Raw genomic sequence first — 144,179 nt, forward strand, 5'->3', positions numbered from 1 at the left:
AGCAGCGAATGAATGCGTTAGTTCGTATGCCCCAGTAACATAAGTTTGTGCCGTGGTTCGTCCACCAGATGGTCCACTTTATGATCGAGTGCTGAAAACGTTAGTAGATTACAGTAAGTCTTCGCCCAGGACTTGTGACTGTTGGATACCGTGACGTTAGCCTCGTATGTAGCCGACGCTAACAGGTTTAGCAAAGGACTGAGTTGCCGTCCACAAGATCGGCTGAATTAAAAAACCCTGAGAAGACTGTTCCCGGACTGGAGAACGAGCGATTCGATCCAGATAGCACTCTGAGCCACCCAGGAAGCTCAGAGGACCTCTGGCGACGTGGGAAACGAGACGAAGACGAGGAAGTGGTGACTGCTAACGGCAACGCCGGTTTCAAAATGGAGTCGGAGCTGTGAGTCGGAGTGTGCCATTTCCGGACAGGAGCCTCGCGAGGAGAAGAGAAGTTGGTTGGATTAAAACTCAAGTGCACAAGGTACCTTATTTTATTTTATTTTGCTGGTTCAGTGAAGCGACTGTGGAGTTTTTGGTCCCTACGAACCCAAGCATCGATTCAGGCCTGCAACGTAGGAGTTCAAAGGGGGTTTGCCGGCTTTAGCATAAGATAAAAGCAAATTTACTGAACTGTGATTGAGCGTTTTGCCTACACTGTGAGTGTGTGATTTTTATTTGTGCAATAAGAGTCTATATTTTGCTTAATTTGGTACCAAATCACCATATTATTATTGCTTTATTTTATATCCATTTAACTTTAATTTAAAAAGGGGTTAATGTTCACATTATAACTTGTGTTGGGATTTTATTGATTATTTGATTTCATATTCACTGTGGAGTTCACGATTATTTTAAATAGTGCCATCGATCCAAAATAATATTACTTTCTGTAAAAGTGAACAGAGAATAAGAACCCAGAGCCCACTCATTTAATCTACGAGTACAGAAGGGCTACATAGGACCTTGATGGACAATTTCAAAGACTAAAGGAGCACTGATTCCAGCTAAAGACGTCAGATTGGCAATCAGCTGTCAATCAAAAGACAAAGCAACATATCACAGTCGAAAAACACACTGGTATAAAATCAGATTTCAGTCTTTGTGAAGTCTTTGAGACTATTAAATCTTGCTAAAGGTTGAAATTATGAGCCAGACCATATTTTTTTAACTTTTTGTTGTGAGGTTATATTTTTTACCTTTAAAATGAACTAAAATATTCTCGGTTTTGCAACCAGCCCCTAGTGGTTCGTCGAAGTACTGCAGCGTTTTGCACATTTGAGTAACCACTGAACTCTGATTCGGTAGTGGCTTATGGATGGTGTCCCTTTTAATTACCGAAAGCACCAACCGTTTCATAAATCGGAATACAGTTGTGAAAGCAAAAGCCTGGAGAAAGATTCACGAGATTTGCACCACTTTGACTCTTCAAACCAAGTCAGTTTCTCATGTGCACCTATTCATTGCTAAGCAACCTAAAAATCTGAGTGATCAGGGGACCTAAAAGCATTTCAGTATTTTCAGTTGTTACTGTTCACCTAAATGTTCCAGACATTAATAATAAAAGAATAAAAGAAAGTTTTATCAGAGTGACACCAATAAAGCTCTGCCTACTTTTCAAGGTTTTAACAAACTGAATACAAACTTCTAATTTTGCATTTCTTTAATATGAACATTTTCCAACACAGTTTGAAAATAAAAGCTACACAGCTACTTTAATTTGCATTTCAGCTGAAGACTAATGGTGTGCATGCTGCGTTCCAACATGCAATCCTTTTTATTTTCCCTTCTTTTATTAGAAAGCTATACATTATCTTGTCTCATTATCATCTGCAGTCTCATGAATGTCCCATTTTTATGGCCCCTTTTAGCCTGCTGCTTTCAAATGACATCATTTTCCTGTCATCTTCATGCTCTCTTCTGTCAGCAGACGAGATCTTTCTCTCCTTTCTCTCCTGCTGAAATCCTCATTCGCACCTCTTTTTATCATAACCCAAATGTGCACAGACGCACGTTTCCTCCATCTGCCTGCTCCTCAGATGTTATGCGCAGGGGTGCTGGACTCACTACAAAATATTCATAATGTAATTAGCCAGCCGGGAAATGACATTTAAGAGTCTCAACTTAGACCTGAGGGAAACTTTAAGCACTTCATCAAGTAATAGCTAGACTGTCAAAGAATATTCCTGGCTGTTTTTGAACTCTCATGGGCAAAAGCATAAAAGGTTGCAGTTGGACTGCCAACCATGTGAATTAAAGATATACCTCTATAGGTTCTAATGCAGCAGAGTTTAAGTGCAGATGACTTGTTTACTTAAGCCTTAGTCACATGCACATGAAACCCAAAACTGGAGCTCCTTTTTTTTTTTTGGTTGTCTGGGCCCAGGAGTGGCTGCATCTTAAGAGAAGTGGAGTGAAGCCTCCTTTGAGACCAGTGTGGTCACCTGAAGAGACGTCATGAGAACGGACCGCACCTAGTCGTGTGTGGGGTAAGTGTAGAGTGAAGTATTTGTAAAGATAATGTAAGTTGCACACATTTATAAAATACAAGTGATTCTGCCGTAAGTTGCCCTAACACTTCACTAGTTGTTAGTATAAGGTGTGAGTCATGGCCTTTTACTGGCCACATGCAAGTGCTGCATTCACATGGTATGCAGGTGATACTTGAGTGCCTGTAAGACGCCTAAAGAATCTACATACTAACTACACTCTGATTGTCGATGCATCTCACTGGGCATGTGATGCACGTTCAAGAATGCACTAAAAACGTGTACTTTACATCTAACCCTACAAGCGGAGAGATATGGAAAAAATAGTGTCAACTTCTTCTTTTTTTTTTTTTTTTTTTTTTTTTCAACTTGTCCTGTCCAACAGCTAGGCAGGCAGATGAGAGCTGAGGGCCTCTTGTGTTGGACATATTTTACTTTAACAAGAGGGGTTATTAATCTTCAGACAAACCAAAGGTATGTCTGAATAAACCCCTTTTGTAATTGAGGCCAAACTTTATTAGTTTAAACCATGTTTGTAAATCTTTGGTGTTGGACCGGACGGAAAAGGAAAGAAGGGAAGAAGAGAGATGGATGTTAGAGAGGGGAGGGTGATAATGAGAGGGGGGGGTAAGACCATGAAGCAGCATAGAGCAGACAGGTTTACTGGTTGTTTATCATTACGGTACGGTTCAAATGTAGTACAAAAAGGGCGGGGCCTGTCCACACACACTCAAATGTTATCAACACACCTGCTAGCTGCAAAAATGTCCACATGTCAACATGTACACAAAATAGATAGTGTTCACAAACGCATACTTATGCCTTAAAACCAACTAGTGTGAAATTTTTCATTCATTCAATCATGCAAACTATTAGTGTAAAGGTGAGCTAACACCTGTGCTCAGGTGAGTGTTTATGTTCTTCTAAAATGGATGGTGGAATGTGAAAAGAAGGAGGAGGAGCGCCCAGCCACCCCCACACCCAGACCCCCGCCGCAGCAGCAGCGCCAGCCGGAATCCCCCCAATGCCACACGGGAACAGGCAGGGAGCAACCGCCCCCCGGGCGACCAAGACCGCCACCCAGGCCAGGGCCAGCAGGACCGCCGCGAGGCCCCCAGAGCCAGAGAGCAGGGAGGCGCGGGAAAGAGAGCGCCGCCCCAGCCCAACCAGGAAAGCAGCCCCCCGCCGCGCCGGGAGAGCCCAACGCAGGGCCCCACCGGAGAAGGACGCCCACAGCCCCAGACGAGCACCCCACCACCACCCAGGAATTCCGGGCATCCCCCTGCCCCAGCCCCAGGTACGAGCCAGGACCCCCCAAGGGAGACACGCACCGCACTCCAGGCAGCCACCCATCCGGCCCACGGTTGGTCCAGGGAGGAGCAAGGCAGGGGCCTGCCGCCCCCGCCCAGGAGGGGGCCCACAATGGGTGTTGTAAATATGGCCCGACCAGGCTCGGCCACTGTTGGAAGTTTGGCAGGGCCCAGCGCTCAGGGGCAAGGACCAGGATCCACCCCCCAGGGACACGAACACCCCCGGCTCAGGTGTAATGTGAACCCCCCCACCGTGCGGAGAGAGCACCGCCGGACCCAGGAAGCCGGCACCCAGGGGACACGGCCGCCGTCGCCAAGGGGCCCGCACCCCCCACCAGGGAAGGGGTAGGGGACAGATGGACCCAGGTCCCACCTTCCTTGCAAAATGTGTGTGCGTGTAGGTGTGTTTGACAGGGTGTGTGTGTGCATGTGTGTGTGTTTATGTTGGAATGTATATATTGAAGGGGGAGGGGTGTGTGTACTAAGGGGGGTGCAGTTAAAATTGGCGAGTAGGGTACTAAGGGGACATCTTCTGATTATTCACAGTGATGTCCCCTCACCCTCCCCACCAAGGGGCCCTAAATGTCTAAGGTAAATAGTGTCAACTTCTGTGCTTCAGAGCACACCCACGTGAAGAAATGTGTTCCTCTTCTGTCCACAAGGGCGACACTGATCACCCTTCTGGTGGAGGGATAGCCAGCCCTAAGTCCCTGGCAGGCGTCGGGAACCTTTTTGGCCGAGAGAGTCATAAACACCACATATTTTTAAATGTAATTTCGTGAGAGCCATACAATATGTTTAAAACTAAAAATACAAGTAAAGGTGTGCATTTTATGTAATTTCAACACTTTTCAAGTACAATAAGTCTGTGGGTTATTTTTATTAACATTGTTATTGTAGCGGACTGAGTTAGACTGGGTGGCTGTTGGGTCGCGTTCTAAGTTCCGAAGTTCATTGAACGCATCAAGCAGAGATGCTGATTGGCCCTTAGTTCTGTTGCTCAGCCTGACGTTGGGGTGTTTGGACTAATGGGGTTCAGCTATGGGCCGAATAAGGAAATAGGAGGACTGGTGCGAGAGTGAGGGAATAAAAAGTTGGGAGAAGCGCTCTCGGCAGGAGAGATTCAGGAGTTGCTGAATAAGTTGTACGGCGTTGGTTACAGTCTACAGTAACCAGAATAAAGAACCTTAACCCTTGTGCTACCCTTGTGACCCCACCCTTACATTGACGTGTTCTCCCTACCATGACAAAGGTGGACAAAGGTGGAAAGATTTCATGTAATCCATGGACACCAGTGAAGATCACAAATCATTGAAGAAAAAAGGTTCAGAGCACTGTCTAGTGGGTCTAGATGACCCAACTCCCAATGTTAAAGTGCCAGGAAAGCACAAGGGTTACAAGAGATTAAGTCTCCGTGCCTCAGTGTGGGAAAGTGACGCTACATTATGCTGTTGTTAATAAATGATGATTAATGTGACTTCTTGTGCTGCATGGTGGTTTTGCTGATGGTCTAGTCTGGTTGATACGTTGTATTTAAGCTTAATGCAGGCGTTGACACTTCCATCCGTTAAACGTGATTGCAGGTTGGTCTTAATGTTGTTTAGATGTGAGAAAGACTGCTCACATGCATACGTGGAGCAAACATTGTCAGTTCACACACTCACACGCTGCAGTGTTTGGTATTTGACGGGCAGCGTGTTCAAATCAGTGCGCCGTTTCACCTCGCTGCCTGAGCTCACTGCCCCTCCCCTTTTCCTTCATACACGCGGCTCCTTCCCAAAGACGGGAATGCGCATCTGCCGAGACGGTAATTCACAGGTTACAAACTCTGTGATAGAACAGATAATAGTAAACTGATAGTGGCGCAGACTTTTTTTTCTCCAAGCACCGCTGCTACTGCGCGCCCCCCTGGCATTGCATCATGCCCGAGAAGGACTGGTCTAATGAAACTTTTTTTTTTTAGAATTAAAGATTTGTCAGCGAGCCAGATGTGGCCATCAAAAGAGCCAGATATGGCTCACGAGCCATGGGTTCCCGAACCCTGCCCTACAGCTTCCACTCAAAAAAAAAAAACCTTTGGACACCACAACAGCTTCAAATGTCACTACAATTAGAGCAATAGGGTAGAACCAGAGGGGTAGGGAAGGAATTTTGATTTGGCAGTTGAGTCCTTTATTTTGGTTGGGTACAAACTGCCCCACATAAGGGAAAAGATCGCAACAAGAAAAGGAATTTTCATGGTTCAGATTTCTTTCAAATGTCCTCCATCACATATGCAAACTCTTTGAACATCATCATCTTGATGTCACCAAACTCTGCTGGACGGTTGATGAAGGACTTTTTACAGTAATCTGAGATTTGTGCCAAATTTTGAAGTCAAATAAAGACGAATAACAACACAGAAATGTTTGGTAGAGGTTTCTTGGATTTAAATTATTAAATTATATAACTTCAAGTGTTTTGCCAAATTATGTTCGTCCACCTAAAGCAAATTTTAACCCACTAAGTCAGAAAAAAACTTCACCCTATTGAGCTGGAAATCGCCCAGTCTGGCAATGTTGCCTCTGGTCGCTAATCTGGATTTGCAGTTGACTGGAATATTCCATTGCCGGAGAAAGATAGGGGAGGACAAAACACACTACAGGATACATTTTATGCCATTTAAGTGATTTGGGGTGTTTTTTGTCATGACAGAGTTAAATAATGATGGGGGGCCCCAGGCAACCGCCTACATTTGTCCGATTGGTAAGTCCGCCTCTGCATTTCACATCAATGCTAACTGACTTACTAAAAGCCTCTAGAGCAGTGTTTTTCAACCAGTGTGCCGTGGCACACTAGTGTGCCGTGGGTGATGGTCAAGTGTGCCGTGGGAAATTGCCCTCATTAACTGATCTAAAAACATTTTCCATCTCCAGGATTTCAGCTCTCTGTTCATCCAAACAGGCCCTGATAAAACACTGAGGAGTTAGGAATATGAAAGATCGTAAAATACCTTTTCTTTGCGTTTATTTTATTTTATTAAAGACATTTTGATGAGAATGACGGTACCGCGATTCAGCTGCACCTTCGGCTGTATTTTGGAAAAGTCCCGTCCCTTTAGCTGTCTCCACCAATCATTCTTGGGGGGCTTAATCACATGTCATCAGTCTGACCAATCAGAAGTGCTTAAAGTCTTCACTTCCTTGTCCCGATTTAGCTCGTAAAGTCGGTCAGTTGTGACAAAAATACCAGCTGAAGCTCGTCTTTAGCGGTGTAGATTTCCACAGAATCCGGTATCAGACCGTGGAACAAGTGAACAAAACAATAAAGCTCCGAAAAGCGTTCTCCGGCTGTTTTATGCACTACATCTCCCATGATGCATTGGGTTGTGAGTGTGACAGCGCACAAGGAGATCTGTTGTTAAACGTCTTGAAACCAACGAACACACATCAAACTGTTTTTAAATCTTCTAATTTAACTTTTGTTGCATCTTTTAGAAAAAAAACAGCTGCAGTTTACAGTTTTTTCTGCAACAATTATCTCAAAAATGCATGTGAGATTGTGGAGGGGCTGTAGATCAATACAGACTATGAGTTCCTCCTTTTTTGATTGTTTTTTATTTTTGGATGCTGGTGTGCGGCGAGATTTTTTTAAGGTTAAAGTGTGCCGTGGCTCCAAAAAGTTTGAAAAACACTGCTCTAGAGGTTACTGAAAGAACTGCAAGCTCTAGTTAGTTTAATTCTCCAAAGAGCTGCTTGGTTTCCATCACAACCCAATTAATAATAGAACTTTCTAAAAAAAATTGTAGAATGCATATTATGAAGTATGCATTTAATGATAACTTTTGGGCCATTTAAACTTTAGAAAACGTCTTGAAAAGGTAATTTTTGTCAAAGGCTGCATCCTGCTGAAGTTCAGCATGTCCCATATTCCTTTTTGTGCTCTCTGAATGAGCGATTATCTGAATTCAAGTCACCCTTCCTTCACAGCTGCCTGTAGCAGCACTTCAGTCTGAATGCAGGAAGTTTCTGAAACCTCGCTGCACACTTTAATCCAACTTCAGCTCAAATCATCTCTGACCTCTGCAAAAGTCTTCACGTCAAATCTCAGAGTGACCCTGCTCAAATTTGTTCTGTGGGATGGTTCGTGGCAGGAACGAATGCTTCCTCTCTTTTTAATAGTCCTTTTCTTACACGGCTCATTTTAGGTCCATCTGTTCATTTCCTGCCTTTTTACTGCCTCACTCAACTCCTCAACTGCACCTCTGGTATTTTAGGAGACACAGTGGATGCACAATTTGCTTTTGCACTTCTTTGTTCCATTAAAAACAATGAAATTAAACCTTTTTTTCCTCCCTGTTCCCTTCACTTTCTCTGTTTACCCAGAGCTGGTGGCTGCCTTTATTTTGCTCATAAATCTCCTCGTCAGCATTTGAGTGGTAGATTGAGCACACAAAATGGGCTGCTGCTCCAAGCCTGGAAGGAGTTTGTTCCACGACATTAGGCCTCTGTTCGCAGGTTGCTTCAATCCTGAGATAAAACGGTCCAGTTTCCGCACAGAGGGAGGAAACGGGACATAATAGCAGGAAGGCAGGGCCCATGTCAGCACTGTTCAAGACATCAGCTGTCATTTCTGGGTTGTAAATGAAACCAACTTACAGGCTTCTGCAAGCGTGAGCGCTTCTTGACACAAACATTTCCAACGCCTGAGGCTGATGATTCAAGACCCATTAGATATGAGTGACTCTTTGGCATCAGTTGAGTCGGATTCTCTTCTGAAAATGTGTCCAAAATCAGCTTTTCTTTGGTTCATTGTGTGGGAAAATATATCAGAAATGTATGAGAAACACCATGTGATGTATACAGACCCTTTTTATTTTCCCTTACAGCATTACTTTATTATAAAAAATAAATTAAAAAATACAAGAAACTAACAAAATAAATGATTAATCAATTACTGAAAATGGTTAAATTTATTGACTTTTAATGAAACTACTTCACTTGTTCCAAAAAATTGGTAAGTTGATTTATGATTTTTCCTAATGTAAAGTAATTTTGCACATATTTTTAGCTTTTGATACTTGATTAAATTTTGCTATGAAAATTTCTGAAACAGTGTTATGTCTATTTTACTGATATAGTATTATTTTTTAATCATATCAATTACTTTTATAAGTAACATAATTTGCATATATTTTGGATACTTCATTGCCATGTTGATTTCTAAAAGTTATTTAAAAAAATAATTTCAGTAATTTTCTTTAACATGTGCTTTTTTGATACTTCAAGATGTGTATTATTTCTATTTGATTGCTTGAAATAAACCATTTCAAAAATAAAAATAAAAAAACCCTGCAGAAAAGTGCTACCCTTTTGTTGATGACAGAAAAAAGAACACCATCATCACTGAAGCAACTTCAAACTAGATAATAGAGATGAAGAAAATAGGACTGACAATCTACTTGTAAAAATTAAACATTTCTTTGTTATTTTGGTTTAAAAAAGCATAAATGTTTGAAACAGACTTGTACAAATAAAATGAATTTAGTAACAACATCATATGTAACTGAATGGCTGTACGTCATTTTAATCAAGTAAATAAGTAAAGTAAAAAGTGGAGCACCAGATATCAGGCAGTCTGATTGTTGCACAACCAAGGCCTTAGTCATAACTGCCCTTACGGGTGGACTCTAACTGTCTGCAGGCAAAACATGGAAACCCCTTTATGGAGCACACAGGTGGCCCAGAGGAAATATCAAGCATGCAGGCCGTTCAGTAAAAATGTTCATGCAAATTTTTTGAGGGTGTCAGGAAGTAGCAAACACTTGAGGAACAAAACCAGGATGAAGAAGTAAGGGTAAAGTAAAAGTGAAGCAGAAGTAGTTGAGAGGTTTCAGTTTTCCTTTTTTTTAACCCTTGTGCTATCCTAGGCACTTTAACATTGGGAGTTGGGTCATCTAGACCCACTAGACAGTGCGCTGAACCTTTTTTCTTCAATGATTTGTGATCTTCACTGGTGTCCATGGATTACATGAAATCTTTCCACCTTTGTCCACCTTTGTCATGGTAGGGAGAACACGTCAATGTCAGGGTGGGGTCATCTAAGATAGCACAAGGGTTAACCCCACCAAATTACCCCATAATCCAGGAGCAAATCACACCTGTTGTCTCTTTGAGCTCTGGGCCTGAATGTTTCCCTGTTGAATATGTGTCCATGGGGGTTCACGACACAACAGCCCATCTCTGAATCCTGCTGGTCTTTAAATCGCATGGAAGTTGAGGAGAATGATCTGTTCGCTCAGTTATGTTTTAAAAATTCCCCTTTATTTATTTTTCTTTTTAAACAAAGAAGGAGAAGGTCACACCTCCCAGAACCCAGGATCCAGGTACTGGAACTTAATAAAACTGCAGTTCTAAAATGTCCTTTTACATCATTGAAAAAAGAAGGTGTCAGTGATATACAGAGGCAGTAAGCTGCAATAGTGATGTTTTTTTTTGACAAAGTTGTCTAAAAAGTTAAAAAATGTATCTTTGAAAATTGCATATGACAATGTTAAAAAAAAAGTAAATACTTTTTACATGACTGTAATATTCTGACACTTTTTACTTTTCCTTAATATTTAAGTCCTTTTCAATCACAAAACATGAGCTAAACTGCTCATACTCCAAGTTCCTAATCTTTAAATAGAAAGAAATAATTTTCAGTTTGTGTTCATATACATTTTTAATTTTTCCAACTAGGTCCTGAAAGTCTCTGAAAGTGCTTGAGTTAAACTATAAGAAAAAAAAAAACATCACCACTGTTTTTATTTTCTGGTATGATTGATCACATTCTTCTTTTTTTTTAATTTACTTTAGATGATTGAACCACTAAAAAAAATCTTTTAAAGTAATAGTTTGTAAGAATGTGTAGTTGATGCATCCTGGCATATATAGCGTTATATACCAGCATGTATATAGGGTTGTCTATGCATGCTGGCATAGAAAACCCTATAGCTATGTGTACAAGCAAGAAATATAAAAGCAGCTGAAATGCCTTATGTGAGCTCTAATTAATGATCACATGGCCGTTTTTCATTACAAAACCAGACATCTCTGAAAAATTGAGTCACAGAGGCTGGCATGACATAAAAAATGTGCTCAGATAGCTCAACCCTCTGCTCATCAGTCTGTCTTTTTTCATCTCCTCATGGATGACAGAAATGTCAGCACTTGGTTATTTGAAACTATTAGGCTCCTCTGCAGAGTCCTTTTAGGCAGTTTTCATGTTTTGAAGGTTAATTTATCATGGAGATATAGATACTTACATGTTTTTTTCCTGCCTGTGCTTTTTTTATTTTGAAAAATCATACCTACAAAATACATTTTTAAGAAAATAACCCCTTAACAAAAATGACTGAACATGAAAAATAGTGAAAGGAGTCACTGAAGCCATTCAACTACAACCTGATTTTCTTACTAGAGCCCCCACAGCCACCTGCTTTCAGGATCTCCAATTAATCCTGCTGAGAGAAGTTTTCACCCTCACGCAACCTACTTTGCCTTTAACCGAAGTCAAATTCCCTGTACATGCGCTGTACTTGGCAAATAAAGTGATTCTGATTCTGATTCTGATTCTTTTCACTGTCTTCACCTCTATAATATACAAAGTTTGCTAAAAAGAAGTCATTCATGTGTGGATGAAGTGTGTTGAACAGCTGTAAGCATGTTATTTCCACATAAGACACGCCTTGAAGTTCAATATTTTCACATCAGTTCCAATTTTCAGTTATGATATGTGAGTCAAAATGTAATTACATTTTGGAAATTGCTAGCTTGCTTGTTGCTTGGAGGTGTCAATAAGATCCAATCAAACATCAACTCACAGTTTTGATGAAGCAGAAAAGCTGTTTTATTCTTTTCCACTTTTGGAGTATATTAACACTTCCATGAAACTCATTGGAAGAAAATAGACAGGATAGAATTTGGCGCTCTGATATATTTCCATTTGTTTTTAGATAATTCTTAAAGTATCTCTTCATTACTAAGACTTGAAATGTGCATGCCAACCCTTAAGTTTCACTTTTCACTTTATCATCCTTGCCATGTTAAAGAATAAAAATTCAACTCCTTCCGTGTTTTTTTGTGGTTAACACGGCCTCTGAAACCTGTCTTTGGTGGTCTTTTAAGGAACTGCAACTTTCCAGGTTTTTTTTCCTTTTTTTTTTTTTTTTTTAAATGTAAGTCATTTAGATATTTTAATTCCAATGTTTAAAACTCTCATTTAAAAACATTAAAATTAGCCTTTTCTACTGTACCATTGTTTAAGGTAAAATATTTTTCATGAGCAAGGTCCCAGCTTTTCTCCACTTATTGTTATCAAATCTTGTAGGTAGTTTTTTTTAACGCATTTTTCAATTATTTAGATTTTATTAATTCAGATTAAAAGGTTACACTTGCCACAGCTCGACTTCATCCATGTACGTATTTGTTTTCCTTAAAAATGCATTATTAACTATTTTAATTGATTCATTCTGAGGATTCAATTTTTTGTGAATCAGGAGGAGATTTAAAAATGCTGTTTGAAAAAGATCATATCAGTGAACTAAAAATTACAATCAGCAGGCCACAAGTTCCCTGCTCCGCTGCATTCTGATGCATCCACTTGCAGACAAATAGATCCACAGACGTCTTAGTTTTCCTCGTCTGAGCTGGAATCTGGATCTAAACTTTACAACTGGATAGCTCCAATATTGCTTGCCATTTTTGTTGCACAGGTAATGTTAGCTTGGCGTTGTAGGGGACTGTAAATTTGCAGGAGATAGATGATGGGAAGGGGGGTAGGCCTGTCCTGTCAACAACTCAGAGGCGAATTTCTGTTGAACTATGGATGCTCTGCAGAAACTATGTCCTAGAAAACTACAGGTTTTTTGATTTTGTCTAAAAACAGCATAATCATAATCAAAAGTCCACTTACAACAATTTGGAAATAGATCAAAAGATGATTCGAGTGGGATTTTAAAGGCTCATCGAAAAGACATTTCGCTCCTCATTTATGTATTTTCTTCAGTTCTTACTGCTGGAGGAGAATTCAGGAATTATCAGCACATAATGAAAAAAATATAGACTTTCCATTAGCAGTAAAAACTGAAGAAAATACTTGATTGAGCAGCAAAATGTCTTCTAGATGAACTTTCAAAATCCAAATGCCCTAAAGAACAGAATCCTTAAACAATTAATGTTTTGAAACTTGTTTTTTCAAGGTTCTACACGTCGTCTTTTGTCAGATTGAAATCACGAGTCACGAACAGATTCAACAGTTCTTCATACATTTTTTGATGAAAGAAATTGTCCTTGGAGCACTTCACAACCAGCTCTTTTTAACATGTATGGAATCAAAACAGAGCGGCTTTAGCTTGTCAGGATGTAACCTCTTTCCTGTTTGGTTCTTCGATTGTTTTCTGTCACAGACGAATGGGGCACAAGTTTGGGTTATGGTTCCTTTGTAGCAAACCTGTTTAGTAATTCACTTTAGGATTGATTTTTGTTCAAAATGTATTTTTAATGCAGCTTGTTAGAGTTTCAAGGAAGAGAGGTTAACATCTCTACAGACAACCTTCTCCTTCAACATAGAATTTCACATGAAAGATCCTTTTTTTTAAATGAAATATTCATCCATCAGAATCTCAGCACATCACAGTAGGAATCGTTACAATTTTTCCAACTTTTTCATAAATGACCTTGTGTGGTCTTATAAAGTCGTCTTCACTGCTGTAGCATTCTAATGTCTCTGCGTCAGTCCAGAGGCTGTTTAAAAAGCGCTCACTGCAAAAATTTCTATACATTTAAAAAAATGTGTTTGACTATTTAAAATAATACGTCTAACCAGATCCTCCAATTGTCTTAAGGATTGCAGTCAGTTCCTTCTAATTCTTTTTTTGTGTGAAACTCATCTTTTAAAACTGCTCTTAACTTTTGCTCTCAGGGGTTCAGTTGGTTTTTTTTAGAGTTGCAGGGGTGTATATTAATCCAAGGTCCGTCCTGTACAAAAAGAAGGGCATTCTGGTTTCTGTTTATCATATGTCTTTGCTTTTTTAATAAAAACATTGAGGTGAAACACAGCAGTTGGCCACCATCATAACAGAGCTGGTTAGGTTCATTTGACAAATTGAGGGTGACCTGGCTGCAGCCAAGAGGGCTAACTCCTGCATCATCGGCTGGAACCAGAAATGATAGAACTTGCCCTAACTCAGATGTCTTAAGAATTGTAGAATTTTTTTTAATCAAAGCTGGGGGGGGGGTTGCAACTGTTATGGTCACCATTTTTCTTTTTTAAGCAATTTGGGCGGACTTCCCGATCTTCTTCACAAACGTTGATGTCTGCAGGCAGGTCCTCTTGGACAAATTGTGCATTTTCTAGTACAAGCACCAAATTTGGCATTGGAACACTGTACATCACTTAGTGGATTTCAATAGTTGCCACCTTGGTGAATATATATATATTCATTTTTCCTGTAAATAATGAAAAAAAAATCTGGAGTCAGGTTTATCTCAATTAATATTGGATCTGAGGCTTTACTTAAACCATTGAACCAAGTCAGAAATCAGAAGTGTAATTTGTCGCAGAGGGAAATGTTATAATAATGCTGTCCTTTTATCCCCCTGCTCCCCAACAGCATAGAGTCCCTGTGAGTGTAATGATGTCCCCTCGACTGTGCACTCCAGAGGATTAATGTGGACCATGTTTTCTGGCCTGCAGATGATGAGTTTTCTAACAGCCTCCATCGTCTTTACACTAAACTTTACCGTCAGCCACAAGTTATTTTGATTTGCAGAACAGTTTGCCGCCCCGACACGCATGCGGCAAGGGAGATTCAATAACTGGGGCTTTACACATTACACTTAAATAGGGTCATTTGGCAGCCTGTGTCGGCCGCCCCCACCTCCATCCCCCCACTGCTTGTTTCCGACAGGGATCTATAGGACTCATTCTGTTCCATTGACTTTCAATCACGTTGCTCTGAGTTTGCCTGTTTGCCACCAGCTATAGGCCGTTGACTCATTACAGGGCTGGGTGAGGGGGAGCAGGCCTCTGCAGCTAGCGCATCACAGGCCAAATGCTTTCAGCCAGAATGGATCTTGCTCAAGGGGGTGTAATGACAGGGTGTTCTAGTGTGTATTTTTTTTACCTGCTTCTTCAGTGGTAATCTTTTTCCTTCAGATAATAGTGACTCACTTTGAAACACATAAAGCCTTATAAGTATCCAGTGCGGTTCTACTTACTTGATCATTTTGCAGAAACTGTAGAGGATATTGAATGGCGTCTTGCTTGACTGACCCCTCTTTAAGGTATAGTTCACCACAGTCACATTGATAATTTTGGGTGATGACATGATAAACTGGTAGTAGAGGTTTGAAAACATAACTAATAGGATCCGTACTAACCAATTAGTGTAATGCTGCGTTACAGATGCGATCTGGGTCCTGCAGTGCAATTTGAGCATTGGTCCGCGTCAGTCAGGCAGCAACACAATTTGGTCGGCGCGGCAGATCCCTAGTTCAAATATTTGAACTTTGGTGAGATTGACGCGACGCGAATCAGGGACTCAGCTTTGGAAACGTGACATGTTCAGTGACTCGATCAGCTGGTGTACAATGGCCGATCAATGCAACCGCTGTCTTCCTGAACTTCCATCCATCCATTTTCCCAACCGGCTGTATCCCTTTCAGGGCCACGGAGTAGCCGAAGCTCGTACCGCCTAGTGTTGGGTGAAGACGGGTTTTTCAGCCAAAAAACATTTGGCGGTACCTCCTCCCACACAGCAATGTTTGTAGAAAAAGTCTGAAAGAGGACTTAAGTAATAAGCTTTATATGTTAAGCATTTTGTTTTTTAACCACTCTACTTCCATCTGGATTCAAAACATTTAAAATTCATCCAAAAAAGAATGACCATAAGCCAGGTAACTGTCAAAATATTATTAGTCCTTTGGGAAACTTGGAATAGAGATACCAGCTCCTGACAATGAGGCATTATGGGCCTTCACAGTTGCAGTTCAGCAGACACACCCCACAGTATGTTGCTTGTTAGATGAAAATCCTTAGAGAAAACTCACTTGAGACATGTGATTAGCAGTCTGCGCACCCGTCCTAGCATGAAACCAGCTCATATCTTAGTGCTATGGGTTGAACGGAGAACACACATGGGAGTTGGGGTTAGCAGCACACATCCCATCAGTTCCATCAGATCAGCAAAAAAGGTTTCAGGTCTGTCTGAGCAGCTACAAAAAGTAAAGTGAGTTTCACTTTACTTGGAAAATATTTTTAGTCTGTGTGTACATAAGCTCTGCCCACTGCCAGGCGCACAAACTAAGAGGAGTTGTTACTGTCTTTATGGCTCAAGTGGGAGGTCAGCTGGAATCCTTTCCTCTTCCACTTCCCACTTCTTCTATCTCTTGTGCATTGAACAAAATATTTGCCCTGGTTTTTATTTATTCACAGCTGAGGCTGAACCGGTGAGCACTAAGTGATGCACCATTCAACGTTTGACTTGAGAAAGCATCTGGCAAAAACGCAAAGCCAAAGTCACGTTAGACACTTTGCTGTGGGTAACCCCTCTCCCCCCTTGACATAGATTGATGCAAATACGCATCAAACCGCATCTTTTCCAAACTTAACTCAATATAGCATCTACTTAAAAGCAAAAACATAAGTACATTTTTTTTTTAAATTAACATTGGCTGTAGTTGTAAAAATATAGGAGAATAGCCAAATGATGAAAAAGAAAAAGTAACTTTTTAGTTTCCCAGGTCAGCAAACTATTGATGACTCAGAGAAAAAAAAAAACGGATCATAATGGCTTCCATATACCCACAACTCTGCACTAAACTCTTGAGCTATGTTCACACCGGGCATTTGACATGTGTTCTTGAGCGTGCTTCTCAATTATTTTTTGCAAGGCCACTCGGAAAAAGAAAATCTTTCGCCGGGAGGGGTTTTTTCTTCTTTTTCATTATCTACTATTTACGAGCGCATGTCCACCACCTGCAGTTGGAAGAGGCTTGGTGCAAAATATTGAAGTGGTATAACTCTCACGAAACTTACTTTAGGCTTTCGTGAATTAAAAAAGATTCTTCTCACACATCACTACAAGTCCAAGTCTTTAGTTGGTCAAAGTTTGACCTGGCTTCCCATTGCCACAAACATTCAATGGTCACGAGTTTTGTAGGTAGAGCCCAAAAACGGTGGTAAAAACTTGTGCAGCTATGCGTGAACGTGAGAGTTTTGAACACGGAAACTAGAAACACGTTTACATTGACTTTTCATTGATGGAGGCTGCTTGACTATGCTTACAAGGGCGGAAAGTATGTAGCTTTAGAAGCTTAAAACTATGCTGAACATACAGCAGTTATTACAATCTAAAAACGTGTATAGATTATAAAAAAGATTCAGTAGAGAGCAAAAACATTGAGTACAGAGGGAGAAATCAGCAGCAAGGATTTCTGCACATGTTCTGCTCGTAAAGCGGATGAAGATTGAACTATTAGAAGCATCATCATCGCTCTGCTCAAGGGTACAATAGATGTCGAGTCGAGTGCTGACGAAACCATCTCCGCTTGTGTCTTTGCTGTTTTATCATTGTTAGGGTGACAGCTGGAGCACTCCCAGCATCCCCATAACCCCCCTTTCCGAGTGGCGGTGTGCAGGATTCGAGGAATTCTACCGTTTCACATCATCATGTGACAAAGAAAGAAAGCAGGGGATAAAAAAATCATGTGGCTCTCACCAGTGCTGGAACCTCAGTTGGAGAATAACACATGTGACTTGAAACTTGAACATGATTAATTTAAGAGAAATAAAATAACTAAAAATAACTACATCCAGAAACAGAGTGTGAAACTTAAAGTACTTTGCTGTTAGCTTACTTTGTGACTGTAAGGTGTCCAGAATTTGTGACAACCAAACATGTCCACATCATTGATCCTTCACCACAGCACTCTGGTGGTTTGTTGCTTTTTTGTTTTGCTAAACGTCTCCACTTTATAGATTGGTTTCTAATCAACAAATGATATTTCTATAATTACATCTTTCTATTTACTGACTTATTCTCTGAACCTTTCCCAACTTTTACCTTTTACTTTTTTTAATTTTCCAAAATGTTGCAAATCTTTAGCTTTTTTATGCCCTTGATGATGTTTTTAGGCTTTTCGCAAAATGTTTTCTGGATCTGACCAGAGTGTGAGTTTTGCCACAGTTTGCTGGATTACTGCTTCTGGATTTGTCTGGATTATTGGACCATGTCTCCAACGCCTGCTGAGTAAAGCGAAAACACGATCACAAAATTGTTTCTGCAGCTAATGTTCAAACTGACTCTCCATTTTTGGGCTGCATTACGGCCTCCTGTTTTTCAGAGGTCTGAGGCATTTTGTTAACTCAAAAGCTTTCTGTTATAGTCTGTAAAGAAGCTTCTGGGCACACTGTCAAACACCAGTGTCCATTTTTCTATAACATTAAAGTTTGTTTGTTTTTGCTAATCTGGTTTAATAAATCTATTTGATATTTTGAATCTCAAAATACAGGAAACATTTAACATAATAAAGGGGCTCCCTCATTTATCGCAGGAATTAATAACTAAAGACTTAATCAGAAGGAGTCATCTTTAATTTTTACAATAAATATAGATTGTTTTAGGGCTATAAAACTCCTCACTACACACTTAATGCACTTTTCTCAGACGTACATTAATATTTTACACTTCTCTGTCTTATGTGACCCCTTGTTCTATCTTAGATGACCCCAACCTTACATTGACGTGTTCTCCCTACCATGACAAAGGTGGATAAAGGTGGAAAGATTTCATGTAATCCATGGACACCAGTGAAGATCACAAATCACTGAAGAAAAAAGGTTCAGCGCACTGTCTAGTGGGTCTAGATGACCCAACTCCCAACGTTAAAGTGCCTAGGATAGCACAAGGGTTAAACTCTCAGAGTTCAAACCTTCCTGGAAAAGTAGGTCCAGTACTAAGAAAACAAAGATCTTCTGTTTTTGGCAAGGTTCCACATTTTGTACAGGAGACACAGCACTAAGGAGATTGATTGACAAGGCCTACAGCCAATCAGGAGGCCGTGAAAGGTGAACCGTGTTATAATGAGAGAAATCTGTATAAACACAGATAAAACAAGGATTAACAATTGCTGATTTCCAATAAAGATTTTTTTTTCTCTGCTGGAGAACTGCCTGTCACAGGGTTGATTCAGTTTTGGAGTTGCAGATGTTTTATAAATTTGTCATAATTTATAGAGTTTTCTTTGACTAGAAGACGGGAAGGCCGCTTTAGTGGAGGGCTTGTTGTTTTCTCATCGTATGTGTGTGTTCTCGTGTGTATATATTTTTCCAAACCAATGCGTTTGTTGTTGTTGTTCCTGCACAGGGAACCTGTCTGCTGTCATTTCATTTTGTGTGGCTGAATAAGCAACACATGTTGATAGAAGGGAAAGGTGTATTTCTGAGGGTAAGTCTTACTGCGAGTCATCTAATCCTATTTTTGATGAAACATAAAGCAAGTCATGACCAACAGCCATGCATGTTCTCTGGCTTCAGCGGACTCAGATTATATTCAATTTATTTAATATCTCAAAAAAAAAAATCTGCGCCCTACAGCTGGACTGAATCAATGGCCTTAGCCCTGCTGGCAGCTGAGCTCACGGCACGTGTCGGCACATGGCATGCTCTAAAAGCCACAGTAAGGTTTGGTGCTGCATTGATGGGAGGGGGAGGAAAACACAAGGAGGGGGGGGGGGTCATTTGATTTTCATATCCATAATACTGAAACACAAATATAAGACCCTAAAGGGAGCCACGGACTTGGTTGGTGTCATAAGTAAAACAGCCATCACTGAGTTGAGTCCAGTCAGTTTGATGTTTGTGAACCCCACTAATCTCAAAGTAACTCAGACTTCTGTGTCATGGTCTTTCAAGACATGCCGACTTGATAATCAGATGCTTCTTCCTGTCATGTAAAAAGTTATCCCATCAGCAAAGTCTGGTATGAAGAAAAGCCGTTGGGTTTTTACAAGAAAATTCAGGATTACTGGGAAAGGCTGCTGTGATCAGACAATTACAATATTTGGATGTGGTCACATTGGGTCCTTGGTATTGTTTTCTTGCAGAACAGTTTTATTTGAGCTCTGCTGTCTGTTGCCATGTTGGATAAATATGAAATAATAAAAACCAATTGATTTGACCAAAAATTGACAAATTGGGAAGATGACACAAAACAACACAGGATTGTTGAAATGTGCTTTTTTGGCAAAAAAGGTTTTTTTGAAACCATTGGTCATTTTGATTAGTCAAAGGAGATAACCTCATTTTCAAGCACCAACTTTCTTTTCTTGATTTCTTGATTTTTTTGTCTTGATACAGTGCGGTTGACCCCTGTTAGGAACACTCTGAACCCCACATTGCTCTTTTTGGTTATAAGTTGGTGCCAGTGTTAGACAGTGGAGCTACCATCAGTGTGTGAATGTGTGTGGGTGAATGGGACTGTAACTGTAAAGCACTTTGGGCCTTCTAAGAGGTGAGCAAACCATTTATAAAATTTCCCCAAATGTGCTTAACAATAACGCTGGTGTTTTTTTTAAAAACACATTTCCACAGAAACAAGGGGTTTAACAGCCATCATGCATGCATGTTGCTCATCCGTCCCACGACTAATTACTGCACATTACCAAAGCCTAATAATGAGCGATTCTGCTGCAGGTTGACTGAGTCAGGCAGCTCCCTAATCAGGAGCCGATCCCCCACTGACCTGTTACATCCACCTCCGCTGAGTTTGATTGTCTCAATGCTGATTTCTGGGAACTAAGCAACTCAGTGTGATGTCAGAGATCACTGCTAATGGCAGCCGTGCTGATTAGGAGGGAAATTAGGAGAGAAAGGAGGAAGGAAAGACTCACGTGGTGTCAAGAGAAGTTAAGTGGTAGAGCTAAACGCTAAAAAAAAAACTGTTTATGAACAAGGAAAGAACAATTTGCTCTGAATGTCGAGCTGAATGTGTACTTCGGGACAAAATAATTTGTTTCATTTCATATGTCTCTGCACTTGTATCATCACAGTTTATAGAGATAATTATTTAGGCCCCCATGAGGCTATGGGAAATATTCTACTTGTTATGGTCCAAAACTCTTAATAAAGGATTTAGTGCTCCCTGTTTATGTAAAAACCTTGTTTCTCTTTTCAGCGTCCTATAAACTTGACAGACGTTTGCAGAGCAATGCACCCAACAAATGGCACCCCTCTGCAAACCAACCCGGCATCATTATGTTCCCATTAGCGCCTCGCTAACTCCGCTCTTCCAAATGTTGTCATGTCCTGGCGCTAATGTCGTATTCATCATCTTGTGCGTCACGGAGGCACACAACAGAGCAGGAGGGCTCATTCCGTTTCCTTTCCCGCCGCGGAGCAAATCAGAAGCCGGTTCCGCTGCCGTCTCTGAATGCCATCTCTCCGCATTCTGCAATGGCACTAATATCAACTATTGATAGGAACCGGCGGCGAAACTGCCAACCGGGGCCCCATTGGAAGCCAGAGTCAATTAGTACTGAGGATGACCTCTTCAGATCTCACATTATCAGCCCCTCACCAAAAACCCTCTGGTATTTGCTCATCTGCTCTAATAGCCATTGGACTAATTGACTTTTATCAAGGAGTGTGAGTCTGTGTGCACTGTTGTGGAGTCTGTCTATGCATCATTGTGCACTTCGTTGTACATCAGGATGTGCAATAAAACAGTTTTCATTTGTGACTTTTCGTCTGTTAGAATGGTTTATTGAAAGCCTTTGGTATTGTAAACAAAAGACAACTTGTATAAAGCCAACTAAAAACGCGGAAACCACAAAAATGTCAAGCTACGTTTACACCGCCTTCGGCAAACTGGCTACTTCAAATAAAAAGTCTATGTAAATGTGGCGTTTTTTTGGCTTCCAGTTCAAAACTCTCATAGCCATGCCACTTCTCAAGACTGTTTATGGGCACTATGTGCAAAACACACCCAAAAAGTTTGCGTTGAAAGTTAAGCCAGGTTTCCAGGGAACACACAGTCATGCAACTCTCATGCTCATTCACTTTTTATGGACACGGGCATGGTGGATGGTGGTTTTTATTTGGATATGTAAATCCTATGTGTGTCTGTGTGCATGATGAAATACCAGCCAGAAAGATTTGTGACACAAGTCCTTCAATCTGTGTAGATTTAAACGTAACATTTGTAGGTAGTTGTGTTGATACTGTGTGATGGTGTGTGTGTTTATGTGTGTATAAGCACAAGCGCATGTCATTTACCTATGGCACTCAACCTGTGACTTAGCATGGGGATCTTATTAACACACTCGAAAGAGTATCAAACAACACCAATTGTAAAAGCAAAGCATGTGCATCACAACAACTTTGACCAATCAGGGACTCAGATTTAGTAGTGATGAATGAATGGCGTCCCTTTTAATTCAAGGTAGTGCCAACCGTTTGAAATTAATCATAAAGGAGAAATCAATTATTGCGGTTTGTGCCCGGCCGGAATTCTCTGACACCAAGTCTTTTGTATGTCAGAAAAGAGCTGTGAAAGAAAAGGCCTGCAGCAAGATTCACGAGATTTGCACTGCTTCGACATTTCACACCAAGCCTCTTCCAACTGTGAGCACATGCATCAGAACTGGCTAGCTGCAGTCCTGTGTGAACACCATATGCTAAAAGCGCATTCAAGATCCAGCGTTCAGCACGTTCTTAATTGTGTGATAAATGCCCGGTGTAAATGTAGCATCAGGTTGCTCAATAATTTTTGTGTATTTACATTTCAAAAAACCTATAACACAGTTAATTAGAGGCTAAACCAGGACCCTCATCTTTGTTTGAGATCAATGTATCTAAAACATGTACACTGGGAATTCATGTTTTCAAAGAATCCAGTTTTAACCGGGAACCATAAGTCAGCAGGGGCACCAAACGGAAAAAGAAGTTGAAAATGCAGGCTCTGATCTATGGACACACGCCCTCCAAGAGAAACTTTAAACCATGAGCAGCTGTCTAAGGGAATACAATCATTGCCACGGCAAACGTAGGGAAGGTGAGCATCAGCCACTCGCTCTCAGATCTTCTCCTCGGTGGTCACGACTGCTACAAACATCTGGAAATCCCCTCACGTCCTCTGTCCTACCATGACTTCAATATCCTGCTCCCCCCTCCTTTGATCCCACACTGACACATCTGCAGCGCTCTCGGCGCCCCGCTTTTGCCAGCTGTAATCGGAGAGGCATGACATAAGCAAAACGCAGCTGGACTTGATTTGCGATGGAAATGCAAATCTGATTTACGTAGGTGCACCTCTGGCTCTTCCCAGCAAATTTGTTTCCTGTATTTTTTTTCCTCCTCCCCAGACCTTGATGAATGCAATCAGGATTACAGGACCTGGTGGGCAGTTAATATTTAAACTAACTGTGTTTTTTATTTTATTTTTTGTGTTATATGAGTCCCTTCATCTCAATTAAGACTGACATTTCGTTCTAACTTTCCAAGCAGTCGTTTAAGTGTCTGAGCAGAAATATTTCTCTCCGTTCTCCCTTTTTGCTTAAACTCATCAAGTTTGGACCTCTGGCTGGCCAATGACGCGTAAATTGCATCTGCCCCATATCCCTCCATCCCCATTCCTCTTTCCACCTTCAGCGCTTTAATAACAGTTTTAAGCTGACATTCCGTTTTTCCCCGGGTCAAGCACTTGCTGGTGCCGTCTGATGACTAATTGTAATAATAATTGTGGTTCCGGCTAATCTTGGCCAGAGCTGCGACCCTGGCCCGCTGAGAGCGCATGGGAGATAATGAAATAATTGCCCCAAAAACTTTTCTCCCCCCCCTCCCCCAGAAGAAGCTGCCGAAACACACTCTGAACCACTCAGACGAAACAGCATCGACACTCATTTGGTCTCTTTCAGCGGCATTTTCCACTATAATTGAAATTTAGATTGTTGTTGACCCCTTGGGTGAGTTTTTGTGGTGCGAGCTGGGAAGGGGGGTGGGAGGGTGGATAACATGCAGCTCTAATGTGGTGGGCTGGCCATGAAACAGCATCTATCTATTACTGTTTGTGCATGTGTGTGTGTTTGTGTGGGCGCACATTTGCGTTTTCATGAAAAGAGGAAGTCGGCACCCTTTATCTTCCCCAGCTTTGGATCCATTTATGCATAAATCTGTGTTTATGATGATCAAACATGAATGCACACAAAAAAAACATGAACACGCGTGACGCCTCCAACCCTGTAATATTTGTCTCACAGAGGGTCTCCCATCATTTGATCAGTCAACAGTGACCTAAATGATCCAAAATCTCAATTTACCCCCCAGACTAAACTCACACTACTTAATTCCCTTATGTTAAGTGGTGAATGACAGAACACGACTGATTTTTCACTATCACAGTCTTTCCAACTTTTCCCTTCCCTCTTTAGGCCTTAGTCACAACTGCCTCTATGGATGGAATCAGGCTGTCTGCGGGCAATAAATAGGAAAACCTGTTTGGGGTTTGCCAACACAAAATCTTAACCCCTTAGAACCTCTTGAAGGAAATTATATCTGATATACCGCAGTGCAAGTGGACCACAGAACACATTTCTTATGTTTTTTCTGTTACTGTGACGTCACCAAATCTTATTATGGGCTATGATTGTAGACTGATCGGTCAGCCCGTGTAGTAAAGTTATTGTGTTTATTTATTTTACGGCATGCGACCTGCAACAGGTCATCTGTACAACACTGAATTGAAAATAATGGTGAAATAGCTGAGAAGTAGGCATGTTATAAGCATTTTTCCTTCTTTCAACTCACATTAACCCTTGTGCTCTCTTAGATGACCCCACCCTTGCATTGACGTGTTCTCCCTACCATGACAAAGATGGATAAAGGTGGAAAGATTTCATGTAATCCATGGACACCAGTGAAGATCACAAATCATTGAAGAAAAAAGGTTCAGAGCACTGTGTAGTGGGTCTAGATGACCCAACTCCCAACGTTAAAGTGCCTAGGATAGCACAAGGGTTACTCTTGCAGGTTACGCAAGGGACTCATTAGTGACGTAGGTAGGCATTCCTTGCGAACAGCCTAATGTTAGAATTTAGGAAATTAGCCAATCAGACTGTAGTTTGTGTGGGCATTCTACAGGCACCTATCACCTGCACACCTCGTGCATGCAGTATTTGAGCACGGTCAGTAAGGAGCCACTACTTATACCTCACTCATGTGTCATAAATACATGTAGCTTGCACTATCCTTATAAATACTTCACGATACACTGACCACACGGACGACAATGGTAGCTTCGATTTAGGCGTCGCCCCTTGAGGTGTTCGCATAAGGGAATGGCAAGAAACACCTGTGCTCACCTCACTATGACCCCTCCAAGGGCCCAAACAACCCAAAAACGAGCCGCATCCCCACGGGTCAACCCCCTGTATGCTACTAAGGCCTTGGGAAACTTCATTTTTACAAGTGGGTTCTGGCCTCCCTTGATGACTACCTCCAGCGTGTGTCAGTGGAAACATGCCAACCCCCGCCTGCCTTCCTATCAGCTCAGCTCCTGTGTGTCCGAGCCACATGTCTGACTCCCAAACTAATGAGAGAGGAGTTGTGCCTCCAGCGATAAATGTGGGAAATAGCGTTCAACTCAGCATATGTCACTTTAATCGGCTTGAGGATTTTAAGACAGTTATTGCCGCAGCAATGTGGGCCAAAGCCATCATTGCTGGATCGCAATCTGTCCCCCAGTAAAAGTGGTTTGAGGTCATTTGTGATGAAAAGGGCAAAAAAGTTGGTATTTTATTAACTACCTTTGCTCTTTAGTGAACAGGACTAAACCTGAAAGTAAAAGGCTGCATTGAAAGTTAATGCTGGAGCTGTCCTTACTCTACTGTTGCAATGGGGCTAAATAAGATTATTTGGATTACTGTCTTGTATAAGGGTCCTTAATGTATTTATGTTTAATGCAGCTGGATACTCAGTTGGTTAGGTGTAGGACTGGAGCACGTTCGTTTCCCAGAGGGTGAGAAAGCTTTATCCGGTGTGAGTCCTTGGAAAAGACCCTTTGTACTACTGCCATGAAGCCAAAAGGGGGTCAGTCTTGGTTCCCCTCTGCCGGTCCCCAGCCTAGATAAAATATAAAGTTGTTTCAGGAAAGGAATCCGCAGTAACAAACGTTGTGTAAAAAAACACCTGTGTGAATAGATGAAAGGTCATTTGCTGTGGTGACCCCTGAAGGGTGAAGGAGGACAACAATGCATTCATGTTTAATAGCTGTACCTGCTCAAGAGGAAAGCATTTCTGTGTGCCTTGGCCATATGTGTTTAGGTTTAGTCTTTGTCCATAACAATGAAGAGGCATCTTTATGGACTTTCCTTTTTTTTATTTTTAATTATTCCAAATCAAAATTGCACTCAAATATGGATGTGTCCTTCTTAAATTTTCTCTGAAATGGTTGTTCAGGGCACATTCCAATTTCAGAAATTAAAAGTTGTGTTTGTTATTTTTCCATGTTACGATTTTCTGTCAAGATGTTGGTTTAAAACTAATTTAAAACAACTTTAAGTCAAGTCCCGATCAATACAACTGGGTCATGCGATGCAATGGTTCTCCATACTCACACTCTTGCCTTGTAAGTGTATAGAAATTAGAAGTAATGCACTGTGAGCTACTTCAAACCAAAAAACTGTAATATATCACAGAACAACTAAATTAAATTAAATTGAATTGACCTTTGTGAAAAATGATGAGGCTAAGACTCCAGCAATCAGGTCACAGTGAACAAATTCGGCTCTTGGTGTCAAACTTGTTCGCCATCCCTGTATTACAGTAGATGTCTCATGTGACATGATTGCGTCCTGACATTAACCACTTGTGTATTTGTTGGGTAAAAAAGAAAGGAGTTTATATTTGTGAAATACTGTAACCCTCTCACAACTTTCTTCTATTTTCAGTGGGAAGCTACCTCGGTTTTGAAAAACTCAAGTTCTCCAAAGTAGAGGTGGGGGTCAAACTTCTCCTACAGTTGAACATCCAATTAACCCAGATGATATTATCTGACCTCTAAGATATTGGTGATAAATAAATAAATACTAAGGAGAATTCACCCAGATGGCTGAAGTCCATCAGGTTTAGGAACATTTTAAACATTAAAAATGTTAGTTTTCTTTTCTAAACTGGATTAGAGCTGTTCAATGGCAAATAGTCTCTCTTGGTGTCTGTGCACAGTATTTTTTTCCTGCTTGAAACTCCTTAAATATTTTATTACCTTTCCTAGAACTCCAGTTGTAGCTTAGTGTCTTTTGGTGTAACGAATGAAAGGAGTTTGTGATTGTTTTGAGCTTTAAGTCTAAGAAATGTGGTGGGTGGGTGTTTTCATCTCCCTTTCTCAGAAGTTCTCATGCATATTTGGACAGCAAGTAAAAATGAAAGGGGAACTGCTCAAAGCAGAAAGAGAGAAAATGAGAAAACGAATGTCGGTGGTTCCTTTAAGAGCATCTAAAGGGCTGGTCTGACACGGTTCGCCTTCTCATTTCAGTCATTATACATCATTCATTCGCCTGTGCATGCAACACCAACAAGAACCATGGGAGTTGATTTACTTGGTTTTATCTTCATGCCTCTTTAAAACAAACAAACAAGAAAATATAAAAATATGGTCCATGACTTTAAAAAAGTTGAGTTTAAAATAGATATACATTTGACAAAAATCTATTTGCTGTATTTTCTGCACTAGAAGGTCCATTTAAAAGCCTTAATTTGTTTTAAATACAACAGTAGATATATCCGAAGACACATTAACTTTGGCTATGTTTCCTGATGTTAAAGTGATTTTTTTACGAGATGCAAACAAGGTGAGGTGTTCATGTGAAAATGCTAATGTGGCGAACAGGTAGCATGTTGGACTTTGTTTTTTCAAAAGTAACTAACTAGGTTTGGAGTTAAAGTAGAAACAGTAACGTTTATTTTTAGCGATATCAATCTGGTATTTTACATGTTGCAAAAAAATTTAGGAGTTAAGGCCTGTTCACACCGGGACGAATATCGCTGGCGATTTTCGCCGACTTTAACGCCTCGTGACTAAACAAAGGGCACCAATGAGAGTGTGCACACCGACGCGAAAAAACGCCAGGCGCCAAAGCGTCAAAAAAAAAAAAACGCCTCGGGTTCGTTTTTTTTTTTCGACGCGTCGCGTCGAAATCTATTCGACCAATGAGAATGGCGCTTTTGCACACGTGTCTGGAGCTTCTGAAGTTACAGTAAAACACAACTTGGGGGCGCTCAAACACAAAACTGCCTTGCTGAGCACACATACCAGCGAAGAAGATAGACGCCAAGTAACGTCTACACTGCCGCAAAGAAATAATGACGGACATTCTAAAACATCCCCTTACCAAGTACCAGTTGGAGCTACTGATGCTTGAAATATTCATGTTTTCTTTGTATTATTCTGACAAGCGCGTAAATACTCGCTCTCTTCTTCTGAGTGAAAAGCGACTTTAAGAAGCGTAAAGTTGCGCAGCGCCACCTTGTGTACAGGAGTATTTCTGTTTACATTAAGCGCCATCTAATGTCAGGGAATGAAATTGCATGTTCGCTCGGCTCACCGTCAGCGAAAATCGCCTGGGTGTGAACACAAAAAACGTGGCGAAAAACGCTGGCGAATAACGCCTGGCGAATATTCGTCCCGGTGTGTACGGGCCTTTATGCTACATTTGCACTGGCTGTGTCGTGTTCAAATGGCCACTTTCAATAAAAAGTCTATGCAAACATGATTAAACCAGAATTTCGGGTTTCTGCATCCATCTGTTGCTAAGTTTTTAAGTCCGGTCACGGGCTCTATATGTACAAATGGGGCGTTCACTAATCGCATGCTGAACGTTCGATTGCTTGAACTTTTTGACGCTTAATTGTGGCAACTGCGACCAATCAGGGACTCTGATATGAAAGTGGTGTGTATGTAGAGTCATTTTTAAAACATGGAAGTACCAACTGTTGTAAACACGATCACAAAGGACAAATTGTCTTTTGTGCCCAGCCCAACACAAACATTTGTAGGAACAGAGCTGTGAAAACAAAAAGCCTGGAACAAGATTTGCGGGATTTCCACCGCTTTGGATTTTCATATTACGTTTCATCCCACTAGGTGGCGTCCAAGTGCTAGAAAACAGTAAAAAACAAAAAAATAGAAGAATCCCCCTCCCTGCGTATCTGGTGTGAACACCACTGGCTAAACACGTGTTCATGAAACTACGCACTACACCCAGCCGGTGTGAATGCAGCATTACTGGTATCGTGAAAATGTTAATTAATGCAGCTAATGCTTCTTGCGTTTAGCATGTCATGAACAAATTCTACTTACTGTGAAAGCAAGTCTGACTGACTGACGGCCTTATCTCTGACTCCTTTGTCTCAGTCAATGTGCCTTTATAGTTCAGTGCGTCTTATATGTGACATAAGTTTAATAACAGACCATTCATTGACAGTGTGCCCTAAAATGTGGTAAAACGTTGAACAAAGAAGAAAAATAAAAAAAAAGATTTGAAATGGTTTCTGTGTCCAGAATTGTATCTGTCAAGTAAAATCCAGTGGTTGTGTCTAAATTTGACTGAAAGAAATTAGAAAAAATAATGCTAAAAGTAACATTGTCTCTGTCAACATTCTTCTTCCATCCATACATCAAAACTACTATTTCACAATCCTTAAAAAACTGCTTTCGGTCTAAAAATAACTCTATTGACTCCAGGAACAAGGAAGCCAATCTGGAGTAACATTACAAGAGAAAACTGATTTTTCACAGAAACCAGTGTAGGAGATATTCGGAATCAATGTCAATTAAAGTTTTAAAGCTTTTAGCCACTTCTTGGAAATCTGTTACCATCGTAAACACAAACAGCAGCTTAAGCATATCAGAGTTAATAAGAAAATGATGTTAACTCTAGATGTTAAATCAAAATGTTAAATTAGGGAGGTCTTATAATTCAGGCCAAAGTGGGATTAGGCTTTTTGTCTGGTTGGGGTGCAGAAAGCTGCTTCACTTAATAAGATACAAGCAAAGTTGAGTTTCTGAGTTAAAACCACATCAGCAAAACAAATAATCAAACTATTACAAAAAAATAATAAAAGGGACAAACATTACTAAAACTAGCTGTAATTATCTGAGCTGAATGGCTTTAACACAACAGCCACACAGCAAACCCAGAGAATCTTGAGTCCATTGAGTTCATTTTAATGCACAGATCCTGCCAGATGAGAGCTAGGGCCTGTTTCAGAAAGGAGGTCAAGTGTAAACTCTGAGTGCGTTAACCCTGAAATTAGGGAAACCCTCCGTTTCAGAATGGGAGGTTTGTTAAACCAGAGAAAGCAGAGTAAGTCAAACCCGTTTCTGAAAGAGAGGTAACTTATACTCCGAGTCAGTGTCCATGGTTACTTACGCTGTGAACCTAACCTGGTCGGGAGCAGGTTTTATTCTCTAAACTCAAGGTTTCTGCCGGTCCCCTACCCTTTTTAAAGACGAAGCGGTATTTTTCGCTTTAACCTTCATTGCCCACATTTCCGTCACACAGAGACGGTCTAAGTGACAAGAATGCCTTGTCCTTTTTTGGAGGACCCAAAAGACGAGGAAGCTGCATTAATTCATAGAGAATTACATTTACGTCGTGCGAGGATTTTGAGACCTAGACTCGATTTTTTTTCATTTCTCCATACGTTTTTGTTTGAGCGTTACCGTTTTTCCTTGCAGTCAATTACATATATACAATGAAAGCAACATTAAGTATTGCTATGTAGATGTTTCATATGTCAAATATTGTCAACAAAGCCTACATCCATGACATGCTCAAATTTGACCTGATTGAATTATGTTTTTATACTTCATTTTTAGCTGCTGCCATGTTCTTTTAATTCCTGCAGGATTGCATCTACATGAAAATGAAATCAGGGACATTGAATTAGATTAATGTAACGATTACTTTTTGGGAACACAATTTGCTAGCACTGCTTACTTTCTTAATCCCATATAAACCTATACCACTTGATCAATACAAGGGTAGACAAAAGTTCACTTTTAAAAACACAATTGCATGTATTAATATTAAACTGACCAGCGTTTGCAAGAGGGGGAGGTTAACAAAAAAGTCCTCTAAACATTAGCGACGTTAAATGCATTTTTCCCCCAGATTGGTTCTGTACACTATGCAGCATTTATTACACCAGGAATAACACTTCAAAAGTACACCTAAAATTTTGCCATTTTTTATTTCACACCTTACACTATTTAAAAAGTTATTACAGCCAATATTTTATAACAATTATTTAAATGCAAACTTGCGCATTAACTTGAGCAGCTATGTTTTCCCACGCTAACTGTCTCTGTTTTGCAGATGCAGCGGTGTTGCTTGTCTTCCGGAATATGTGCTCATATTCACTGTAACTCTGCAGCAGCACGTCAAGTTCAGCTGGAGAAAAAATATGCAGACCTCTTTTTTTTCACGGTTGCCATGGTGACTCGTAAAATCTGCGCTCCATTGATAATGGCTTCTTATAGTCGCGGTGCGGACGCTTACCTCAGAATCAGTCCACTCAGAGTTGATTAACCTAACTCCGACCAGCTGCTCTGAAACAGAAAACTCAGAGTTGTTAATCTCTCGATAGACCAACTCAGAGTTCAAGTTTAACCTCAGAGTTGGTTGAACCTCCTTTCTGAAACAGGCCCCTGGAGTCCTTGTTAAGGGTGGTGCAGCTTGTTGTTCTTTTGAAGTCCTTTTTCACGGTAGAACTAAGAAATAGAATTTTTAAATCGAAGTGGACACAGATGAAAGGAAAAAAAAGATAGATATTGTTGCTGCTTTAGAACAGGAAGGAGTCACTTCACTTCCTACCTCTACTCTCTAACACAGCACTTAGAGAGGTGGTGCACCATAGTGTCAAGCTTGTGAACATGCACATTCTGCAGGAAAAAAAAACATTTTCCTTGAAACAATCAATTTTTTTTCAACAAAAAACGTTTTTTAAAGAATTTTATGTCATTATTATGATTTGTAATAGATAAAATTGTGCTTTCCGAGCATAGACGTATTAATGGGATTGATAAACTGATGTCATCCATCGGTTTCTAAAAAACACAGCACAGTCCTTTGCTTGCTTTAAGCCTTAAGTCACATGCACCTGTACAAGGGTTGCCCCGTCTGGATGCTGCAGGTTTTTGGGTTATCAAGGCCAGTGGAGGGTCGTCGAGAGAAGCGGCCACCTCTCAGGGGGAGTGCAGGTGTGTATTTCTGCTCCCTTGAGGCCCACTGAAGATGGAGTGTACGAATGTCGTGTGTGTGGTAAGTGAATCAGGAGGTAAGTTGCACATACTTATGATGTACAATCAATGCTATTGTATATTGCCCTTACGCCACACTCTTGTCCTAAGTGAGGTGTGAATACCGGCCCCCTACCGACCCTGTAGTTGTACGTGAATGCATGTAGAATGCCTGAAGGAATGTTAGAAAAACTAGGCTCTATTTTCTAATTATTAATGCTACATTCACACGGCCCGCGGCCACGTGTCCTGTACAGGTTTGCCCATATCCACCCGTAGGGGCAGTTACGACTAAGGTTTTAGGATGCAATAATGAAAGGAGCTGCAGTCCTAAACTGTGGTGAATTACAGAAAAAAAAACAGCTCTTTTAGCAATTCTGCTAATACCTCAATAAAGTGGAATAATCTGAGCACACTTCCTCAGTATAAATAATGTCAGCAGTGCAAAGTAATTCAATGTAACTATAGCCCACACCATCTTTTTGTCATTTTATTGTTTTTCTTTGAGTTTTTGGATGAAACTGCACTTCTGTTTGTTGTTTTTATGTTTTGATTTTCATGTTTAAAAAAAAACTGTTTCAGGCACAAATCTAGATTCAAAACAGACTGATAAGTGAAAAAAAAAAGAAAAGCTATAAAAACAACGAGGTATACATCAGGTGTAGTTCAGGATCAACTAGCAGAGAATAAAGAAAAAAAAAAAAATCAAAAAAATCATTCAGTTTAATAATTGTCCTTCGATTTGGAGAAGTCAAAAGGTCAGGTGCGTTGTGTGTGGGATTAAAGGCGGGATTAAATTAGATCAGCATCGGCGAGGCCTGCACTCATCCAGCGTAAAACATGGTCCGAGGTCTCACAGCTCTCACATCTACCCTGTTTGTAGACTCAAATGTAAAAATCTAAGTGCTGAAAATAAAACTGCTCGGAGAACTGTACACTGAGTGCAAATGCATGTTTGATACCCAGAATGGGCTTTTTACTTTGATTCCAAATGTTTCATGCAGTCCTGAGAGTCTGGGAATAGGATTCTGCTGTCATATGTAATTCACTTCTGTAATGACGGTGCTGTAAAAAGGGACGGATCGTCTCCCCCACAGGGCTTAGCTTAGTAACTCTGTCAAGAAGCAATGGCTGCCCTCCACTAACACAACTACCTCCTATAAATACTCAGCGTCTGATGAGCAGGAAATGTCACAGCCCGGCGATGTACACTAAATAAATATTTTAATGTCTTTATGGTGAGTTTGGACAAGCCTGCAGGAGCAGTTCAGTGAGGATTTTTAGATGAAGTACTTCTATTTCCCCAACAAGGAGCCATCTGTGAAGCGCAGCCCGTTTTTATCCTACCAGGCGCTGAACCATTAATAATAAAAATGATATTACAAGCAGCGAAATCGATTAATTAATAAAGGACTGAACTTGATAGATTCCAAACCACAACATCCTCCTTTATAATGTAATTAAGAAAACATTTTTTTTTATATTTACTATAGAAGTAGGAGATGGATTTAAAAACAAGTGAAATGTTACCACTTTACCAGCTAAAACCTGGATATTGGATAAAAAGACAAATATCTTTTTGCATTTTAAAAACCTTAAAAAGTAAAATAATGTTATCTAAAAATAATAAATTTCCATTAAAAATAGCTTCAAAAAATAAATTTAAAATGGATAAATACTTTGTGCAAGAGCCAATAATCAGTTTCAGTTGTCGATTTACTAGAACAAACACAATATTCAGCAAACAAGCCTAACATAAAAGTGAAAAACAGTTATGCCAACATTGTTTTTACTGTTTTATAGGGTTAACATATAATCTGAATACATTAATCTAAAATTAGCAGCATTTGGAGCGTGTGCTTTCACCCTAAAAATATCACTTTGTCTACTATTTTGTCAGATTCATTACTTATTGATTAATTTTTGTTTTTTATCAAACATGTCTTTTTTTGTAGCTGTAATTCTGATCTCACACTACCAGCTTTGAGGATTTGTCTCTGAAATCTAATGCTAGAAACGTTTCTAATAGTGATATCACCTTGTAATTGTGACATTTAAGATGACGTCAGATTTATCGATTGCTACTCTGTTAAGAAACACAGTTTTGTAGTTTTGAATTGATGTTTTCTGGTTCAATCCCAGTTGAGTTTGACCAACAATGATGATGCAAAGCCTCAAGCTTCATCTTAAAGGTACATTACCTCTCCTCATGCTTCCCCAACCTTCAAGCAAGTATTTCTACATGTCGTAACGGTGCATTTTGAATTTCCTTATTGATGGCGATTCTCTTCACCCTTTTTGTCTGGTCATGTGTCAGAAGTTTATTAATGAACTGAATAGGACGTACAGTGGCAGCCCTCCGGCCTGGTTTAAGGTCACCGGGATGCCCCTACTCTCTGTTCTTAGGAGGGCACTGGGGTTACTCCTGTTCTGCAAACCTGAGGGCCAATAGGATGCTCCTCTTCGTTTTAAAGATATTGTTAGAGAACTCCTATTTTACCTGCCTGTTTTCATAGGAATGCAAGACCCCCCCCCCCAACCCCCATATAAGCCAGCCCTTAGAGGAATTCTTTTCAGCTCAGCTGTTCTTATATAAGTTAATTGCTCTTTGGTTCATTTAAGTCCTTGTTTTCAGAGTCTCACCATCACATTCTCTGTTGTTCCATCCACTTCTTTTCCCTGTAGATTTGGGTTCTATTCTATGCTTTTGCTTTTGAGTTCTGCTGGATTTTCTTAATAAATGTTTGCGCCTCTACTTTTCTGCATTTTCGTCCTCCGTCATTCCTGACACATGTTGAGGCTCTCTGTTTGCTCACCTGCTGCAGAACTTAACCGTTATATGGCAAAGGCAGACAGGCATGCAGCTTGAGACCAGACAAGAAAGGGAACCATCTCCTGGGAATATCAGCTTTTAGGAGACCCCTGAGAGCTGTCGTACCCGACTCTGTAGCAGTTTCTCAAAATGTGACTGTGGAAACTGCATAAGGCTTCCAGATTAAACCACAGGAAGAAGAATTCCTAAAAAAAAAAAAAAAAAAAAAAACCAGGCTCCTACCCGTGACCAAATGGTGAATGCAGATGAGATAAAGTCTAAAAACACATAACACACTCCTGAATACATACGCAAATTCAATGGCAAACACCAACACCTTGGGATGCCTTTGAGCACAGCCCGTCTCACACAAACACTCCCAACGCTTTGTCTTTTCAGGCCATTGACCATACCTCCTTTCAGATCACTATGGCTGAGCAAACAGACTACAATCTTCTATTACTGACCTAAAGGCCACATCTCACTGTAAAGAAAGTGACATCAACCACCTCCCCTTTATTTCCCACAATCATCTTTCAGTGATTTTGTTGAACCCACACTTCATTTCCCTGCAAATTCCTCAGGGACTAATGTCTGCTTCTGAGGGGAAGCTGTTTGTGCTAGATAGTAAAGATACAGACGTGTTGGACTGAGGCTCATAAAAGCTTGCAGATCTTATCGTAGTCGTCTGAGATTCGAGGAAAAGAAAAAAGTATGTGGAGCGTGGAAAAAGAACAAATGGAGAACCCACACGGTACCGAAAAACGGAGTCTAGCGCTCCCGCCCCCCTCCTCCACTTCTGTTATCTTCACATCCAGACTCAAAACGCAGCATGAGAAAGCAAACAAAGCAGCGAGCCAGCAGGTGGCCATGCAGCCACCTTCCCCAGAAACCATCTTAAAAGTGTGCGCCGCTTCCTGAGCTTGAGATTTTCTGTACATAGAAAGCAAAATCAAGAAAAATATGCGTCGATGTGGCAGATTTTCTTGCTGAGGTGCTCAGAAATAGCAGCATAAAAAGATTGTATCGTTTGTCCCCCTGCTGATAAACCCTTATCACTCAGAGAGGAAGCTATTAATTCAGCAAAGGAGAGAATAAAATGGAATTGGTGCTCATTAGATTTTCCCACGCTTGTGTGTCCACGTGTGTAAAAAAATCAAAATCCCGGATCTCCATGATCAAAGGAACTACACATTTTAGTAAAAAATGTAAATAATAAACAATAAACCCCGAATCTACGTTCTTTGCAGGGAGTTTTTCTATTCCCAAACTGAAATGAAGCTAATTTCCTTAATAAATAAAATTGTCAATGCTCACATTTTTGCCATAATGTGTCAATATATTTTATCGAAAAAAACATTTGGCCAGCAGGGCCAGTCTGCCTTTTAATACTAGACACAGCACTGTGGAGAAGCAGGAGTCATGAAAGGGTTAAACGACAGTCTCATTATCTCAGCTCTGCACGCATTGTGATTGGATCTCAGTACCCAAAATCCATTAGTCGGCACTGATGGACTCGTCAACAAAATGCGGATTGTCCTGAGCCACAGATAACTTTCATTCATTTTAAAATGGTTTTTAAAAAGGGCCAGACTTGCTGTCCTGCTCACATTTTGCTCTGCAGCTATAGAGGTTGTGGAGTTCTTTTTCCTCGTTGCTGGTCATGAATATTGCATACACATCCAGCTGCTGTTTGGGCGTAATGCAGCCTCTGAATATGGACTGGCTGATCCAATCATGCTGTGTGCTTTATGCATTTACATTTTTGTGTTATAATGACTTATTTCACCCAAATCACATGATCCGGCACAGATTATGTTGCTTTGTGACTTTTTGATCAGCTGTGCGTGTGCAGTTTGAAAAAAAAAAAAATTAAAAAACCAAAGGTTATAAATAGAAATGAAAGGACAATATGCACTTTCTCAATCTAAGTCACTTCTTGGGGTTAAAGTTGTGTATTTTTAAAGACCCACTCTGATAAAAATTTAGATTTTGATGTTTTTAACATGTTCGTGTTGCATTTTTCTGATGATGGAGGACATATATAAAGAAAATTAAGCTCAAAATTGCATTTCTGAGTATGTCTTTGTTCAAATCAATGTAAATCAGGAGCAGCCAAACAAATACAGTTGAAAAAAGATTGTATTTGCGACACAGAACATATAATGCTCTGTTCCACCCTCCAATGGGGAGGGTAATGGGGGCGGGGTTTGCTCCATGCCAACAGTCCCGCCCACAACTCGGAGACAAATTTCTAATGAACTCCTGCCACTCTGCAGAAACTATGTCTTAGAAAGTGACAGTTTATTTTTAAATTTAGGATAAAAAAACACATAATAATGATTAATAGACCACTGGAAATACTTTTACAACAGATAAAAACATGATTAAAGGGGAACTTTAATTTTTTCAGATTAAAATCTATTACACGGCATTAGATTTGAAAAAAAAAAGTGCATGTTAATACACGTAAAAAAAAGTTTGGTTTTGACAAAATGTATTTTTTGCACCTATAATGTAGTTTTATTAGGACTAAAATCAAAGTAACATATTCTTACTACTGTTTTGTGGAATCTAAACCTTAAGAAACAATGCTTGGGTTTAATTGCTTCAACTTGGCATTGTTTTTTGCTTTGATCTACTGGGAATCTAGTGGGATGGCATATCTAAAATGTCAGTCTGGGAGGTAAGTAAAAGGCTCTTTCACCCTGGTCTCTAAAAAAATTAGAACTGTGCATAATGGCTGCTTCAAGAAAGTGGGAGGAAATCTATTGGAGGCAAAAGGAGAACAAAAGTTGGTGAAGCAGAGAATAAGGTTTAAAGTTTACTGGCAAATTGCTTTTGAGAATTTCTTCCCCTGAATGAGCAGTTGATGGAGGAAGTCTCAAAGCCTACTTCTTCTTAATCTACAGCGGACAAATATCGATGAATTCTTCTGAAATCGGAGAAAAAAACACCAACAAGAGCCTCCAGAAAAGCAAAGACTGCACTCTCACAGTCAGATCATATGATTTATAGAGAGGCAAAAAACAAATCAGTTTCCAGAATTTGCCTCCTATGAAGGAGAGAAGGATGGACCGTTGCATTCTGCAGCTGACCTAATCAATTGTGTGATTAATGGAGCTAATTTTACCTGGACACTCTGGATCATTACTTTCTGCTCTCGACCCTTCTTCCTCGCGTCTATAAAGTGGCCAAGGTGGATAATTTGTTTGCTTGGCTAATGAGAGTCCCGCAGAGGGAATGGGGACAGTGGAGGGTAAAAGCCATGGACGACAAGTCATCTGGGACAGCAGCCCAGTGCATAGAGATACTATCTGCAGAAGGAGCTGAAAGCATCTACAGAGCTTACGCAGTCCTGACCTTCCACCACTGACAGCGTGCTGACATGCAATGGTAAACCTGCATACCTGCCCTTTAACAATTTTCACTTAAGTATGGTTTGCTATGCAGGGACTGATCCTATGAAAAACTGCTGCTGTGGTTGAAATAAAAATATCATGCTAGGCTATGGGCAAAGATCCAGTTCTTTTAGCTTTAACATTGGGGTAAATGTGAGCGGGAGAGGTTGTATTGAAAGTCCCTAATATGTCAATAAATGGGACAATTGAGCTTTTCTTGATGTTTTGTTGTATTTATTTTAGATTTGATGTTGTCAAAAGCTTACAATAAATCCAATCAAATCAAATCAAAGTTTATTTATTTCCAAAAAAGCACTTCTCATTGCGCAAGCTCTGGCAGAAAAGATCCCCTCAAGAAACACTGGGGCTAAAATCATGATAAGATGCTAAAATTAAAGACATAAGGTGAATATAAAAATATAAAATTGAGAATAAGATTAAATGCATAAAATGAAATTAAATACATAAAATAATACATACTAAAACTTGTACAATAAATAAGCAGATAAGATAAACTAAAAGCGATATAGTGAAATAAAATATTCGGTACAGAGGTCCCTTGCTACAACTTAGGTCAACTTTTGCGGTCTCACTGTTTAGTGGATTTTTTTTGGAGTACTTTTGAATGTTTTTTATTTATTTTTTACATCCCATTATGTTTTGCATCCTTATTGGCAGCATAAGTACGGATTTCGTTTACCGTGGGTTATTTTTAGAACGTATCCACCATGATAAACAAGGGAACACTGTGGTCAAATCCAGTTCTTTACAAGTTGACTAAAGTTTCAGCAAAAGAAAAAAATTCTGCTCTAACAACGGAAGCAGCTTGTTAGCTAGAAAATTTAATTTGGGTTGTTGCAGGAATTTTTTGTCGTAAAAACTTTGCCAGTACCTTCCAAATTTGTTTTTCTGGTTTAAATCGGATGTCTGCCGTATGGCTCTTAGTGCGTGCCTATGTGTGGCCTGGGTTGGAAAAAAGGTCAAAGGTAAACTTCCTGAACCCCTGCTAACTTGATATTTTGGAAATATTTTTCGACAGCAGCAGCTGTAGGTAAAGCACCTTTGCCTGACCTTAACCGTGAGCTCAGTTTCAGTGGCCCACTTGTATCCTTTCGTGGGAATTTAATGCATGGCGGCAGGAGCCACCTGAGACGGCAGTTTGAAATATGACCAAAAACAAAGAAAACCTCTGAGCGGTTTTCTCAGGAGGACCACTACAAAGCTTGAACTCCTGACCTTTGCAGGAGAGGAGAATGAAATCAGGTACCAGCGGTCTTCACAGCGATGTGTTGGGGTAAAAAGCGGTGAGCTAAGTGATTAAGACATCTGAGCAGATGATGATCATAACCTAAAGCTTTTTAGGTCAAAACATTTTTACATCATTATTTGCTTTGAGCTCCAGCTCCTTTGGACCCAATAGCTCTGGGGTTCACTCTTAAAAGACATACTCCAACTAAAACATTGTTTTTGGTGCTTTTATCAGGATTTTGTGACAATTTTCCGATGATGGAGAACATATTGAAAGAAAATTAGGGTTAAAACTGCATTTCTAAGTAATTTTTCTCTCTCAATTGTTGTGAAACGGGAGCAGATGAAAAAAGGCCAATAATTAGCTACAATCAGCGGGCCACAAGCTTCCTCTTCCTCCTCTCCATTCTGATGCATTCACTTGTAGACAAATCAAATCAAATTAAACTTTATTTATAAAATAGATCCATGTTAATCTTTGTTTTTCTCATCTGAGATGGGATCTGGATCAAAACTGTACGGCTGGATAACTCAAATGTGGCTTGCCATTTTTGTTGAACCGCTAATGTTATGTTGGGGTTCTGAGGGGCTGTAAGCTAGCGGGAGAGGGTGTAAACAAATGGATGACGGGAAGTGGGGGGAAGGCTTACTGTGCGCCAACAGTTCCACCCACAACTCAAGAGGCTAATTCCTGATTAACCTCTGCCACTCTGCAGAAACTATGTCTTCTAGACCCCATTAGGCAGTGCGCTGAACTTTTTTCTTCAATGATTTGTGATCTTCACTGGTGTCCATGGATTACATGAAATCCTCTCCTCCTTTATCCACCTTTGTCATGGTAGGGAAAACACGTCAATGGTCATCTTGACCCCATAGGATAGCACAAGGGTTAATGGACTTTGCATCATTATAACGGTGCAAAGCTGCTTTTCTCTGTGACAGAATCAACGGTTTCATGTAGATTGCTTTAGAATTTGCTGGAATTCCGTTTATAAATGATTGCAGAGTTACGGTAGTTGAAAGAATCTAAACACTGAAGCTAAAGCTCTGGCATAAAAGGGTTAAAGTAATTCAGTTTCTATTTAGACTTGGTAGCATCTTCATTTGCAAAAGCATAGCAACTATTTTTTAAACATAACCAAGCCATCAACAGTGGAAGAAAAAACAACATTATTATTTCCCTCATGTTTGTCCTGAGCATTAGCTTGCAGATGTTTATTAATAATGCACGGGACAAAGTGGGGAGCTGGGTTATAACCTAAAAGATCGATATCTGTGTTTAATGAAGGAGCTATTGGTGTTTAGGTTTCTTGCCTCTTGCTTGTGTAGCATGGTAATGTGCCCATGTGCCTGTGCTATCTTGTTTCCTTATTACCATTAGGCCAGACGCTTAGTAAGAGCGCATGTGAAACGGCTTCATTCCTCTGCTCACTGAGTTAAATATATTTTCCTTTGTGTCTAGAGCAACGAGCCCCATGCCACCGAGGTTAATGATGTGAGCATGGTATGTGTGACAGCAGGGCTGGAGACGACCCGCCAGTCCAAATCGAGAAACCTTTCAGTTGAAAGATGGTGGGAAGGCAAAACAAAAATCAACAAGCATGGAGGGGGGGCTATATTACTGTTACAACAGCTCTTAAATACTTTCAACAAAAGCCCTAATGTGTCTCATTTGAGCGTCTGGAATGTACATGTCGGTTTGGGTCTTTTTCTCTGCAGAATTCAGTGAGAAGGTGCGTTTGGAACTCAAAATGGAAGTGATACAAAATTGGAAACAGATTAGTGAGTCGTCTGGTCAGAAAAGCCGGCAGACGCTGAAAGGCTCATTTCTTTGCAGATGTAGCGTGGTGCAGCAGAGACGTGTCATTGATCGGTTCTTTCTGGTTTATTCGACACGCTGCTCTGTGGGCCCCCCCTAAAACTTCCTGTCCTTCCTCACAGACCTGCTCTACAGCTACAGACATAGGAAGATGATCTTTCCTTTGAAAAGAAAGGCTATCTTCGCCTCTGAATGGACTTGAGGGAGACTGAAGACGACTTTTATCTGTCACCCTGCATATAGCAACTCTAGGTATTCTATTTCTCAATAAAAAAAGAGGAGATTCACAGCATGGGTCTGCAGCTCTTTGAAGGAGGGATTAAAACTGTGAATGGAGGGACTGTAGGAGGACTGACATGAAAGGCTGACATATGATCAAGCTGTGAATATGAAATATTGAAGTATAAAGGGCATTTGAAATCCTAGGTATGGCTGATTGGTGTATTGGAAAAAGTTCCTGTCATCCAGTGAGGATTAAACTGTAATCTTTAAGAAAAGGTGGCAGGCTACAATCAAGCATGAAATAATCCCAGCATAAAGAAAACACATATTTATGGGACCATGTCATATTTAACCAATAAAATAATAAAGAAAAAAGGTTTTTAAATGGTTTGCATTTCTGCAAATTCTGGATTTGTCTCTTTAATTCATGTTTAAAGGGAGAGCTTCTAATTTTAGACAGCACACAAATACACCTGTCCGCAATGGCAACTAATCAGATTCCAAACCGCCCACCATGACCAAAGTGAAGTCTGTAGCAAGACTGCAGACCTACACAAAGTTGGAGTACATCGCTAACACTGCCCAGCAGCTTGGAGACAGTGTAGTAAGAGGTTGAAATTACTGGATGAAATGTAAAATACTTGCCAATTTACTTTAATCTGGAGCTCTATGCCAAAACCCATCAATAAACTGGAATCATAGTCATCTAATGAACAGCTGGCAACACTCCTGCAGCAACATCTGTTCTGTAGGAACATCTGGATAACTTACACACTGGGTAGATGTGGCCAGATGAATTCCCTCCCTACTCCCTAACTACTAAAAACTATAGTGCGGTACTATTTAGTGGTCTGGATTCTGAAAGCACTTTGGACACCATAGTGCGGTACTATTTAGTGGTCTGGATTCTGAAAGCACTTTGGACACCATGTTCACTACTTTTTTTTTTTTAAGGCAAAAATGACGTCGCCGATTTCACGAAGTCAAAACCTGATCAATACAAGCATTTTACGACTTTATGAATCCACTGTGTTCTGATGATTAAAATGTTAATGGTTTGTTAAAAAAACCTACATGAAAACACTGGGGGGGGGGGGGGGGGGTTGTTCAAATGCGATGCTTTGTGTATTTTACCCAATCTAGAGAGCATCGATACACACTGATTTTTCACAGAGACTTTGGGAAATTTCTAGTGAACTCGATTTTGGAATTGTAAACTCGGCGAGTACTACAGAATGGTGAACGCACTTTATAATGCACTAATTAGTGAGTAGCGAAGGAATTTGGACATAACTCTGGCATCCACTTACCGTCTTTGGAGAAGATGCAAAGCTGCCCATGACCCCCCTAAAAAACTGCCTCCCCCACTGTTGAACAAATCAGATTTAAACAAAGTGTTTCTTCTGAGACAACAGGGCAACTGGAGCACCTCGGAACGTTGGAGCATCTAGCACTGGATCTCAACCTCTGGAGAGAATCTGTGGAGAGAGCTGAAAGTTTGGATTCCTACAGATTTGGAGAAAAATTTTAACCTCTGTTGGCCAACAATAAGTAATGTCTGACCTCTGTGATATCACCAACAAGAGCTTGAAGCAACAAATTGCAGCTCAATTGATTTTAAAGACTTCTTATTGTTTTTTTTTTCCGTCTGTCACAGTTTAATAAAACCCATTATGTGAAAAAGAAATGTTTATTTGTCAATAAGTATAAAGGTACAGAAGGGTGAACATTTGGAATTGTCTCCTGGAACCACATTTGGGTCAGAGTCTGTAAAAGATTCTTTGTTGGGGAAAAGTTTGAAATCATCTCTGTGACCTTTTTGTTTCTCTGCTTTAAATACTTCCACCAAAAAGAACCACCAACCTCTGTCTGTGTGTCACTAATAATTTTAAAGCATTTTAAAGGCAAACACTTTGCCGCCCTCTGACTGAGGGCAAGCTTGAATGCAGCAGCTCCAAAGAGCCGCAGTAAAAAACTACGGTGATGATTTATCGTCCTTAACCTTTGCACAGAGCGCAGTAAAGACTTGGGTTTGGAGAATGCACGACTTGTGCTCCGGTTTTAATCATTCAAGCTCGGAGCCAATGACAGCAGGAACAGGAGGAGAGCTGACAAAAATAGCGGCACAGAGGGAAAGAGAGACGGTCGGTGTCGAACCAGCGTTTGGGCCTGGAACCGCAGCGCTTCTGTCTGGGATCCAGTTGCAAAGTTGTAACAATCTTCCACATCCTGCTCATAGAATTCACTGCAATGAGATGCAGAATGGACATTTGGAAGCATACAAATGCCGAGATACAGCTACACCCTTTTGGGAAAAACCAATGTGAGGTTTGTCAAGCGAGAAACTCCCCGCTGAGCCGCATTTCTTTATTCACATGCTCGAGTTAAAAAAGCGCAACACTGTGACTCTTTCTCCATTCCTCGTTTAGCAACACAAAGGACAGAAGAAGACTTTCAGAAGATGATAAGCCCGTCAAGAGTACATTTAAAGGGATGGAGGAAGAACCTGAACATGAAAAGCCCTTGGAAAAAAAAAAAAAAAAAAGCAGCAGTCTAAACATAGCAGAGCCCGCAATGCCTTTGTCTGAAAGCAGAGCGCCAGTTTTCCCATTGAAACGGCCCCGTGATGAAAAGCGTTATCCCTAGAGGCCAATTTCATCACAGCAGACATAGCCAGGGACCGCAGTCACTTAACGGTTTTGACCTCATCCACTTTGTTGTTAGTGACTGTATGTCAAACGTGTCCCGGCAAAGCTAGAATAAACACACCACAGCTCCTGTTTCACATTCAATCTGCAGTAAATGCCCGCTCTGCACCTCTGGGGTGCTGCATGTGAAGAGCGGGCTTCTATCATGCCACCCAGAAATGCAGCAGGCGACAACGTTAACCCCCCTCAGACCCATAAAAGGCATTCCGTCTGATTCTGCCATTATTCTTTGCCACAGAAACTCAAATTAATTATTTAAATTCAGCTTTGACCAAATTTCCTTTACACTGATCCACCAATTGAAATCATGAACCGATTTGACCTTTGATCCCATTTCTGCTCATTTTTAATGCACACATAAGCAGTTTTAATGTTGAAAGTATCATGTTGGTTCAGCTAAAACCTATAAAGATGCGATCCTTCCTAAAAAAAAATGGATTTTGCAAGGTAATCGATGTAGCAGTTCTTCCACTCGGCGAGCAGAGAGTTGACAAAGAAGAGCGGAGTTTGAGCTCTTTACCATATATTGACCATTTTATTCATTCAGTCAGGACATGTTTTCTGGCTGTCCCAGAATCTTACACAAAGAAAAGTGAGACGTTCCGATTCCAATTATGACCAGAAAACAGGAAGGATTCCAACACGGTAAGTGACCATGAAAAAGCAAACACGTTCAAAGACACATAGCGTTTATGAGAGGCTTGTAGAGGCCAATCTAAAACCGCCAATCACCCATTACGGTTGTTTCTAAATTTGCATATGTACCATTGATTCTCTCAGTATCTTCTTTTTTTTTCTTTTATACTTTTAGATTTACTTGTACCTGTAAGAAGGGAATAGGGGAGTGAAAAACGCTGAAAAAAAGGGGTAACAATAAAGCAGAAAATGTCAACCAAACTCCAAAGCCACGTAGATTGGAACTGTTTGCGTGTACAGCGGATGCTTGCGTGCATGCTGACATAGGCACTGATCTTGACTGGTTGTCCCATGTTGTAGGTCCTCGGGAAAGAGCATTGTGGGACAAATCCAAGGCAAGGACAAATCCAAAATCAGACCCTGAAGCTCTCATTGGCTTGGATTTTTTGCTGTACAGAGATAACAAAATAATAGAACAGAAATCGTAACACGCACAAAATAGTGGCTTTACTCCAGAATTTTCCAATGATACTCTCGATAGAGGCTGACTCTACTGTTTGTTCTGCCCACAATATTTCAGCAAGCCAGTGCTGAGGATTTTGGGTAATATAATAAAAAATAACATCCATGGAAAACCAACCACAAGAAGCACTTATTTCAGCTTCTTTTAAACACAAAAGAAAACAAGAGCAGTATTTTAAAAAACATAAAGGAAAAACACAAGGAAGAGCAAAAGCAGGCACAACAAAAAAATCATATAAAAGGATAATTAAGGCGCGTTAAAATATTGCAGAAAATTTGGCCCCTGTGTCTCAAACAGACTGCCACAACAGTCAGAGCTCCCTGACTCTAAATCACCATAAAAATCCAGAAAAAAACGGAATGATGAAGAAACTGCAACAAACATGAAGTAGAGATTAACAGAAAAGTGATCCTCTTTGGAGACAAATGTATTCTTTTGGTTTGGTCTTAGGAGTGTCTTAAAGGGAATAGTGAGGACCTCCTTTCTCAAATCAATTAAAATGATTTCTGACATAAAAACAAAACAGAACAGAAAAGTTGTGTGATAAGCGTAGGGTTTTATATTTTTTTTTTGGAGGGGGGGGGGGCATCTCAAGAGAGTTGGGTGGAATGAGTATCCAGTTCAGGCAATAGAAAAGAGTTTTTTTTTTCAGAACTTGATATGACAGATGGTAATTCGGCGCCCCTGAAGGTCCTCCCTCTGACTAAAAGCAGAAGGCAGAGAAATATAAACAAAAACAGGAAAGGGACAAAAAGTCAAGTTTCTGAGATACAAAGTGATGCTGACCTTCTTTGTTTCACCTTTTTTCTTTTCTTTTTGGATTTGGACAAAGTGTCCTTCCCAACGAGGACCCCCCTCAGCTCCCCTGTTTGTTAAAAAGGCTGGGGCTGATGGAGTCAGCATTAAGTTAAAGGGCCGCCTTTACACGACGGTCCACAGTCAGTCTGTCCGGATGTTTCAGAGGGTCTGAGCAAAGGTGTCAGACCACCCAAGAGGAGGAGGAGGCATACGTTTCTAGAGAAACATTTCCAAAGTCGGCTATCCTCCTCGATAAAAGTGAGGCTGTTCTTTTTTTTTTTTCCTTCACCAGCCTCTCCCTTCCCTCCCACCCCTTTGTTCGTTCAAATGCGTCAGACCCATTCCTGCATGGAGCGTTTGCAGTACAGTATGTGGCGCGGCGTGCCCTTCTTCTTGAACTGCACCACGGTGTAGACCACCATCACCCCACACAGCGCGAGCACGCACGGAATGATGATGACTATGGCCTTCACCGTGTCCGCCCCGTTTTCCAGCTCGATCACCACGTCCGTGTCGCCGTCATCGGCTGGTGGACGGCCGGGGTCGATCGGCCTGAGATCGCAGCCCATGAAGTCTTTGAGGATGGAGCGCGGGTAGCCGGGCTCCACCCGCAGGAGCTGGTTGTTGAACTTCCAGTATTCCTTCCCCTTGTAGAAGTAGGTAAAACCTACATAAAGAAGACAACACACACAAAAAAGTGACCCAATGTTTCAGTTTACGCCTGATTCTTGAGATCAACTACCCTGCTGGTTTTTTGAGTTACCTCTGCTCTGCTAGCAGTAGGACCGGTGTTAAATTGATGGAACACTCATTTAGGGATTATGAAAAACACAAAAAAGTATTCCGTTATGCCACAAGTGTTTAACTCTTCTTGCATCTGTTTGAGTGTTCTACATGTGTAGTTTTTTGTTTCTGCAGTCAAAAACATGGTATCTGCAAAACCTTGCAACTAGTTTGTAAAAATCTATAAGGAAGGACTATGTTGGGCTAACTTTTAAGCTACATTCACACCTGGCATGTGATGCGTGTTCAAGAACACTAAACGCGTTTGGCCCCTGGTATTTACACTGATATGTTACTGCCTGATCCTAGCACACGTTGGAAGAGGCATGGAGGGAAAAGTCAAAGAGGTGTAAATCTTTCTCCAGGCTTTTTACTTCACAGCTCTATTCCGATAAAGTAAATACTTCATGTCACACAAACTGCAATTCTAATTTCTCCTCCATGATCAATTTTCAAACAGTTGGTACCTCTGTGAATCGAAAGGGACGCCATCCATACTTCACTACCAAATCCAAGTACTGGATAGGTCAAAGTTCAACCTTGTTTTAACCTTCAACCCACGTTCAGTGGTCACGCGTTTGTAGGTAGAGCCCAAAAACGGTCTTAAGAATGTGAATAGCAACAGTAAGTGTGAATGCAAGTTTTAAAAGCAGAAGCCAGAAATGAGCATTTAAGTGTTTACATAGATTTTTCATTGGAAGTAGACACTTGAATTCACGTTACTAAGGGTGGTGTGAGTGTAGCTTCACCCTAACCATAACTTTACTCACTAATACCCAAAACACCAATTGACAGTGTGCTAACATGATGGGCAAGACTTTAATGCACAGGCACCCCTATGTTTTTGAAAATAATCCCCAAGTGCCAATTTCATCAACCATTTTCTCTGTACCTGTTACCAATTCTTTTTTTTTTTCTTTCTGCGCCACCGCTGAAAATGTCTCTCACTGTTCCTCTGGACTAATCAAATCTGTCATCAAGGAAAGAAAACGTGTTCTCCAGCAGGTCCACTGCCACCATCACACAACCGTTCAGAGAGTGTCACTGAGAACAAAAGCTGCTCTTCAAATCACAAGAGCAACATTTCCTTTTTGACAGGAGCCAGACACTCAAATGAACAGGTCAAATACTGCAGTCAGTCATTACAGAGTCAAGGCGGGGTTATGCCACTAGCCTTAATCTATAAAAACGCAGCAGCTACAGCACACAAGCCTCCTTTTTCTATATTGTGTGTTTGTGAAAAGGCTGAAAACAAATGTTGCTGTGTCCTGAAAGTCTCAACTACAGACCTATCTGTATATATGTGCTGTGTAAAACTAAACTGAGCAGCACAGCTGAAATTTCAGGCTCTCCTCCTCCTCCTTGGCCTCCTTTGTACGTTTTGTCTTGCCATTCATTATTCATGGACGCGCCACACTTCTGTGTGAAGGCGAAGGAAGAAATGTTGTAAATTTGAAGCAAAGGAGGGACGGGGCATTCTTGAGGCGCTTGTTAGATAGAGATGTTGCCGCTAAGGAGACTCATAGGGCGAACACCTGAAAGATTTATTTCGAGACACAAAAAAGGCATCAAGCCGCATGAAAGAAAAAAGCAGAATTTACTTATCGTACAAGTTTAATTAGAATGACAGAGCAGCTTTTGAAGCTGACCAAGCCTGAATTTTACAGCTGATTGAGAACAGCTAATGCATTGTAGAACTTTCTGACATGGAAGGTTAAATGTAGGAAGCTTTTGTTTTAAAAGACAAAATGAGGAATATTGAGCCTTGTTTTGTGCAATCAAGGGTCAAAGTATGATAGATTGAATGTTTTTGACATTTTTCTTTACCCTTACATCCCTTTACCATATTGTTGGTTACCACTTTAGTTCAGAGAAGGCAGCAGGACAACACATGGTGCAAAAACAGTCTGTTTGCTGGCGAAAACAGAAAAAAAAATACACCAGCGCTAATTTGTTCAGCCAACCGCTGATCGCAATACACCACTCACGCCTTTAGCCTGCAGAATGTAACGGTCATGGTTTGGGTTTCTTTGTATTGGTTTTTGCTTTCCGTTTTGTTTCTGTCATGTTTGAGTTCTGTTTCCTGTTTTATTTTGAAAGGTTTACTTCCCTAATCCCAATCTCTCCTGATCATGTTCACCTGTGTCTTCTCATTGCTGTTTGTATATTAGACTCGTCTCTGCCTTCCTCTTGTGCTGGTCCATTACCGTCTCTTCCCTGCCTGTCTTCTGCCATGCTTTCATGTTTTGCCCACAGTAAGTTTAGTTTTGTTTTCCTGCTCTGCAGCGCTTTTTGTTAGGTTCATAAACCCCTTGCCCTGGTACTGTGTGCCTCCCCGTCTCTGCGTTTTGGGTCCTTCATGTTCATCAGCCCTCCTTACCTGACAGTAACACGGGATTAGGATTTTCAAATGAAAGCAAGCTTGAAATATTTCATATGTGGGAAATGAAGTCTGTAAAATCAGACCACAGTTGTTAAATGCTGATTAATCCATTAATGCTTATTAAATCTTATTGGTGCAACAATTTGTCATTTTTGAGTTGTTTCTAAAATGCCTTTTTGTCTGCTTTTAACACAATCTAATTAAAAAGGTTTTATATGTAGGGAAAGAATATAAGAAGAGGGGGGCATAGGAATGGCATAAAGAGGAAGAGAACATGAGAAGCCTAATGGGCTGAGCTTCCGTGGGTTAGAACCAGGTCAACAACGCCCTCAGGCCCTAAAATCATGTTGCCTGACATGTTTTGTCAGTGGCATAGACAATTATGTCTGGTTATCTGGGTCAATGCTATCAAAGTGCCATTTGACATAGTGTCTCTGCAAACAGCCACACCAGCAAACAAATGCGGGCTGACACACATTTGAGCAGAGTTTGAAACACCCATCGCCCGCTGGATTCGACTCCATCCTTCACGCTCTGATTGATGCCCGCTCCACCTGCCCTCAGCAAGAGACCTTTTCCGCTACAGACCTGGCAGCAGATCTTTGGCACAGATGGGCCGAGTATCCAACACCACCTGCTCTGCTTTTTCCAACGCCGTCACTGCCAACAACAAACTCAAACCCACCTGGGTATTTTATCCAATCCAGGAAGCTTCTTTCCTGAGCACGCTATCTGATTGGTCAAAAGGTGATCTTGCTGAAAGCTACAAATCCCATCCTATCTTTCCCAATGAAGGCCAGTTGGCTTAAACTGGGATAGGTACCCAGCAGTGGTCTTGTACCGTCTACTTTCCACAGTCCTCCTCCTGCTGACTTTTATGGTCCACTGTGCAGGAGGAACTGATTATAAAACGTTTTCCTTTTGACACAATTTAAAGAAAAAAAACAGAATGAAACTTTACTCCTGCATAGACACATCTCCTGTTTTCAAAATCAAACACTGCTTGTTTCTCTTAATGATGCACACATAGAAGCAGGCCACCCACTAAGAGTCACTTTATGACTGGGGCGAATTTCAATCAATGCCCCACTAGTTTAGCTCCCACCCAGCATGTTCCAGAGATCAGCTGAAATCTATGCCACGCGGCACATGACTCGTGCTGTCACTGCCAAATCAGAGTATTGGGGCAGGACAAAACCTACCGGTTGCTTTGTCGACAAAGGCCCCCTGTGGTGAATCAGGCACGCCCCTCCAAACCGATATGGGCTTTGGATAGCCAGGGTCCATGGTTCCCAATTCTTCACTGGCACGCCAATACCTACATGTAAGAAAAGTTGTCTTTACATTTTTTTGTTTAGACATGTCTTCTATTTTGAGATAACCAATATGCTTTTTTCAGCAATCCATACTCCACTTCGAGTTGATCAGCTGGATCGGCTTCTTTAGATTTTGATTGACTGAGAAAGTAGGGTTCTAGGTCTAGAAGAACAGGCTGGGAGGATCTAGGTTTAGCTATTCAGATCAGTGACAAGAAATTAAATCTGAAACTTTTGATGATCACAGATTTTCAAACTTTCTCTATTATATATTTATTGTTTATAGTTAAATATAAAAAAAATATTTTATATATTTATTTATTTTAAAAGAGGGTGACTATTTCCTGCTACTTCCTGTTATTTCCTGTACTTGCAGGTTACCAAAATTGTTCTCTAGGAATTGACACGTTAACACAAATCAAATGAATTAAAATAATCAACAATGGGTCTAAGCTAAAATGTTCTTGCTCCCATTGCACCCACCTGTCCCCTTTAAAGAAGTAGGTCTTGGCTACGTCTTCCCACCACACCGCGGTCTCAAAGCTCTGGGAAGGCATTCCACGAGCGAACTGGGTGATGTCCTTTGGGTATCCACGCTGCAACATTGTGTCCTTAAATACCCAGAACTGTTTTCCTGCACCACAAAGAAAAACCAAAGAAAAAATGTAATTACAAGGACAAAAATGGGGTGTTAAGTGTTTGTTGTACTGGGGAAACTTTGGCAAACTCATCATGCTGAACTAAAATGAATAAGAAATGATAATCATCAAGGGAGAACTGTCAACCAAACAGAGACAAACAATACTTGTGTAACCTTATAAAGCCAAATATATCAACACCAGGTTATTTTTTCGGATAATGCAGCTAAAACAGGAAAACTGTGAAATGTGTTCTTTTTTTCCCCCGCCGTTCAGAATCCCATCAAGTGTCCCGTCGTTTCATTTTCTCCATTTCTTCCCTTTGCCCTCCTTCCTGTGGAGTAATTAGGTTAGACGGTGCATTTTTGACACAGTGTGACCCCAGGAAATGCATTTCTACATCACTGACGGAGGTGCAGGGTGGGCCAGGAAGAAGAATTTGAAGGGGAGGGGTGTGGTGCAAAGAGTAGCAGACAAGATGATTGAGCTCAAATTCATATTGGTTGAAATAAAGAGTCAGCTGTAGAATATAACAGCTTTGAATGTCTGAACACTGATGTAAATCTTGAACATTTCATTTCTACAGAGGTAATGATAAGAAAATAAAAAGGACAGTAGAGTGAGGTGTTAGCTTGGTCATACGTGTAACTAGAGTGACTTTTTGGAAAGGAAATACCAGTCATTTCATTTCTTGCTCTTTTACAATGCTCCACTCACTGTGGCTCATGCTTCCTCTGGCCTTGACACACAACCCAACACCACACCCCTAGATTAATAATTCCCCACCCCCACAAAAACTACAGTTCACAAATGAAGTTTTTCGCTTTCTCCTGGACCAAGACGAAATTAGATTCTCGCTTTTTTTCTTGGTTATAAGTAATAGCTGACTTTGAGTCAGCCTGCGCATTAAAGCCTACCTTCATCTTCTGAACACTGATCGCTGCTTTGATGTAGCGGGAGCTTCTACATCTGCTGTGCTGTAGCGATTAATCCCTCGCTTGCCTTCAACGTTGCACGAAGAGCATTTTATGGAGTGATGGTATAAGAAAAACGTATAGATGCTTCTTTTTACGATGTACAAAGAAAAACAGGACAATGAGCCCTATGCTCTGGACAATGCTGTAAGAGATCTGTACAGTTTTGGTAGAAGTTCATGTCATGAATTGGATTGTTGGCATAATGCGACCTGCCTTACACGGTTCAAGACAACCCCAGGCCTGTCAGACTTTGACACTCTCCACATGTTAAAACTGTCTGGAATGATAGCATCTTGGCTGTGTACAATTTTCCTGCAGATACAAGAAAAACTCTCCACTTGGATGAACAAATACACAAAGTTGTGTTAAAACAGACCAACAGGCCTGTGTGGTCTCACTCTGGTTCATTCTCTGCTAATAAAGTCTGACTTTGGCTAAGATGGAGACATCTGAACATCCTCAACTGATGCTTTCATACGGAAAAAAAGACTTATAAACTTGAAAGACATTCTGAAAATGGAAGGCGCTGCTGTCAGCTTTGGTTAAGAGTGTGTGCTGCGATGAAATTAAACAAAACCAAGCTGTAAAAGTGGCACGAAGGCTTGGAAGGAGAAGTCTACGCCTAAATTAATCAAGAATTAGAGACAGATGATGTTAGAGGAAACTTAAGCGAAAATACAACTAGCACCATCTGCAGCAAATGTAAAGTGTGAAAGCACTTTGGCTGAGGTAGAGTGTGTAACCCACGCTGTGAAATCAGTTTGCCATTTTCTATCAGTGGACCACCTATTCCGATGAAGACGTTCTTCTCAGTCAAAGGGGATGTAAGCAACAGGTGGAACACAGCGAGCGAGCTGACTTGCAATATTGTGGCAAGATTTTTTTGTTTGTTGCTTTCACACAAGCGTCTCTATATAAATACCAAGTAGCAGTTAGCTGTGCTTATCTTGGACTTTTTCAAATTTTTAGCTCTGAGCCTCTAAGATCATTAAATTGTAATATAGCATTTCGAAAAATAGCTAATTTACAAATAAAAAATGTGGTTGTTTGGTTATGTTTATACTTACCTCTGAGAGACAGAAATGAACACATCAGTGCACAAATGTGTTATCATGTCATCATTTTTGCGACTACGAAACCGTTTATGCAATTAACGTAATTCCAGCAGATTCAGAAGCGAAAAAAGTTGCGTTGCTCTGATGTGTACGGTGGCCGAGAGATGCAAGACATGTTTATATTTAAGATACAACAACAACAACAAATCCCGGTACAAACTAAAAAATCCTGAAGCACTAAAAACAATCTTGATACAAATGAACAAATACTGAAACACAATAGCTAATGATGGAACAAATTACCGAGTCCTGAAACACAGAAGCAAATCCGGGTGCAAATTACCGAATCACAAAAAGCAATCAAATGACCAAATCCAGAAAAACAAAAACCAAAGTGGAGACATGTATCCAACGGAAAGGGAACGTCCTGAATCCCGAAAGTGACATAATCGTGTGGGATTTATAAAAATGTATTCATTACTGTTTATTATGTGGACATTATAAATACATGAGACAGTCCAAAAGCATTTTTTTATTGTATTACTACAATAAAAATGACAACAATTTTTAGCGAGGTAAAGTTTTTGCGTCACTGCAGGTATTTAAGGGTATTTCCTTTCTGTTAAAGCTGGCCCCAAAGTGCAAAAAATAACAGCAGAAGATTGAGAAAAAAATTTACGAAAGCGAGCAGCTGCTGGATATGCAACACTTTACAGTAGTGACGTAAATCAGCTGATTCTATCGTGGAGAAAAGTGGATTTGCGTCGTAACGTTACGCAACACTTTATTAAAGTAAAGTGCGATGTGACAAAGAGCATGAAGTCATTTGGGTGCTGCCGACGACATCTCTGATGTTAAAGGGTTAAAATCTGTACAAAGAGCAACCTTTTCTTAATAAATACATTTGCGTTATGTATTGTGTTCACACATTAAAACCTGCTTTACACAACTTTAACATGCATAGAGTTAGGCCCAGTTAACTCATTTATCAATTCAATTAATTTTCAAAATATTCAAGATATTTATACAACACAGGGACGTCAAAGATGGATTTAGATTGTCAAACCTTGTGGACAGTATTTTGGCATTTAATTAAAAAATTACTATGATACAGCAAACAGAAAAAACACAACTGTAATGGACCAATGTTTTTGATTTACAACACAGTATTTACACTCTGATGCTTTAGACTAATCTAATGCTCTGCACACAAGTGTAATATATTGTAACATCTTCTAATGTGCTACAGCTCCGCACTGTTCTCTTTCGTCTGATCAAAAGAAAGCCCAGCTCTACCACTGAACAAGAATGTTATAAACAGCTTTAAGCTGTAGATGCTGAATAAAAGGAGTAAGAAAAGAAAACAGACTGAATAAAAGGCACAGGGCTGCACTGAATGAATGAACACCCGTCTGACATCTAATGTGAGGAATCAGCCATGACCTCACTTTGTAAACTTTATTCTACGGCATCCATCTGGGCATTTATTTTGCAGAAATTCATTATTCCGGGACATTCAAAGCAGCTGTTTTGAGTCAGACCTGCGGTGCTGCGTTTTGTTCCCGACAGATTTTCGTCCTTATTTTTCTCTTTCAAACGGGGACAAAAGGAATAGAGCCTTCTGGGAAATCAGCTGTGTGAATGCAAATGAGAAGTGACATTTCTGTTAAAATGAATTTTCTTAATCCACCAAGTCCCCGCTGCGGGCGGAGTGGCGGGACAGGCGAGGAAGTCAAACTTGTGGGACCTGTGGTACCATGCAGCGCATTTCCAGGAAGCATTTGGTGTTAAAAACAGAAACAGCTTTGAGAGAGGATTGTAGACTTGATCCCTGCAGACTTTCATGGCTTACCTACTCCTCCTTGCATCAGCACCCCTTGCATCTCCCTGTCTTCCACTCTTCATCTTTGGAGAGTATGCAAATAGGGGCTCTACCAAGTTGGTTAAACGTTTACTATGAAGTTGTGTTTTCTTACTGTCAGAAATAACTTTAAAACTGTTTTGAAGTTACATTTTCTAGATTTAAAGTAGGCAATCTTCAGAAAAATCAAAACAAACTACGATTTTCATTTAATTTAAACCAAACTTTACCACTGCAGATATACACCCTCTTTTTTCATGTAGATACAGAGAGAAGACGTCTGTGTAAACAAATCTTTCTATCAACGTCGCTGCAGCCGGATTCTCTTCCTCAGCTGGAAAAGAGCTGCACACAGGGAGGGCATCAAAGACAAAGGCAGGAAACACATTTACCTTTGAAGAAGACAAATTTGCCCTCGCTGTTCTCGTACACTGCGTCGATTTTGGGTGGGAGGCCTCTCCAGAAGACGCTGATGCGCATGGGGTATCCTGGCGGTACAGAGTTGTCTCGCACTCGCCAAAACCACTGGTCCTGAGAGGAAGCAAGAGCTCTTTTCAGGAAAAGAAAACACCCATCTAATCTAAGATAAGTGCTTTGAAACTACGGCAGTTTAGAGCAACATTTGCTTAAATAACTTCTTGAAACTCCTTTGTTTTTGGGGGTAGAATGAACTCTGACCAGGGAGTAAAACACCCAGCAAATATCATAACTGCTTTGACAGATGGAGGGAAAAGTGTGGGCTGGTTTGATTCATTGTTAGTTTAGCTTTTGGCGAGCAAGTGCTTTCAGTGGAATAGCCAAAGCTGCCTGCCAAACACCAGCGTTGCAGCTAGCACAGTATTTAGCAGCTGAGGATATTTTGGTCGGCGATAAGGAACAGACGAAAAGGAACAAGAACACCCGCTATTCATGGTGTGTGGGTTCATAAATGTGTGTTTAGTGCCTCTTGTCATTGACGAGGTGTGAAGTGTTGGGATGCATCCGAAATTCTAGAGTTTGAGGAAATGTTCTGAACAATACCACGATCCAGGAGTGAAATCGATCGGAGTCCGACTTTTGACACCAGTTGGCAGGAAGCTCTTACATCTGATAGCAGCCTTTCCAGGCCAAGCGCTCAAACAAAAAGGCAACTGCTGCTCTGACGGCCGCCATGCCTATAAGATACACCTTCTCAGGTTCCCAGGAAGGCTCAGCGGATGTGCCTCCACATGCAGAACTTGCAGAACGCATTGGGAAGACCATCAAGTACTGGGGGCAAAGCGATAGCCAGGAGCTTTATGAGAATCCAAGGGCTTGGATTCATGCGAAACATGCGTGCAGCCAAGTGGAAGGTGTGCCTTTTTGATGTTGGATGAAACTTGATGACAGAGGGTGTTGGGGGACACTCAGATGTGAAAGCCATTAGAACCCGATGACACGCCCCACCCTTCCGCGGGAAATGGCCAACTGCACTTCCAGAACATTCTCAGCTCTCTGTCCAGAACGACCTGACCTCACAGAGAGGGGAGACCCTCAGTACCGCCCTCGCTCAATGAGCAAGCTGAATAAAAAGAAACCAATTTCTGTTTTTCTCTGTCTAATTCTACAGTTTAATTGAAATCAAACCCGGGTTAAAATCTTCTTCCTCTTCCTTTTCACTGAGCCCCAATCTTCATCCTCATTTCTCCTCTTTTCCATCTCTCAGTGTCGCTCAGTACCTGCTGCCTCCCCACATTTCAATTGTTCAGCATTTTCCACCCTACGAGGCCTGTCTGTAATTGAAAACAGATCAAACCGTGAAATCTGACCCATTTGAATCCCTCTGACTTTAGAAAAAGCAAAATGTTCTCTTTCTGTCTCCCGCCCTGTCCCACTCCCACTCTGAAAATAAAGCTCAAGAAAGCAGGTTTCATTATTTAGGAAAAAAAAAAATCTGCAGAAATGCTGTAATTACAGAAGTGTCCACTAAAAGTTTGGAAAAAAACGACTCCCAAAAAAAAGTTTAAAGAAAATACAGCAGAAGAAACCTTTTCTCTCATGCACCTGTGTGGCAGACAATAATGGAATAAGAGCTCGCATGCTCCTCAGAAAAACATGAATTCTGTCATGCTACAAGTCTCTACCAATCCCCAAAAATTTGTGAAAAGAGCAACAAAGACGCCAGCGACTGTATGACACATCCTCCTGAAAGTAACAGACAGCGTGGTGCAAGAAACGCGAACAAAAAGAGATCGACTTCAAAGGAACAACTGTGAAAAGACAAAGAAATGACAGAAAATTGACTGAACAGCAATAGAGAAACTACAAAGAGACTCCAAATGGCCAAAAATTGGCTCAAAATTACTGCAGAGAGATGGGGGACAAACTTGACGTGACACAAAATTATGCAAAACTGTGTTGTCTCTTTCGGTTAAGGGACCACTGTTGTGCAGGAGGGGTGGGGGGTGGGGGGGCTTTAGCAGGTTTGAAACCATAAATCCGACATTTGGATCATCCTATGTCCAACTGTTCATGCTTCTTCCGGTTGTTGAGCTCAGTCGCTTAATAAAACAAAAGAAAAATAGTTACAAAACAGTCAGGGGTAAAGTTTGGGATCAAAGGGCTGGAGTTGGGTAGTTGTGATCTGAAAACCCAAAGTCTGACATCGCCGTTGCTGAGGGATTTCTGCAAGTCAAACCCTTTGTCACCTTCTGTTACTTTCCACACTCACGGCAGCTCAACATTTCATCCTTATGCTCGTCCGATTCAATGAAAGTCAACAGAACATGAGGCGTTTTGGGGGGATTATTGAAAAGCAGCCTTTCATAGGATGGTTTGTTCTATGATCAATATGATGTCTGCTACAGTGCAGAGGATAAAAAAAAAAAAAACCTCTTAAGCTAGATGAAGCAGACATAAGCTTCATGGTTTCAGCTTCCACGGCGGGCTCAGCAGACTGGAGCAGAGAAGAGTTGAGTGACATGATTATTCAGACTTCTGTTTTGGGGCGTCCACGATGAATCTAGACTTGGTGGCATCCCCATTTCACAATGTACAGTATCCGGGATAATAGTGAGGATGTAAGACTTCCGTCTGATGACAATGCGATACGGAAAGTCCAACTATGAGGAAGGAGATTTTGTGTTTTTACAAAGACATGTTTGGATGGACTCCATGTGGAGGAACATTCCCGACCCGGACACTGCCCTGATCTCAACCCCGTCGAACATCCTCAGGATGAGCGTGAGCAGCACAGTGACTCATTTTTGACCAACGTCAAGCACGACTTCCCGAACGCTTTACAGAATCAATGCGCACAAATTCCCAGAGAATTACACTAAAATCCATCGGAAAGCCTTCTGAGAAAAGTAAAGACTGCAATAGCAATGAACCAGGATCAACATGGTATTAGTGTCTATACACTTGGGCACAATATTATTAAATCGCTGGTGTAATGGTCAGGCAACTGTTTGCAGTTAAAGCAAACACAAACAGCTCTGCCATGTCTAACAAGCAACAGACACTTAGCTCAGTTTAGGCTAATGGTAGGGCTCATGGAAAAGAACAATTGGGTTTCGTAGCAGTTTATGTAAATTAAAGAAATAACATTTAGGCACTGATGAGTAAAATTCAAATGTCTTCCAACATTTAACATTTCATTAACCAGAGCTGAAGTAGCTGCTGAGTCAATCTGCCGCTGGCTGTGAATGAATGTTTCAGCTCAAATGTGAGAGGAACGCTCATTTATTTTATCTAAATTCATTTTTCTTTAAGCTTGCAGTCCATCTGAGAAATAATTGGTATGTAAATTTTGAAACTTGATTAAGTAAAAAGGAATCATTCTAGTCCTATAAACCCCCCTTGCTCCGTATGTTTCAGCATTAAGAAAATGCAGTAGATTCCCGAAAATAAACAATAATAATGAGTAATAGCAACATGCATATGAACACATGGTATTCTACCAAAAAAAAGGAGATTATAGGTAATTTTTGTTAAATAAAATTAGCTTTTTCTTTGTGGAAAAAAATGACCTAAACACGTTCACCATTCAGGGATGACATCGGATTTCTATGGATTGAATGCATATTTATCTTGGAGTGGAAAAGTTTCTGGAAAGAGTTTAAAGACAAGCACAGTAGCTAATGTCTTCCAATGCTGCTGGTTGGATTTCTGTCCCACCAAGAAAATGTTGTAGCTTAAACGAAACTGTGTCGCAGAAAAAAGGTTGACCCAAATCCCTTAAATCCCTGCGTGCATTTTCTGGCTCTACAAACTGAGAAAACTGCAGTGAGCCATGAAGCCATCCAAACTCCAATAATGATGTCTGAGAATGTACATCTATTTTTTCTTTTTTTTAACTTTGGTTTGAGACTGATGGGGGCAGAAAGAACTGGTGGAAACTTTCTGTCTGATTCTCAGACTTACAGTACATCTGTGGTACACCTGGACTGAGCTGGTTATAAGTAGGAAAAAAGGGGCGGTTGGTGTATGAATACATTTAAATGAATGTTTATTCTTGCCAAATGGTTGTGAGTTCAATAGGAGTTAAGCCTGGCGAGTGTCAAAATATTAAACCTAGAACTTTGTAGTCCTAATGTGACATTTATATTTAAGACTGAATGAAGCTTGACTTTATTTTTTTATTTTTTGCAAGAAATAAAGATTCAAGAAGCTTTATGGCGATTTCAACCACATTTAGCTGACGCAGTACAGAGTAAAATGAGATGATGTTTGTCTAAGACTTTGTGCTACATGAACATAAAAGAAAAAGTACCCACAAAAAAGGGAGGAGGGGGCTACAGAGAGAAAGGACAGGAGTTTGTCTTAGCAATATACAAGTTTAGAATGTGCATTTAGGTGAAGATAGCACAAAAAAGTGCAAAAATAAAAAGAATTCATACAGTTAAGAAGAATTTATTATATATTGTTTTCTTCCATTTAACCAGGCCGAGCATGAGCAAACTTTCATCATTGTTGCTTACTTAAATGCGTTTTCTAATTTATTTTTTAGGAATTTTGTTGTTCCTTTATAGTACACAAATCAGGCCAAACCAAACTAAAAATGTAGCAAATGTTGTGCCCCAAAGATAAAAACAAAAGGCAAAGTGTGAAAAAGACAATTTCTAAACGGTACGTGGAAATGTGAACATTTTGCCAGCTGGAAATCCACTTTTACTTTTCTCAAAGTGAGTGATCTGCAATGTTCACCATGTGGTCAAAAACGTCTGTCAATGCGGCCGCATCACTTAAGTTTTTATTTTCTCTGTTCTTTGAGTAATAGCTTTGGTTCTGTGTGAAAAAGGTATTTTCTATTAAATATATATAATAAAACGACTAGAAGAAACTGCATAGATTTTTTTCTTCTCCTTTTTAGGCTAAAAAAAAAGTAGTGAGAGGGTACCATGATGCAAATTGAAACTCTTTTGTAAGTTTGGAAGGCTTACAAAAATGTACTGTTTTTACAGTCATGAAAATGTCTCGAACCATGAGAACAAAGTGCTCCACCCACATATTAATGGAGCAGCTATGAATCTATTTTTACAACTAGTGTAAAAGTTTAAATAAAATATAATAGAATTGTAAAGTTGGATTCATAGAAGTTCCGATGTATCCCTGAATATTCCTTCAAAGTTCAGCGACTAACGTTTCAGGGAAAAACAATCTTAGGTTTCTGCTTGAATCGACCTAACTGCGGATTTTGAAAATATTCCTTAAACAGCTCAAATCTGCTGGTCCAAAAAGATCCAAAGGATGAAGTATTGGAGCATAGAATTCATGAAAAACATCAACTAAAAAAAAGGATATCACCACTGAAAATTTACAGCAAGGTGACAAAACTTTCGCATTAAACTAAAATAAGACGTAGACACTCAAGACATGGTTCCTGTTCCAGGCGTCATCACTCAAACTTTCTTACAGCCTCATTTGTATAGCTTGGCATCGTCAAATGAAATATAAACATCTCTAATTAGGATTCCAGATAAACTGGTTTGTAGTTGGGCAGCTTTAATTATGTGGTGGAAAAAAAGGTGTTAACACAAAATGTCAGCCTTTTAGCAGAAAACTGGCAGAAGGGTGATCGAGAGGGAAGAAATATTAAGACCACCTGCTCCTCCAACGGATCACACTAGCACAGGAAATCCAAGCTAAACTTATTGATTTCACTTAAACCGAAGCACTCCTGATTACCCGAGGAAAAGACAGGACGGTGATTTACAGGCAAGTAATGAGCAGGTCAACCTGCTGTCTCATTTTTCTGCCGCTCCTAATGAAACGATGTGCAGAAAGTTAACTTAAACATATAGCTCCACGCTCAACAAATCACCTCTCTTAGTTAGCCTTTACTCTGGTTTCCATACGGACCTTTGGGAAAATGTGAGCTGGTGTTGGTGAAACATTTGAGACGTAAAAGTTGAGAATCAACACAAGAGGAAAGTTGTTGGAATGCGATGTGTACATTCCTTCCCTTGGTAAAAAAAAACAACAACCCAAAGACCCTTTATTCATGCTTTTTATTCAAAAGTTGATAAAAAAGCCATTTTAGAGTATTTTTTGGATGTTGCAGAAAAGTAATGACATTTCATGAAATTTAATCAGGCAAAACAACTCCTTGAACCCTTGTGCTATCTTAGATGACCCCACCCTTACTTTGACGTGTTCTCCCTACCATGACAAAGGTGGATAAAGGTGGAAAGATTTCATGTAATCCATGGACACCAGTGAAGATCACAAATCATTGAAGAAAAAAGGTTCAGAGCACTGTGTAGTGGGTCTAGATGACCCAACTCCCAACGTTAAAGTGCCTAGAATAGCACAAGGGTTAAACAGTCTAAAGAAAAAAACTTCTGCTTGTGGGGGGAAAAAAAAAAAATCACCTATTTGATTTAAATTTATTTTATAAAAAGTGTATTCTTTTTTGTTGGAATTACATTGTTAGTCATATCCTTTGGATAATCTCATTTTAAGACAGCCGATAACAGTTACATTTCAAAACAATCTATAAAAAAACAAAAAAATCCAGATAAATTAACACTATAAAATGTTCGGTTCACTTCTTAAGCCACACTTCTTAACAGAGGTGGCCTCAGAGAGCCACACAGAGAATGCAATAAAGCTTTCAAGCAAACATTATTCATGATTGTTCTAATCCAATCTTTTTAAAGCTTTAAAACTTTGTAAATTTGTCTTAAATGCGTGGTCCTATAGGCCTTTCCAAGTGACCAATGGATGTCATCCTCTGCAGCGAGCTTCCACAGGAATCTACCTCTGCAGAAATCCCATGATCCTCATCACTTTGAGAGGTCGAACTCTTCTTCTGTGAGGCATTCATGAGCTGTGGCAGACTAAAAGTCTTTCAGACCAAAGTCTGCATTCTGTATGTTGTGACTGGCAGTAACTGTTTCCTGTATAAAGCAGACACAGAGGTCTGATTATGGTCAAAAACGTTCAACAAGTAGTGTCTCTAACTCAAAGCCCGACTGGAGATTTCTGATGTATATATATAAAAAGGAAAAATAAAACTTATAACTGCTACGTGGGGTTCAAAAACTCAAAGATACCCCCCACCCCCAAGTTCCACAAGCTTCTTATTTAACTGATTAACGTTCTATTTATATCCCCAGGAAAATACAGCTGCTCTTACATAAAGCAGATGCACTAATTCTCCCTGCAGTGGAAAACACTGAACAGCTTTGTGCTGACCCGAGAACTGCGTGTTGCCAAAGCCGTCTGCTCACCAGCTAGCACCAAGAACATCAACTTTTTGTGTGCACCAACACAAGAGAGTTCGTGGGAAAAAAATGAGGCATTCCATAGAGCAAAGTCTAGTGTTTCTTTTGGTAAAAATTCAACTTCATCCAAAGCTTTTTGTTCTCAAAAAGTACCAATTAATCAGCAAAGAGTTCAACTAGATATAATGTTGCGTTCACACCAAACACGATTAGCGTGGCACATTTGTACCCTCCACCTCTGTTTTGACGCGCAGCGAATTCGCTGCTCATCCAGAAATGTGTCCATGAACCTGATGCTCCGGTCAGATGTGAGAGAAGCTACTGTTCAAAGTTTTCAGCCTCATTCCTACATGGAAGCATTGATTGTATATCTCATACACAGTCAATGCAAGGAAGATAGGAATGTAGAGCAAATTCCACCATATTTCGCTACTAAATTCTTAATAAATTCTGAAAAGGCATTATGCACATACTAAATGAGAGGTAGACCAGTTCAAACTGGTGTTGCCACATCTCCCTCTGTTTACAAACAGCTCTCATCCCAACAGGCCATTTGAACTGGCCTGAATTAAGCGCTAAGTTGAATTTATCAGTCAATAAGTCACATACTTTCCCCCAGTAATGTCAAGAAGGAAAAGACTTTGGAGGCAACGGGGGTTGTTTTGGCCTGCAAAGACTGATTGCTTTTCCAAGATGCGAGTAAAAGCTAAACAGCTTAGAGGCTCAAAAATGACTTGTGGAATACAAATGTGAAAAAGCTGCAGGTCTGTTTTGATATGAGAGACTCTTCATTTACCTTAAAGACGAACATCTCCCGTCTTAGTATGGCCAAGGTGTTGAAGTCTCCGTCGCAGATGTTTGGTTTAGCATTTGGAGGTGACGGAGTGTCTCCGGGGGGAAGCCATGGGGGCCGGGGCTGTCTGTCTGGCTTACGGGGGTCTGAGGGTGGATGGGAACGGGGAGGGGGAGCCGTGGGCAAAGCCTTCGTGGGCTGGGGAATCCTATCAGGCGGGCCTGGAGGAAGTCAGAGAAATAAATCTCACTTTGTTTCAACACATAAATCTGCAGCATGCTGTTTTTACAACCAGACCAACCTTCTTTTTTTTTTTACAAACTGTAAAGGTGAAGGAGTGTAATGAATCACACCTCATTGAGCCATAATGAAAAGACAACAAATTCTCTTGGTGAAGAAATCCGAATTTATGCTTTTGGAACTATTGGGAAATAGGCTACTTGCTGAGCGGTTAATGCAAAGCGGGATGTCCTCGCTGCAGACTGAAGACGTTCAGCAAGCAGATGTTCAAATACAAGACAAACTCTAACCTGTGATAGACCCAATCTTACATATACAACCAAGAATTTACTGACTATCCACCTATTTGAACTAATGACCTTGCTCTATTTTCCTGCCTCTAGAAATACTAGAAACCTTTAACCTCTTAAAGATCCACTCTGTTTTTGGTGTTTTTTAACATGGTTTTGTGGCATTTTTCTTGTGATGGAGGACATGTATAAGGCAAGTTAAGCTTAAAATTGCATTTGTATTATTATGTACAATGACAATAAAGGCTTCTGATTCTGATTTCTGAGTATTTCTTCATTCAAATTGTGGTACATCAGAAGCAGATGAAAAAAATACTGTTTGAAAAAAAGTGTATTTGTTATTTTTTATTTGATTTGAAATGGTTTATTTCAAGCATTCAAATAGGAATAATACACAAAAACAAAACAATCATTAGTTATACATTCGTACAATAACTAATCAAACTTTATGTTATCAAACGTTATGTAGAAAATATGCTAGGCTGGTCACAAGCTCCCGGCACCGTTTCACTAGCTTGTGGCTAGATCTATTAACGTCCTTGTCTTCTTCATCTGAGCTGACCTCTGGCTGAAAACTGTACGGCTGTATAGCTCCAATATTGATCGCCATTTTATTGCAACGATAACGTTAGGTTTGAGGTGTAAGGGACTGTAAGCTAGTAAGAGAGAGTGTAAACAGCTGGATGACGGGAAGGGAGAGTGGGTTTCTCAACGCCAACAGACTCACCTACAACTCAGAGGCAAATTGCTAATGAACTACTGCCGCTCTGCAGAAACTATGTTCTAGAAAACGGTTGTTTTATTTAGGTCAAAAACAGCATGATCATAATTAAAAGACCCCTGGAAACGCTTTTAACATAAATCAAAAGATGATAAGAGACTGATGTGCCTCTTTTACTTATCTTTGTCATTTGGGCTTTGATAGCAAAATTAACTACTGTGGTAATATAACTCAAAATGTGATGTACACACATATGGACGCCAGGAAGTTTAAGAAACAAACTCTGCTGCTCTCCATTGCAAAAATATTTTCAAAATTGCCTTTGCAGTTCTGAAAATACTAATATGAGATGTGGCTCGCTCCAGGCATGATGGTAGAAACACCTGTGTCCCATCACGTCTGAATGTGTCAAAGCAGAACAGCTGTGTGTGGACAGGTAAACATATTGAATGAATATATCCCCCAAAAACGAAAAGAAAATAGGACATGAAAGGTCTAAAAACTCAACTAAACAGTGACAAAATAATACTAAAGAAATTGAGGAGATGAAAAGTAACATTAACATTGATGGAAGCCCAGGATTGGTTGAGAGTCATTCAACATTTATGAAATACATGAGAAAAAGAGAGAGACAAGAAAGAGGGAGGTTGAGCAGTACAAACAAGTGCGCTGGGTTAATGAATAATTAAGCACATGACAGCGCGTGAATAACACCCTCCTGTAACTGTGAGGATGTGAGCTGTCATGTGTTGATTGGGGCCAACAATAAAAGAATAGATGACCGTGATATGATGCAATGTGGCCGACAGTCCTGAAACATGCATGAGCGGCAACCTTCAAGAAACCCGGCCGAAAAATGAAACCGGTTGATTCTTTTGTTACCAGGGGGAAAGCCATGAATGGGTAAATCTCCAGAGAGCAATCAAATAAAGAAAAAAGTAAAGCATTAATCAGTTGGAAATCCAGCCAATCGCAGGATTAAGAGACTGGCCAGTCGGCAAAACTGATAAGCGTGTCTGCATGTGAGGGACTCCATGCAGTGGCTAAATGAAAGCCTCTGAAACACATCCCTGGATTAATGGAGCCAAAAGCACTCTGGTTATGCAAGTACTGGGAAATACAGTTGCTATTTGGAGGAAAATGCAAACACGCTTGCAATATCAGATGCATGCATTTCAACAGGGTTTTTGGCGGCTTTGGCCGAAAATAGTTAAGTCATTCCCGTACCATCGACCAAAACTCATGAGTCAGCTAGGTAGATTATTTTAAGAAAATCTATGTGGATACACTGGTAATCTGAATTGAGCTCTAAGAGAGCAAATACTGTATTTTTTCCACACTAAAGGGTGCACCGTCAACGAACGGGCTACTTAACAAACATACGTGATACATAGGGCATACCAAACTATAACGTGCATTAAGTAAAACAAGAGTCAGGGATAAGTCTGTTAGTCAGTCAGAATGTATTAGCAGTATTTACTGTAACAGTAAAACATATTTGTAACACACTACACCATAGCCACGTTGGAAGTGTTAACCACGTTAACGTATTCACAATACCTGTAACTCCCAATCTTGTTTGTTACATGTAAAAAGACTGACACCACTAACACAAACACTACTGTGACTACGGCAATTCTCAATCTATTAGTAACATAAAAAACACTGTCTGACATTCTAGATGTTAGCCACGTTAGCATAGTCACAATAACACCGTAACAGTAACAAATTGTTCAAATGCAATGCATTATGGTTTATATTCACCACTCTAGAAAGCATTGATGTAAACTGGTCTTTCGCAAAAACTTTTTGAAAATTTCTAGGGTTTTGACATTGTACGAAATGGCGAACGCCCAATATAGTGCACTTACCGGAAATAGTAAGTGAATTCTTGGCCCTAAGAGGGAACAACAAACTAGAGTTCCACACAATTTATTAAAGTCAGTTACAGCATGAGGAATGTAAGACCAGAAACACAGTTTAAGTCTCAATATATGTTCTTTCAAATAATATTTGTACTGTATGGTACTTGAACTGATAGATCAATTTTATCACTAAGATCAGCTGGAGACTAAAGTTTACTGGTTCTTTTTGATGATGGCATCAACAACAAAAAGTCTGCAATGTCAGTGATGAGTGAAATCTGCTGCTGGAGAAAACAGGAATGAAGGCTTTCTTTCTTCAAAAGGGCAGGAAGTCATTATGTTCAAAGGTCAGCAAGAAAAACATCATTTGGGAAATTGAAAGGAAAAACTGCAAACTATATCAGTATATGTTTGTATTCAATCTGTATTTATCTTCACGGTACCTTATCGGCTGATAAACCTTTCTTTCATTTTTGAACAAATGTCCTAATGAGGGTAAAAGGTTGATTTTACAAAAATAACAACAGAGTAATAATAAAAAGACTAGCTACATATCCTCCAACAGTTTTTAATCTCTCCTAGATCTGTTCACTGATGCAGTACATTCCTAATTCTATTCAAATGTATCTCTCTTCCTGATCAAGCTCAATTCAACAACTTTTCAATCCATCAGTGTACGCCCTGCCTTTTCCTTTCTCAACTGAACGTGTAGCCATTACTGTTGTCATGAGAAACAAGAGGGGGTCAGCTGTTGAAGGGAAGGGAATGAGGCTGAGGCGGGAACTGCTATCACTTGTCCTGCCCTTCATCTCTTGTTATAATTCAGGGAATTCAGGGGTCAACAGAGAGGAGACAAGGAAAACACAGGGGGGATGAAGAGAGATGTGATCTCTGCCTGTATCTATCATTTCCAGAAGGTCATGGCCTGTCCATGCAGGCAGATGGCGGGTTCTTTTGTGTGTGTATATGCATTTGGGTGACAGTCATTAAGATAGACTAGGACAGCTAGACGGTGCTGACAGCTGTAACTAAGAACACCACTGCATTCCACTGTGTTTTATCCCTACTGATACAATGAGATCAGCTCCAAACAGTAAAAAATAAAGTAGCATTGTTAATAAATGTACTTAGTAAAATAATAATAAAAAACAGCACCATTCATGGAAGTTCTTTTAACAAGAAACAAGACAGAAAAAAAAAACAGAACAAGAAACAATGCCACAATGACTTTCTAATTAACCAAGAAGTTTTGCAACTTACATATGTGTACAAACAAAACTGCAATACACATCTGTGGGTATTGTACAATGTTTTACATTTGACTATATGTATAAAAAAAAACAAATTTATGAAGCACAGGGGTGGTGTGTTGATGATTTGGGCTTGTGACACCTTGGTCAACTCATCTTAAAGAAATGTTCAAATCTGAGAATCTGAGAGCTACAGCTAACGTGGGTCGCCCCATAGGATACACAAAAAACAGACAAAGACAGCGGATCATTTACAACAGAATGACTAGAAGTAAAAAAAAAAAAAAGCATCTGTCAAATGTTAGTTGACATATTAAAATAAACATTTTTTTAAGTGTGATTATTGGCCTTTCTAAACAAATTCTGTTTGTTTCCAGTTTATGGAAAGTTGCTAGAACGTTTTTTTTCCTTTTTTTTGTTTATACATCAATTCGATTCAAACTCCATACAACTTGTAATCCAAAGTAAAACAAGTCAATTAACTGAATTTATTTCATTGTACCATAAAAAAAGTACCTGACGAGTGTCATGGCACAAGGTTGACATCCTAGAGAATCATCTTTTGTCTACAAATGGCCTTTAAACAGGACACAAACCTGTAAACCTAAACGATTCTCCAAAAACAGGCAAATACATTTCAAGTTCAAATTGGGATTCCAATGACATCAAAATAAAAAAAAGTCCGCCTTACCATATATCTTCTGTATGCCCATAAGGTCATCCATGGGCAGCTTGAAGTTGTCTGTATCCATGTATTGGTAGAAAGGGGCCATGATGGCCGTTGGATCGTTGGAGTGTTCAAGACCAAGAGCATGGCCGAGTTCATGAACTGCCACCAGGAACAAATCGTTTCCTAGAAACAGAGAAAAGCAGGGAGTGAGCAAACCAAGCTCGGTTATTCCGTCAGCATTGCTGGCAGATAACTTTATGAGGCATCTTGTGTCCCTCATACATTTATTGTGCCTCTGGTTATGCTTTTTTTGTCACCTTGCAGCTTGTCAGAGTGCACCTGTTTCGGTTGGCAGTGCCCGAGTACTTCAAAATTCAGCCTAGCCCATCTAATGCTTCCCAAAAACACAATGCTACCCAAAAAACTGAATACGTGACTGTGGACAGACGTCCTCCTTCTGTTCCCCTAATGAGTGGATTATGTTGCTCTGACATGTTATCCAGAAAGACGGAGCTTTATTACACATGCACAGACGCGTAGAACTCCCGAGCACGGAAAAGCATGCAGTCTGTCATTAGTCTTGAGCTGCGGTTAACCGATGACACTGGGCTGACCTTTTAACACAGAAACCCTCTGTGGCTGACAGCCAAGCCTAAATTGCAGCGGTATAAGGCTGAGTTATTCTAGACTTAGGTGCACTGTGTCTTATTCAAACTTGTTAACTAAGGTCACCAGCAAAAAAATACAATTGAAGACGCTTTTTTCTCATCGTCTTAGCACGTCAAACTTGACCTATGAAGCTGCATAGACTCCAACGGTTACAAAGGTTCTCTGAGGGTCGCAGAAACTGGAAAACCCATTGAAAGAACAATGTGTCTTGGGGCTGTTCAATGGGTGCATTTGCATGACAGACGGGAATTATGGCTTCAATGGCAAGCCAAGCCGTAGACAAGTGAACATCATGTTGTAATTCCATCACACGCTGGCTCAACAACTTCCAGGCTTCACTGTGGCTCCATTACGCTGGTGTGTTTAGGTTTGTAGAGTCTGACACGAGGAACCGATGTTTACATGGCTGACTTTTCACAAATTCATTCCAGAATTTTGACACTTGAGGTTTGGATGTTTAACTGATCATCAGACAGGGTTCCCCCACAGAAAAATAAAAGCTCCAAACGTAATGAAATAGTTGAAAAAGGCAACAAAAGCTATTTTATGAACTATAATGTGTCATTGATTCCTCCAATACTCTGGGCTAAGAAAAGAATCCTACCTTCGGAAATCCTCATTCCAAAGTTTCCAGTCTGTCTGTGGGAAGTTAGTTTCCATGTCCAATGGGATATCACCTACTTCAGTTGCTTTAAAGCTTTAGATGAGATCTTTGTCCTAGCTTTTATGTCAAATATTGCTCTCAAAGTAGTTTTTTGGACCCTTAAACAGAACAGAACTAACCTGTCCACTTTTTATTTACAACCAAAACCCCTCCATTTTTAATCCTCTCCAGGTTGGAGTCTCACCCCTCTGTCTTTTTCTTATCAAACTGAAAGAGAATGGAAAGAAGCATCATTTATTCATTAGGATTCCCACTAAAGTGAGGCACTTATCTGCTGCAAATCTCTCACATCAATTCCCCATCAGCAGAGAACAAGCAGGTTATTGAGACCACTTGCCAGCAGGTACAGTGTGCCGCTCAGGACTTTATGGACCCGACCGTCACATAGAAACAGCTTCATTTGAGCACCGCCAACAATATTCAACTGTGTAAATGTCAGTGAGCCTTTACAGGCTTGATGGAAAGTCCTGCAGAGCGCTCACTGAAAAGTCTCAGGATTCTGTCAAAATCGTTCAATGAAAATAAGAAAATGTATGCAAGTTTGTATTATTGAACAAATGTCTGGAGATGCGGCTTCAATCACACAAAGTGAGGCACAGAGGAGAAAGGAGACGAAGAATTTGAGAAACGCTTGTGCAGGAAACGGGGTCAGAAAGTTCTCCCGCCACTTCCTTCCTGAGATAAGAGTTAAAGCAGAGGAGTAAAAATGCCCCTAAGAGCGAACAAAAAATCAGAGCAAAGATCAAAATACAGGTGTATGTCATTTAAAGTTAACTCCCATACCATGATATTACTGAATTACAGAGGGCTACAGCAATTGAAAGTGGCACTTCAAACTCCATTCAATCCATTTCTTACAGTTTTCCTAAACCTATCAACGTCATTTCATCTCTAAATAGAGTGAAAGTTGCTGTAGTATCTTATTTGTGAAAGAAGACTTGGAAGGCAGACAGAAATTACCCAGCATTAGTCAGGATTGTAAAACTACAACCTCAATGTTTAACCAGCTTTTTGTGCCTTGGTGTATTGTAACTAGCATGATAGCATAGCGTCAACTCCATTTAAATGGAAGAAAACATGTCATTCATGCAATTTTGCTTTTCTACGCACCACACACACTCATGATTATCCACAATTATACACAAGAACATAAAACATGAGTTCGCCATCCATCCATCTTCCAAACCTGTTAACTCTTTGACACCGCAGCTATAGCTCCAGTGTTGAATTACTGTAACTCTTCAACCGTTGAAACATTTAACTTAATTTGAACGGATTCTAAAGTGGAGAATAGCAGCTTTGCACTGATATTCAACACTTAACAGTAGTAAAGTGTTTATGCAATCAACGTAAATTAGCTGATTCTGATGCAGAGAAAAAGAAGAAAAGCACCTTAAGCACATTAGTAAAGTGTTGGATATCAGCTTCAATGCCGCTCTCTCTGCGTCAGAATCTGTCTGGAATTACGTTATTTGCCAAAAGGTCAAAAGGTTATTGTATCTTGAAAGGCCTGTCATTTTACTATTTTTGCAATAGCTCCGATGTTAAAGGGTTAAATCTCACAGGGGCCATAGGATACTGGACCCTATTCCAGCCACCATATCTTCTAAATTTGAGGAGAATAGATGCAAATGAAAAACAAAAGTTGCTTTTGAGGTCCTTTAAACAAAACTCTTCATCAATAGAGGAATGACGTTTGTGAAAGTACTAAACTAATATTCATTGTTTTTAACTCAAATACATCCAAAGTGTGGATTAACAAGTAACTTTTGCTCATTTGAACAGTTGTGTGCAAATCTACAAATCAATTCTCATGCATTAATGCGAAAGAAAGAAGAAAAAGAGGATTTTAAATTAATAGCTAATAATCCAAAAAAAAAGACAGCTAGAAAAATTGTTAAATGCATTGGATTTTTTCACAAACTGATGCAATTGTCAAACACATTACAGATGCATCCACAACACAAGTACAAGAAAAAGATTGTTTTTGATTTCCTGAGTCAGCCTTTGTGCCTTCCGGGTCTATTTTAGGACAGCTTTGTCACTTTGTTTCAGCTCCTTATGTAAGTGGCGCTGCAGACAGGGTGCCCCCTCAGCGCCGGGGCCACAAAAACAAAACTAATCATCAGCTGAGGGTTCTTAAACAAAGGCTCCGCGGGAAGAGGCTGCAGTGTGGGAAGGAGATAGGTAGAGCGTGATGTAGTAAAATAAAAGACACAAAATGCGAGAAAATGGTGAGCAAATGTAGAAAAGTAGAGAGATGAAAGAGATTTAAAAATAGATGTTGAGAACGGAGGCGATCACTGTGATAAAAGGATTACAGAAAATACTTAAACGGGAGATGAAAAAGGTGAGGTAATCCAAGGAGAAAAGGCATCTGAATGGAAAGCAGTGTGGTGGCGGGACAGGAGATAGAAAAAAAAATAAAGGGTTGGACTATTCATCTCGAGCAATGTTTCCGTGTTGCAGCAATCACTGATGACAGAGGTGATGAATTACAAAACTCTAACCTTTTACCCATGCATTTATAACTTCACCCTGCAGTCTGCTGCTGCTTCTGAGCGCAAAACACGGAAAATAAAGACTCCAGCTGATCTAAACACTGTCAGGACAATCCACACAGCTTGTGGATTATAACCCACTCACAGCAACAACACTTTTTTAACATTTGTTAGTGGGTGAGGAAGCATCTTCATCATTCAGTGATTCATTTGTACCATTTGCCACTTTGGCAGAAAATGAAGTCATCTTAGGATTCTATTAAAAGCCTGAGCAGGGCATTTAAAATTCAATTTTTTGGCCTTTTCTTTTTTTTTTCTTGGCAATGTTAAGTGGGCAATGATCACAGTGGCGGTCAAAGGAGGCCGCAATCTTGCAGGAGCTCGACTCTAGGGAGGTCAAGGTTGCTGCTAATGAGGTAAAGAAACTAAAGAGAGAGAAAAAAGGAGAGATAAGGAGGGAACGATGAAGTAAGAGAAGACAGACAGTAGAGATTTACAACGTGACGTACCTACTTGTAGGATTTATGATTAGAAACCTGCTCTTTTAGTATTCTTTAGCAGCTTTCTGCGCATGCCTCTGCTGTTATAGACCATTAAGGAACACCAGAATACTGGATTTCAGACAGAGGCGAGCGCAGATAAGTACCCTTTAGCTCCCAAATCAGATGTATGGCCCCAGTCACTGCTCTTCAATTGCAGTAATGGCTCAAACTGTCAGCAGATACCTCTGGGAGCCTGTAAAGCTCCCCGATACCTCAATGCTTAAGTAATAGCCCATGCTTCACTCAATACATGACATCTGTCGACAGTGTCACACAAGGGTGACCATAGCTGTCTGTCTACGTAAGGCACTTTTTTGTAGACATTAAAAACAAGAAACAAAGTAAAGAACCATTTTTTGGACACCTGATAATATAATCAGAAAAATACCCCTAGATGATGTTAAAACCACCAAAAATAAGATTTTCATCAGTGGGTCAAAATCTTTTCGATAATAGTGAACTTTCCAGCTGTAACTTTACAGCACAACAGACTATATTTACTTTCTGACACACTTGTCTATGCACACACAGACAGGTTCAAATGAGACATTACAATAACATATATCAATCGGTTCAGTTTCATCTTGTCTTTTCGTGTAATAGGGACACGAAAAGGACTTTAGCTACAAATTCTGTCTTAACTGAACAGCTCTCCCCTCAACATGAGTCCAGCAAATATGTCAACAAGACATTTTTTTTAAAATGCTAAAATAAAACAAATTGCTATTTCACAAGTTACTTATATTTGTCTGACATTTAGGCAGCTGAAGTGTTTTGGTGGGGGAAAGTGTGTGGATTTTTAGCACCTAGTAAAATCGAGAACAGTATTTTTTTCCCTTCATTTTTCCCAAGTGCATCATGGTCTGTGAGAAAGTGGATATGAACTAATGTTGTTTTTAAAGACCTATTCCTTGTGTTTCTATCATTGACTGTATGTGAGAACTGGACTGAGTGACCCCTGCCTGCTGGCCCGCATCTTGAACATCTGAAGCATTTGATTGACAGATTCTCCTGAGCCCACTTTGAAGTGGTAGGGGTGATGTCACACTCACTCGGCCCAATTCTCATATAAAGTGAATGGTTTCTATCCACTTGTGGTTACTTGGTATGGGAAAGAAGCTTTATGATTTTCTTGCTTTCAACGTCAAATAAAAAATGTATTTGCCATTACGACCACGGATCCTCCTTTAAGGATGTTTTTTGTCCCTCTTCCCAGCGCTCTAATACCTATTATCCCTCTGTTGTCCATCATTTTACAAAGTGTAAACAAATCATCTTGAATTACAACTCCCACTTTTGGCCTTTTAGCCATACATAAGGTTCATGCTTAAGACAGCTGTGATGTATTGCTCATATGTTTCTGGGAAAACTGGAAAGCACAATCGTAAACTAGCAAGTATAAATATCATTCATTTGTGTCAGATTTATTTTCTGGCAGAATATTGTTAACATTGAACAGGAGGACTAAGTAAAAGAGGGAAAAAATAAGAAATTAGAACTGACAAAAAAGGGTAAGTGTTGACTTAGCTACCCAGAGCCTGAAGGACACTGGAAATGAAATTCCCTAGTGAAAAAGAGGACGCGCGGACGCTGAACCAGAGGAGAGGTCAGTGAGGACATTGGCTTCAGAAGAGCTGTGCTGCTCTGACAGCCTGCCAGATCTCAGCCCACTGGTTCAGTGCCTGGCTCAGAGGGCCCCCGGCACAGGCTTTGCTGGCTGTCAAACCAGAACTGCGTGCCTGTTCTGACAGAGCGACCATCGTAAAAGAATTGAGCAAAAAGTACAACGGCCCACATTATGTTCGATCAACTTCCAACAGACTCTGACTTGACAAAAAATAAATAAAGGAAACACTTTTTCAAATTAACTTTACAGACCACATGTCTATGAAGACTCTCATTCATCCAGGTTGGTTCCATTGTAGTAGGTTTAGGGGATGTCATCTTTGGTTTTAAAGTTAGAGGACGTTTCACCTCTTATCCAAGAGGCTTTGTCAATTCTGGTCTCAGCTTTATTCTTCCATCCATCTACGGCAGTGTTTTGAACCCTAAACAAACCAAACCAGTTCCACCTGGGTCGTTAATAGCTGAAAAAGATGACCAGTTTGGGGAGGGAGTCACTGGCTCCCCAACCCCTAGCTGACGACAAAGGACTCTTAACGACCCGAAACCATGTAGGCTAAGTTGACAATACCTTCCTGTTTCAGGTCTGACTCCTCCCCCATGAGCGCATATATACCAGCTCTTCGACCAGCTAATTCAGAATTGACATAGCCTCTTGGATAAGAGGCGAAACGTCTTCTAACTTTAAAACCAAGTCCAGATGACATCCCCTAAACCTACTACAATTTACAGACCACAACATAAAAAAGGGGTATTAATGGGTCATTTGTAAAACCTAGAAAATTTAGGTTCTATTTGGGGTGTTTTACACCAATTATAATTAAAATGGTTTAGCACCCAAATTAGCTCTTAAAACAAAACTGGAAAAAGAAAAAGCAAAGTGAAGCATTTTTGTCTCTTTGCCACATCATTGTAAAGTTCACCTAATCATTAAAGACAGTAAGTGAGAGGCATATTTTTTTCTATCTGGATTCATAACTCTTTCCGATGCCATAAACCATCAGTTGCTGCTTTTCTCTCCTCCTCTTTGCCTGTCTCTCACTCCCTCGGTTGATGGCCTTTGACACTTATCGAGCAGAACTCGTGCTGTCGAATGCACTCGCACTTAATTCTCCCATGCTTGTCAGAGAGCAAAACTCCAGCTGATGAGAGCAGCACATGTTCACTGGAGTAATTATTTATTTACAGAGGTTGCTGGAGATGGAAATTTGGTGTGGAAAGTTGCCATGTCTCCACACACTGGCCGGTTTCTCTTTAGTTACTGAAAGACGGCAGAGGGAAAAAAATTCAGCAACGGGAAGAAGAAGAAAAAAGACGTTTTATTCGTGTCACATTTATCTCCGTGCAGCACCTGTGAGCTGGACAGCAGTGCACACGCATTTCCCTTGGGATAATTCATCTTTAGTAATGCATTGGTCATGCTAAGTGGACTGATGGTGTATTCATATGTGCAGTCAGTTTGGCAGTTGTGTCTGCCTAAGACTAATGTTACCTCACCTCAAAAATGCTGGGGTGAAGGATCTGAATTCACATTGCACTAGTCAAGAAGACGTAGAGGGCTGGAGAATTTTAAATAGGTTTACAAACTTCACCTTGAAGAAATACTGGTCTGGCAGACTTTTTCTCCAAGTAATGATCTGAAAAAGTTAAAATTCTTTAGTAAATTTAGTTACGGTTGAGATTATTTCTGATACAAACCCGCTAATTTCAAAAATGCTTGCCTTTTTATCCCTTTAGCCAAGATATCAGAGGTCTGACTCAAGCATTTCCGTTACAATATTTAGTGATTTTCTTCTTTTTAACTATAAAACAAAACAAAAACAAACTGTATTTTGTTAATCTTGAAACTATCAGTGTTCATCGGATCGGTGAGGGTTTTTGATGTAAAATAAAAGAAAGAAATCAAATACATTCAGACAAAGTTGCCTTAAATAACATGCGTCTGTTCTTCCAGCCTGATGTTTTAGAGTGCAAAGTGCCTTTCTTTTTAAACAGGAGAAACAAAGTGTAAAGGTTAACTTCCACTGGTCTGTCTTTGATGCGTCTCTGTTGCATTGATACGAAAAAATAGAACATTTATTAATCAATTGGACCGTTTATATCACCTCCATCATATCTGCGTCTGACGTCCATCCTTCCAAAACGCACGCATTACTATTTTCAGTCCGTTGACACATTAATTTTGCAGGAGAAATAGGAAACAGGGTTTCAAAATAAAAATAAACATCTATTACTACCTAGTGGATATATTTAACAGAATAACGATGCATGACCTTCTTTAAACTTGCTAATTCTACATTTTGTTCATGCCATTTTTTTCTTTATCACAAGTTATTCAAGTTATAAACTTAACAATCAGATGCCTCAGTGAAAGGTGTGGTGCCCACCGACCCCCACCTTAAAATGTTCCAAGTGTTTGATTGAAAGATTTTTTCAGTTCCCACTTTCAGTGAAAGGGGTGTGGACTTCGAACAAGCTTACACCCGATTGGGAACAGTAGCTGCCACAGATATGCTGACTCAGATCGACTCTGACCAATTACTGGCATCTTGCTCCAACATGGTGACATCCGTATTCCAGAAAAATGGCGACTGAACTGGCTTCATTTCGCTGGAGCAGGAAGTAAAGCATTTTCAATGAGTGACTTCAAACCCACTCAGTCCAGTTCTAATATACTGAGTTGACCTCAAGTGGACAACACACATAATAATTACTCCTGATCTTGCTAGCATCTTGCATGTATGGATGTGTGTTAATGGAGCTCTGATTGTTAAGAATTATGGGCCTTAAAGACGCTTCATACTGAACATCTGTCTGTTCTTTTTTATTTGATTTGATTCTTTTTTATTTCAAGCATTAATTGTTGTTGATACAAAAAAAAATTCACAGATTTATCAAACTCATTACAGAAATGTTGAAATACATAGATTAAAAAAAAAGAAAAAACAAAAAAAAACACACTTGAGTCACATTTCCTTAAATAAATATAGTGATCGTGAACTAAATTCATGTAGGGCTTGAATTATTGCTTGAAAAGTAGTGAGTTTATATAATCCATCCCCTACTGAGTTCATTCATTTTATAGTTTTGCATAGTTTTTGTAATCTGGTTCTGATCAGATAAATTCTTTTCAAGTAACAAAATCAAGTGCTAACTAATGATTGATTCTTCAGAAAACATTCATACATGATTTCAGTAAACAGAGACGTGAATCACACACCATGTAACAGATATTCAATACTCACTGATTATGATATGAATACAATTTCATTCAATCCAGATTGCTACACATTGCAGATCAAGTTATCAAGCAACAAAATCGAATGCCTATTGATTATCCTCAGAAAATCCTCTTATATCTTTTCAGTAAAAATTAATGATTCACACTTTAGGTAACCGATATGTAATAATCATTGATTATCATTAGAACACATTATCACATTTAACCAGTGATTATTGCTACACATTGCAGATCAAGTAAAGAAAATCAATAGCTTATTGATTGTTGCACATTACACAATGTAATACTCATTGGTTGTAATTAAAAGAGCTTTGGTTATTTCGCTTATTTCTTTGAGCAGCTATGCTGTCTTTTGTTTTTCTTGTGTTGCTTTTGGGGCACAACATGGAATAGCAGACAAACAAATATCAACTGGCTGATTGAAAACAGTTTGATCAAAGTCCTTTATAAGGTTAGCTTGTACTTCATCAAAACATTTGCTTATTGGGGTCATAAGACCTTATAAAACAAACAAAAAACATACAATAAATTTGTTTCTACTGTTTATAAATGTGCATAAGACTGTAAAGTATCCAAACAGTTACTCCTTTAGGAGACTAAAAGCTGTGTTTTCAGAACACACAGTTGGCACGGTGATTTACAAATGCTAAGCATTATGGGAACAAGCTCTACGACAGCATCTGACTGACTGGTGGGAGGCCTCCTTGGGCTTCTGGGTTGTGTGCGTGAGTTTATTCATGTGTGGGGGCGGAAGAGAGTACCGCCACCCACATGGAGGCTGATGCTGCTGTCAGTAAGCGGCCATCTATTTGTAGTGGTGGCCTGGTGGGCTGAGTGTATGGCGATATTGGAGGAAAAGTGTTGAAGTAATAATGCAAATCCTTTATGATAGTTCTTGTTGAAAAGATGGTTATGTAACTGACAACGATATTTTCTCTGAATGCATTCCGTTGGCTATTCCATGCAAACTTCATGACAGGTTGAAGCTCACAAACTGAGTCAACACAAACTAATAAAACATTCAATTAGTTTAATAAAGGTTGATTCTTTGTAGAGGTTAGTCTGTTAACTTCTATTATTTTAATAAATCTTAATAAAAAAAGGTAGTTTTTAGATTCTTAATCATTAAAAATATGTTACTTTAAAGACAAACCAAAGGAGAATTGACTTCAAAATGACTTAAATATGGGTCAAATTTATTGTTTTGATGATGTTGATTCTTTCAAGAAGCTGATCTATCGTCCTCCTGGAACGGTTTGTGTTGTTCCAGACCCGCAGTAAAACATTGCACTGCATCATATCAGTGTTGCATCACTTCATGTTGCCTGTCATGTTGCATCCTTGAAACCAACTGCACACATTACGGTGCGTTCCTCCAATTCCCTTGGAGTTTGTGCGTGTGCGTTTGTGTACTGTTGTCCCACCTGTGTCCTTCTACAAGGTCTTTTACTTACAGCAGCTCGGTATCAATTCTCCCAATCTTAAAATGCACTGATACTGGACCTCCAAGGGGACACAGATGTACTTTTCCAGAGGGATACAGATCCACTCTTGTAGTAAGAAAAAGTTATCTAAGTTATCGAAACCTCTGCGGTCATTTCCTCTTGAAGCAAAGAAGAGCAGAAGCAAAGAAGAGATTAAATCAACGTTAAAAAAAAAGAATTATTATAGAGGCCTTTCTAATATAAAAAAAGTAAGAAATGACCTCAAAGAAAGACTTTTCCTCTTTTTATGCCTTTTATTTGAAGAAACAATCAACTTTTCTGAATGGTGGATGAACTAAAACATTATTTTAATAGCAGTGGAACATTAGATATGATTCACTGTATGGAATAATTGGAAGTCAGGTCAGTATTGTTAAAAGAAATGTCTCCTTTATGCACATAGCAGTTCTTTCACATTAACCTTTATTGACATTTCTTTTAAAGTGGGATTTATTAAACATATCACCACTGTAGGGCTGTGTTTTTATATTTGCATTTATTTATTATTTTACTATTTCATCCTGTATTAGATTTTTCATTTGGAACAGTGTGTTTTTTGTGTTGCTGTTTTGATTGAATAGGATTTAATTTAGTTTTGGTTGTTTAGTAGTTTATAAAATAAGTTTGGCTGATGTCAAAGGACAAACAGAACAAGCCACCTTTGTCTTTTTAACCTTGGTTGGTCAAAGATCCACTATAACAGAAAAAAAGAATTTCAGATAATTAACTGGGAAAAACTATTTAAAGAAACAAAGAGCTTTGCTGGTCATACGAGAACATAGGCAGAAAACAGCAGATCTCCATAATAAAAAGTTCATGCTACAAGAGTATTCTTTTAGTTAAGAGCTTAGAAAAGCAGAAGTTCATCAGTCTAGTATCACTCTCACTGCACTGGAACTACCATTTCAAAATAAAACATTGGGTTAAAATCCATGACTAAATGGCTATTAGGAACTGATAAGAAAAGAAAAAAATGTATTACAAAAAATATCTTGACAGCAAACAGATTAAGCGACCAAAGTCAGGCAAGCAGACAGACGGGCCTCGCTCTGCAGATAAACTTCCTAAAGCTTTGTCCAAAGAATATACAGACACATTCTTTCCAACACTTGGAAAAATAGTAGGAACCATATCAAAGTCTGGAGTAAAACAACAAGCAGTTACATTGTTTCCTAAAATGGACAGCATCATAGAAATATCACATAACAGCCTTCCACCTTGGTCCGTTTCTATGACAGAACTGGGGAAAAACTGGACATCTTCTGTCTGAATCTAAAATGTTATCTTCTTGCTTTTTCGCTGTGGTTTGAAAGCACATCAGGTGTAATGCCAAGTAAACCCACTGAACATTGAAAGAAAATGAAGATGTGTAGGGAAAAAGAGGATGCACAGGAGTGGGGAGGAAAAGACAGAATGAAGGGCTTCCTACTCATCACACAGTAGGAGCAGCCATCTAAAAATAAACCTGCAAGGACACCATATGCTCCTCTGGTTCTAAACAACTCCTCCTTTTTTCCCTCTTTTGTAGTCTAACCAACAGATCCAGTTTTCTCTTTTCTTCTAATTTCTGTTTGCTGGGATGGCAACAGCAAAAAACAATGAAGCGGAGAATTGTTATCTATAAACTATCAAGTGGTTCAATTAAAAGCGACAGCTGCTTTAAATGTGGGGTTCAATAACGGTATTGGATTTTGATGATCCACCGTTCTGCCTGCAGCTGTTTATCAGAAACGGTGACTCTTGTGACGGTAGATCAAATTAGTTGAAGTAGAAGTCAATTTGGTTTCATCTTACCTGTCAGCAAACAATCAGGATTTTATTCCCTATAAACCACAAACTTTGATCCAAAGCCAATCACTAGAAACACAAGTTTCCAGTTTTTCTTTTTTCTATTCTTTCGTGAAGTGGTGTAACTTTCTGAACCATTTGCTTTACTTTGGTGCTAAAAGTAAGGGAGATCATTAAAAACCTGAAATCTGAAATTTATTCAATTCCTGTGTGAACATCTAGTTCTCAAGCTGCGTTTTTAGGCGCTTTTTAGTCGTGTTAAAGGTGGCTAAGGTCTTTGTAAACATGCCAGACCTTTTAGGTAATGCCTCAGGCAAAAGCTTGTCAATTATCATGGAATGTAGAGATGGCGTTTTTATTTATGGGGCTATTTTGTTTTTTTCTGGTGCTGTTTTCATGTGAGACAAAAGCAGAATCAGAGCCTGAATACAAATTCTGCACATGCAATGAATCTCTTTGTATGGAGATCAAACCTTCAACACGAGCACGCCAAAATGACCTCGTGATTAAGAAAGTGTGAACATGAGAACGTTTGCCTTCTTGTTGGAGTGAGTGAATAGAGCGGTTCGCAATACAAAAATGGGATCTTAAATACAAAACCAATGAACATTTAAAAAACTGGGAAAAAATAGTAAAGTAGTGCAATCAATTACTACCACTGTTTACAATTACTACACCAGGTTGCAGTTAAATCGTGATTTTAAGTGGATCCTCACATTTGAAGTGTAACTACCTGAAGTATGAAGTGGAGAACAAAATAAGCACGAAACAAGCAAAGCATCCAGATGAGTGAATGAATCTTAGAGAAAACAACACCAGCACCAAGCAGATGAAGCCTTTAAGGCTTCGGCTCAACAATAAACAGGACAATATGGCGGCCAGCAAAAAATAAAGAAACCTTTAAAGAGTGTGACTGCAACAATGACAGTTTTTAACCCAACAGTGTTGTCCTTTTGATCCATAAATGTTTCTATAAAATTAAATAAAAAACACTTTTTTCAATGTATTAAAATGTGATTTTCAAGCTTTGTGCATGGAGACTTTCAAACATGAATTTGAAACAGTACAGTGGTTTATGTTTAGAAGAGAAAAACTATAAAATCATAGAATGCAACAGGTTAATGTTGATATGGTTTTGTAAAATTTGGAAATTACATTTTTCCTTTAAAATAATAAAAGAAAATAAACAAAACTTCAATAGTTGCTGCAAAAATAGTACTGACTTTTCATCCTGAGCAAAAACAACACAAAGATTGGTCTACGACAATAAAAAGATGACCGCCAAAAGTTTGCCAAAATAGAATTTCACCATATCTGCAAATTATTACAAGTTCTGGATTATGAAAATCAATTTTGGGAAAATATGCACTCGTGTTGATGTGGTGGTAATTCTCCTTTAAAATTGTATAATGGTAGACTCTTCATCAACTTAGCCTGTTCATTTTGCGTGTTATATTTGCATTTTAATGTACATTGAATTAATTTCCTTTGAAATTTCATTCGAAACAAGAAATATTTGCATACATAAGGAGTAACTCAGCAAGACAAGATTTAAAATCAAACTACATAGCATTAAAATTTCTCAAAAGTAAGAAGTTTGTTAATCTCCTTTTTTATCTCACCTTTCCACATTTTTCTCAGGATAGAGATCATTTCCAAGCATATGAAAGGCTGATGCGAGCATGGTAGCGTCATCCATCATTTATCGTGCTCTAAACAAAACAAATGCCGTGTTTGGCTCTTGTGATAGGCTTTGTCCACAGATTCCTGTGAGAAAACAACTTCTGTTAGGGCCACAGGGTTGTTGCACTCTGAATGAAAACACGGGCTCATCAGCCACCCCCTCACACGGCTGCTCTGCTGTTTTTCACGGTGCTCCATCCAGGCTGAAATGCCGGACTTATTACCGTGCAATCCCTAACACAATTATGTGTGGATTCTCACACAGCGAAATGAAAACGAGGGCGAGAAAGAGACATAGACGATGATTTGAGAGATTTGTCATTCTGCTGCAGCCCAAAGGACAAAAGCGAACATCCTTTTAGAGATGCGTTTGATAATGCCTGCTCACAATAGAGGGTGTGAGCCTTCAGAATGGTGGTTTACTGAGTTATAAATAAAATCCTGTCTTTAATTGACAATTAGAAATGTTTGTTCACTAATGTATTACTCAGCCAGAACAGGTCCCTCGACTGCAATCGCTCTTTGTTTCAGAGCAGAACCAAAAAGTCAGCAGTGTTGTTGTAGTAAACAAGAGAAAAGAGGCTGGGAGGAGAGGCAGGAAATTCGTAAATCCATCAGTCGGCCTTCATAAAGACGGCATTTCTCCAACTCTGTGTGCCAGATCCTGCTCACTTGCCTCTGCGCTTTTCAGGCACGATGAGCTTCGCACAAAAGGTGGAGGGGCTTGGCATGAATGATGTGATCATCGAGTCTGGCTGTCGGCTGTAACACATGTTGTCACACACACACACACACACACACAGCACAGAGCGCAGAGTTTAGTGTGAAGCGGAGGTGATAAAACGGGTCTGGCTCAATGTGAGATTCACCTCCCCAGAGTTTTCAGATCGTTCTAAGGCATGACACGCGGCTAACACAACTGCAGGGAAGGGCACTCCAATTTATAAATGTCTGTGCCTTTAAAGACCCACTCCGATGAAAATTGTGTTGTTGTTGTTGCTTTTATATCACGTTCTTGTAGCATTTTTCTCATGATTGAGGACATATATTAAAACAATTAAGCCTAAAATGGCATTTCTGAGTATTTCTTTATTCAAATCGTTGGGAATCAGAAGAAGACCATAAAGGCTGTTGGAAAAAGCTTGTAGGCCTAAGTCACAGGCTCCCAGCCTTTGCTTTTGGAAATGCTTTTCCAAAAGATTATCAGACTAGGACTTTAATATTAGAATGACATTTAAATGCTGCCACATGTGTTTGAGGTTATTTTTGTTTGTTTTTTGTTTAGAGACATTAGGCTTGAAATCCAGCAAAATGTTAAGCTGATAGTTGCAAAAAAAAAAAAAGAAAAAATTGTCTGACAGTTTTATTCATTCATATTCTAAATAAATTAATTCATATCCATTAAAAAAGTAAAAAACTATGATCAAAATATTATTTTCTTGTCAGTCTATAAGCTGTTTTTCTCTTCCGTTTGTATAAAAGCTATAATAAATTATACATTTATTTTAAAAATTCTAAATTTATTCTATCATTTCAGTGGTCGAATGCTACATCCTCTTCACACCTGAGACAAAGAACTCAAACAACGGTGCATACGTGTATTTCTTGGAGAAAAAGGAGCACCTTGCCACGTGCACGGGCGAGCTGATCTCCATAGAGACAGGAAATAATCCTCCAGTCCGCACTGATGACATCGTCATCCAAAACAACAACAACAACAACAACAGCATTTACAGAGCGATGCTGGCAACAGTCACCGTGACGACTGATCCCTCTTGACAACAGTACACGAGGGATTAGGTATGACAGGCAGGGGCAGCTTGCCGGACAGCAGGTCGTCTCCGGTGTGGGTCTGTGTGTGTGCCACTCCGGCTTTACCTTTAAAACACGGATGGAGAGGAGACTGACGGAAAGAGAGGAAGGGAGAAGGGAAGCCAGACATCCTTTTCTTTTGTTGTTTTGAGCAAAATTACATCATACCCAGCGGCTCCATGCTAAGCTAACATAATGCATTATATAAATTAAAAAACAATCTTAATAGTAGATACAAATAAATAAAAAAACTCAAGGTTTTGGTAATAAATTCTGTGTACAAAATAGTCCTTAAATCCTATCAAATTGACCAGAATTCAAAAAGTGGAGTTTACTTTTTAGGACTACAATCTACCTTAAACCTTAGTCATACTTTATGGGGGTTGATCTGTACTGCAAGTTTTTGGGTTGTCCAAGCCTGTGAGGGTCATAGACAGGAGTGGCCACATCTTAAGGGTAGCGCGGGTGCGTCTTACTGTTCCCCTGAGGCTCGTACTGTGACCCTAAAGTCCCACTTCAATCATCTTTGGATTCTATTGTAAAAGTTTTCTGAGTGGTCTTTATTTTTTGATTATACTTTTTTAGGCAAAACAAAAAAATAAATTTGTTGTTTTCTCTGACATAGTTTGTCTCTGACTGGCAGGAGTTCAACAGAATTTCGCCATCAAGTCGCCCACCGGAGGCGAGTAAGCCTGTGCTCATTTCCCAACTATGAGACAAAATGAGTGGGAAAAAAAATCCAGAAAATCACATCGTCTGATTTTGAAAGATTTTATTTGTGAATTATGGTGGAAAATAAGTATTTGGTCACTTACAAACAATCAAGATTTCTGGGGCTCACAGAACTTGTAACTTCTTCTGTAAGAGGATCCTCTGTCCTCCACTTGTTACCTCTATTAGCGTGCCAGACGTGTCCCCCTGCTAAAGCCAGGACATGTGCAGGCCACTCTAAATTTTGCTAGAGAGAATTTGGATGATCCAGAAGAGGTTTGGGAGAATGTCCTTTGCTAAAATGCTTCTAAAATGCTTTGTAAGAAAACATGATTTTGAATGGAGTGGGTCTTTAAAGGCTGTCATTAAAAAATGTAACGTACAGTTGTCGTGTGTGTGGTAAGCGTATCATTAAAATTTGTAAGGACAATGTCAGTGACACACACTTATGACTTGCGGTTGATGCTGTCGTATTATTCCCCTTACGCTGCTCTCTGGTCATTATGAAGTGCACGTACTGGCTCTGTACTGACCGCACACAAGTGCTTTTTGTACGTGGTGTGTAGGTGATACGCAAGAACCTTAGGATCTCCGTATGATTCCCACACAAACACTCTGTCTCATTTCTTCATATCTAACAGTTAGGCTGCACCGCAAGATGTGCATATTTAGCACTTGAACAGCACTAATGGGCCCCTCCCTCACACAGTCCATATGGTTTGGAGGGGAAACTCTGTAGGGCAAGCCCATGTCTCACCTACTTCATCCTTACTTACCACTGGGTTTTGATTGAGTGTTCACTATGACCTTCCACCTGCAACATGCTCTTGGAAAAATGTGTAAGAACATTTTCGCTCTACGGGCTCACAGAGTGGTCTACGACTTTAACCTGTGTACCTAGTTCAGGTTTCTCCCATTTTTTGCTCACAGAAAGCCCATATCCGCCTGTAGGGGCAGTAAGGACTAAGGCCTTATGAAAAGATAATTGTGTTTTTATGTAAACAACGGCAAACAGTTCTGTTAATAAACCATGATTGAGAATAATGTTATTTGCTAGATTAGCAAAACAAAGTTGTGAAGCCACTTTAAATCCAAACTGCATTATATAAGTTTGTGTCACTCCCCACACAGAAGTATTGATATTTAACATGCTAAATGATGGATTTAACATGCAAGAAAACACTGAACTTTAGCAGCAGAGAGCACAGGGGAATTTATGCATTATGGGATGTTTTTGCATCCCATAATGTGTGGGCTGCATCGGCACATTATTAATATTGCATTAGCGGTTGCTTTTATTATCCTGAAGGGAGTGAATCACAGCCCACGATGACAGATGCCTCTCCTTCTCCCTGCAGCACCAATGACGACATTTAGCGCGTGTGATGAGTGTCTGCATATATGGGTGATTATAAACAGTTTTTTTGTTTTTGTTTTTTTGTTTTTTACTGGCGAGTGCTGCAGAGAGAGACTGCTGCAATGTTACCTCCTTATGCATGACTGATGCGGATGAACCCACAACACCTTAAATAAACTTGTACATTATTTTATCCTTAGTGGCTGCAAACGGCGCTCATCTCGCATTTTTAATTGAGTCTTTAAGTTGGAACTTGCTCACGTCCAAATTCATGGCTTCATGTTTAACAGGTCCCACTAATCTGTGATCTATCCTCAACCTTTTTTACCTCCCACTGATCGTTCAGGCTTTCCCCCATATCTGCATCTCTGGTAAAGCCTTGAACCTCTCAGATTTGTCTACAGTTACTTTCTTATCCATTTCTTCACTTTCTGTTCTCTAGACAGTCAACTACTTCCTTTGTTGCTTTTTTTTCCTTTCTTTCTTTAATATATTTATTTATTCTTTGTCTTGATAGCCAATTCTCTTTGGTGCTTAAACTCATGATTCTGCAACACCGAGTCACTGAGTTGACTATGATGGAAAGTCGAGTCTTCCTCTTAGGTTTACCCTTTAACATTGGACATTCCTTCAATCATCGTAACTCTTCGACCGTTTCTGCAATTAACACAGACCACCACATTCTGATGCAGAGAAAAGCAGCCTTGCATCGACACGTAATACTTTATTACCCACAAGTGTTGCACATAAGTGCAAAGCTGCTTTTCTCAGCTTCAGAATCGGTGGAAATATGTTTATTGTCTAAAGTTAAAGTAGTTCAAAGAGCGTGTGATATTTGCTGCTGTTGGTGGCGGTACAGATATTAAAAGGCAATATGGAATTCAGATTTACAAACAGAAAACAAGGATATCTTATATTAAATTTGTTTTAAATATATAATCTAAATCGCTCCATTTATAGTTATTTAGAAAAAGAGAATACTACAGGATTATGGGGAATTTGATTGTGTCCTCAATATTTCAGACATTGGGCTTATTACACTAAAGATTAACAAATATAAAACATATACCTGTACAGAGGAATTACGACAAAATTGACATATTTTTTAAGAAAAAAAACAGCAGAAATGCAGTTCTAGTCAACTGGAAAGAGCTAATAATAAGTAATTATAAGCCAATTGGTCTGAAACTCTTCAGGTGCGTCTAAAAATAAAGAAGAAAGGCTTTGAAATGGGTCTCAAGGGAGCAACTGTGTCTGCTTATTAATCTGGGAGGTTTTATCATAATATTTTCAAACTATTACAAACTTGTCCTACAACAGTCATGGAAATTCTCAAGAATAAAAACTTCAAAACCGAAGCCAATCTGTCCAAGAGAGAATGCCACACAGAAGGTTAATCTTAAGGCCCGTACACACCGGGACAAATATTCGCCAGGCGTTATTCGCCAGCGTTTTTCGCCACGTGTTTTGTGTTCACACCCAGGGGATTTTCGCTGACGATGAGCCGAGCGAACATGCAATTTCATTCCCTGACATTAGATGGCGCTTAATGTAAAACAGAAATACTCCTGTACACAAGGTGGCGCTGCGCAACTTTAAGCTAAGTCTGCTCTGAAACTTTGCCAGAGTACTAAAAAGAGCATCAGACTTGCATATAAACTGGGGTGAGAAAAGTATCTCTTAATATACACCTAATACATAGATATTTATAAAATAAATTCAATAAGTTTGGTTCTCTTAATATATTTCCTGAAAGTGCATTGAAATACTAACACTTTGCCTCAGACTTCAAACAAAAGAGTCAAAAAAATGTAAATAGAAATACAAAGGCAGAAATGAAAGATCTTCGACAGGAAAAATGTCCACGAAAAAAAGTCATTGCTGGAAATTATGAGATATTTTTTAAGAGCAAATTCTAAACTATATTCAAACTGAACACATTTGGTCCACTTGAAGTGAACCAGAGTTTGTTTACCCCGATAACACGGAACTGATTTTCAGTCTGAACACACCAGACGTTCCCATGATGTTTATACTTGCGTACAATTGTCTGAACAGATGAACGTGGCACCTTCGTGCATCTCGAAATTGCAACCAAAGATGAACCAGACTTGTGCAAATCCACAATTGTCTTCCTAATATCTTGACTGATTTCTTTTAATTGTCCCATGATGCGTTATAAACCAGCAAGTGTGTTTCAAATGTACCTTAATATATAACCTCAGGTGTGAACTCAAATGCTGTAATTAAATGTAAAATGTAAATGACATCATCATTCTGACATTTAACAAATAGAAATAATTTAGTCAATTGTATTTAACCTACAAGAGGAAAAGTTTACTTTTATTTCATGTCTGATGGTTAGAAAAAAAAAAGCCTATGTATGTTTTTATGTGGTGTATGTAAACTTCTGGTTTCAACTGTATATGTCATAACTACGTATCAGCGTACCTTCTTAACTGTCCTATTGTCAGTAACCGCCCAGCAGCTGGTCTCCATTGGACTAAAGCAGCAGAAAAAAGTGTTGAGCCTGTGGTTGATAAAGGGGTTTAAAGTTGGTCAGCAAAATATAAAAGTTGAATGAACTACCACGAGAAGGACTGTAAAGTGTAAAGTGCAGGACTTCTATAATTTCTGTCTATAGTTGCTTTGCCCCACCCTCGTGATTCCTGACCATTAAGTGAAGAGATTTTTATTCATGTGGTTTTCTTTACTAGCTTTGGTTCGAATCAGGAAAGGCCGCAAGAGAGCTTGATACGGACCAAACTAAGCAGACTGGGTCCAGAACAAACGGCTTTCCCAGTTTGAATACACCCCTGGATTCACACTGGATGTCTGAACCATTGATGTTAGATCACATATCACAGAATCACTATGATGGGATGGAACACATGTTGCATCGTTCTGACCCAGTAATTCGGAGTGATATAATGAAAGGAGTGCTGGTGAGATGAAATATTAAAGGAGGTTTGGGGGGGGAAAAACAATAAATTAAATGATTATTTTTGTATATCAAATACCCCCAGACACGTCATACTTCCAGTTAGCTCCAGCGTTCATGGTCTTTGAATTGCCGCTTACATAATTAACATAATTCCAATGGATTCTAAAGCTAAAAAACGGCACTTTGCATTGATTTGCAAACACTTTACAGTAGTAAAGTTTTCACAAAATGAACGTAAACCAAATGATTCTGACACAGTGAGAATTGGTTGCTTTTCTTTGCATCAGAATCCGTTGGAATGACATTAATTGCGTAAATGGCTGAAGAGTTATGGTAGATCAAAGAACATGTTGTTTGCCGTAGCCGGCGACAGTTCTGGTGCTAAAGGGTTAAAAGTCTGTGCATTCCTTGATGGTTGCATTTGTTCCAGAATCTTCATGCATGCACACCAGCAGGGATCTGCTGGACTTCAATTCCACATAAAAAAGAATCAACACAGAGACTCTATGGACTCAACAGAATGACCTCTTTCTCAGCAGCCTGACAGGCCGGTACACAGATAAGACACAAGCCTGAGGTCAGCACAGAGTTAGAGCTGATACCTTTAGCTTGAGAAGAGAGATATCTGCTTTCAGAGGGGAAGTACATAGTACATCAGTACATCAGAGTTAAACCAGAAATTAGATCAGTTGACCAGGAGAACCGAAATCCAGATTGCATCTTCCTGCCACACCTTCCTCTCAGGTTTTGCACATTTTTCTAGTGACTGATTTCACCTCCAGAAGTGCCTACCGTCATGGTTTGGGTTGCCCAGTGTCCACGGCTCGTCCGAGTCAAAGTGCGTGTCTCCTCCTATTCCCGGCCCTGGAAAGTAGGCATGGGCGAGAAAGCCGCCCTCGCCGTCAAAGGGTGAGCTGTCGCCATGGAAACCCGAAGCAAAGATGATGGTGATGTCCACATCTTTCTTGGTCCTCTGTAGCTCGTTGTAGGGAACCGCCTCGAAGCGCAGCGGCGTCACCTTTTGCCAAACGTCAAAAGCTCTCCGTATGGCGTCATGGGTTTTCTCATCACCCACCTTGGGCGTGACGTTTTTTAGGCTGAGAAGACACGAGAAAAAACATAAAATAAAGTCTCCAGACACTAACAGCAATGGTTTTAAATAAATTTCATCTGGTGACGATGATCAGTGTCAAAAGTAGTTTAATTTAAGCAAATAAACAAGAACGCTTTTGCTAGATAATTTCAAAAAAAATAAAAAAATAAAAAAACCTTTTGCTGTTTTTCCAGCCTGAGGCTATTTTAGGCTCATCCTGCACGCCAACAGAGAGCTAAACGAAAGCATTTGTGAGCGAGAAAACAGCTGGGTCCTCCCCTGCTGGCTTTAAGTTGCTGCAGGTGTGCAGAGGATGGGACAATTTCCTGCCCCTAGAATTTATTTTCTAATTAAGGATTATCAACAGCCCACTGCCTGCTGAGAGCTAGTCTTATTCGGGCAATCAGGAACAGCTTTCTGCTTTTTATCCGCTCCGGAAATATCTCAATGTTGTGTTTTCTAGTGTTCTGAGAATTCAAGAAAAAAAAAAAAAAAGAAGTAGCAGTTTCCATTATCCCATTTCAGCACCTATTTGTCCTATAAGCTACAGCAGCAAAAGAGGACCATTGCTGAGATGATGGCCAACAAGTGTAAAATGTGGACAACAGAGCTGCAAACATTTCTTTTTGGTCTTTGAGTTAATTATTTAATATTCTTTACTCTTTCCAGATGTCATCTTTATTCCATGATTCCATCTCTTTGCTTTTTTTCCATTAACACTTCAGAAAGCTTTTGTGTGGCCGTCCAGCTTTCATTTCTCACAACAGGATCAAACATAACCATAAAGGCCGTGTGACGGAACGCACATTTAAGTCCTCCTCGTATTTTACCCTGCATGTGCGCTCACCTACATTTTGGTGTCAAGCTCAGAGAATGAGGTTTGCTTCTCTTCTACTGCTGGTCATTTTGCAGTATTTTCCTTTTCTCTCCACTCCTATGATATATTCAAATCCGATTTTTAGTTGTACATCTGAATTTTCTTTAGTATATTATACTCATACAAACACACAACAAATACATTTATAACTAAGGTACATTTCTATGACAAGAAATGTATTATTTTTAGACTTGAGTTTTTGCTTCAAAGAACAAGTTTCTTTTAACAAGATTCCTTCATGCTTTATTTTTTAACTTATAACTCTACTTATAGTATCAGCATCAATAAGAAAGATAATTTAGCTGACGTATATTACCATGTGCTGGAGGAAATAGGCTTATTTTGGTTTTTGCTGAAGTATCATATAAGAATCATATAAGTCGCACTGGAGTACAAGTTGCTTTTTTGAGAGACGTTTATTTAAGAAAATACAGGAACAAGAAATAACATTTCATCTCGAAAGGCAAATCATAATAAGGAAATAAATAACAAGAATAGACTGAATATCTGCACGTTTAACTACTGTAACACATTGATACTTATTTAGCTTCATGAAACAATTATGACATATGAACAATTTAGCTAAGCATAGCATAAAGAACATGCTAACAAGTCAACTAAACTCTTTATATCATTTTAAATGACTAAATCTGTTGAATTCTTCATCCTCTGTGCTGATAAGGAACAATTTCGCCAAGCCCAGCGTAAGATTGAGCGGCGCTTCTTCTTCTGCATAGCTGTCAGTAGTAGACATAGATATACACACCTACAGTGCCCTCTAGTGGCTGTTGCCATTTATTAAAAAATACAATAAAATAAAATAACAGATGCAAATCGCTTCTGATTATAAGTCACATTCGTGGCCAAACTATGCAAAACTGTGACTTATACTGCAAAAACTATGGTTAACATTTTTTGCATTCTCTACACTTGCAAGTCTGATTAAATATCTGATTAGAGAAACAACCCGTCACAGGTCACTTCTTAACCAGTCTTTCAAACTGTAAAAATTCAGAGCTTTATCTTTCTTTTATAACTGTAGAACCTGAGAAAGGAACTTTCAAAGCCTGAACTGTGTTTGAGGGTCAGTTTAATGGAAATTTGACTGAGAATCGGTCATTGAGTGAGCAAATCCTCTCTACATGATTACCACTTTCTGGTTCCTTAACCCTTTAGCATACTTTGACATACTGTAGCCCATTGATCGGTCACAAGATCAAAGTGAATCAGCTGATTCTGATGCTTAAAAAAGTGGCTTTTCATGTTGGCTTTGCAATGATATGAAACACGTGCAAAGTGTTATTAAGGCACGAGGCTGTTCTTTTTTGCTAAGACAGCACTAGCTTGTTTACGTCGTTTGCTTAAACAATTACAGTTTCAGTAATTTAAAAAAATGTCAACACTGAAGCTAAAATGCTGATGATGAAAATGAAATAATGAAAAAATGCTGGGAAACGGTCCAACACAGGTTCTAAAGGACATAAATGACTTTGCAGGGACAAAAATTAAACAGCAGCACCTCCATGTTTCTCCATAAACATATGTCCTTGTCCTGCTCAGTCTAACAGACCATCCTAGATATTATTTGAGCCATTTTCACAATGTCCTTTATAAATGTCCCATTTTACAGATGAAGCCTGATAGAACAGGAAATAAAGAGAAAAGCACATGTGCGGAGCAGCCGCAAAAAAGCTAAAGCCAGCTTTCTCTGAGGCTATAACAGATATTAAAGTCAATCTTGAGAAGTGATAATGATTCCGGATGCATCCTGTGTGCTGTAATAGTACCTGCATGCCGGGAGAACAGTAGGGAAGAAAAAGTTAATTAGTGCCTCCACACAGCAAGAACTGTGGCCTAATGGAAATGAAATCCACACCTGGGGCGGTCATGCATTTGTCATGCTTTCCAAATGCCAGCATTGTCATTTAAAATTATTTTAGAGGCTTAGATGTTTTTTTTAAAATAGATCACCAACGATTACTTAATTTTTGGATATTAGGGTGAGAATCATTGTTGGTGTTAATATTTACGGTTAAAAAATTTTGCATATTTGCTAATGTGAGGTTCAAATGAAAGGACTTTAAATCATGAGGCTGCAGTTTACCGTACCACTTTGCGATCTAAAATGAGAGAAGTGGAAGACTCGAGTGGTTCGTTTTCCGTCGGACCAATCAGAGTTGAAAAGAAGCAGCTGCATGCACATCCGACAGCTGACTGAAGGCCAAACACTCATCCATGTGCAACACAACCACATGCGAGTTCACCCATTCAAAATGTTCCAAACGGCATTACATAACCCTAATCTGTCAGAAACAACCCTTTGCCTTCCACCGGGGTTTTCCTCTCGTCTTTTCCCTTTTTCTCTCTCTCTCTGCAGCTGCATCTCCTCCCTCTAATGCTCTCTTTCCCCTTTCATTTCCACCTATCTACTCTTCCCGTCCTCATCAGGTCTACTCATTTGCTTTCTTTTGTAGCCGTGCCATCACAGATGCACGGCGCATTCACAGACTAAATTTAAACTCAATCCCAGAGGAGTTTTGCAGAAAGAAAAATGCACAGCTACAAATCTAGGCAGTTGTGTCATCACTGATATACGGTTTTGCTGCAGGTCAGCGACTTATATATTATATTTAGCCTGTAATACTGCTTATACATTTATTCCCAAAGCAGAAAGAGACAAAACAAGCTTTGTTTTGACAGTTTATAGCATGAAACATGGAGCTGGGAAACAGCAAACCTAAAACACCAATAAAACATGGAAGAATTTGGCCGCCATTCATCACTAAATCAAAGGAGTTATAGTCTATGAGCAGAGCATGTTGTTCTAAACATCAGACGTCATTAGTGTGGATGAATTATAACAATGATGGAGAGATATCTGGTACATTTTTCTTTTATTTGATGTATGTATTAGGGGTGGGCTTTATTAAAAAAAGATGAAACTTTTCCTGAGAAAATTTTAATTTATCAAATCCATGAACCCATTTTCTATTTAGGACTTTTCTTGTATTTATTTTCTAGGCAACAACATGGCTTTTCTGTTAGTTGGTATTGTGTTTTAGTAGTGAATCAACAAGTTTAAAAGAAAAAAGAATTAAAGGGGTCAAAAAAAGTAAAGAATTATAACTAGAACTAATAGTTTCCTTCTTTTGAATCTGTGCTTTCAAAGCTAAGGACCAGTGGCGGTTCTACACTAACTTACTCCCTGGGCGAGTAACCCCACCAGCGCCCCCCCCGCGCACACATACAAAATTTGACAACATCCTGTTGTGTTCCCTATCTTCTATTTAGCCATTTTACTCAAAAAATGCATGAATTTTCTAGACTCGTATTACAGGGGGGTCAAACTCAGTCACACAGGGGCCTAAGTTAAAAACACGCTTAAGGTTTTGAGCCGAAGAAGATAAAGATTTACTGAACTACACACTAAAGCTAAACTTTTAAACCTTTTACACTGAACTTTTTGAACATAAATATGAATAAAAACAGGAACATTAATCCAGAATAACTCAAGTTAAACCTTAAATAACTTGTAATATTTTGTTCTCCATTTAAATATATTCTGTCAAAATTATACAAATATGAACGTGCTGCAGGACAAAAAACAAAGAAAGCCTGGAAATATTAATAAGAAATTACAAATCAAATAATTCCGGTTTTTTTGCTCTTTCATCATTTTTTAGAGCATTTTTTTTAGAGCTGGACTCCTGCTTCATTTTTAGCAATAATTTCTTAATGTGTGACGTCCTGTGTGTGTCTTTGTGAAACATAACAGAGGGATTAGATCTAAAAAATAAAACTTATTGTGATTAATATGTTTAGGTCTTATAAAACATTAAAGACTAAATCTTAGAACTCATCAGTGGGATTACTCCAAAAATATTTGGCATTTCCCTAAATTTGTGCAACACCAACAGTAGAAATCCTCCAAAAAAACTCAATCCATAAAAAATGGTCTGCGCTCATCCCCCCTCCCCCTCCCTCTGACACACGCGGCTCCGTCTCTATGACGGGAGGCGCAGCTGCGGCCCAGAGTTGATTGTCAGATAGAAAAAGACTCCCAATCACCTGTTAGTGTGATTCAGCCAGCCACCGCGAGTTGCGCTCCCCTCTCGAGTTTTTTGACTTATGTTCGAAAGACTACCGCAAAGAGGTGTGGCCGCAAGCGTCTTGTAGCAGAGGGCGGTGGTCACGTGCGCATCGGGTCTGCTGTGTCGGAGCAAAGAATTGTGGGAAATAATCTCCATTGCCTGCCTGCTTTTTTCGAAATTGGGTTGAGCACGGATGTTTGTTCTGCCTAATTCCTTTTCATGTGCCTGTTTTACGTTGTTTCACTCTGAGGTATTCTATTTTTTTTTTTTTTGCACCATAAGTTTGAAGAGGAAATAGGAGGAAGACATTCTTAATAGGTCTGATGTGTTAAAATAAAAGCATTAAGTGTCGGCTGCTGAAGCAATTTCAAATTAAAAGCTCCAAGCTTCCTCTTTGAATTCAGTATGTAGCACATTATGTATAACGCATCAGGCACGGCAAATGCCGCCCCCTAAGACGTGCCGCCCTGGGCGACCGCCCACATCGCCCGTATCAAAACCCGCCACTGCTCAGGACACCCTACTTTATTGTTGCATTGAGACAATCATCTTGACACAAAGACACAGAAATGCATCAGAAGGGAGAAGATGATATCAATCAAAGCTTCCAACAATTTAGAAGAAAATGTAAATGCATTTAAAAAAAGATGAGATCAAACACAGAAAGAGAATCAGAGGTGAAGAATGAAACAAAGTCCAAAGGTGAGTTGAAATCATCTTACCTGTATGTGATATGTTTATGTTGCCACTTCTGGCCTGTGAGGGCGTACCGCCGTTTCCTGACACTGACTTTGGACGTACCGCCTATCTGGTCGGGAACACCACACCTGGGCTGCCTCATCCACCTACATGAGCAAGATGGAGCAACATGTGATACGAATCCATAACTGCTGACGGTAAAAACACAGCCAATCCTGATGTAGTTGTACTCTTAGAGAATAAAATAGATCTACAACACATTGCTGTTGTAAGTATTATGTATTTGTACCCATATAACAAGAAGCATCTCACCTTATGGTGTTATCGCTACGTCAACCAAGTGAAGCAGAAGGGAAAAGAGTAGACAAACTGTTAGCTTCTCACATTCCACTCTGGTTCAGCCCAGAGGTTGGACAGCTGTTAGTCCACATTCACACTGCTGGCCACCACACCTCTCTGTTACAGTTCAGTGACCAGTCTGAGCTCAGTTGCTATTTGCAGCATGGATGGCATTTCACCGTTGGTGTGGACAAATGTCAGTGAACACTGTTTTAATGCTCTGAACGTAAAAGAAAACATCCGGTCAGAACATCGCGGTTCAGGATGGGTCCTATCGGCTTCTACTGGCTTCAACGTGAATGATCTACTTGGTTTTATTAGTGCTGCTCTTAGAATAGTATGACTCCTAATGCCCTGCATAATTTAAGCTGCTTCTTTAATAATTCATAAGCCTCTGGTGGGTTTAACGTCATCAACACACCGTTAACACAGTTAGAGGGAGTCTTGCTTCCGCTGCACTGAGGTATGACTGATCGAACGAGGACTAACCGATCCCTGTCCCTCCTCATCCTTCCTCTCTGCTGAGCATTAAAGCTGAAGCGTTTTGCAGCCTTTGATCTGACATCAGAGATGGACTCTCTGCACAAGGTCCCTTTGATCAAATTAAAACGACTCACTTAATCTATGTCGTGACAACTTTATGTCTGGAAAAACACTCCGTTTGCTTTCAGAGTAAAAAAAAATTCCTCTTATCTTCTTAATCCCGAGGCCCTGACTAAATTCACACAATGTCTGCTGTTGTGTTCTTCAGTGTGCAAAAAGTGTGTTAACTTTACTAAGGAAAAAGCATCTAAACAACATCTAAAGCTCTTTCATTAAATAAATATATTTTATTCTTCACTGGATGTTAATAACATTTCACAAGACTATGTTTTCAGGTTTCAAGATTTAGTTCTTTTAGATTTTTACTTGTCATGAAATGAAGAAGCTTCTTTTGTGGCTTCTTTAAGGATTCAGTGTGTGACTCACTCTATGGTGTTGCTGTCCAGAGTTCCTGTGACATTTAGGCCGTAGCGGCGCTGCATGGCAGCAATAGCAGACTGCATGACTTTGGCAGAACGTAGCACTGCCATTCTGGGGTCTGCAGGAGGGAGGTAGCCATACATCTGGAGCCAAGCCTAAAGACAAGGAAATGGAAAAAAAAAAAAACATCAGTCACATGTTTAATCCTAAAGTCAAGACCCTAAAATAAAGAAATAGTCTCTGCAGTCAATCTGACTTTAGGTTAATGAAAAGGAGGTGGTAAGTAATTAACTTTTTACATTTATTTTTAGCAGAAAAATAAATTCAAAACTGTAAAAGCAGTTTTAGGAATGTTAAGCCAAAAAAAAAAAATTACTAGTGCCATACTGTTTTCATACCAGTTGTGATTCCAGCTGATTTCCTTCTAACATTTACAGGCTTGTGTTACTAGAAAAACGTGAAAATCATTTCTTAGAGAATGCAAGATTTATACACTTAAGAAAACAACACTAGTGATTTTTTTGGGGATAAGAATTCTAACAAGATTCTAAACAAGTCATGCAACATTTGGGAGTACACGATATCAGATCTGAAGGTCTCAGTGAGACACAAATTAGTTTCACACATTTCTAGCACTTTCGCACACAAGATTTGCCGTGTAAATGTTCACAAATGTTAGTCATACAAAACTGAGCCTTTGCAAATTATGAGAAGAAATAGAAAATGCACCACAAATATTTTTATATTAGCAACCTCAGCTCAGTTAGACACAACTATTATTTTCGAAATTATATAAATATTTTCAGCAAAAAATATATTTTGCAAAATACTTCAGAATATCAATATGTTAAAGAACAAGATCTTGTGTTTGAGCATTTCATGGCTCTTTTAGAATAATGTCAATACACTCATATATATGTATAAATATATTTTATATGAAATAAAGATGTATACTTTGAAAGAATGTCCCCTTTTGTTTGATGGCACAAGCCAACTATGATAACTAAACATAAATATTTTGCCTCTTACAAGTTGACCAGCGTTTTGCATTTATAGCAGTTATAGAGTGTTGTACTTTTTTGACAAGATTATTAGTTTATCAATTTTTCTTTTTAAATTGTAAAGCAGTGTTCACGTTGATCACGATTCGCATGTCCAGTTTCGATGTTAAGTTATACAGACGAAATCAGAGGTCCCTGCGGGGCGATTTGAGCGTCGGGAGCGGCAGACTGGCGGCAGTGCATATCGGTTGTCACGGCACTATTTAGGGCAGCGTGTTATGAGTTCAAGTCTTTCGTAACCAATCAGGGATTTAGCTTTTGTTCGTGACGTGTGGATGACGTGATCAGCGAGTGGAGTCCAAACCAACATGGAAGAGAATCTGATTGTTCTCCTGAACTTTATGATATTTTTCCAATTTGTATAGTGACAATCATAAAAAGGTCCTTTAATATTTCTTTTTTTCGTCCTCAGACAAGTGTGAGACAGCAAGATGACACAGTGGATCACAGAGAGACGGAAGTACTGCTGAAAGCGGCCATCATTCATACACAGCTCCTGCAGTAGATGGTGAACCCATGTAGCATTGAGGCTTAAAACCTTTGACAGTAGGTCCTCCAGTAACTCCTACTGATGCGTCAAGTATATGATTACATTTTTTGTAGCGAGCAGCGAATTTGACATGTATCGAAAGAGGCGTCCAACGTGATTTGACCCACGTATTGTGTTTGGTATGAATGTAGCATAATACAAATATATGACAAGTCATTTAATGCTACTTATTTCATCTCTTGTGATTTCTACCTTTAATGACCAGTACTTCATGTGAATCCACGTGTAAAGATAACTGCTTGAGAGCTGGGTGCATTGCTACAAAGAAGTCTGTAAAAGGTCAATCCAGAAATATATACACATTTCTACCTAAGACTGTCATCTGTTACTGAGGCGTTTATCTTTCCAGGAAAAGGTCTTGGTGTAATAGAGTTTTTAGTGTCCCATAAAATCCAGCCCAAGGGAATTGCACCTTAGATATTTATACTAGGCAGTAGAAGTAGGATCGGCTAGGCTTTCCCACTGAAGAGGCTTTAGGGATTTGGCTTGTCCCAGCATTGCTCTACTCTCATAGTCTTCATCATGAAAAATGTCAAAAAATCTCTGTCTGCTGCACTATGCAGCAGAGGTCCAACGAGCCAGCGCAGACAAACTTCCAGATTTTCCACTTGAAGTGTAGCAAAAGGAAAAAATCTCAACTATGGGTTAGGGAAAAATTGATTTGGCGATATATCTCAAAATCTCATGTGGAGATATTTGTATCAATATAAAATGCTATCAGGATGATATTTATTTAATTATTTATAGGCAACCTCTAGCGTCTAACTCTTGTATGCCACTTAAACCCCCAACCGCTAGTTGGCAGCACACAACACTCATCAGAGGATTGTTCCATTTAAGAACAAATATATTTTAAGTTACCAAGATAAAAGCACTATGAATTTATTTGGGTAAAAGCAACTTGTTTATGAGATACAGTTGCAGTATTTCGGTACATTACCACGATATGTATCGTATCGTGGGATGCGTATCGGAATACATATCCTATCGCCAACTCTTGCCAATTTACACCCCTAATCTCAACCCCACCACTCAGACTAAATAATAATAAGACCATTTTCCTCTTTGTTCAGCAGCTCTGTGCTGTGAAACCTGAGAGCTATTCATGTACACAATGCGTGGCGCTCCTTCTGTCATTGAGGCGACTGCTGCTCAGGATAACATACACACGGAGAATAGAATATAACAAACTGGGAGGGAAGGAACAGTAAAAAAAAAAAAAAAAAAAAACATTGCTTTGAAAAAGAAGCATATGCGTGTCAATTACGACAAATGAGCTTTATGTCAGGTGGCAAGTCCCAACCATGAGCACTTAAGAGACCCATTCAACAAATGTGTTCTACATTTCTAATTTTAGAATAAGCCTTTTTTAATTATGCTGCAGTTGCTTCTGCTTTTTTTTTTCTGGTTGGGTGAAAAACAACCCAATTACATACTTTATCCTTTTTTTATTTCCCACTGCAATCTAACAATAACAAGAAATCAGCACAATCCCAGGACATGATTAATCCACCCTCGTGCCTTGCAGTTGGTATTTAATGATATTCTGCTCTTAATTGTTTGTTTTCTGCAAATACATGATTGTATACAAACTGCAGTCTTGTCACTAAAACTTAACATGGTATTTCTTTCCATCAGTTGATGATTTTGAGCTTTTAATGTCAATGCAAAAATTCATTCGAGCCCAAATAATCCCCTTTAAAAATGATGGGTTCTATATATGGTACAAGATCTTTTTTTTTAGTGAATTGGATGTTGACTGACATTGATTTGGCTCTAAATGTCTGAGCTAATCCTCAATGTGATGCATTAAGTGAATGAATGGATGCTCTTCCTTCAGACTGTAATAGAACTTCATTAAGTATTTTCTATTTCCATCTCTACTGTAAATCAGCGAGTAGTTTCATTTTTATATCGAAGGCCGTCTGGGTGCAGTTCATTTTCTGTTCCTTGTCTGAGTAGCATCTTTATTATGCAGCCTTGTTCTTCCACCCCGCTGTGCCTAGTAAACTGCACCATCACAGAATAGAGGAACATTCATATATATGTGTATATATATATATATATATATATATATATATATATATATATATATATATATATATATATATATATACCTATGTTAGTCCTCTAAACCAGTTTGTAAGACGCAGACACAATAACTATTTAGCAGCATTTTTAGACATTGGTGTTTGGATTATTGATGCTTCTTTTGATGTGTTTCACTGAATAAAAAGACAAAAAAACAACTGAAATAATTAAAAAAAAAAAAAATCAAAGAAAACGTCTAGTGGTCAGGTCTTTTCACTAGTTACGAAAAACCAAATGAAAGAACAATATTATTATGTTCATGTTAGTGGTGCAATTTTTCATTCCCAGTTTTGGCAGCACTACACCGTAAAATAATACATTTTATTTGATTATTATTATCAAATCAAAGTTCAAATTGTGTCCCCACAGCCATAAATCCAAAAGATTTGAACAAAAATATATTCACATTTTACAAAACTGATACCTTGCATAAGAAATGTAACGGACGGACTAAGGTTATTGTGCACATTTTTTAGAAGAATATATGTTGTGTTTTATGTGGTCACCAGAAAGGTGATATTAGGCTTCTACACATTCTCACTTTCACTCATTGTATTTTTTAAGTTCATCCAACAAATGCATGCTTGTATGTCAAGGAGGTAATGAACAGGCATTATCCGCATCAGGTTCTGTGTTTACGCCAAGTTATTTTCAATGCCCATACAAGGCGATTCAGAACAGTATTAATTAAATGCTTGAACCATCAGTAACATACAAATAGCTTGGTTATTACCCTTTAGCATCAGAGTTTTAGCTTCATTGTTGACATTCTTTTTATTAGCATAACTCATCAACGGCTTAATCGCGTAATCCCAGCGGATTCTGAAGCAAATAAAAGTAGATTTGCGCCGATATGCAACACTTTACGAAAGTAATATGATGTAATGCGGTAATGTGCATCAGAATCAGTTGATTACCGTTGATCGCATAAACAGTCAACGAGATACGGTATGTCAAAGACTGTGTTATTAGGTGTCACTGGTGACATCTCAAGTATAGTGGTATCCTCAATCTATATCTTTGTTTTCATTGTAAAAACAATAAATAAAAAGACTGTAAACATCTGAAAAACAGCATAAAGAATATCCACACCACATTCACACCTTATCAAAATGTGGAACTATCACAGGAGGGGAACTTTTAAAATCCCACATGGTTAAAACTATTAAGCAAAAAGGGATTTTAGCATAACCATTGGAGATTTTGTTTCACTGTTAGCAGCCAAAAACAGTCGCTCAGCATAAACAGCGCATGTGGTGTAAAACCAGAGTTAATCATGGACTGTTTTATATCTGCAGTAAGCAAAGGCAGTAGGAGGAACCAAAGCAACTGCATTCTCGTGCTGTGCTATATAGCCACTGCTGGTTTACTGAGCTCTGAACCAAGACAGACATGACACAGCAGAAAAAATAGCCTTTTAATTTTGTTGCTACAAGGGATTTCACTCTTATCGCCTTATAAAAGTGGCTTGATAAATTTTGAAATGAAGCAAATACTCCACTAATAATTACTCAGATTACGACAATTCACGGGATAAGATTCAGGATAAACGTCAATGTTTGCTTTCCACAAATAAACTACACCGATACCATAAACTTCAGGAGTCCAAAAGTTTTCCTTTAACGGTTTGGGGTATTTTTCCTAATTTTCTTTACTCTCAGCTTTTATTTCACAGGTTGACTGGGGAAAGTGTTTACCTGAGATTTCAGAACCTCAGCCGTCAAAATAAACAGTAAAACAAAAACTCTGCCTCTCATTCTCCAGTTTAGATGGAACTTCCTAATAAAATAAAAATTGCTCACAAGCAATAAACAAAAAAACAAAAACAAAAACTTCAGAAAAATTCCCGTATTGTTATTGTTAAATATTTACATTCACCCTTAGTGAAATAAATATATCAAATACAAAGAAAATACTCCTCGCATTGCATGCAAAAAGCAATTTTTCAAGGTCTTCTAGTATTTTTTTCTAATGGTTTTCTTAGTTTTTTGTACACTAACAGTTTTTTTTATATTTACTAGTCGATTGATTATCTGAGTAAAGACATTAAAATAAATGACCTACTGCAGCCCTCCGGTTAAAAAAAAATCTAAAAAGACTCACTCTGATGAAAACAGTATTCTTGTGGCGTTTTTCTCATGATGGAGGAGGTATAGAAAGAAAATTAAGCTTAAAATTGCATTTATGAGCATTTCTCTATACAAATCATTGTGAATCAGGAGGAGATGAAAAAAAGCAGTTGGAAAAGAGCTTATCTGTGAATCTGGAAAATATGCTGGGCGGGTCACAAACTTCCTGCTTTAAAAAATAGTCACAAAGTGCTACAAAATTGTCCCAGTTGGTGTCCTGGCATACACTGATCAGACTATATAGAAATATCTGATATAATTTAAGATGATTAAAGTTTTGTGTAAATAAAAATTGTTAGATTTAATACAAATGCATCAAATTTGAAACTAATTTAAGAAGAGTTTTGATAAACGTCATTTTTGAATCATTGCTTAATTTTTTAAGCCATCAATCAAGAGCATTTGCTTTTAACTGTCTACTGAAGCCTGAGGATCCCACATCAGCTGATGGAAACATCATGATCTGCTTTAGGGTCCAAATCAACTTTACTGGCTTTTATACTGAAAATTCAGCAGCTATCTGCAGCAACATTGACATGCTGACAGCTACTAAATTACAGAGAAGAAATGACAGAAAAACAAAAAACCCTTCCCATAAAAAAGTGTGTTTCTTCTTCATCTGCCTTCATGCAGCCACTTCCAGTGGGAATGCCAGTCCGTGAAGTAAATGTCACAGTTGGAACGACGAGTCAAAATAAACAAATGACCAACTAAGATTACAAAGTCCAGAGAACCTTTGATGTTTTTGGTCTTTTTTTTACAGTTAAATAATGTCAAAAGCAGCAGATGGTAAAGCTCAAAGGGAATATTTAATTTCAGCATCGCTGATGCATGCACCGACTTCAATCAAATCCAAACCAACAACAAAAAGCTGCTGAACCTTTTAGCTTGCACGTCTCTACAGCATTAACTATAAGATACTCTCTGCTGCAGTTATCTTCAGTCCAGATCTCTTCACGCTTCCCTCCTAATGTCCACTTTCCCTTATCTCGTCCTGTAATCACATAAATTCTTCCCTCTTATCTCGTCTTCAGGCTTTTTGTTGTGAAGGAGCATCAGCCCGGTCCTGCAGCCTCCACCTCTGAAACGTCCCTGTTGCTTTGGCGATGGCAGAATTATTAAAGAGGCTACAGTTCAGGCATTGCACTGCAGATTAGCAGAAAACAACATAGTGGTGTTAGCTTTTCTCTGTCTCTCACATTGGACTGCTCTGTGACAGTCTGTGACAGCGGAGACAAATTTTCATTAAGTACATCCGTCTGATGGATTTGGCCTTTTTTTTAAATAAAAAAATGTATTCTTTTCCTACATTAAATGTAACTGTAATAGGGAAGTGTTATTAAATATGAACAGACTGTCTTCTAGCTTCTTCCATTTTTTAAATTGAATGCCATCTATGTTTCAGGATGCTTTGAGAAGTAACAAAAAAAAAAGGAAACATAGGATTTTTAAGTAAGTCAGTGTGGAAAATGTTTTGTTTCCAGACTGTGGTGCCCTTATCAGATCCAGAGATTTATTAGAAGAGAAACCCAAAAGGCGAGACTGCAGCTACGTCTGTCGCTCCGACATCAACAGGATATTGGATGGTGTTTGTGTTCCTAGCGGGAGGTTAGGGGTTGCTCTGAGTCTCGCATGAGAGAGGAAGAGACAGTGAAAGAAGGAGGTAGGATGTAAAGGGTGTTGCTGTCAGGGAAGGTTTTCTGTACAACACTGGAGTGAAACAGTCTGATAGCACAGAAGATGAAAAGAGTAGAAGGGGCCAGCAGTGATTTCAATGAAAATGTCTTTATTTTGGCACCAGGCAGGAGATAAACACTCCAAGCGCCACATTTATTCCGCCTTAGTGTACAATATAATCAAAACGTGTTGTCTGATTGAGATATTTGTTCTAAATGAGTGCAAACACAGAACACGTACCATATTTTTCAGACTATAAGTCCCTCCAAAGTGTAAGGGTGTATTCAGAGTGGGAAAACCGTTTGGCCCGGACACAGTTGTGTCCAGCAAACCAAATGTGTAAAAAAAAAAATAATAATAATAAAAATAAATCACATTCAAGTCGCACTTTTAGGAAAAATTAATTTCAACAAATACGGAACAAGATCACACATTTCATCTTAAAATAGAAATATTAATAATGGAATAGATAACAACAATAGACTGAATATATGCAAGCTTCAGTACTGTAACACACAGATGCTCATTTAGCTTCAAGAAACATGGGAGAAAAATGAATCAAAACACGGCTTTATGGTTGATTTTGTAAGGAAATAACATTATAAAATGCCAAAAATTTGATTTTGCATCATAAAGGCCCATTCAAAAAAAAAAATCTCATATTAGTCGCCAGAGTGTAGGGCTGCACAATATGAGGAAAGTCACAGTTCCCAGTAACCCATGAGCTCATACATTGACACACTCATGACAGCTCCGTTGCTACACAAGACGCCAACCTGTAACTGCCAGGAGCAATGTGGTTTTCAGTGTCTTTCCCAATGGTACTTGGACCTTTCCGCTCTACCACTGCACCACAGTCGCCTAACTGATTGTGAATTAGTTTTTAACCTTACAGACTGGGAATCCTGACAATGTTGAATTTAAAGAGCACACAATAACCCTTGGTGTACCTCACTTCTATTTTGCTCGTCTGCCTTCATCTTTTAAGCGAACCAATTGAGAACTGACGTGCATGTGAGCCCTGATCAGTAGGTGTGCAAAAACGGATCCGCCATTGGTTTGCATTGGGCTGATTTAATGCCAGTTTTTTCCACTCTGCAATTGTTGCCACCCAAATCATGTATGACCTAAATGAACCCCAACCTCACCCCAATAGGTCCAAAATGGTCAACAGGTGTTGAAACACGTCTAAGGTAGCGGCTCTAGAATTGAAGATTTACCAATCACCTCTTACTCCACAATGTCAACAGAGTTTTCATCTTACCTAAAAATGAAATGATTTCTATAATCATAAAAACAATGCTAAGTTTTATATACAAGCATAAAGAGGCAGGGTACAAGCAAAACAAAGTTTCAAAACCAGACTGTGCGTATGTTTCTGTTGTGATGTCGGGCCGTTTTGCGTTAAGAATGTATAAAGGGCAGCTTGATTGTGAATATCCGATGAACTGACTTTACTACAGTTCTTTTCGTCTTTACAAGTAAAACGTCGAAATGTTCCCTCACGGTCAGAATCCATGGTTTTAGGTGAACTAGGGTTCACTTGGTTGGTCTGAACCAGAGTTAAAAAGGGCTTTCCAAGCTGTTCAACTAAAGAGCAATATCATATCATAGCAATGTACCCTGTCAATTATAGGTTTTCTTTCGTGACTCAAAACGTAAATACTGTACAAGTAATAGTTAAAAATGAATTAAGAACTCTATTTATTTCTAAGAGTGCAGATTAAGTTAGGAGACAGGAGTCCCGTATAATTCATTCCATTGCTTCAATTTCCGTCAGTAGACTCTCCATTTTGCTATAATCCCAAACAAAAAAAGTAGTTTTAACAATGATCTTGCTGAATCAGGAGGATGCCTTTTCTCCTTTTCAACCTCTTATCTGCCCTCACCTCTTTCTGTTTTGTCTCTTCATTCCCACTTTCTTCTGCCTTCCTCCCTTACTATTGATTTACTCTTTCACGTCATGATCTATGGTTGTTGGTATTCTGCTAATGCAAGGATTCCTGAGAGCAGGAGGCTACAGCTCAGCAGCCCCCTTTATTCAACAAGACAGAAAATTCCCCCCATCCTTTCTCTGCAAACGGATAACAGGGAGCTTGTAAGCATAGGCGGTGGTATTTAATAGAGCTGCGACTTGGGCTTCTTGCTAGTGGAGTAACAGTGCTGGATTTGGTGCCCATTCTTTACAGAGTAAGGATAGAGGGTTGGAAATGGAAAACAACAGGACTATTCTGGACAAAGTCAGGTTAAAAATGCATGAGAGACGTTGTATATAAAAACGTCATAAATTTCTAATGAAAATATATTGAGAGCACGTTTTTGTCTGTAGTTCTGTGTACTGGATAAAACCACGTTTTTACTTACAGGTTGATAGATGCTTCATTCATTCATTTATCTGCTCGTTTGAAACAGTCGAGCATTGATACACCATTTAAAATGAATAAGTCATTTATGTGGAACTTGTTATGAGGACTTTTGAAGGAGTTCCTCAGAGGAGAAAGTATCAAAATGAGGTAAAACTTCCCCCAGAAGTTGAGGCACTGTTAAAATGAGAGGATAAGGCATCCGCCAGCTGCTCTTACTGAAGGTTGAAATCGTTGAAATAGATCAAAGTCTATTTTCTGAGTTTTCCACATTCAAGTTTCCATTGAAGAGGATTTCCATTACACCTTGGATGCAAAAAATAGTAAATGAGTACAAATTTGGCCCTTGATCTTTCACCCAAAACCCTCTGTACCAGAAAATGTCATTTACGTCGGCCAACAGACAACGAAAAGTACAGGCTACTTGTTGAAACATCTGTCTTTATCACCACCACTCAAAGGAGGGGCACTTATGTGAAATTGCACATCTTTGGAAAAATGTGCAACTTCCTGCCACTCTGAGACTTTTCCACACAAAATTTAAATGCGAAAAACATTCTTGAGAGTATACCAAGTTAGGAGTTGGAAATACAATCCAAGTAACATTTGAAAGGTGGCACACTGCCACTGAATCGAAGTCATCATGTCTCCAGAGCACCTCTCAGAACCACCTGGCTAGTTGGCTTCTACCTGATGAGCAAAGGATCGACCAATTAAGTCATGAGTGCCGCAAAAAAGCTAACTGCTAGGGTGACAGGATCACTTTGTTATAGCTGTGGATGCCTGAACAGCATGGCAGCTTACAGACAGCATGTGGCAGCTACTGATGTTGACGTTTGAGACTGCTCAGCTGATAGGAGCCCAGTCCCCTCAGATTACAGAGACAGCGGCCACTTGTGCAGCAGATCACATGCACATAAATTGTTTATTGTCATTTGAGAAGGCGAGTCTGGCTTCAGTCATAAGGGAGAGGGAACCCACAAGGAGACGGAGGAGATTGTGTGACCCCTGTTGATTCCTTTGTCAAAAATTATAAATCAGCAAAATAATTTATCTAACAGTCCCTGAAACATACACAACAAAATGTAATTTAAAAAAAGGTATGCAGCTTACTTAATTCTTACTAAATTTGGAATCAAAGAGCAAGTACCAAAGGGAAGCTGTGACAATAGGTTGTGACAGAAAGCAATAACTCAGTTTTACAGTTTTAAGCACTATTTCCATTAGATTAGCCTTAGCTAGTAGCCTTTGCAAATTTTGATGTCAATGATCTTAGACCTAAGCGTTCTGCAGTGCATGTATTTGTACATTAAAGAAAGTGTATTCTCTTTGTGCTCTGTGTTTTCCGCTGTTTCTCATCATTTCTCAGAATTAACAGCCCAGGGCAGAAATCCTGCCAAAAATCACACTTTGAAGTCCTTTTTTCTCAATTAGATTCACAAGAAGGTCCCAGTGCACCTCAGGAGACGCCACCACTGTGATTGTACTTCGTCCTCTTTGCCATCCTGTCTTCTACACATCAAAGCTACCTGGTCAGAAACAAGGAAAGCACCTCCGGCATTGACCCAACTATACAAACCGCTCCACCACATGCACCTTTGACCAACTATCCCTGCCACTATCGTGAAATTATGATTTGCTACTCTCACAGAGGGGTCACACAACACATATGTGATTTTTAATCGTCTAATATTTCACAAGCACAAAAATTTCACCTTTCCTTAGCTAGTTTTGTCATGTAAAAGTTGTTCATTTTTTCACTACTTGCAGTTTGGTTTTGTTTGGATACGACTGAGACAGTTACAGTAAGCCATAAGGTACTTGTGTGCCAGATAGTGTTGACAGACAGGAACGTTGCTTGAAGGCTTCCAACTGCCAATGAGTTCTTTTACTTCAGGCCAGTAGTCATCACACAAGGCTGCTGGAGATATTTAAAACCCCTCGGCTCTTTATTCTGCTCATCTAATCAGTGAGGGTTTTAGGTACACCCGGGAATGCTGACAGAATACAATTAGCTCCCTGCTAGGACAGAAAATCAGCAGTGGGAAAGTCTTGCTTGGAGTCGGGTTTTTTTTTTTTAAAGCTGACAATGACCACAAAAATACAGAAAACAAAATCCCTTTTCTTGAATAATCCCAGCTGCCACATCTCAGTAGATTGGCCAGAAACACTGTTGTTTTTGAGCCTCTTTATCCATGAAAGGTTTTTTGTTTTTTTTATACAGCAAACATAACCTGAAATAAAATATCTACATTTATCTAGATGATTTAAAGAAGACACCTGACAAAATGAATCATCTGTGAGACCCAAACACAGGTGATTTGTGGGAACGTGTTCCCGCCTTCTTGGTGCTGCCTGTCACTTCCGACCATCCTGAATTATTCATCAATTACACACTGAACCACTGGCGATTGTGCCAGGGTCGTCAAGGCAACCACTGCCTTTCCAGCCTACACCGACAACTGCGAACCCACACACATAAATCCCAACTGCTGAGCTTGAATTTGTACTGTGAAATTTGTAACTGGCTGACTTTTAATGATATCCAAACTTATCAACTGAACTTTACGACCCCGATGCAATGTGATTATTGCTGCGTATTTCCCTGCTTCGCCCACACAAGCACAGACGCATCGTATGCACAGCGTGTCCACTATATCAGTGGCCCCATTAGGATGAAATGTCACAAAAATGTCACCCAAAAATGTCAGAGTGTAATCACACATACTAAACAGCAGCTAAAACTGGGATAATCTTTGAAGGGTATTAAGCTTTTAAAAGATGGAAAATGACAACAAGGTGTCTTTGTTATGGCACTAATCAACTGCTATAAGATGCAAATCCTAAAACACAAAATCCTAGATAAGTCTTAATCTTCTATTAATTTTAGGTTATAAAGCAATGCTTTCATTTGAACGTGCCTCACAAAATCGAAATGGAATAATAGAGTGAAAACATGCGTGCAGATTTGTCCCTGAGATTTCTGTCAAAAGCCTAATTGACAGCGTTAGACACAAGGCCCCACTGGCACCATCTAATGTTGCAGCTGTCAGTCACATTTAAGATTTAGCAGCTCAGTAAGCTGTGACCAAAGATATGCCTCAGAAAGGTGTCGACCATCTGTTCCCACACTGAAAGAAAGACTTAGAACAATGCATACCAGCAACAAGCGGCTTTTGCAAAAAGTCGGCTTTGTGTTTGATGATGAATCATTCAGGTCTGTGCAAGTGTTGCTTAAATTTTTCACGACAGGGTTGAGCAGACTGACACGGACACCCCGATTGCTTGAAAAACGGCTCCATCACCAAAGCCAAATGATGAAAAGAATGGAATATGTATATGTGTCTGTGTTTGTGGTTTCTCATTTCATATCATAGCTTGATGAAAAAAAAAAAAAAGAGGGTGACACCGTACCGATACCGATGCAAAAACAATCATGTGTGCGCCTGGATGCACTCATGACACCAGAGGTGGTCTCATGTACACAAAGTATACTGTATCTGGAAGGGAGAAATTGCTGCAGGAAAAAGAGCCCCGACAATCTAATATGTAGGCCACTGCTGAAGATAAAGAGTCTAAAATGTTACGGAAGTAAAAAAGATTAACAGACTGCACTTTAATACAAATAAAAGCCCAATCTAACCCATGATTTATGGAACACAGAAGCAATTACAATTATATTTTTATGTATGCTGTTCTGGGAAAAAGCCCCAGTTGCAGAGGAAGTGATTTATTTTCAATTTAAGTTGAGAAGCTAATGTTGAGGAGCCAATGTCGCCTCTGATAACCACCATGCTGGAGGGGAGAAAGGTAAACTTATTTGGGCAAGATATGTATAAAGTATACCAATTGGTTCCCAAGTAATTTCTGGGAAAATGCGGAGAAAAAACACAGAGTGAGCAAGTGCTTAGTATTAAACCAAGCATGCAGTCTCTTTTAGTCTAATTATCTACTGTGAGGTTCCACTGCAGCCTGACTTTAAAGGTCTAGTGGCCTGCAAGATTGTGGCTCCCAGCACAAAAAGCTTCAAGGCCCAAAAACAGCACATATTTATGCACTATTTGCTCTCCATTATTCAGATGCCACTCAGGGGGCTGAGCATGCCAACTAGTAACATGAGCTGACACATGGATGACGCCCCGCTGTTCCTCACGTTGAGACAACAGCACTGTAGTTTCTGCTGGAGAGCTTTGCAGTATTATGCTGATGAAAACAGCTTCACTGGTTTTAGTGGCATGAGATTAACCCAAACACTACTGATCCCAAGTACTGCCACACAACAACCAGGCCACTAGACATTTGGTTCTTCAGTTTAGAAGGGAAAAAAAAGGCAAAACTGAATGTTTTTTCTTTTGTAATATAAAAATAGACTGAGATCCATTTTAGATTAGATTTCATACAACAAAACAAAGTCTCAGGTTGGGGAGTTAGGGAAAAGGCTATGCGCTAATAAACGAGACCAACTTGTTTAATCATACAAGTATGTTGCAAAAACTGGGTTGTTATGAAGAAGAAAGAATAGCTTATTGTAAGGAGCACTGAATGTATGGTCTATTTTCGAACTTATGTCATATAAGGTGCACCACACTATAAGGCACATAAAGCAAGACAAAAGAGTCAGAGATAAGTCCATCAGTCAGGCTTTATTAAATGTATTAACAGAAATCTTGAACTTGATTGTTATACGCTACAGGTTAGAAGTGTTAATCATATTCACAATATCTGTAACTCCCAACCTTGTTTGAAAACACGTAGAACAGACTGATAAACTAAAAAACAAACATTACTGTGACAATGCTAACTCCAAACTTTTCTAGTAACACTACAAAAAAGGGTTCGACTCTGCTACATGTTAGCTGCGTTAGCGTATCCATAACACCCAACCAAACAGTCTGACAGAGCGCTGTGCACCTCTCAAAATTGCTTCATCAGTAAACACACCCAGAATTAATCCATATATAAAGTGCTCTGGATTACAAGGCAAATTAATGTGCCTTATAGTGCCAAAAATAACGGTAAATTACGTGTGATGGTGATTAGCCTAAATAATAGAGTATTCACACAACAATATTAGCACAATAACATTTAAATCAGTTTAGATGAAAATCTGCAAAAATAAAGAATTCTAGTATACGTTGGTATCATGCTAGCAGACCTAGGTTTTATTGCTGTTACTGTTAAAATTACACTGCAGATATATCAGAGAATATTAGTAATGTTCCATGAACCGTCCGATTGTATTTTGTAAACTGTCTAGCAGTTTTACAGTTATTCACCATGTTTGTTTTAAAGCTTGATCTAGCGAAATCTCAGAAAATCTCGACGAGAGTAGTGTTAGGTAAAGGAAAAGCATAAAAGATCAATCTCTACTTTTATTATTGACTTATTAAGGTTGGCTCTATTCAGATTGATTACTCGATTTTATCAACCCAGCCCTATGTAAAACATATTAATCTGATTTCCTAAATGTTTGTTTTATTTGCCATTATTTAACATTCATCAATATTCTTAGAAACATTTAGTCCTAAAGGGGTTTTGTGTATCTTGTTAAGTTCTCATCCCAATTTCCAAATTGAAAAAATAAAAACTGCAGGCTGAATAAGACCATTAACCCTCCTTTTTATCCTTAAAGACAAACAGTACAGACCAAAAGTTTGGACACATCTTCTTATTCATTTGAATGAGCAGGTGTGTCCAAACTTTTGGTATATATTTTCTAAATATTTCATCAAAACAATCACTGGCAGCACATAATGACTTACAATCACCAGCTATGAGTACATATGACCTAAACCATTAAATCACTCATCGATTCCTCCCTCAGTCGAGACTGCAATTTTGCACCGCCTTTGTCATAAAGCAGATTATCTCTGACTAAGCAACTTCACTTTGTCCCTGGTGAGCAGAGGTGGGATTCAAGCACTCCGCTACTGAGAGCGAGGCACTGCACCTGATGTCTCCATGACTGAATGCAATGCAGTGTTTCCATCATGCTGTGCAGCTGGACGTAATTACAAAAGTAAGCTTCAAATGCAACAAATCCTCAATACAAAAAAAAAAAAGAGAATGTAAGACGCAAACAGCTGTGGCTGACATTATATCAGCAAGTTATAAAAACACAAATATTGGAATACTCAAAGATTAAACCATTAAGTCAATCTAACCCAAATGAAACAGTCTGTAGTGAACTATTCAAACTGCGAAGCATCAAACTGTGCCATAAATTGAAAACCTCCAAAAGAGCAATGAGAGGAATAACTTAGGGATATTTCTGTGTTTGTGGCACTAAGTGAAGAAATGATGCAATATTCATTGAGATTCTCCTAAACTGTCTGACCTGTCAAACCTGAACAGGAAAAAGAGATTAAAACTCCATTAACTCTCTTTTATGCAGCAGTCGGAGTCGCGTGGAAGAGGAGGATAAAAATAGCTCCTGAGAGCTCGACTACTCACACGGCCCACCTACAAAACCTGAACGAGCTCTTAAAAAAAAGACAACAACAAAAAAACGTATAATTCCTAAATAAGTTCAATGTCAGTTAAAAAAAAAAGATATTTTGGGGGAAAAAAGGAAAAAACCCAGAGAAGACTTGTTCTTCAAATAAATATCACTTTCTGTCAGTGATGAGATGAGATCCGATGAGGCAGATAGATTTACCAAAATTTCTCTTCTATAAAGGCGCACTTAAGGGCCCTAATTTTTTATTTATTTTTTTTAATGATTGTGCTTTATAATATGGACTGCCTTATATATGGATTAATATATGTATTAATGATGTTGAAGCAGATTATGAAAAGTACAAAGTGCTCTGTCAAGACTGTTTTTGCACGAGTTCCAAACAAGTTTGGGTGTTATTGTAAATATGCCAATGCAGCTAAAATGTAGCGGTGTCGAACAGAGTTTTTTAACGTGTTACTAACAAGGTAGCGAGTTAGCGCAGTCACAGTAACAATTGTTTAAGCGGTGTCAGACCTTTTATACGTGTTGCAAACAAGGTTGGGAGTTACAAGTAAAGTGAATACGCTAACGCGGTTAACGCTTCTAACGTAGCTAATGTGTAGTGTGTTACTAACAAGTTCTAGATTACTGTTAACGAAGTTTATAAAGCCTGACATGTGGACATATCTGACTTTTTTTTTCTCGCTTAATAAGCCTTATAGTTCAGTGCGCCTTATATATGACAATTTTTTTGCAAAATTCTATTCATTGATGGTGTGCTTTTGAATTCTGTGTGCCCTGTAGTGTGCAAAAGGCTGTATTTCCCTCTAATTTCTATGCATTTCAGACATCACAAGTGCAAAAAGCAAGTCCACACTTTTTCCAATGAGGACAGAGATTTCTCTGTTTTTAGATGTGTGGACAAACAAGCATCGGTCTTTCCTGAGATTCTGCACAACTGGAGTGGGACAGTATCAAAGCCGAACTTCAAATACTTCTTATGCTCTCAACCTTTTCCTCTGGACCCTCACTGGAAGAACTGCTCAGTGTAAAGCCAACTTCATGCTTACAGCTTTGTTGCGGCTTGAGGATAATGGGATGCAAATGCCAGTAATGTGCTCTCTGGCAGCCTTAAAACAGAACTAACAACAGTTAAATTAGGGGGCCGTTAGGGGCTCACGTTACAGTGGAAACCCCACTTCTGGCGGAATCAAGAGTGTCCACATGGGGAGACTTTGAAGTCCTGAACACATGCTGAGAAACCGTAAACACACAGATATCAAAACCATGCACCGTGTCCTTAGCAGTGTCTTTTGCAGGACAGGTAAACAAGGCTGCCAATCACAGCTTTTTGTGCAGCCATGATACTGCCATTACTTTAATGTTACCAACGGAAATAGATGTGTTTTTGTATGTTTTCATTCAAAAACACTTAAGAAATCCTCTTGCATTTATGCATTTGACAAATCCAAAAGTGTTTGTCTGATTTACCACATTTCTGATTATAGAAAACAACAACTAAATGTGGCGAAGAACATTTAAAAAAAATAAATAAAAGGAAGCAGAGGCAGATAATTGACTTTAAATGAGACCATTTCAATGCAGGAGGCTCTATGAAATCACAGTGATCCTACTGCTAATATCACTCTATCACTCCATTAATTCATCTCTGAATGATGCCTTGCAGTGGAGCACAGAGATGGATGTTATTGAGCAGCATGGGGGCTTAACAGTAGACAAAGAAAATGCTGTCTTGGGCACATAAAGGAGGTAGTCTTGCAACTCAACCCAGAATCAATTATCTGAGACTTATGAAGGAGCCTCTTTCCAGCTTCACTCTGTCATGTGAGCTCCAGCATTTTAACCAAATGACTTGTGGCACTGGGGTGAAATCTGCAGCCAAACAGCATGGCATGCATGCCCAGCTTTGCAAATCTTCTGGCTCTGTGGAGCATGACTGGCTGTCAGTCCATGAGCAAAAAGTGATCTTGTTCAGCGGATATGTGCAAGTGTGAGAGTGCAGCTGAGTGTGAGACAGTGGAAATTCGTTTCCCCTTGGATGCAATGCTGGATGTAAACAGGCGGATGCTCTAAAAAAAAAAAATGGAAGGAAATTCATGTTGGTTCAGCAGACTTTTGAAAGAAATTCCCTGTTTTATGAAGCTCCCCACACTCATCCTTATCCATTTGTCAGTCAAAGATAAAAGATGTGTGTTGTTTTTTTTTTATGTTGTTATGGTTGCATCATCTTTATTTTAAATGCTAGGATAGTTCAAATATACTCCACCACCACCTGTTTACATACAAAAGGTGAGATGATTTTGCATTATTTTTCATATTTTCCCACCCAAAGCATTATGGGTAAATCATTTTAAAGTGCAGAGTATAAGACAGAAAGCTCAGCTGGGTTTCCAACAAACAAAGCCCCTCTTGTTTTTAAACACAACAGGAACATGAGCTACAGTGCGTCTCTAATTCTTTGTAATGTTTTGCCACCAAAAATATATTTTTTTTCTCCCACAAATGTTCTTACCTCGACACTGAAGGTCTGACTCTCCCCCTTCACGGCACATAAAATCCACAGCAACAACTGCAAGCATAACGTCCCCATACAGCAGCTATGAAGACATCTCCTACTGCCGCGTGCCAATAAAACCATAGTGAAGCCCTCTGTTGTGGCTTGCAGTCCGTGTTCTGTTCAGTCCACAGCGGATATCAACGACGAGACCACCGCTAACAAATCCTAGACATTTAGCAGCAACATTGCTGATGCCTCCGTCCGTGCCTCTGTCGGGAGATGAAAGCCGAAGGAGATGAGAGGAGAAACGGGTTATTTTTTTTGTCGACTGCTGTTGTGTTGTTGGGGTCCTTTTATTTTTCTTCTTCCTCTTTTTTTTTGGCAGCAGTTTCTGGAGGAGGTTTTGCCCGTTGAAAGACACGCGCCGTCAGCAGCCTCCCGGTCCGCCAGCCCCCGGGTCGGTCCTCCGGTACACCGGCCGATGCTCCAAGCCGACGAGTCCAGCCCGTTCTCTGCAAGCGCGCGGCATAGCTGCCCGTTTTCATTCACGTTTCCCATCAAGTGCGCATGCGCGAACTCGAATGCACTCGCCCCCCACCTTACCTTAATTAAAACAAAAGGAAGAAAACACTAACAAAATTGCTTAAAAATAAAAAATGAAAACACAAAACTAATTTTAGTAATTATGAACTATTTTATTTATCATAATTTAACGTCATTAAACTCCACTTTCAGGCATGCCAGCTCAATTTTTTTGTGTGGGATTACATTGAGATTGCGTGTTTTATAAAGCTTTCACTGAATCTTTCATCGGAACTATCACAAATACTTTAGACGAGCTTTAAACGCTCTAATGTCTATTATCAGATTTTTTTTAAAGCAAAAAGTTTTCAAACAATGCCTATATAACTTCGCAAATCTACAAAAAGTATGTATTTATCTTTTATAAAATTGTATTTTATTTTTCCAGAACAAAAATAAATAAATAAAATATTTCGTTGCGTCAACGTCTCTGTGAATGTTTCCCATGGATGTGTCATCAACCCGTCAGTGCCGGTAGAGGGCAACAGCAGGCGCTGAGCTCACTTCAGGTAAACACAGTCATCAGTGTGAGAAAATCAACAGGAACTTCAGGATGCCAGTTACATCCAGGAAAATGTGATTGACTTTGTTTTTACTGCAGGGAAAATGACCAGTTCAAGATTTCTCCGTTCTGCTTTTACATGGAAAACCTTTTATCTTTATTTAATCTTTATGACATCCATCCCAAACCTTCTGACAGCCCATTTCAGTGTTGCACATGTAAGCTGTGGCTCTCCCGTGCTACTCAAAGAATGTTAAATGGAAAAGTTTTCCTTTAATCTTCTCAAATAATAAAGGAGGGTCAGATCTAATGAGCCAGATCAATGATTTCCCATTAGACTAACAGCAAGGGATGAGGATCTTGTGGACGTGCGTGTCATTGTGTGTCAGAGCAAAGCTGGGAGAGCTGCACCATTAGACCAATGATGAGGTTTCAATTTGGGTTCACAACCGCACACACACTTCTAAGAGAGATTCACACTAATCAAACTAAATGGAAATCTCAGTTTACATGTAAAGCTAGGCAAATCCTGCAACCATTGTCATCATATTGAATTTGCTTGTTTAAATCTATGTGAAAACATGAGCCAAGATGATAGAAAAAGAACAAAGTATCACGTAAGCCAGAAAAATATAGACAGTTCTACTTACGGTCAGTTTAGCAACATTAAGACATGTCATTTTTAGTATTTCGTTGGGTAGACTGCATAATGCAAACATGTGGTGTGCATTTACAGCATGTTGTTGGAGTAAAAATGCTGAGTTTTTCTTAAAAAGACTGGAAATAGAGTAACAGAGATGCCAAACAATTAAGTACTGAAATACAGTTTTAGAACTTAAGCACACCACAGCAGAGGTATAGCCTCAAACTCATAATTAACCCAACATCAATCCAATCATCTATCCATCCATCAGGTGGTTGAGCGGGTCGTCCAATGATCGAAGGGTTGGCGGTTCGATCCCCGCTCCCACCAGCCAAAATGTCGTTGTGTCCTTGGGCAAGACACTTCACCCCTCCTTGCCTCCAGTGTGGCTCCACTGGTGTGTGAATGTGTATGAATGTAGGCGCGAAATGGCAGCCACGCCTCTGTCAGTCTGCCCCAGGGCAGCTGTGGCTACAACCGTAGCTTACCATCACCAAGTATGAATGAGGAGTGAATGAATAATGGACATAATGTAAGCGCTTTGGGTGTCTTGAAATGCGCAGATAAATCCAATCCATTGTTATTATTAATTGATCATCTTCTTCAATTCTTACAGATCTCATAGAAAGACACTAAAGTGGAAGTGCAACAGCTAACTGATAAAATCTAAAAAAGACTTATTGGTCTACCACAGGATGTGATTAAACATGTCTGTAATCCCTTACTAGATATCCAAACAACAGAAAGTATCTCTGAATGTACAGGGGCAGCTTCACCTCAAGCTTTTTGCAGACGACTACACTTGTCCATACATCTCTGCGGGAGGCTCCAGCCAACAAACCAGGGAAGCTTGCCTTTATCAATGATTGTAAGTGCTTTCTCACAGCCCACAGCTCATGACCACCAGTCAGTCATAAATTAACTGGTAAATCAGACCTTTCTTCACAACTAAGCTCTCTCTTAAGATCAACAGACCGACACAAGATCAAAACAACTCATACACTCCGATGGTTAATATCACGCCTTATCTTTTTGTCCCTCAAGAGCATAATACCAATATTGTCACGTTTCCCAGCAATAGGAAAAATGAATTTACAACTTGAGCATTCAACCTTAAGCTGGCTTGGAAGTGATGGTTCTCATGCTAACATTCAGTCAATATTTGAGTCGTTTAAGCCTGGATAATAATAATAATAATAAAAATGATGGGTTGGATTTATCTTTGCTTTTCCAACGCTCTAAGCGCTCACAGTGTGTCTATTATTCATTCACTCCTCATTCATACTTGGTGATGATAGAGGTGTGGATGCCAGTACGTGCCTACGGCCCCTCTGACAATCACCAGGACAATCATTCCCATTCACACACCAGTGGAATCACACTGAAAGTAGGGAGGGTGAAGTGTCTCACCCAAGGACACAGCGACAGTTTACTGGGGGGAGTGTGGATCGAACAGCCAATCCTTTGATCATTGGCGGATCTGCTCAACTGCCTAAGCCACTGCTGGTCAGAAAATTATCTGCTTGAAATATAAACATAATATGTAACCCCAGGCGAAATCTCTGACACTACTCCTTACCCCTTTTACACTGGAGCTTTAGCTCTAGTATTGACGTTCCTTCAACTATTGTAACTTTTCAACCGTTCACGCAATTAAAGTAATTCTTGAAGATTCTAAAGTGTAAAAAAGCAGCCTTTTGCTGATATGCAACGCTGCACAGCAGTTAAGTGCTTACAGATTCAATGAAAAATTAGCTGATTCTATTGCACTTCTTGCGTGCAACCTGACTGTTAGAAATGAGGAAATTAGACAATTTGTGTGGGCATCCTATGGGCATCTTGCAGATACTTATGTATCACCTGCACTCCTCACACTAACTATTAAATGAAGTGTGGCATAATAACACATACGACAGTATCACCGGTGCATGTAACGTGAATAATCTTTACAAATATTTCACATTACGCTGATCACAGTCACAACAATGGTACATTCTATGTTCAAGACGCCCCTTAAGGTGGACACGAGCCAAAGAGGAACTGTAAGACACACTTATGATGCTGCCCCCTCCTTTCTGTAACTCTCTATGGCACAGGTGTCAAACTCAAGGCCCAGGGTTCAAATGTGGCCCGCCATGTCATTTTATGTGGCCCGCGAGGCCATAAAAGTTTTTAATTTCTTAAAAGATTTTTTTTTTTTAGCTGATCACATATTATTTATGTGTAGTTGCTGTAATTATTCAATTTTTGCAGGTCTTATGTGTGTATGCAGACAAAATGTTACACATGTAATACATGTTCTTTGTAGCTCAGTTTTGTTATTTTTCTTAATACACTTGGACAGTTTGAACCTTCATTAATGAAGTTATGTGGGTTTTCATAAGTAGACAAAATGTAAAAGGATTTATGCTAGAATAACAAGCAAACATATGTTTTCTATGCAACTTTTATTTTCACTTTAAAAAGTTATAATAAATAAATAATGAGTTATTTAACATTAAGGAGTAGTTGCATTTATTTTTGATTGCATTTAGTTACATGTATAAGTTATATCTGGCCCTTTGAGGACAACCACTATGCTGATGTGGCCCGCAGTGAAAATGAGTTTGACACCCCTGCTCTATGGGCTCAGACAACCCAAAAATCCACAACATCCATATGGGTCAATTCCAGTACTAGTGCAAGTGATTGAGGCATTAAATGGGATCTATCGGGTTCATGTAACAAAAATATTTCCATAGATCCTTCCCATGACCACACAGATGAGACCTCAAGTGGTCTGTGAAAAAAAATGTTGGTTGGTTAAAATAAAGGGAGTGAAAAAGAGTTTGAAATGTAGACTCTTCCTGTTTAATTTACATTTTTATAAAAATCTCATTTAGTTACAAGAGGATTACAAGAGACAGAGAGGGTTGATATACCTCATCAGTACTCTCAGTGAAGCATAAATGATTGTTACAAGCACTTACCTTGCAGATGATGATAGTGTCCTCCTGTCTTTGACAGTAATAGAGGGTAAGATGAAGATTAGTTTCATGTAAAATAACCAAGCCGCAGGTTCTCTTGTAATTATTTTTTTCCCATCAGAAATACAATCAATACAAGCTCACAGAAAATTACCGAATACAGGATGAAGGTTGATTGCAGAATTCGTAAAATATGCTGTCATGTTGAAAAAGCTGACTCTGATAACATAAATAATTTGGGGTTTTATTTTGGTTCACACAGTTGATTCTAGATTTTCTCTAGTAGGAGCAGCACAACATTGTTTTTCCATTTATTTGGCCTTAATGGACAACATTTCAAACCTAAAATGCTAATGGAAGTTGTATAAACAGGAAAAATCTGTAGAAAGCCTCAAAATATGTTGTCTTTCCAGCTACATAAAATAAAAATTGCTTAAAAGCATGAAGAACAACTTTGGCAGAGAGCAAAAGATAATTGAAAGCACACTGGAAAAAAGTAATTTTAAAGTAGTTTAAAATTTTAGTAGTTTAAAATCTGGCATTCTGACATAGGTTTTAACCTTCTGTCACTTGCCTCTAGTGGACGTTTGAGGAACTGCAACATTTACTATTTCTATTTTTTTGCATCAGATTTGGCAGAAAACGGTGAGGGAATGTGTCTCTATTAGCCGTTTGTATATTACCCTTTCATATGATTAAATACAATTTTATACATAAAATTTTCAACTGACTGTGGCAATGGAGTGCAATAATTTTACCTAGATCAATACAATTTTAGATAGATAGATAGATAGATGACTTTATTAATCCCACAATGGGGAAATTTCATTTATCTGTGGCAGCAACACGACATTCAGAAATAATCTATATAATATAAAATCAATAAAGGACATCACAAATTACATTTATATTAGATAATTAAAAATATTACTAAAATTATTATGAAAAATTATTATCAAAAATGAGATTCTTATTAAATAAAGAAATAAATATTAAATAAATACAGCTGCAAAAGTGTAAAAAACATGCGGTCTGCAAAACATGTAAACTGTAAAAAAACATTACAAATTTTTTCAAAATACAGAAATAACTAATGAAGTTCACACCAAGAACAAAAACAAACAACTGTTCAGGAACAAAAAACAATTTAAAATTGAAAAACAACAACTACAACAAAAGTAAATGAATCAATGACTAAACAGAAAAACACCCCTGGGACCGTGGAGTGTCACTCTGACACGGTGTTGTACAGTCTGATGGCTGTGGGGAGGAATGACCTGCGGTAGCGCTCCTTCTTACACTGAGGGTGCAACAGTCTTGTGCTGAAGGAGCTGGTCAGCGCCTCTACAGTTTGGTGTAGGGGGTGGGAGGGGTTATCCATGATGGATGTCAGCTTAGCTAACATCCTCCTGTCCGCCACCTCCTCGATGGACTCAAGTGTGCAGCCCAGGACAGAGCCGGCCCTCCTAACCAGTTTGTTAAGCCTCTTCAAGTCTCTGCCTGCACTGCCCCCCGCCCAGCACACAACTCCATAAAGGACCACTGAGGCCACCACAGTGTCGTAAAAGGTCCTCAGCAGCTGTCTGCACACGCCAAAGGACCTCAGTCTACTCAGCAGGTGGAGGCGACTCTGACCCCTCCTGTACAGAGCATCCGTGTTGTTGGACCAGTCAAGTCTGTTGTTCAGGTGAACACCCAGATATTTAAATGTGTCCACGACCTCAATGTCTGAACCCTGGATGTTCACCGGTGACTGTGATGGTGAGGACCTCTTGAAGTCCAGTATCAGCTCCTTTGTCTTGCTGGTGTTAAGCAGCAGGTGGTTAACTTCACACCAGCTAACAAAGGCTACGTTCACACTGCAGGCTGAAACGACCCAATTCCGAATTTTTTGCCCCTAAGCGGCCCAATTCCGATCTTTTCATGACAGTCTGAATGACACAGATCCGATCTTTTCAATTGCGACCCAGGCCCCGTGGGTTTGCCGTCCTGATTCCGAATTGTAGCCGTTCTTTTCAATTGCGACCGCCGTCTGACCGGCCAGGCGACTTGATTCCGAACTGTACGTCATCGACACGCAACAAACGTCATCATTTTGCGTTGTAGTAGGCGGGAACGAGAACGTAAACATCAACCATGGTAGACGATGCTGCTGAGATCAGTCAGTGGAAGGGAAGGGAGGTCACTGATTGGATTAATATTTGGGCTGATCGCTCTTTCCAGGCCAAACTCCAGGGCTCTGATCGCAACTGGGCGGTTTTTGAAAAAATTTCCAGATAAATGGCCGAGCGTGGTGTTGAACCTTTCCCGCGATGACTTTTTTTTCTTTCTCCCCGGCCTTTCCGACCGTGCTCAGAAGCGCGGGGGACCCGAGGCGATCCTCCTCCTCCTCCCTGTTCTGATCCTTAGATTCTCCAGAACGGGTTAATAAAGAGTCCATAGCATTTATTTTGGGGGAAACCTTCTTTTATTACCGTCATCCGTAACACACAACATGAATGCGCGCACGCACTGCCCCCCCCTATTCTCTATCGCGGCACGCGCTTGCACACACAAACACACACACACACGCGGGCGCGCGGCCCCAACACAAACACATTTCCATTCCACAACAGTGGGTACAGACGATCCCGACTCCAATGCCTTCTTAAAATGAGTAGATTGTAATTGTGCTGCTCCTTCGTGAAAATAAATTTAATATTACAAAAAGAGCTCCGCTTTTGACAACACTGTTGTTGACATCCATTGTTAACGTTGGCTCCGCAAACAACAAGTGACGTCGTTCACCGTTGAGTATTCTTCTGGCTTCTGCGCATGCGGGTCTCGTTTGGGTCGTGTCACGGTCACACTGGAGATCACAAAAGTTCGGATTTACTTGGAAATGTGAACGGTCTAGCAAACAATTCGGATTTTTTGAAAAAATCCGAATTGAGCATTAAGCCCTGCAGTGTGAACGTAGCCAAAGTCAGTGATGACCCCCCTGTACTCCTGCTCATCCCCCCCTGATACACAGCCCACAATGGCACTGTCATCTGAGAACTTCTGCAGATGACAGTGGTGGGAGTCGTAGATGAAGTCTGATGTGTACAGGGTAAACAGGAATGGGGAGAGCACTGTCCCTTGAGGTGCCCCCGTGCTGCAGACCACCACATCAGACACACAGTCAAGCAGCCTCACAAACTGTGGCCTGTCTGTGAGGTAGTTGATGGTCCAAGCAACCAGATGTTGGTCCACACCTGCAACCTCCAGCTTCCTCCTCAGCAGTGATGGCTGAATTGTGTTGAAAGCACTGGAGAAATCAAAAAACATGACTCTCACAGTGCTCCCAGGGGCCTCCAGGTGAGACAGGGCCCGATGCTGCAGGTAGATGATGGCGTCATCCACCCCGATGCCTGGTCGATATGCAAACTGCAGCGGGTCCAGTGCTGAGCTCACCTGAGTGCGAAGATGGCTGAGGATGATCCTCTCCATAGCCTTCATCAGGTGGGAAGTCAAGGCGACAGGTCTGAAGTGGTTCGGTTCCGTAGGACGAGGTACCTTTGGAACCGGAACCAGGCAGGAAGTCCTCCAGAGGACTGGTACCTTCTCCAGTCTGAGTCTCATAATAAATATGAACAGCATCACCACACAGAGCTGGTCTGCACACTCCCTGAGGAGCCTGGAGGTGATGTTGTCAGGGCCTGTTGCCTTCCTGGCCTTTGTTCTCCTTAACTCCATCCTAACCTGATTCAGGGTGAGGCAGAGGGGGGTTGGAGGATGGGTGGGCGGTGGCTGGTCTGGTGCTGTGAGTCGTTGGGGGGGTCCCTTTGCTTCTGTTGGAAGAAGGGGAGATTGGACTGTTTGGTGCCGAGGTGGTAACAGCTGCAGCTGGGAGGAGACGCCTGAGCTGGAAAGGTGTGAAGAGGGGGCCGTGTGGGTGGAGACTGGGGGCTGGGCAGAATCAAATCTGTTAAAGAACAGGTTCAGTTCATTTGCCCAGGCTTGGTCACCTGTGACCTGGCGACCATTTCCAGCCTCAGCATGTCCTGAGATGTGTTTTAGACCCCTCCACACATCACGGATGTTGTTCTGTTCCAGGCGCTGCTCCAGCTTCTTCCTGTAGCAGTCCTTGCACTTCCTGATCTTATATTTCAGGTCCCTCTGTACTCTGCGTAGCTCCTCCTTGTCCCCAGAGAGAAAAGCCCTCTTCTTCTCATTTAGGAGGGTCTTCAGCTCAGGAGTGACCCAGGGCTTGTTGTTGGAAAAACACTGCACTGATTTTGTTTGCACTGTGTTTTCCACACAAAAATTGACATAGTCCGTGATGCAGTCAGTAAGACTGTCAATGTCTTCCCCGTGTGGACTGCAGAGAACGTCCCAGTCTGTGGTGCTAAAACAGTCCCTTAGTCGCTCTGTTACTTCCCCAGTCCAGATCTTCACCGTTTTAATCTGTGGTTTCTGCTGTTTCACCACTGGAGTGTACGCAGAGGAGAGATGGACCAGGTTGTGATCAGAGCGTCCTAAAGGGGGGAGGGGGGCAGAAGCATATGCATTCTTGATGTTAGCATAGAAAAGGTCCAGAGTTTTTCTGTCCCTCGTATGACAGTTCACATACTGGGTGAAGTTGGACAGGGTGGCGGAGAGGGGGGTGCATGCATGGTTAAAGTCCCCAGAAATCAGCATCAGGGCCTGCGGGTGTTGTGTCTGCAGCTGGGACACGGTGCTGTGCACGCGCTCACAAGCGACAGCAGTGTCAGCCGACGGAGGGACGTAAACAGTCACCACCAGCACATGGGAGAACTCCCGTGGAAGGTAGTACGGCCGAACGCTGACTGCCACCAGTTCAATGTCCTTGCTGCAGTGCTGTTCTTTCACAGTGATGTGGTTCGGGTTACACCATCTGTCATTCACGAACACCGCCAGACCACCGCCTTTCTTCTTTCCGCTCTGCGCCGCGCTCCGGTCCGCCCGCACCAGCGTGAATCCAGTAACTGAGACCACGGAGTTTGTCATGTCCTGGTTGAGCCACGTCTCGGTGAAACACAGCAGGCTGCTCTCACGGTACACCCGCTGCAGACGCATGAGCGCTGTTAACTCGTCCAGCTTGTTAGAGAGCGCGCGGACGTTTCCCATAGTAACGGATGGTAAACATGGCTTGTACCTCCGTCTTTAATGTGTATTATTCATTTGGTGTTTAAAAACTAAAAATGATGCGTATCTTTAAACTTATTTTCTTGATGTCACTTTTATTTTAATCAATAAAAACAAAATGTCTTGTTAACATACACGACTGTTTTGTTCTTTATAATTTAAAAGGTGTGTCATTTAAATGTATTCAGGTATTGTTTGAAGTGCTGTGAAAAAAATGGGTTATCATATGTTTAGCACCCACAACACACATCCTTCACTGCGTTTTATCCTCTTCAGCCAAATATAATTGACCCGCCTTGGAAGCAAGCTTGTGATTAGGTGTCTTTTTGTTTACATCACGTTACTAAAATGTTACGGGGGAAATAGGGGGGACGTACCCAGGCGCGGAGAGGAGAGGAGAGGAGGCAGGAGGTTGCAGGAACTTTAATAACAAAACTAAACCAACCAAAAACCACTGCAGAGCAGGCCAGAAACACTCGAAACTCGAAATACACTAGACAGGGAAACATTAGCCTATGGAGCAGCACAGGAGGAAGGGAAAGACAAGACCTAAATACATGCAGACAAACGAGACACAGGTGGAAACAGTCCGGACTGATGGGGAAAGGTAAAACATGAAACAACAACCAAACAGGAAATACTACAAAATAAAACAGGAAACCAAGGAAACAAAACACAAAGAAACCGAAACCGTTACATAAAAAGGCTGACCATTTGTGCCAGAAACCAATTTTATAACTTTAACAATAAACACTCACTGGCCGTTTTATTAGGCACACCTGTCCAACTGCTCGTTAACACACATTTCTAATTAGCCAATCTCATGGAAGCAACTCAGTGCATTTAGGCATGTAGACATTGTCAAGATGATCTGCTGCAGTTCAAACCAAGCATCTCTGAACGCACAACACATCCAACCTTGAGGCAGACAGGCTGGAAGAAACCAGACTGGGTGTCACTCCTGTCAGCTAAGAACAGAAAACTGAGGCGAAAATTCATACAGGCTCACCAGGATTGGACAATAGAAGATTGGAAAAACGTTGAATGGTCTGATGAGTCTATTTCTGCTGCAACATTCAAATGGTAGGGTCAGACTTTGGCGTCAACAACATGAAAGCATGGATCCATCCTGCCTTGTATCAATGGTTAAAGCTGGTGGTGTAATGGTGTGGTGGATATTTTGGGCACATTACCAATCAAGCACAGTTACAAAGCCACAGTATACCGAAGTGTTGCTGCTGACCATGTTCACCCCTACATGACCACTGTGTAACAATCTTCTGATGGCTACTTCCAGCAGGATAAGGCGCCATGTCATCAAGCTGGAATAATCTCAGACCGGTTTCTTGAACAGGACAATGAGTTAACTGGACTCAAATGTCCTCCACAGTCACCAGATCTCACAGAGAACCTTTGGAATGTGGTGGAACAGGAGATTGGCATCATGGATGTGCAGCCGACAAATGTTGAGCAACTATGTGATGCTGTCATGTCAACATGGACCAAACTCTCTCAGGAGTGTTTCCACTACCTCGCTGAGATGCCATCAAGAATTAAGACAGTTCTGAAGGCAGAAGGGGGTCCAACCCAATACTAGCAAGGTGTACTTAATAAAGTGGCCGGTAAGTGTTTGGTTGTTTCTGGGGGGGGGGTTCTGAGTGCTAGATCGATTTTGGGATATGTATCTTTTATCCTATACAACCCTAGTGTTTGTGCTTCCAACAAAGTTCTGGATTGAATACTGTTAATAAATTTCCCCTACCTTTGTTTTATTAAATCAGAGTTTTACCTCAGATTCCTTTTTTCATTTGATTGTATTGAGTATTTAATTAAAACAAAAAGAAACTAGGATAATGCTGATGGATGTAAGGACTCCTCTAAACCAATGTCTTTAAGAGCAAAGAGTTGACAAGTAAGCACACCAAAGCAAAGCAATAATTCTCCTGAAACATCAATTTACACCAGCTGTACTGTCTACTGTCTATTTTCCTCGGCCCATCTAATGCATGACAGAAATACTGTGAGTATTCCTGTGTGTCCTCTGATATATGTTTTTATTATGAATAAAGTTTCAATAAATTAAAGTATTTCTAATAAAATCAAAGTATCCCAAATGCTTCATCCTTAAATGGTTTGTTCCAGGTTAATCAGAACATTTTCATGGAAATGTGTTATGGAAGATATAAACCTATTTGGTTATTTGGAATATTTCTCTGATAGTTTTTTACTGGGCTGAAGTGGAATAAAGACACTACACTAGAGTGAAAACATCATTTTCACGGCCAATATAACCTTCAAAATCATAATTCTTTTATTCTTCTGCTTCCTATTTATGGGCAAGTTGTTAAATTGAAGATCATCTTAACTCAGATTTATTTTCCTTCCTTTCCCTGTTGGACTCAACTCACTTCTTGTTCTCTCTTTGACAGTTCCTTTTTTTTTCTTTTTATGTAATCTGGGAGACTAATTTTAAAAAAGGTTTGGAACCTTCAGAGTTTTGCCAGCACCTTCAAGGCATGACTTTGCAAACACAGCTCTGCTTTCTCAACTGCTGCATCTGCTCCCACTCAGACTTTCCGGATCTGGCATCATGAACCCAAAGCTTCCCGTCTGTCTCCCAGCGTCCGGTTAAAGAGGAGCAAAAAGATTAGCAGAAAATATATGATGAGATGAGGCCAACAATCTGCAGTGATTCTTTTCTTCTGATTTTCCACGGATCTGTTGGCAACTTAAAGCTTTTCGGTGACCCACCTCCTGTTTTTTTTAGTACATTTCGATTCAGCAAGCTGTCTTGATTAAATTGAAGATATAGATACCATTTTTAACCACTCTTTAACGACCCACTCCATTAAAAATCATGTTTTTAGGGTTTTCAGCATGTTCTTGTGGCATTTCCTTGTGATGGAGGACAAGCAAATTAAGCTGAAAATTGCATTTCTGAGTATTTCTTTATTCTAATCGTTATGAATCAGGAGAAGCCAAATTGATGCTGTTAGAAAAGCTTGTAAGAGTGATGCACAAGTTACTACAGCAGGTCACAAGCTCCCTGCTCCACTTTATACTGATGCATCCACTTTACAGTACAGACCAAAAGTTTGGATGCACCTTCCCATTCGTTTTAATGAGAAGGTGTGTCCAAACTTTTGGTCTGTACTGCACTTCTCTGTTTTCCTTGTTTGAACTGATTAATTATTTTTTTTTATTTTTTCTGTCTTAATCCTGTATTTCTACTTTAGAAATGAAACAGAGCAACATGTCCTCAGGAAAATATCTAGAGACACACTTCATTTTCATTTTTTGCAAGCACAGCACCCCCTTTTAGTCCATCATATTTCATTTTCTTATGTTCTCAATGATGTTGGGTGGGATCGTGATCGGATTGTGTTGCCTCCCCAGATGATGGTCTAACACAGCATGAAGACGCCCTTATTGCAGGCTCTCAAGTGATTTCATTGTGGTTCTTTGTCCAAATGAGGCAAACTAAAAGGAGGTTGGGACATTTTTGTTGGATATGAATCTACAAACTTTTTGATTGCTTTTTACCTCATTTTTCCAGCAGATGGCTATTGAAAAACACATTTTCTTTGTAAAGAATTGCAAAAATACTATTTATTTCTCAAGATACTTTATAAAACATTGACATCACTATTTTTTAACCACCATCGAAACCTTCTGATTTGACTTTTAAGCTGTTTTTTTAAGTTTTGGGTTTGGGTCTGCTCTGAATTCAGCCTCTCGGTTCTATAATACATTATGAAGGTTTTGACATCTTTCAGCATTCTAAAACACAGCCTCGGGCAAGTGTGAAGGTCCAATTGTAGTTTCCACGTGCAGATTGCATCACAGAATACAGCATTGGCCGTTTCTTTTTTTTCTTTTGTTGCCATTTTAAGTCACGTCTTGGCTCAACTCTCAAGGTAAAAAACACAGGAGATCAAAACATCTGGGTTCCTGGCTCCAATCACTTGACTCTCAGTGATGATGCAATTGAATGTATCTCCCCAGATGTCAGAGATGATCTCTTGTAACTCCTTCCCCCATGTCTTTTCAAATGGAGTTAGGCACTAGTTTTTTTTTAAAGGTTGGAAATGAATTGAAGCAATGGAGCAACTGTATATTGCAATAATGTGATGGAAGCCTACAAATTGCCATCACTGGAGACAAATGTATGTAATAAGATTAGTTATGCATTGAGCATTGCACCAACCAAGAACAGCTCAGCTCCATCAGTGTACAACAGCAGGCAGGTAACAAATGTGTGCAGCATGCATAAAAAAATGCAACTTTATGCAGTCTGCGCTGTTAACCGCACAAAACTGAATACATGAATGAGATCAAGCTGTCAGTTTTTTTGGAAGTAAATTGGCTGAGGACACAAGGGGATGGAAATGGATTTCATGGCTTTGAAACCCCGGCAGTCTCTTCACTGATAAAAGCATAAAACCCATAAATGGAATCTGTAGAGACAAAAGAGAGATGGATAGAACGAGGAAGAGTGGAGGAGTGCAACAACAATAAAAGCCCTGTGTAAGAGCACTCTGCACACACTTTTGGAAACTCTGAATTTAATAAAAACAAATTTTTATTAGATTTCTGCTGGAAAAGTGCTAATTTTGAAATAAACTGTTTTATTGTTTTAATGTAAGAAGCTTTTTTCCCCCCCATAAATGCTGAGCGAATCAAACTTGGCAGCAAGTGGACTTCCACTGCACCAAGGTGAGTAATGCTCCTACCACTCTTCTTTGAGCAATTTCAATGGATTATGAGTTCCTGGAGCGGTTCTCACACCGGTCCTCTGAGTGCTAAATTGGCTCTTGGCTCTGGCAAAAGCACCGTGTCACACAGCTCCATTTTAAAGATGCCTGTGGTCTGCAGAAATAGGTTTGCCCAGTCAGAAGTAAGCACAAGAATTCATTCTGAGATACACTTTGATGGGTTTTTATGTAAGGGTGACAAAAGTAACCCATCTGTCAGCACAGATTAGCCCTCAGTCCAAATTGGTTGAATATTGAAAACCTAAATTCTCCCAACTCGTGACCGGGCCCGGGGACAATCAGGTCCCTCCGTAATTTTTCAAATGTATCTGAATTGTGGCTTCAACTCAAAGCGTTCATGAAGTGTGAAGCAGAACAAACTTCATGGACAGAAGGCTTTTGTAAGGATCTACCTGAAGATGGAAGAAAATGGACCAGTAGTGGGAATTTTTGACAACAACTCTCAAACTAACAGTTCATACAAGACTTCAGCAACTTTGTCTGAGAGTGGATCAAAGTTTAAAAATGTTGGGAGTTTAGAATTTCTTTTATAGGAAGAGAAAACTCTTCCTTTGCTAACATAAACTTGCTAACATAAACAACTATGTCTGAAATTACTGTAATTGCCTGTTTTTTGTTAAAAATTCTCTCGATTGCCTTTTTTCTAAAGGTTGAAATTTTGATTTTAATCTTTATTCTTCAAGTTTTATTGATTGTATAACTTCAGAAAATTGAATATATCCCCCCCAAAAAATCTTGAATCTAAAATCATTTAAAATTTAACATCTTTTAATCTTAAAAAAAACTGAACAATTGCGGTAACTTTTGTCAAAGTCAGTGTAGGTTGCAGTTTCAGCAGTTAGGAAGGATTTTTTTGTACAAATTAAAGTTGGAAAATGTATACAAATGGAGTAAATTCCCTATCCATTGACTGTATATTAGGACCTGACAGAAAATGATGGTTCCAACCAAAGGAAGTCAACTCAGTCGCCATTTTTTTTAACACAGACACCACCAAGTTGGAGTCAGACATTGTCAGTAAGCAAGGATTGGTTTGAGTTGGTCTAATTCCACATTTCTATGGCAACCACTGCCACCCATAGGAAAGAGCTTGTTTGAGGTCCACGACTACTTGAAAAGTGTTCGACGTGAGAGCTCAAACCTTTATTGAGGCATCTGATTGGCCAGTTTATAACTTTAATAACTTGCACTACAGAGAGAATATTATGAAATAAGATTAGGATTATCAAGAATATGCTACAAAAAAGTATCAGAGCAAGAATGATTATTCTGATAAATAGAACAATGGCTGTTTATTTCTCTATAGAAGTCTATAGAATTCTGACTTTTACGAGACAGCAGGAACTCTCTATTTGGAACGCAAGGGGAGGAGTCACTAAGTCTAGTTCTCATATACAGTCAATGATTGTATTGGTACATTGTGCAACGCATCTTTCTTCATCCTTAATCCTAAAGTTCTGCCTTTTTTTGAGCTACCCCAAGTCTTTTGATGCCGATTGGCTGGAATAAGTGATCCCAAACAAACCCAATCTGGGGAATCAGCAACAACCAGTGCAGGGTTGGTGGGAAGATAAGCAGGGAAGTTAGTCTCAAGAACCAGGTTTTCACAGTTATCTGTTCTGCTATATGCCCCCTGTGCAGCATATGTTTTTGCAGAAACAGCTCTTGAGTTTCCAGACTCATAACCAGCTTAGAGCCTTACCTCATTATTTGCTTGTGCAGCTTTTCTGTGATGCTCCTGCCAATGAAAAAGACTGAACAGCACATCTGTTTTTGACAGTAACACATTGTGGAGTTTTGTGTTGTTACCAAACACAGCAATCCACCCCCCACCCCCCTCTATAAAATGTCTAGTGCCATTCTGTCTCCCATTGCAGGGGATGTTGGAGTAAATATTCCAAAACTGATGGACTGTTGTGTTTTCATCTGGTTTTCAACATCTCTCCTCTGACTTTTGTTTCTGCTCTTCTTTCTCACAACAGATGTTTTGGCTTGTTTTTAATTGAATGTTTTAGTATTTCAGCTTTTCCATAGCGAATAATCCCTTCATAGAAAAGCCCTCGACTGAATAAATAGGTAAAGATAAAGAAATAATAAAAAATACATAGAATAGTGCAAAAGCCACAAACAACCTACCTTCCTGTTTTTACCATTTTCTCGTGATAACTTTGTTTTCTTTTGATGACGACATCTGCTATCTCGTAATCACATGAAAACAATTTTTTTTTGTTGTGATAACGAGACCAAGAGATAGTGTTTCTCATTAGCATGAGAACAATAGAAATTGTATTTTTACTGGTGATCACCATCTACAGTATCTGCTTGTAGACAAAAGTATGTAACCATGTGGAGGATCTGGTTCTCTCAACTGGTCACCCATGAAATTAATGTCATTGATCTCATTATCACGAGAAAACAGGCAAAAGTAAATGAAAACCCCCAGGAAGGTGGGTTGTTCTAGGCTTCATCTGTCAGGAACTGGTGGTGCAGGAGACCGGGTGTGGAGGCTCAAACTCAGACATTCAATGAATTAACTGAAACATGACTAAAACACCTTAATTGAACATACCACAAAAGTTTAACATGTTGACCAATTAGGACTTGGAGTTGGTAGTAACGTGTGAGTAGCATCCGTTATAAAACACAGATGTGCCAGCTGTTTGTGCCCAGCAAGAATTCTAAGACACCGAGTCCTTCATAAATCGGAATAGAGTTGTAAATGAAAAGCCTAGAGCAAGATTCAAGAGATTTGCACCGCTTTGACATTTTAGCTAGTATCTGGTAGTAACAGACCTGCGTCAATATTCCAAAGCGCAAACAAAAATCTTTGTTAAGCGCCTTCTTGAATGTGCCACACATGCCAGGTGTGTACATAGCATTACAGACATGACTGACTTAAAGTTCTCTACAGCTCATCTTCCTTTGTCTTAGTTACAGATCACGCTGGGCCTACTTCATTATGAGGAGACGATTCACTAGCATGACTTAAGTGTTTGTCTCAAGAATTACCCCAAGCTCTTCTGATTTTTGAGTTTTACATGATCGTGTTCTGCCTCGTCTGTCCACACATTAAAACACTGCCGTGTTCAAATTCACAAATCTATTTCAGGTCTGATTGTGGGCGGCTTTCTGTTCTGTTTCTGTTCCTTTTACTGGCTGTCTTGGAGGCCCACTTTGAACTGAAGATATTTTGTGTGACTTTAGTTCTGAACAGAGCTTGTGGTAACTGTCATTTCCAAGAATCATCTCCTAAAAATATCACAATGTGTCACTTTTTAAGCCAATTAATCGTTGACTTTTAATTCTTAAATGGCTGCTTTTAAAAAATTATTTCAAATGTAGGACAGGTTGTTATGTCATGAATAAGCAGGAACTGCCTGTTACAGCCAATCAACAGAACGATGTCCAACACTCCACAAGGAATACACGTGTAAAGATAGATGGCATTATCTGTGCTTCTACTAAATCTACAAAACCCTGTCAGCAAAGGAGCCCCTGTGAGAGGGGATTATGGGTATTTTCACAGCATTTTATTGCTGTGGCTCTTATTGTTATATTTTTCTTAAGTGTTTTGTGCTTGAATAAAAGATGATTCAGAAATGTTCTAAATCCAATGGATTCCAATGGAACACATTTAAAAGATTATTTGTTGACACTGAAATATTTTTTACTTACAAAATGCAATAGTGATATATAAAATCTCTAACTAATTTTCCCTTAATGTCATGTCTTGTTATTTATGGCCGGAAGGTGATTTTATTTTATTTTCAACACAAGATTTATTGCTTAATTAATTAAAGTTCCCGTTTTGTTCAGTTTAAATTATTTATGTGAAATGAGTGTCTGATAACCCCCAAAAACATGTTTTTGTGTAACTTGCAAGAATAAACTGATATTTAATTGTATCATTAACATGTGAATTTCATATTTATGTCGTATTTTGGCACAGAAAACCTGCTCTAGTTTTCAAAATTTGCTGGTTTATCATGTCAGGTTTTCATATAACGAACAAATTGCTATTATTTTATGGTTTAAGTGCTATCACATGCCCATTACAGGTTTATTCTGAGTTGTTCTATACAATTAAACAATTTCTCTGTCTGCACAAAGCTTAAATGACTGCAATGCTTCTTTGTATTTGTAATTTTCCTTTTATTTTGTAATTTTATGATCACTTCAGTAATGTTTAAAAATAATTATAATAATTATTAAGATAATATTATTAGATAAGCACTGGTGCAAATGTTCTTATTAAGAACACAATACTTATTTAAAACATAATTTCTTTAATTGAATCTTAAACTAGAATCATTGCAATCACAAATACGTTCTTTTGCTTGTGAAATAACATGGACATTTCTTCCCATTTTCTATTTACATTTTGAAGGTCAGAGTTCAACCATTGATGTGGTGCTCCTTAATAATACAGCTACATTTACTGCTTATGATGCTTGTCATCTTGAATGAAAAACTTAGCCAGCTCCCACTTTGCCTGACCATTTATTAAATACAACCTAAGCGTTGCATTTAGGGCCTGAGTTAGCTCTGAACAAAGCATGCTAACAAGCAGAAACACACCATGGGAGCACTATTATTCTAGGCGTGCTTCTCAGTTGAGTGAATATATTAAAATAAAGGTGTTATGACATTAGAGGCCTTTCAAAAATGTTAATTGTAAGCATAAAGCCTGAGGGTGTCAAATGCAAATCTACTTCACCCAAAAAATCTCTTTTTTTCTTTTTTTGAGAATGCTACACTACAGTGTGGACTGAAGAAAGAAAAGCTTTGAATTATGTCCTTTAAAGTTAATAAGCATTGATAAAAAGAGGAAGAAAATTTCTATGCGTCATTGGTTCATATGTTTCACTTTCATGTGAACCTAAAAGAAGCACAAAAATCATTCATTGTAAAAGCAGTCAATAGTCAGTTTGGATATAAGCAGTTGGCAAATGATTTGAAGCCTGTCATAACCGATTTTTTTATGAATTAGCAACACATAGCGTGAAGGGGTTAGATGTCATACAGGAAAGTTTTTTTTCTAGCTATGCAGGTCCCTGGAGATATGACTTGTTCCTAAAGAATAATTGTGCCACACAGCAGTAGAGCATCTGTGGAGGTTTTCTTTGTTTCTGCTTCTTTACGGAGGACAGCTTCATTAATAAAAGTCAGTATAAAACTTTAACTGCAGTTTAAAATGGTTTAATCAGCCTGGAGTCTGCCTAAAAAAAAGTGAATATGCATATGACATCTTTTTTTTTATTTATTTATTTTTTTTATAGAGCATTCAGTCCAGAGCGATGCTGCCCTGTTCCCTGTTCTGGTCTTTGAGATCTATCATCTGGCCTGTTTACCAGTTTTCTCTCCACTGCTTTCTGCTGATTTGCTGATTTAAGTGTCTCCTTATTCTGATTGACTGAGAACACCAGGTAATGAGCATCAAGAAGTTCAGTAAGAGCTGGAAAACAGGGAAGGTGGTAGATCTTGAGGACCAAGATGGGTCAGACCTGGTCTATTTCTTTGCTTTATTTATTTTTGTTCTCTATATTTATTTTATTTCAACAATTCAATTCAGTTCTTTGAGAAGGTGCCACTTTGCAACTCAGGTGGTCTCAAAGCGGTACACAAAAAGCAAAAATCATCAACATCTAAGCTTAGTAATTACCAACAATTTTATCCAGCTGAGTCCAGATCTTTCCAATAAGGCCAGAATGTCTTCATTGTATAATGACAACCTATACATGTGATCATTTGTTTGCTTCATTTTATTGTATTACGATGTATTTTTTATTTTCCCTTCCTTGCTGTTCTTGCACCGATGGCGATGCTCCAATCTCATTGTACTATGAACAATGACAATAAAGCAAATCTAAATCTAAATCAGCAGATAACATGCATCCTTTTTTTCTTTTCATTTTCTACCGTTTTTTTCCCTTTCGGGGTCACGGGGCTGCCAGAGCCTATCCCAGCCACTTGTGGGTGAAGGCAGGGTACACCCTGGACAGTTCGCCAGTCTGTCGCAGGGCCACAATCACACACATTCACTCTCACACTAGGGATGATTTGCACCTATAAAGTATGTTTTTTTGGAGACCGGTTGCCAGAGACCCCAGAAAGACACAGAAAGGTCCCCATTGATGTTCTGTTTTAGGTCACCCAGGTGGGACTTGAACTGGGGGCCTTCCTGCTATGAGGCAAGAGCGCTAACCACTGCGCCACCGTGCAGCCCAACAGCAGATAATATCATGAGATTTTCTGCGTAATCCTGTGCTGAGCAAGCCAAAAATGTCAGTTGAAAATACTTGCACCTGGTAGTCATGTGTAACAAAAGCAGTGGTTGTGAGTTTTCTTGGAAGACTATAGATGGAGAAGGAGGGATTTGACCGAAGTCATGTTAGTCAAGTTACCCATTCGGGAGACACCCTTTATCAGTGCTTTGTTACAAATAGAAAGGATACAACATTATTGTTTGACGAAAAATTTAGATTTTTAAAAAGGAATACAGGTTTAAATGATTATTAAAAAAAGATTTTTATAGAGCTAACTCTCTATTGACAAAATTTTCCCAACAGGGAAGCTAATACACAGTTATAATGGCTGAGCCGATTAACTCATTTTCATAACATGTTTTTTTTTAACTGTTGCATCAATATTTTGAGATCCTGGATAAAATAAGGAAAAAAGTCACACAAAGGCATGCACAAATAATCTATCTGTGTACATGTGTTTGCTTGTTTTTGAAGGATCCAGCAGCACGGCTTTAGCATCACACAGACAGACCAAAACGTGCAACAGCATCACAGGAAGCTCACCTGCTGCTTTTGACCCTGACTCATAAACCAAACTGCCAGCTGGGGCGAGGATGATGTATAATGTGCTTGTGTGTGTTGCATCAGTTTTGGATCCCTGCACACAGGATGTAATAGGTCACATCCTGTGATATTTACTGGATGTTGACCTTTTCTTATAACTCTGCTCTGGCAAATGTGGTCTGCCGATGATACATGCCGTCGATATTTGTGGCAAACACAGTGACGGAACACACTTTTGGAATAAAATAGGTTTAACAATGGGTTTTGTCAAGAAGTTTGTTCACCTTTCTTCGGCATATATATGACTTTGTGGAACGGGTGAGGACTGTAGCCCACAGGAGGTGTCAGTTCTCTGAGGAAGACGTTGGGGTGACCTTCGTTAGGCAGCTTATGGTTCAGGTCCCTCTGCGTCAAAATGCTAGCACAAAAAAAATGTCAGATGACAAGAGTACTGTTTAAAGTCTGGGTAGAAGCAAACAAATCTCTCAAAAATAAATTCATAATATTTCCATTTTTGAAAGGTCAGTCTTACAAGCTTAATGTTTTAAGCAGTTTGAGGTCTGAAGGAACACAGAAAAGTTCTGTTGATTGCTGCCCGGGTTGTCTGCAGTTGTCTACAGATCATACATAGTATCATGTATATCTTTAAAATATATCTATCTTTAATCTATCTTTTGCTATTGACGTTTCTCATATTTTCTTGCAGAAAACCCCATGTTGAAATGTTGAAAATGTCACCAAAATTTTGTCTATCAGTTAATTATTAGTTAGTTAATTATTATTTTTTTTATTTTATTATTTTAATTTCTGTTTGACTGAATCAAAACTGTTTTTACCAAGTTGCCTGTAGAATGTCTGCATTTAAAACGGATTGATTGAACAGCAATATTCCAGTTAAAACTTATACTCAGTATAGGGTCTTCTGTCAAACACTTTATTCTGTTATTCTGAATGATTGTGAAGAAGTTCTGTCAACATCTTAATGGTTTCCACAGGAGAAGGGAGCTTATTGGGGGAGAGGAAATGCCTCTTACAACACACTGTACAACAAAGATGGTGAAATTTTTGTTGAAGAGTCTATTGATATAAACAACACTGTTGCTTAATAGATGTCCCGGTCAGGGCAAGATGAAACATGTTCTGCAATGTCCCACACCAGGCATGGCCACCAAAATCTTTGCTGGATAATTGTGTACCTTTGAGTACCAGATGGTAGTAGAGGAGGAAGGGATGAACCAGGTGATGACTCAGAGACTATAGTAGGAACAGAGACACTGACAAAACATTGATGTACCTTAGCTTCCAAATCCATCTTGGTGGCAGCGAAACAACAAGTAAGGGAAAGTATAAAATATAAGGGGTTGTCTAAATCCTTGCAGCCACAAGGAGACATCAGTGTTGATATTCTTTTTGCCTGTTCAATAAAAAAAGAACAACCAATCAGTTCAAGAATCAAGATCACCGGGCTTGATGAGCTTTTAAAATCCCACTTATTATTTTATGATTTATTTTCAAAGCATTCCCAGTGGTCTTTTAATTATGACTTTGCTGTTTTTAGGTAAAATAAAAAAACGGTGTCATTTCCGAGGACATAGTTTCTGCAGAGCAGCAAGAAATAATTAGAAACTCACATCTATTCACAACCCCAAAGTAATAATTCTAGGGCAACAAAAATGGTGAGCAATATCAGAGCAATCCAGTCTCACAGTTTTGAGCCAAATTCCAGCTAGGCCAAGGAAAATGGAGACGTACATGAATCTATTAGTCTACAGGTGAATGCATCAGAATAGAACAGAGCAGGGAGCTTTCAGCCCTCTATGTAAATAATAATAATAATAAAACAGCGTCTAGTCATCTGAATCTGAAGTCAGATCGGTTTGTAGCAGCAATAACTAATTTTGTTAATACACACTTAAAGTAGGCTCTGAGTTTCCATCTATTTTTTCCTTTTTCATGGATTTTCCTACATCTTCTCCTCCACAACACCAAAGTATGTTGTATATGTGAGAGTCTGTGATGCATTTTGAAGGCTCAAATATGCAAATTTTAAAGGGATAAAAGATGCTGACCTGTAAGCAAAAGTTCCAGCTCATATCAGCTGCTGACCAAACTGTTTATCGACAAAAATTTTGTACATCTTGCCTGAAATCTTGCAACCGAAAATCTATTTAGTGAGTGTTTGCGAATATGACATGGATTATCTTTTTGGATGTCAAACGAGGACGGGGATGAATCACTTCATCAATATGCAGCTTCTTTCCACCGGTTTCATTGGGCACGCCAGAGAACAATATGTTCTGAATGAGCTGCTGCTTTTCTCCAAGCACGCCTGAAGGACTTACAAAGCCCACTAACTTCTTCACAATCATTCAGAATCACAGCATAAAGCAACACTCAACTGCTTCTGTCTATCCTGTAAAAAAGTGTAAATCCCTTTCATCTACCTTTGATGGCCAGCTGCTGATCCAAACAGCTGCTATCACTGTCACACACAATGCCATAAGCATTATTATCTATTGGAACCAGTAGGGAACTGCTGCACGTGGGTGTCTAAAGCTTCATCTGGAGCTGTGACAGGCAGGCTCTGTGATCTGTAATCAAAAGCTAGTAACCGCCCAAGCAGCTCGGCCAATTGTTTAGACAGCCAGGTGGAATTGGATTAGCTGATTAGGTCATTGGCAATTTGTCTGAGAGGCTATTGACCATTTTAACCGGCTGCAGGATAAATTCTGTAGGAGTAAAAAATACCTCTGCTGGAGTCACCAGGGGTTTTGATTTAAAAACGTGAAAAATCAGGGACACGGACTCGATGCGTGTACCATTTCTGAAACCATGCCTAAAAGCGTTTTTTTTTTTTTTTGTGAACAGTTTATCAGATGTCTTTCTTTTTCAATCATTTATTGACTTAAGCAGATCAAACAATACGTTTATATTTAGGAAGTGTATTGCATGATGTATGAAAAATTGATATATAAAGAAAAGGAAGGTATATGCAACCTGCATGAACATGGCAGCCTTATACACATGAAACAATGGTGAAGAAACAGAGTAAATAAAATGTATCGCATTTACATTACTGCATTTTCTGCACTATAGGGCACACTGGATGATGAGGTGAATCGTCAATGAATGATATATTTTCGAACTGTAGAAAACTGAACACATTTTGTGTAGGAGACACGACACAGAGGAGATTGATTGACAAAGTCAACAGCCAATCAGGATGCTGAACGCAGTGCGCTGTTCTGAAAAAACAAAATTTAAACAAGTTTGCAAAATTGAAAAGAATCCATGAAGCAGTGACATCACTAAAGATGAACAACAATAAGGTAGAGGGAACTATGTACTTATATTGGGACCACAAACATTTTTAACAGTTTTAGTTCTGCATTTAGCAGCAAGTGTAGCAATAAGCCACCTCAGTGGGTGTTATGTGAATTCACAATAACAGTGAGGGTGGGCTGGGGAATGGGCTCGATTGCAATTTTAATGCCGGAAAATTCCTTTCAAAGAGGCTGATTTAATATTAATTCATTATGAAGGGATTCAAGCCAGACCGACATCCGCTTCTTAACTGGTCCAAGTTTTTTTTTACCACTACAGTTGAGCCACATTGAAGGTAAACCTTTTCCAATGGAGTCCCTTCTTTGTATGTGGTAACACTGTCAAAAGTTGCAGAAAAAAACGAAAAAACCAACGGAAAAAACATCTGACTCACATTGCAAATTAGAGAATCAGTTTAAGGTTTTTTTTGTATGGAAAGCAAAAGCTATCACAAATTTCCATCGTCACTTTTTAATTTTCTGCAACTTTTTAGTGGTTGGGTTAGGCTCCAGCAACCATATGAAACCAAAAGGGATTATTTTTTATACTTTTTAATTAAGGGGAATTAAGCTTGTTTGGAGTGCATTGGAGGTCTTTTAATGTCTTGTCAAGTGAAATCTTTGGCCATAAAAACCAAAAAGAGAAAACAGATGTTGAGAAAGGTTCCAACGATAGTGAAATTGAAGTTACTAAATTTGTGCTGCAGCTTTCTCCACAGGACATACAAGCTTTACAATCTAAGCTAAATCTAAGCTAAAAGCTGCTGCAGGACGTGCTAAACAAGAAACCTGCCTGTTTGAAAGTTTCCAAAAAATTTTCAAAGAGTATTGATTGTGTTTGAAACAGGGAAATGTGCAGCTGCAACATTTGTTCAGTGGAAAACTGTTTTACAAAGCAGGTGTCAAGTGAACTGTAAAAATGTGTTCAAGGTTTTTAGGAAGAGTTTTTGCTGTGTTTGTTGACATTGAGATCTTTGGATGTTTGTCTTAGCCTGCCTGTCCAGGCCTGGCAATCACTAGGACCATGTCATCTGCTTCCTATGTTTCTCACACTCTGAAATGGGACGTGTCCCTCCCACTGCAATCTGTCTCCATTTCAGAGCTGACACTGGGGAGGGATTCTGGTCACTGTACACACAGTCTCTTCCTTTCCCCACCCACTTGTCATTTGGTGCCCAGATGGAGCCGTTGCAGGCGAAGGACGCTAGCTGTGCAACCTACTTTTTTACTTCGGAGAATCTGCTTTAAGGCACGGGGAAGGAAGGAGAAAAAAAACATCAATGGAAAACTGTAGCCTCATTTTGTATCTAGTAGAGTCCGCAGAAAGACACAGAAACAGCACTGTCTTTTTGAAAATGGAGCTAAAACAACAACAAAAGTCTTGCAAAATATTGTATACCCAACTAAAATGTATTCACATAAATTAATGTAAAGACCCAGGCTGGTTGAGATTCTTAGTCTAGTCCAGAGTCATGGGGCTGGAGGAGCCTTTTCCAGTTGCTTTGGGACACATATATAAACACGCATTTACTCCTGAGGGACAATTTAGAGTCAACATGCAACCTATGAAGCATGTTTTTGGACTGAGATGAAAGCAGAGTGCCTGGAAAATCAATCTCATGCTCATTGAGAACATGCAAACTCCAAACAGAAAGGTCCCCAAACATGGAGTCACAGAGGCTTCTTGCTGTGAGGGGAGACTAACCATTGTGTACCCCAAATGGAAGTGTTAGTCCAAAAATGTGTACAAAGGTGCTACATTAAAGAACTTCAGTGTTTGTAAAATGCAGAGAAAAGCAGCTGGAGAATTCAAGATGACGTTACCCCAATAATGTGCATTCTATGATTTGTTCTAATGTCACTTGTAGGACATAACAATGAAGGATTTGAAACTAAGCAAGAAAAGCGCCAGTTGCAAAAGCTTTGCCCTGTACGATTTGCATTTCCGGGCCTCCCACCATAGATGCAGTGACTCATTGAGTGCTTGTGTAATCAAGCTTCAAGGGGAATTTGCAAAGCGTCAATGAAAGCCTACAAAGTTTCAATTCATGCAAACACTTCACTGAATTGTGGGTGGATATATTTAAACCTGTAGAAACATAGTGCATGAAAAATAATTGCTGTAATTGTGTGATGTTCTTCCTGCAGCTGAAAACGTATCTGGGGACCTTTTATTGTTGTTCCTGACCTAAATAATCAGAGCCTCAGATCTGGTCAGTTTATATGGAGGACTGATATTTTCTGAAAGTTAGTTCTTTTTCCCTGAAGCAGAACAGGAGATGCATGTCCTGCCCTGAATGAGGACATCATCAGTGAAACATGAGCTTCATGGACCTGAGGAGGAGGCCGGCCACTGTGGAGATGAAATGCACTTCAGTATGTTGTCAGGAATGATAACAACAGAAGCTTGGCAGAGGAATTCCGTCGGGGAGAAGGTGGGGAGCTCGGATTGCATTACATGTTAGACTGAAAACATATCCTCCAAGTGAGTGCACAGTGAAGCAGCTTCACTGTGTGGCGCAGGTTTTCCCTCTCACTCAACATGTGAGCAGAAACCGACACCAAACATCTGGTTTTGGAGGAAAACTGCTCAGAAAGCTTCCAAATGGACCTGCTGACTCTTCCCAATCACTCAAGACAACGTACAGCTTAAACTTACATTAAAGTCCCACTCTGTTAATCATTTGATCTATTGTGAATGTCTTTTATTTATAATTATGCTGTTTTTA

At 39.6% G+C, this 144,179-nt stretch overlaps 2 protein-coding genes across 3 annotated transcripts in view; one reads left to right on the forward strand and one right to left on the reverse strand.

The window, feature by feature from the left end:
* LOC111946697 overlaps window positions 1-404 on the forward strand; it is an 8,102-nt gene extending 7,698 nt beyond the window's left edge. The window contains exon 3 of the mRNA XM_023950431.1: window positions 246-404. Coding sequence (XP_023806199.1) covers window positions 246-404 — 159 coding nt within the window. The remainder of the gene's footprint in view (window positions 1-245) is intronic.
* Window positions 405-44,835: 44,431 nt separating this feature from the next.
* mmp16 (matrix metallopeptidase 16) lies at window positions 44,836-117,311 on the reverse strand. 2 transcript variants are annotated; one of them, XM_023949881.1, is made up of 11 exons: window positions 116,736-117,311; window positions 97,899-98,047; window positions 96,903-96,917; window positions 96,614-96,736; window positions 90,623-90,927; window positions 68,833-68,994; window positions 63,779-63,996; window positions 55,687-55,825; window positions 51,247-51,397; window positions 50,650-50,765; window positions 44,836-46,948 (listed from the first exon to the last, which is right to left on the reverse strand). In XM_023949881.1, the coding sequence occupies exons 1-11, from the start codon at window positions 116,859-116,861 to the stop codon at window positions 46,614-46,616; spliced, it is 1,839 nt and encodes a 612-aa protein (XP_023805649.1). In that variant the 5' UTR covers window positions 116,862-117,311; the 3' UTR covers window positions 44,836-46,613.
* Between the last annotated feature and the right edge of the window lie 26,868 nt (window positions 117,312-144,179).

Source organism: Oryzias latipes, chromosome 20 (genome assembly GCF_002234675.1).
Source record: "Oryzias latipes chromosome 20, ASM223467v1".
Taxonomy (NCBI): Eukaryota; Metazoa; Chordata; class Actinopteri; order Beloniformes; family Adrianichthyidae; genus Oryzias; species Oryzias latipes.

What these genes read in the sequence shown, in the direction of transcription:
- mmp16 (XM_023949881.1), bottom strand. Translation starts at nt 116,861, where the DNA reads ATGGTTTTATTGGCACGCGGCAGTAGGAGATGTCTTCATAGCTGCTGT. An exon ending in GGGAGATGTTCGTCTTTAAG is followed by an intron (nt 55,826 to 63,778) that starts GTAAATGAAGAG and finishes GCTTCCTCTCAG; the next exon opens with GACCAGTGGTTTTGGCGAGT. An exon ending in TACTTCTTTAAAGGGGACAG is followed by an intron (nt 50,766 to 51,246) that starts GTGGGTGCAATG and finishes TCTTACATGTAG; the next exon opens with GTATTGGCGTGCCAGTGAAG.